Genomic DNA, 132,062 nt, shown 5'->3' on the forward strand with positions numbered 1-132,062 from the left:
TCTGGCCATCGGTCTCTGGATGATAAGCTGTGCTAAAGCAAAGTTGAGTTCCCATGGCTTGAAATAAGGACTGCCAGAACTTTGAAGTTAGAATCTCGATCACTTACTATCCTTTTTGGGAGACCATGAAGTTTGAGGACTTCCTTGATGAATATTCGAGCAATATCAAAAGCTTTGAAGTTCTTCTTTGCTGGTATAAGGTGAGCTACTTTGGTAAGTAAGTCCACTACTACCAGAATGGAGTCATATCCTCCTTGAACAGTGGAGAGACTTGTGACAAAATCCATACTAATGCACTCCCACTTCATTTGGGGAATATCCAAGGGTTGAAGTTTTCCAAGCATCTTGACCCTTTCAGCTTTGATCCTTTGGCATGAGAGACATTGCTTCAAGTACCGAAGGACATCAGTTTTCAAGCCTGCCCAATGAAAGCTCCTTCTTACGGCATTTAATGTTTTTGCATAGCCTGGGTGTCCTACAGTAGGACTATCATGAGCTTCATGGAGGATTAGTTTCTTTAAAGCAATATCCTTAGGGATACATAGCCTATGATTGAAGTAGAGGCTTCCTTCATGAGTGGAGTATCCCTTGATTAGATTCTTCTCTTTCTATGAATTTTCCCCTTCTACTAACTTCATCATCCTCTGATAATCTAGATCATGAGATGAGACTTCTTCCACCTTGACCAGTATGGGATTATTTGGCATTGAAATTGCACTTAAGAAAGATTTGCGGCTAAGTGCATCTACTACCACATTATCTTTCCCAGGGCGAAATTTGATGTCGAAGTCATATTCTTGTAGAATTTCAATCCATCTCCTTCGCCGCATGTTGAAATTAGGCTGGGTGAAGATCCACTTCAGACTTGTGGTGGGGTCAATTTACAAGAAGCTAGAATTTAGCCCCCAAGAGATAATGTCTCCATAATTTGAGAGGCAATGAACGACTGCTAAGAGCTCCAAATCATGGGTGGCAGAATTTGCATCATATTGTTTTAGCTTGCGGGAAGTATAAGCGACTGGTCTTCCTTCTTGGCCTAAGACACCACCAAGTGCTAGACTACTAGCATCAGTAACCACTTCAAATTCCTTGTGGTGAAATTAGGAAGTTTCAGGATGGGCAGAAGTAATAATGACCGTGAGCTGATCAAAGCTGTTTTGATGGATTGGCAGCCACACTATTTTGCAATCCTTCTTAAGAAGATCCATCAAAGGTGTAGCTACCAAGTCATAATCTTTGATAAAAATCCTATACCATCCTGTGATTCCCAAAAACCCACGAACTTCACGAACTGATTTAGGGGGTGGCCACTCTAGAATATCTTTGACCTTGGCGGGGTCTACTGAAATGCCATCTTTGGAGATGATAAACCCAAGATACTCAATTTGATGATTAAAGAAAGAAGGTACATTTGCTCTTCTTGGCATAGAGTTTGTGTCTGCGCAACAACTGCAGAACTCTACGCACATGCTCCTCATGCTCTTCCATTGATTTGGAGTAGATTAAGATGTCATAAAAAAAACAAGCACAAATTCATCAAAGTAAGGACGGAATATATCTTGCATTAGGCAGTTGAAGGTTGCATGAGCATTGGTTAACCCGATTGACATTATAGTAAACTCATAGTGGCCATAACGGGTATTGAAGGCTGTCTTGGGTATATCTGCTTCCTTGACTTTGATCTGATAGTAACCAAACCTCAAATCTATTTTTGAGAAGACTTTGGTCCCATGAAGCCTGTCTCAAGAAGTTCGTCGATGCGAGGGATAGGATACTTATTCTTGACAGTGACTTGATTTAGCCCTCGATAATCTATGCAGAGGCGGAGAGTTCTGCCCTTCTTTTTTTGGAAAAGAACAGGTGCCCCCCAAGGAGAGCTACTAGGGCGTACGAATCGTTGCTTAATGAGTTGGGAAAGTTGCTCTTTAAGTTTAATGGCTTCAGGAAGGGACATTTTATAGGGCGTTTTTGAGACAGGTTGAGCTCCAGGGATCACCTCGATTTCATGATCGACTTCTCGAGGAGGCGGTAGCCCTATAAGCTCGTCAGGGAAGATCTCAGAGAATTCTTGGAGCCAAGAGGGTTCTGTCTCCTTACTAGGTTCAATGGCTTTGTTGAGCTTGACTAAGAAAACTTGCTGACCCTTACGTGTTTCCTTGAGAAGATGTTTTGCCTTGACTACCCTAGATTTAGGTTTTCCTGTTATCCCCTGAACGGATATTACTTGGCCACGCTCATTTTCAAAAGTGATACTCCCCTGGTTACAATGAATGCTAGCTTTGTTTGCAAATTAACGAATCCATCCCAAGGATTCCATCATAAATTCCTAATGGCAAGACTCTAAAGTGGCCATGAGTTTGCTCATTACCTAGCTCAAAATCAAGGTTTCCTATAGAGTGGCGAGATATTAGTTCTTTCCCCCACTAGCTAACTCTACAGTCATTCTTCTAGCTGTTTTTTGACCCAAGTTTAATTTTTGCAAACACCTAGGAGAAAGAAATGAATGGGTACTGCCATAATCAATCAAAAGCTGGAATGGCTTACCATGATGAGTGGCTGGGGTTTGGATTACACCACATTGTTTATTTAGACCTTGGTGTTCTACTACCGCACGGACGGTGGCGCGCTCTTCTTTAGCCATTTCCAAGGTCAGTTCTTCACTTATAATACAGGCAATCCTAGCAACTGCTCCTCCGCGGCCTCTGCCACACCACCGCCTCTTGCACCTTGGTGGATAGGGGTTCCACGGCCTTGATTTCCTCTGCCACCTTGGGGAAATGATGTTGCCATCTTGGGACAGTTGGCCCTAAAGTGTCCCGGCTCATTGCACTCAAAACACAGAGGGCCTTCTCTGGAAGAAGCAACATACGAGCGGGAGACAAAAGATTGCTTTGTCACCCTCTGTTGTAGTAGGGAAAATTTTGTTGGGGTTTCTTATAGGGTTGATCTTTAGGATTTGCCTCAGGGTAAGATCTCTTTTGAGGCTTAGGTTTGTCAGTCCTCATTTCTTTCACAAGGGGCTTTGCTCGTATGAGAGCATCTTGTAATGTGCTTGGCCTCATTGCTTCAAAGGCGAGAATCTAAGGGTTCATTTAACCCTTAGCAGAAACGAGCCACTTGATGGGAAGTAGTCATAGCTGGGGCATACTTTCGAAGAGTGATAAATTTGGAATAGTAGTCCTCAAGAGTTAAGCTGCACTGCCTAAGACTAAAAAACTCATTCATCTTTATGGATTCATGGAATGGGGGAAGATATCTTTCCTTCACAGCCTGCTTGATGTCTTCCCATGTTTAAGAATGCTCGATGACTCCCTTGTCACGGCACCACTGTTTCCACTAGAGTTTAGCATCTCCGATGAGGCAAAACCGTGCAAACATAGACTAATTTGCTACTCCAGTATCAGTGGTAGAGAAATAATCGTGCATCGCTTCAATCCAGACTTCAGTATCCTTCTCAATCTTTGAACCTTTAAAGGAGGGAGGTTGCATTTTCTTGAGCAGGAGCTTCTTCTTCTGGATATCAGTGTAAAGTGCATTGGGAAGTGGAGGGTGATCGTCCTGGCCATCATTGTAAAAATAATTTTAAGATTACAAGATTCATACTTGCACAATGCTTATTTTGGAGAGTAAAACATTGAAATCATTTTATTTCCAAATATTTACAAGGACGAGTTTTATTACAAAGATTTGAGACTGATATAATTAATCTTATTTGCCATCAAGGGAAATTCCAAAGCTTGACTATGACATAAGGGTAGAGTGGTCCACATAGGTGAAATATGGGGGTTCCGCTGTAGTTTCTAAGACTCTAAAAACTGATGGTAAGGGTGGTAGACTCTGGATTGGGGTAGGTCCCAACACAGCTACTCTGTCACCAGGTAAGACCTGCATCACTTGGTCATACATCCAACGATCTTGAGGTATGCGAATCCCATCTATAGTCACAGAGGTGTCAGCCCTGGGGGTACCGAGACGAACCAAAATAAATGGATCATCTTCAAATTTTCAATCCAATGAATCCGCTTTAGGTCGATGGTAAGGTTCCCAATTCGATCTGCTTGGATGAAGAAATATCTCGGTCCACGACTCTCGAAATCTCTACCCCATCCTCTCTCAATACGAGAGAAATGAGGGAGGGACATCTTCTCTAGTATCCGCACCATGGTGTCACGAAACTCAAAATTTGAGGAGTGATTAGCAGTCTCGAAGATGCATTGGAAAACTAGAAACTTCAAGTAGGCATCTTCCTCATCCTACAATCATTCAAACATCAATTCAACTTGTTTTTTTAGTAGGATGTTTTTATTAATTAGCATTATGTTAGGTAAAACATTCATTGCAAAACAGTCCTTAAATGGCAAATCCTAGGAGCTAAGATCGGCTCTGATACCAATTGTAAGGTTCCCCCCTTCTAAAATAGGAGAAACACTTAAGATAGTCCACTAAGTCTTAACTTGGAGAAAATTTCCTATTCATCGATACCTTGACCATGTAGAGATTCAAGGATACGATTCATAGGTAAGACCTAGTCCTATCCCATAGGGGGAGCGTGATCTTCTAAAAATCAAATCACCTATAGGGGGTAATTGATCATAAATTGGGCAACTACTACTAGACTTGATTTCTAGAGGTAACGCTTTTTTCCTCATTCATGCAAGGCACAGCCGCCTGGCCTAGTCTTCTAGAATAGAGTTGCCTAAGAACCTATTTATCTAGCGTAGGGCTTTCACTTAATCTATTGGAAAGCTACCTGACTAATCGGGTCCACCCGTCCGTAGGATGGTGCCATCGGGGAATTCCATCCTCCCACTTTCCACCCTACTCACGCGTCAATTTGTTTTCTAATTAATCCGACCACACTGTTTGACATAAATAACATGTTCCTTAAGGCCCTTTTCACAAGGTTTGTTAAAACAGTCTTTTTTCCACAATACAATAATGCCAAAGACAAGATTTATAAAAAAAGTTTATACATGAATCAATTCCATACAAGCCAAACCGGCTCTATTATTCTTTTCCTTTATACTGCCTATGATCTAGGATTCGGCCTTCCAGCCTCTACATGCTGGGCAAAACCCTACGGGACCATACACCTCATCATCGGCCTCACTGGTGGCGAGGACTCAAGCCGGCTTGTCACCCTGTCAGGCTCCATCGCTCGATCCTCCTGCCCCTCAGAGGGATGTCTGCACACTAGGGTGGGCTTATTCTCACTGCACTAGCCTGGCCCTCAGAACTAGACAGCATCATAATCTCTCGCCTCAATCGGCAAACCTTATTCTCCCAATGGTATGAGGGATACCTTGGGCCATTCCCGGGCTTTGCTAACAATGTCGCCCGGCTACACAAGCATGGAATGGAGTTAGCGTCAAAGCCAGGAAAAACTTGCACTCTTTAAAGATAACAATTTCAATGCAATTCATTGAGTACAACATCACTCAATTCGTAACTTCATACAATTTTATGTCATTATTTTAAAAGAAAAAGATACACATTTATTAACACTAATATTTAAAAAAAACTCTTCTTTAAAAGATAACCAAGCTAACTTGGCCACCATTTCCTTGAGGAGCTTGTAAAGGGAGGGTTGGAGCCGCATCGAGAGCATCTTCTCTAATCTCGGTGCACTCCGAGGCAATATTCTGATGTTTTCGAGAAGGGGCCATCTTGGATGTCGTCTTGTAGGGCTCGCTGTCGCGGTCGAAATGCTCCAGTCAGATCTCAATTATGAGATCGTTTGCTCACCGTATGAGTAAAAGACCACAACGCATGAACCCTCTCTAAGGCTAAAACCTCTTGCTAAAGTCCACACAAATGGGGGGGGGATTGTGAGATGTCCTTAACACAAAAACGTTTTGCTGAAGGGGAGAAGGGCTGCTGTAAGTCTCTTCACACGGCGGGGGGGTGGGAAGAGTTAAGGACACTACCTCCTAGCCACCCACACCGAGCCTACGGGAACAATTGGGCATTGAAATCTTGAATGCTTACAAGTCGGACAGACAATGGCATGAAGAACCACTGTCACGTGATCATGGCAAGATCAATTTCATAGTATACTTTCTAGGAATCAAAAGGCACCACCTTCAGCATTCTTTCCTAAACTCACAAATTAGACATGCAAAGCTCTTCGTTTTGGAGGATGGGCATCGTTGTCCTTCCAAGACCCTCTATTTTTATATGGGTTTCCAACTCCTATAAGACGATCACTCGTAATTTGAGGGCAAGAAGTATCATCGACCTTATCAGCTTCAACCATTACACAGACGTCTAGTAAATTGGCCTCTATGCATGACCTTAAAGAGCATGGTAGTCCATCACAGTAAGAACAAAGGAAGGCAGTGCCTGGTGGGGCTCAATAGAAAATAGTACACGATGGCAGTGAGGATGATAAGATAACAGTAGTGCCCTTCATCAAGTTCCTAAAAGGAAGTCACAACCACATACCTCTGTGCGCCATGACAAAGAAATCTTGTATCATAATCCACCCAACAGCTCTTGACTTTAGGAAAAGGCAACAGCCTAATTATACACTAAGCTTCCATAACGCTTAACACTTAGAGAAGGCAAACTATAGTAGGGGCTGGTTACCTTAGGTAGCCACAGCAATATGTGCCCACCTGCTCTGCAGGCATAGCATCGAAGGGCTCTGTATGTCATCGTCAATGAGAAAAAAGGTGATGTAAATGGTTCGTAATTTTGTGTGCGTGAGAGTGTATGTGTGAGAAGAGTGCATGAGTGAAAGACAACATCCCAAGAAAGACATTGCTTAAGCATGCCCTCTTTAGACTTAGCTATTTGATCAAGCTATCTTGATAGAAGCTTTGCTTACATCTTAATTTTGTTCCTAATTTGGATGTTTTTTGTAGATTGTGGCTTTGGTTTTTACGAGGTCGAAGATAACTCATGTACACCGGAAGCGGTTATAGCTCCACATTAATCAGCGATCCTAATATAATATCACACAAGACTCATCGCATCATCGCGCAAGCTGACAAAGGCATTCCTATTTTTCTCTCTTTTATATTCGAACAAACTAATGGTGGCCACTTTCAACACTGAAGGTGTATCTTTGGTCCACTTTCGATATATTGAGTGTTATTTGGGAAACGGGGGAAGGGCACGTTCCCTTATGTTTATAAAATTTTGGGGAGGACTGTGCCAACTCCCCGCCATACTTTATGTATGGTTTTTTTTTCACTCACACAAACAAGCACAAATTAATTCATATGACTTGAACAACGGCGTGTAACTCAGATTCAGATATGCTAACCAATTTGTAATTATCCTTTTTGCGAGGTACTTCGAGATAAGCATAGACATGCGTTTCATCAATAGCGGATGTGCCTCTCCAAGTATATTTATAGATTCATGTTCATTCAATCAATTCAAGATATTTATAAGTAAAACTGCATGGTTGTATGTTTGTTAATTCGGAACTTTGCCTTCAAGATATGTCAATCAAAATCACCACCATAAGTAACATGGCAAACCAAAACTTGGGAAAGACACACCTAAGGAAGAAGACATGCTGCAGAAATTAGGACTTCATGTTTGTTCGAGCACACCCGTGCACTTGTACAAGCAGATAAGGTTACCTAAGCACTCTAGTTAAACTTTAAGGGCAAAGATACATACATAACATTTTTAAAAGTAAAACTTCTATTGTATTTTGGGAAGAGAGATTTCAAGGGAAAAGATACATAACATTTTGCAAAGTAAAATCCTATCGCACTCTAGGGAACACAAATGTTGTTTACGAGGATCTGGCACATTTTCTTGGCATTGGGACCCTCTATTATTTCCTTCTCCTCCATAACTAGCTCAATGTCTCACATCAATCACAATTGCCATGGATGTCCAACCCACCCTCCAAGTCCACCATGCCTACACTTCTAAACGAACTTATTTCACCTCTAGCCATCACCTCCTTGCATTCCCTCTCTAATGAATAAAGTTTGAGAAACTATTTTTTACAAGATATGACCATAATCAGGGATAATTGGAAATCCCCCTATGCTAAATGGTGATGCATTAATATCAACGTCTCTCTCATCAAGAAATCCATCTTCTATAGATTTCTAGAAGTATGTTAGCTATACAATGTATGGAAGTTAACATTGGGTTTACCTTCTTCACGAAACCAGCTCGGCACAACTCTTATCATCATGGCATAAACTAACTATCACAAATATTTTGCCTCTACATCCTTGAGCAAACCAAGTAAAGGTGCAAATTTAGAGAAAGACAAATTCTCCTTTGCAAAAACAAAGTAGGAAGTTCTAAATAATGTGAACAAGATATCATCCTTGGACTCATGCGAATTCTTTATTCCCTCTTTCATTGCTTTTTTTCCAAACAAGATGGCATCCCTTATGGCATTGGGAGACTTTTTGTGATATTCACAAAACAATTTCACAATTTCTTCATATAAAAATAAGCTAAGGAGAATCTTGCCACAATCGTCTCCACTTAATCCAAGTTCTTCACTTGACACATTCATCTATTTCCTCAAGATCTATGCAAATTTTAGAAGCACCAAGTTTGTGATTTATTTTCCTCTTCTTGCCTTCACTATCTTCTTTGATAACACCACTGCATTGAAGTAGAGTGTATTGATTTTTTGGCAAATCCTTCATTGTTCATAATAGTTAAATAGATAAAAATGATTACTAAATATTCCTTACATTGAATTGTTTTGAAATATCTATGCAACCTAGCATCCGTGTGTGTATATGCACATTAGTCTAGGTGACGCTATAGACATGAAGTCTAAGGTTCTTTCTCATGGTCTAAAGGCCAATTACTATAAGGAATCTAACTAGGATAGATCTAGATGTAATTCCCTTGACATCGTCACTTAGGTAATCTCTTTGTGAGACTATATATTATTTTATATTCTTTGTGATTTATTAATGAGATTAAAGAGAGAGCTATGTTCTTACTTAGTGGAAACATCTTATGTCAAGATCATCAGCTAATGCTTTGCCTCATTTGGTGTGTTATCACTTTGATTAGTGTTTAGATTATGTGCTAATTAGGTCTTAATATGTTGGTTAAGCTTTGCTTAACACAAGACAAGTAGAAGTGCTAAAAAGTGAATGTACTTGGTTGGGAGAAGTACTAGGCACTAAAAACTATGAAATGAACTTCTCTACTCTGAAGAAGAAAATTTGTGGATTTCACAAGGAGGGAGGGGGTATTTATACTTGTATAAGGTGCTTAAGAGCCTCTACATACACATAGTATACTTGGGTTGATGTCAAGCCACAATCCATGTAGACCATACAATTTGTGGGCTAAACTCAACTTTAGTTACATGCATGTACAACTGAACTAATGGTGGGTAGTGAGTACATGACTCTTGTTTTGCATAAACCACATACCACATATAAACCACACCACAAACTAATGGTGGTGAGTACATGACTCTTGTTTTGCATAAACCACATACCACAATTAGAATACCATGGGTAATTTAACTACCACCTACCAACCCAAATCTACCTAGTGTTGGCCAAACCATGGTTTTCTAAACCTTAGGTAAACTAAGTAAAGAAATACATGTGGGGGTGCCAAAGCGGTTTGGGGCCACCACTTCTCTTGTGTAGGAGAAGTCTAGCTCCCCCTGTCTAGATTCTCTCTCTTCAAGTTTCAGCTATTTAAACTGCTTGTGTGTGGTGAAGCTTTTGTCCCTTTGCCCATTTATTTAAATTAATAGGCACACACATAGTTGTACCTAACACTTAATTTTTCCATGGGAACCCTTGTAATTTTGGCCTTAATATTTTTAATTAAATAATAGCACTTATCTTAATATTTTTTTAATTTTTTCCTAAATAAATAATCACTTTTACTTTTTGACCTACTATTGAAATGCAAGTGTGCACACAAGGGTTTTCTCATTAATTTATGCACATAAATCTTGCTACTTTCACTGTTAAAAAAATCCTTGCACATGTGAACACAATATTTTTCATAATTAAACTTATTGCTTACTAAGATTGCTTACCTTTTTATAATGTAATCATTTATAGCCAATGGGCATTTTGTTCTTTGTGAGTCCTTGATCAAGGATACCTTTTTGGTATGGGTGCTTAGAACAAGAAGATTATACAACACTTCTATAATGTAAGCTTTATAGCCAGTGGACATTTTTCTATCAAGCATATGTTATTGGTATGAATGCTTAGATCAAGATAGGGTGTTGAAAAAGCTTTGTGATCTAGCATCCATTTGTGCATATACACATTAGCCTAGGCAAGATTAGGCCTTATTAGTATTTGCTATAGACATGAAGGCTAAGGTTGTTTCCCTCGGTTAAATGACCAATTACTAAAGGGGAGTTAACCTATAATAGATCTAGATAGGGCTAGGAGAAATCACTTAGGTCATGGGAGAGCTCTTTGTGAGCTTATATATTGTTGTATCTTCTTTTTGAATTATACAAGAGAGCGCTATGTGCTTACTTAGTGGAAACACCTTCTGTCATGCTCTCATGCTCAACTTATTTAGTGTATTTATCAGAGATATAAAAATGTGTGTAGATGATATTAATGGCCTTTGTAAACATTTTTTAAATATTGTTTGTTGGGTTATGACCTTTGTTTGCAATGAAGGGTTATGACCTTTGTTTTACAAACGAAGGGTTATAACCTTTGGAAACATTGCACAAACCTTTCCAATAGGTTCAACTTTGTCCATTTTGTATCAATTTTTTTGTTTTCTTTTGATTCAATTTAATACTTTCAATTGGGTGTGTACGTGTGTATGTGCTCGATCTATCCTTCGAAACCCCAAAAAACAGCTTAAAACTCAAATTTTTTTACCAAAAGCACAAAATATAAGACTTGCAATTATTCATACTAAAAACGTACACTAGTACATCAGACCATTCTAATGGTAGGATGTACAATTACAAAGGTACGTGATACATGTTAGTGGTAGTGTGACAGTGATAACTTCATTATTTCTAGACAAATCAAATTTTGACATGTTAGCATATGTAATATTTTAAATAGCTAGTTTTGTAAGGGTGGACCACTAAAAAAATACGTATGACACTTTGATTAACATGTTGATGCTACTCACATCTATATGTCACACCATCAGATTGATACTACACACATTTTTCCATTTGGTACATTGATTACTTTTAAATATATTTCATACATTTTATTTGATACACTTTATGTTGAACCATGTTATTTGTACATCGTACAATTGTAGAAAAATAAAAATTGATTAAAAAAGTATGCTTTTTTAAATTCTTTTCTGTGTTTCTCTCTCTCTCTCTCTCTCTCTCTCTCTCTCTCTCTCTCTCTCTCTCTCTCTCTCTCTCTCTCTCTCTAAATGTTTTTCACCAAGATTCATTATATGAGAGCTTGTTTATACTAATTGCTACTTGCTACTCAAATAGAGAGATTATGCTATTACATACAAAAGTTCCTGAGTCGTTCTTCATATTTATCAAGATCATGTGACTCGCTTATCATTTTTGTGTGTTGGGTTTGTGAGAGTGTGTGGACACCGCTATTCTTTTTATGGCATTAGAGCATGGTCTCTGAGCACAGCCCACCTCTATTAAGAATTGAGAAAAGAAATTGAGAGAGAGGTTGAGTGAATTTCTTTGTTCGTATGAGTTGAGTGATTTGTTGATTGTTGTTTTTGGGTGGTGAAAGAAGAGAGGTCATGAAATTCAATTCTATAGGACGACAAAGGTTTAACAGTATGAGGGACCTAATACCTGGAGATTCAAATCTCACAACAATGGAAAAGCTTAACAAGGACAACTATCATACCTAGATATCAATCAGCCAAACCTCTGTAGAAATTAGTGCTACAAAGAAGCAAAGCCATATCTTCTCATATGCATTACCGGATGTTGGCACACATAGGGAGATGATGTTATACATGAGTTTAGGGATCCATATCACCTCCAAAACATGGGCAAAGAGCTCATTTTTTCTCAGCCATCACTTGATTTAAATGGGGCTTATGGTAAGATGAGAGGGTCCACCGGCATCACCCTCAAGAGATAGTGATGCAGATAGACTTGATTTGAATGGGGCTTATGGGGTAAGATAAGAGAGTCAATCGATATCACCCTCAAGAAATAATGTTGAACATAGACTTGTAGAACTTCCTTATCCAAAAGTGGATCAAATGGGATATAGAGACATGTTGAGAATGTGGAAAGTGTACAAAGAATGTGAACTATATCACCATACTTAAGGAGAAGTACATGGGTCATGTATCCAATAAAGAGGCTTACATATGGGCATTATCTCAATCATCACTACATGAATATGGTAAAGTTGAATGAGTGATTGAATCAAGATGTTTTGAAGATGAGAACAAGATTAAGGAGTGGAAAATAGCTATGAAAGAAGAGATGGATGCATTGTACAAGAACCAAGTATAGGAGCTTGTCCTGCTTCCTACAAACAAGCCAGTCACATAGGATGTATACTACATCAAACATAATCCGGATGGAAGCATAATCCATTTTAAGGCTAGATTGGTTGCTAAGGGATATGCATAGACATATGGCATAGACTATGATGAGACATTTACTCATGTATCAATGTGGCTACTATAACACATACATATGGTATAGACTATGATGAGAGGTTTGCTATGGTAGCCAAGATGACTACAATATGCAATGTGGAATTATCAATTAATATAATTATCTTATATAATTTTTGTGTATTAGGCTTGTGAGAGTGTGTAGGCACCACTTCTTTAGAGCAAAGTGAGACTATGTTACAAACGTAATAGCCCAATTGTAGATGAGGTACACTTAGCAGATCGAGCCAAATCACGTGGCTAAATTGATGTATAAGTTTTATAGGGGAGGAACACTCATTCCAAAGAGAATTTGGAGGTTTTTTGTAGAAATCCATAACACATTTGGTGAATTGGATTCACGTCACAACATTTAGTTAACACTTAATGCCAGAGCAAGTTAGTGGTTTGGATCATTAAAGCATTAAGAAAGAGTGGATTTTAGAACTTTGAAAGATGAATCCATGGTTGATTTTTCTTGAAGTTGTGAGCAAAGTGGATTGTGATTATATAGCTAAATAAAGTTAAACACCATTAGTAAAAAAGAAGGAGAAAATGTGTGCAAATTCACAACTCACATAAACACTTGAACTTTAGGTGTGAAGGAAGAGAAAGACTCTATAAATGATCAATTATTGTCGCATTTCCTTTTGGACTTTCGTAGCATCACATTACATGATCATATGATTTTAAGCAAAATATAGAATACAAAGCGTGGAAACTTATTATTGTTTAATTTTTTGTTTGGCTGACATGAAATATAAGTCTAAGAAGGATTTACCAATGAATCCCCCCTCAATTTTCTCTCAAGCTACCTAACCTCATCCTCAAGGAAACACCAATCACTCAAGTGTCACTTGACAACCTTAGTGTCGCATTATTAGAATGATTGCCTAAACTAAAACTTAAGATGCCATGGGGTATGCACATTTGTATCCTTGCAAGGATCTAGTGTGGTGTGTTATTTGATGCTAGAACATGAGTACTGAGAGTTTGAGTGTCCTCAATTAAAGTAGAGGCCAATGTTGTATTGTGCATGTTGTGTGTGATGGGGTAACCATGATACCAATTAATATTGTTAGCCTTATGTCACTAATGGTTTTTTGTACCAACAAAGACCCCCTCTTGCATTACTTGCACCTTCAAGATAGACCACAATGGTAAATAAAACTTGAGCATAGTGGGGAGTGTATAGTCTGCCAAAGGTTCCTTTAACCTCCAAAACATTGAGTGCCACTCAAATCAATCAAGTGTTTATTGAGAAAATCGCGGAGAATGAGAGTGAATTTTATTGAGAAACTTGTGAAGAATGAGGGTGAAGTTGATTGAGAAACTTGTGGAGAATGTGGGTGAAGTTGACATTGAACCAAATCCTCCTTACATAGAAACTCTAGAATCCTTATCTTGCTATTAGGATCAAAGCAAGTGTATAGCCACAAGGGTGGGGTATCTATTCAATAGTATGTAAATCTCCATTATAGTGCTATCACTATCAAGGAAAAGTATCAACGAGTCCAGAAAAATGCTTGATAGCCCAAATGACAACCGAGATGACTCCAACAGAGCTCACTCTGAAGATGGCAATAAGCCAATGGGAATTCTTTGTGACCTAAAACTTTCTTTTTGGGTTCAATTATTATCATAACTATGTAATGAAAATTTTTATTAAGCAGATTCTTAATATGATGTTATTCTAGGCCAACCCTTTATGAGGGAATCTAAACTTATTCACGAGTAAACATAAATCACATGTACTTAAAGAGGGACAATAAGGTATTAAAGGTTGATCTTAAGGAGGGATCAAACATGAATCACATGTACTTAAGGAGGGACAATAAGGTATTAAAGGTTGATCTTAAGACATGAAAAACTCACTCCATTGGAGGAAGATAAATATGACACAATCAATCAAATAGTTTTTATTCAAGTTTATCATCTATGAGTGGCTTTTAAAATGTGAGTTGGATGCACTTATTGGCAAACATCGAAGTAATGTGCAGGATAGGTACCAAGTAAAGATGATGTAAAGGTGTCTGTTTATGAGTGGCTTTTAAAACGTGAGTTGGATGAACTTATTGGCAACTATTGATGTAATGTGCAACATAGGTACCAAGTAAAGATGATGTAAAGGTTCTTGGGGAACAAAAAAGATAATGTAAAGGTGTCTAGCACTTCCCTCAAGATAGTAAGTGTTAAAAACAATCAACATACAACGCATATGCTAGCACCTTTGGTAGTGAATATTTTTATGCATCATCAAATAGTTCATTGAGATTCAAATGTTTAAGGAAGAAAAAGTGTAACCAAGCCAAGAGAAACAATCTTTTAAGGAGAACACTTATAGATTCTCAACAGCTACATGAGGTAACCAAGGTTCACGATGAATTCACCAAGAAAAGGGAGAAGAACTCTAAATGTTATCAAACCTAGAGAGATCAGTGAAAAAAATAGACAACCAAGATGATCCATCTAACCAACTACTAAGACAATCTAAATCTGAGCAAAGATGCCACAATAGAGCATTAGCTTCATCAAAAAATGAAGAGCCAAAATAATCCTATGAGAAAGAGAAGTTAGGCAAGAACTTGAGGTTAGGCAAGTGCCAAATCACTTTAAAGTCTATAATGTAGATGAGAGAACTATTATTCGTGTCAAGGCTCAATGTTCTATGAAGGTTCCTATGATGGCCCAATATAAGTCAAAGAGGTTGACATTGCAAAACCTAAAGAGGATCCCAAACCAATTTACGTTCTTAAGGATCCCAAACCAATTTACGTTCTTAAGGTTGAAATTGCAAAACCTAAAGAGGATCCCAAACCAATTTACGTTCTTAAGGATCTTACTGCAAAGGAGGAAAAATATCTAATTGACCTTTTAAAGGAGTTCGACTATTTTACATGGAAATATAATATACATGAGGTGGTATAATATACAATACCTATAATTAAGAGATCATATCTAGTGAAACAACAACCTTGCCTTAGCGCATGGAGGTTTTTTTTAATAATTTGGAGATTTACATGATGTGTAAGACAGGATTAAACAAATAGTTATTTAATGTAGTTTATTCACATAAACTTACTGAGGGAGGTTTTCAATTCAAAATCTAGACAAGTATACTTATAAAAAGGAGGGATAAATGTTTAGGTTTTAGGAAATGCAAAATTAAAGAAATAGGGGTATATATATGTATAAGTACGTGCTATATGGGTATTAAAAAGGGGGGGTGTTGTTTTAAAAAAAATGTAAAATTAAAGAATCAGGGGTATTTCAATCATATATGTACATGCATGTGCTATATGGGTTTCAAGAAAATAAGCATACTTCTTCTTGAGTGGCTTCTTTGGATATATAACCTAAAGAGAATGTAGGGGAGAGGGAGAGCTTCAAACCCTAGCAAGCAAACACACACACACACACACAAGAGAGAGCATGCATGTGCTATATGGGTTTCAAGAAAATAAGCATACTTCTTCTTGAGTGGCTTCTTTGGATATATAACCTAAAGAGAATGTAGGGGAGAGGGAGAGCTTCAAACCCTAGCAAGCAAACACACACACACACAAGAGAGAGCAAGACACGAGAGATATGGATAGCTGAATTTTCTTCTATCTTCTTCTTCTCTACTTAACCAACATAACATAAAGATAAGAGTACACACTATATGGGTTAGTACTCAACTACTATAACATACAAGGGTTGGAACCCGACTAAATGAGCTGGCGTTATAACTATGCCAGTCTCTAGTAATCCAAAATGGCTGTCACACAGCCTGTCATCCCATTGGCCGCATATCACCCATAATCTCACCAACCATGCCAGTGCTGTAGATGCGGAAGCTATCACCCAGGCGGGTCATCAATGTCTGCCGCCGTAGCACTAGTTGAGCTCGATATCTCAACACTGCCCATTGAGTTCAACTCCACACACTGCAGTCCAAGTAAGCTCCTAAACCTGTGGAGCTTCTCTGTGCCCAATGCCTTTGTGAGATGTCAGCCACCTGATCCTCTATGCTGACATATACCAGATCTACATTTCCTGCTAGAACCTTCTCCCTCACAAAGTGATAATGCACCTCAATGTGCTTCACTCTAACATGATATACTGGGTTACTAGCCAACTGTATGTATATTGCTCATGTTGTCACAATATATGACAACTACCCTATCCACGGGCTCTCCCATGTCACCAAGTAGCTTTTGAAACTAAGCTACCATAGAGCACCCCTATACTCTGCCTCTGTACTCGACAAGGCAACTATTGGCTGCTTCTTACTGCTCCAACTCACAGCAGCACTCCCAAATGAGAACATAAAACCACTGGTAGATCTCCAGTCTGCAATACTAACAGCCCAATCAGCATCTGTGTACCCATGCAACTGTATCTTTGTACCCATGCAATTGTATCTCTGTACCAGCCTCATAGAAAAGTCCATAATCAACTGTGGACTTTATGTACCTAAGGATCCGTCTAGCCGCATCCAAGTGTGGCTTCCTAGGGGCTTGCATAAACTGACTCACAAGTCCAACAACATATCTCAAGCCTAGCCTTGTAATGGTCATGTAGATCAAACTACCCACTATGTGCGTGTATGTAGTGGGGTCCTCCAAAAGCTCACTTGTATCTGCGGAAAGCTTTGTGTTCTGCTTCAATGGCACTGAAATAGGCTTATAGCCTGTCATGCCATACTTGGACAACATGTCCAAGCCATACTGCCTCTGCAATAGCGAAATGCCATGAGGTGATCTCACCACCTCTATGCCCAAGAAATACCGCAGCTCACCCAAATCCTTCATCTCAAACTTCTGCTTCAAAAGCATCCTGACATCATGTATGTCTGCATCACTATCACCAGTGATAATCAAGTCATCCACATAGATGACTAATAGCATGATCCCTCTATCTTTCTTTTTCACATATAGTGAAAAATCTACATTGGATATTTGAAATCCAATGGTAACAAGATACTCCTTGATCTTGTTTGGCCATGCTCTGGGTGCCTCCTTCAAGCCATACAAGGCTTTACGTAACCTACACACAAAATCTGGATGTGCATCACTCTCATAACCTGGTGGCTGCATTATGTACACTTCTTCTTGCAAATCGCCATTGAAGAAAGCATTCTTTACATCCATTTGATGTAAAGACCAACCCTTCGCACAGCCATAGTAGCGAGACAGCTCACAGTTGCCATTCTTGCAACCGGGATGAATTTCTTCTCATAGTCTATGCCATAAGTCTACGCATAGCCCTTGGCAACCAATCTGGCCTTGTACCTGCTCATCACTGAACCATTAGCATTGTGCTTGACTTTATACAGCCACTTACATCCAATTGCCTTCTTTTCCTTAGGCAAAGGCACTAACTCCCATGTTGCATTTGCATCCAATGCTGCCATCTCCTCATCCATGGCATCTTCCCATTTCTTATTTCCAATTGCCTACTCAAAGCAAGTGGGCTCAACCTCCTGTATTTCTTTTACCATGTAAGCATAATTATGGGTTGTATATCCATCATATCTCAACGTGTCAACAAGAGGGTATCTAACCCTCGTAGACCTGCACACACCTGGATCACTGCCAGGTGTCCTCAAAATAGCCCTGGTTCTCCTTACACTAGAAGTAACCACAGACAGAATGCCAAGCTCCTCGTCAAGGCTCTGCTCAGAGCCACTAGAGTCACCATCCACATATGAGTGACTTGCTATAACAGATCAGGCACAAAAGGTTGATCTACCTTTTCCTTCCCTTTCCATGATACATGTGTACCTGCATCATTCCTCAACTTGCCTGACCATGGGCTAACATTGGATCCACTGCTCGAGGACTCCCCAGGTCCACTTAGCACCTGTGATTGCTGCTCTACATGTGGTGCAATATCAGCACTTCTTACATCTGCATCTTCTATTGCCTTCACTACTTGTGCATACATGCTACTCATCTCATCGAAGACAACATCTCTGCCTACTCGCATCTCACGAATGGTAGGGTTATAGTATCTATAACCTTTTTGCTCCATAGCATAACCAATGAAGACGCATTTCTTTGTCTTTGGATCCAACTTTGTTCTCACTTCATCAGGAACATGTACATATGTAATACACCCAAAAGAGACACATCCGGTCTTATGCCGGTAAACTTCTGTTCAGGAGTCATACCATGAACAACTGCAATGAGTGTCCTTTTCATAATGTATACATCAGTTGTTTGCTACTGCTTCTACCCAAAAGTAATGTGGCCTATTCTTTTCAGCCATCAAGGCAGGTGCCACTTTTGCAATGTACCTATTTTTCCTTTCTGCAACACCATTCTGTTGGCAGTGTGCCTGCATGTAAAGTGCATCTTGATTCCCTACTTTCTCAGGAAATTACTGAACTCATTGGAGAAATATTCTCCCCCACCATCTGATCTTAGGTATTTTATTTGCATGTCTTTTTCCTTCTCGACCAAGGCTTTACATCTCTGAAAGTGAGCAAACACCTCACTTTTCTCCTTCATGAAATAAACCCACACTTTCCTAGTGTGGTCATTAATGAATGTAACATAGTGCCTGCAACCTGCAATTGTTGCAGTCTTGGTCGGTCCCCATACATCTGAATGTATGACATCCAATGGCCTTGCACTGACATGCTTTTCATGTGGGAAAGCATGTTTGGCTTGCTTACCAAGTTGGTATGCTTCACATACCTTATGCGTACCGTCAACCTTAAACTTTGGCAAACCTGCAATAATATTTTGGGCCTGCATAGACTTCAATCACTGTACATTCACATGACCAGTGTGCTTGTGCCATATGTCAATATATCTGCAATGACACCTGTTCCATGCGCAAACATGGCTGCCTTTATCTCAGGCATGTTCACATCATCCAAAGTAAACATCCTACCATTTATGTTACCCTTTGCAACCAAGCGACACTTATTTTTTAAGTCTTCCACAAAACATCCTTGAGGATTAAACCTCACTTGTAGACCCTACTCAACCATCTGTCCAACAAAAACTAGGTTCTTTGTAATATTCATAACATGAAGTACATCAGCCCAAGTACATTTTGCCATCCTGCATAGACAATGGCACTTTACCAACATGCGCAATGGGATGCGTAGTATCATCACCTATTTCTACATAACCTGGTTTTTCCATTTTTTGCATATCTCTAAACCACTCGGCATGACTGGTCAGGTGGTTAGAGGTGCTAGAATCTACATACCATATATGTTGAGATCTGACACATCCCTTGTTATGAAACTAAGCATGTGCTACATCACAACCAGCTACTCACTTCTGTCATCACCTCCATGTTTGCTAGATGATACATAGTTGCCTTGCTACAACTTCCCGCTTTTAATGTCATTCTGCTTTTTGTAGTAGTCCTTTGCCATGTGTCTTGGTTTGCCACAATAATAGCACTCTATGCTATTTGCATTTTGATTTCTTTGACAACCACCTCGGCCTCTTTGGCTCCCCCTACCTCTAGACTGGCCTCTTCCAGCTGTGTATGATTGCTGATGTGAATCATTGGACTGTTGTTGTCCAGAATTCTGATTCCTTGTCGGCCACCACCTTGGCCTCGCCACGGCCTCTACCTGAATTAGAGTAGAAGGCCTCTTCCGATGTGTTCTTGATTTGTGAAGAAGAATCCTCACCTAAAGCCTTTTCTTCTATGATCAGCATAGATATCAAGTCCCGAAAGTTGGGAATATTCTCCCTAACTGCAATGGAGGTCTTGAATGGCTTGTACTCTTTGCCAAGCCCATTTAGACAGACACTCACCAAATCATCATCATCCACTGATACATTGATAGACCCAAGGGATTCAACAATGCCCTTGATCTTTAAGGCATATTCATTAATGGACATGCTTTCTTTTCCATAGTATGCAACTCTTACTTTAACTGCAACTTCCTTGCCTTTGTGTTAGTCTGGAACATCTGAACCAGATTCTACCATGCAACTGCTGGGAGTGTTTGCATCCTGTATGTGTCCTATCATAGTGTCTGTGACACTAATTAAAAACCAGTACATGAATTTTCTTGCACCCTGATTCCAATCCTTGAATGCCTTTATATCTACAAGAGTGGCATTCTCCTTAGATAACTTTGGAGGCTCCTCATTGTCTCCTTCTACATAATCCCAAAATCCTTTACTCACCATTAGGAAATTGGTCATTCTGAACTTCCAAGCATGGAAGTTATTCTTATCCAACAATCTAATTAATTCCATCAGATATGTTTTCCTTCAGTAATCAAATAACTGCAAACAGACAACTTCTGGATACAACCTATAATATAGCAGTATCTCCTCTAACTGTTGCGCATGTGGTACTTCAGCAACACAGCCTGTGTGTCACCAAATGTGACCAGAGTACATGTACATACACCCAGTATCAACAATACATGTGCAAACCCTGTCTGCACTTCCAAAATGCACTGTTGCACTGCAATAACTAGATTTCGAGCAGAAACAGTTCTCTACCAGAACTTTCAGAAAACTGCCGATACCCTGCAACAAAACGAGGCCTGTAACGTGCCCAAAACGTGAATCTGGCTAAAAAAAGGGTGTCGAATATAATAATAAACTTACTCTGTAGCTCCACTCCCGCGAAGACAACTCCTCAATCGGAGATGTGTAGCTCCTCAATCGGGGATGTGTAGCTCCCAGAGCTACTGAGGGGGTGTTGTACCTAAACCAAGAAGGGGAAAGAGATGATGGTGCTCTTACCCGTGTAGTACAACTTCCTTCCTTGCTTGTTCTTGCCTCTTGCTTGCCTCCTTATCTCTCACACGAACCAGGCTCTGATACCATAAAGAGAATGTGGGGGAGAGGGAGAGCTTCAAACATTAGCAAGCAAACACACACACACACACACACACACACACACAAGAGAGAGTAAGACATAAAGAGAGAGATGGATAGCTGAATTTTCTTCCATCTTCTTCTTCTCTACTTAACCAACATAACATGAAGATAAGAGTACACACTATATGGGTTAGTACTCAACTACTACAACATACAAGGGTTGGTCCATAAGTTGGCGCTATAACTATGCCAGTCTCTAGAAATCCAAAATGGCTGTCACATAGCCTGTCATCCCACTGGCCGCATATCACCCATAATCTCACCAACCCCATGACAGTGGTGTAGATGCGGAAGCTATCACCCAGGTGGGTTATCAATGTCTGCCATAGCACTACTTGAGCTCAATATCTCAACATAACCCAATATTCCGCCCATTCATTGCCCAAGCAGATCAATACAAAATGGCTTTTGCCATAGAACGTGATATTTATGCTTACAAGGTTATATCATTTAGCTTAACCAATGTCCTAACTACTTTCCAAAGATTGATGTCTACAGCTTAAAAGGAATATCTTTGTAAATTCCTCGAGAATTTTCATTGATGACCTTTGTGTTCATCCATGATGGAAATAACACTTGTCTCTTACATAAGGAAGGTGTTGTTAAGTTATATTGATTGTATCGTAAATCATTGAATCCTCTTAAGTGCTAATTGGGTTAATCATGGGGTAATTCTTGGTCACATTATGGTCTGTCTACTAATGAGAGCAAGGTCAAGCTAATTCTAGACTTGCCAAGTCTAATGAATTATAAGGTAGTACATTGTTTTATGTATAAAAGAATTATTTATGTTCTATGCATTGCTAGACCACTAACCACTTAGTTTTTGGGTGGACAGAGAAATGCCCTTTATGTTGGAACGCTTACTTATCTTGCGCATATAAGGAAGATGATGTTAAGATATATCGATTGTATCGTATATCATTAATCCTCTTAAGTGCTAATTTTAGATTAAGCATATGGTAATTATTTGCCACATTATGTTCAAAAATGTTATCTCTATTGATGAGAGCAAGGTTAAACTCATTCTAAGGTTGCCAAGTCCAATGAAATACAAGGGAGTACATTGCTTTATCTATAAAATGTGTTCCATGCAAAAAGTTGCTAGACCACTAACTACTCGTAGTTTTTGGGTGGACTAAGGAATGTCAAAGAGCATATTATTGCACCCATCCTAAGTGCACCCAATTGAGATCTCATTTTCCATGTGTATATTAATGCATCAAAATTTTTCATTGGATGTGTGATAGCATAATCTAGGGAATATAAGCAATGAGATTTTTTTTTTCAATAAGGTAATTGTGAATAATGTAGAAATGAACTACACCACCACAGAAAGGGAAGGCTTAGTCATGGCTTATGTGGTGAAATAGTATCATCATTAGCTATTAGCTCCAAAACTTGTGTTCTTCTTTGTTAACCATCAAGCATTATTATATCACATGAACAAACCATGCATAATAGGTTACATTACGTGCTGGTCACTTATTCTTTTTAGAATCTGATTTGACCCTCATAGTGAGGGAAGGTTTATAATACATACTTGCTAAAAAACCCAACTAGTGAACCAACCATTGGAGTGGAGGATGATTTATTGATGCTCCTCTATTCAAACTTGATTTTTTATTAATGGAGTGAGGAGATCTCCAATTTCCTACCCTAAAAATTTCTTGATGCGGTGCTTAATCCTTGCTTAAGCAAAGAAGCTACCCCTTATTAATTGATTATAGGCAATTTCTACAAGTTGGGAAAAGGTGACGGCCTTTTTTAGGTTTGACTAGAGAAGTCACCTTTATTAAGGGGAATTTGAGGTGTCAAAATCACTAGGGATTTGTAGCTAATCTCAACCACACCACTGTCATACAACCCTCATGTATCAAATCCATGTCTTGCTAGTTAACTTTGAGAATTCAAAGAACATGAGAGATTTAAGTCTAATTAGCAAGAACATTCATACGGATTATCCATATGGATATTTAGCAAGACTATGCCTCCTTGTTTGAAGCTATGGAGCAATACAGCTAGAGAGTTTAATAACATAATATGCAAGCCACCTCTTCAATGCCTCCATTGCAGTGGACCACACCGTGTTGTTGAGTGTCCTCATACTAGAGCCACTCCACCAAAAACCCCATCTATATTAGCTAATCTAGTGCCGAATCCTAATGTCACTCCATATGGTGGCACATGTTACAAGTGTGGATTTGAGCATGCTCACAAGGATTGTCCTCCCAACAGAGTGGCAGAAGCATTGGCCACTTTGACAAGCCTTAACCTATTAAGTGTACAAGGAGGACAATCCTAATGTCACTCCATATGGTGGCACATGTTACAAGTGTGGATTTGAGCATGCTCACAAGGATTGTCCTCCCAACAGAGTGGCAGAAGCATTGGCCACTTTGACAAGCCTTAACCTATTAAGTGTACAAGGAGGACTTATTCATACAGCTCCCCAACTCTATTGTCTAATCTAGTGCCAAATCCTAATGTCACTCCTCCATATGGTGGCACATGTCACAAGTGTGGATTTGAGCATGCTCACAAACGATTGTCCCAATAGAGTGGCAGAAGCATTAACCACTTTGATAAGCCTTAACCTATTAAGTGTACAAGGAGGACTTATTCATACAATCCCCCCTAAATACTATCACAAGGCTCCAAGCTGAAACAGCAACATGAGCCAAGGAAACATCCAAGGTTGTAAATAAGCACAAAGTTCAAGATTTGACCTCAAAGAAATTGGCCAAGAAGCTTGAGGCATAATCCTAAAAGACTAAGGTAGCCCTTAAAAAGTCTAAATGATTGGAACCAAAGGTCTAAAAGAAGATGTCGTAAAATAGCACACGTGGAAGCCTAACACACAATCAAAAGGCTAAGGTTGCCCTTGAAAAGTCTAAAGGATTGGAACCAAAGTTATAAAAGAAGAAGTCAAAGAGCACAAGAAGCACAACACATGATCAAGAATGATGACATAAAAACAAAATGGTTCACACAAGAGCTCTGTGTTGTTATCCACATGATCTAGAGCTCACACTATGGTGGGTGGAAGATGTCCATGATATGAGTGTAGAATCATATCTTATGCAAAGAGAGATAGAGATAGAGGTTTAAGCCATGGAGATGGTGTTGTGTGTGTGTGTGTGTGTGAGAGAGAGAGAGAGAGAGAGAGAGAGAGATCAAAGTGATACAATAATGTCCATGGAATATCTCATCATGGAATGGAAAATAAAACAGAAAGAAAACATAAACATAGCTATCTCACTAGGGTGATACAAAACTGTCCATGATGTGAGAGAGAGATGTGATAGCCAATAATAGAGAGAGATTTCACATCACAACAATGATTGTATTATGATAATATTTCCATAATGATAACAATAGAGAGAGATGTCACATCACAATAATGATTGTATTATGATAATATTTCCATAATGATAACAATAGAGAGAGATTTCACATCACAACAATGATTAGATTATGATAATACTTCCATAATGATAACAATAGAGAGAGATGTCACATCACAATAATGATTGTATTATGATAATATTTCCATAATGATAACAATAGAGAGAGATTTCACATCACAACAATGATTAGATTATGATAATACTTCCACCATATACAATGCCTTTTACAAGCACACCAAGGCCCTATCTTATGTTCTCTTAATAAGAGGGTGTTCGATCATCAATAATGATGATGTCATAACCATTAAAACTGTTTTGGACAGCAAGAGCTCTTTTTGTTTATATCCACAAGATTCGAGCTCATGCTATGGTGGGTGGAAGATTACCATGTTGTGGGGGGTTTCCAAAATAAGGATAATATATATGGGAACAACAGCTCATGTTGAGATATCGAGCTCAACTAGTGCTACGACGAACATTGATGACCCACCTGGGTGATAGCTTCCACACTTATGTCACTGGCACGGTTGGTGCGATTATGGTTGATATGCCGCTAGTGGATGACAAGCTATGTGATAGCCACTTGGAGTACTAGAGTTATGGCATAGTTATAGAGCCAGCTCATATAGTCGGGTTCACATTATAGACCGACCACTTTGTATGTTGTAGGAGAGTACTTTCCCTTTATGTATATACTCTTATCTTTTAGATATATGGTTGTAGAGAAGAGACGAAGATAGAAGAAAATTCAGCCATCCATCTCTCTCTTGTGTCTTGCACTCTCTTGTGTGTGTGTGTGTGTGTGTGTGTGTGTGTGTGTGTGTTTGCTTGCAAGGAACTCAAGCTCTCTCTCTCTCCCCCACACTCTCTTATGTCTTGCACTCTCTTGTGTGTGTGTGTGTTTGCTTGCAAGGAACTCAAGCTCTCTCTCTCTCTCCCCCACATTCTCTTTATGGTATCAAAGCTCCACTTCGTGTGAGAGCTAAGGAGGCAAGCAAGAGACAAAAACAAGCAAGCAAGGAAGCGATACACAGGCAAGAGCATCACCATCTCTTTCCCTTCATGGTTTAGGTACAACACCCCTTGGCAGCTCTGGGAGCTACACATCTCCAATTGAGGAGTTGTCTTCACAGGCTTGGAGGTGCTTATGTGCTACACAATACTTTGTACTATAATTTTGCAGCCAGAGTAGCTTTTTAAGCGCGTCGTGGTCTCCGTTCTATCACTGCAAGGTAATTTTGACATTTTCGGGAGGTTCTACTTGAAAAATCTCTCTGGTGGAAATCTAGTTTTTGTAGTGTAGCAGTGCATTTTGGGAGTGCAAACAGTGTTTGCACATGTATTGTTGAGATTGGGTGTATGTACATGTATGTTGGCCAGATCTGGTGACCAAACAGGTTGTGCTAAAGTACTGTCTGCATTAGTCACAAAAGATACTATTGTGTTACAAGTTACATACAGAAATTGTCTGTTGTAGATGTTTTCTTGTCTGTTGCAAGAAAACATGTTTGATGGAATCAATCAGATTGCCAGTGAGAAGATGGATAAGAACAACTCCCATGCCTAGAAGTTCAGAATGACCAATTTCCTTATGGGTAAAGGATTTTGGGACTATGTCGAAGGAGACAATGAGGAGCCTCCTGAGTTGTCTGATGAGAATGCCACTCTAGCAGACATAAAGGCATTTAAGGATTGGAACCAGGGTACAAGGAAAGTCGTATATTAGATTTCAATTAGTGTCATAGACATGATGATAAGACACATACAGGATGCCAACACTCCAGCAATTGTGTGGCAGAATTTGGTGCTGACGTTCTAGACCAACACAAAGGCTATGCACAAACTTATGGCATTGACTATGAAGAGACATTCAACCCGGTTGCAAGAATGAAAACCATGAGAGCTATCATTGCTATGGTTAGAGCAAAGGGTTGGTCTTTAGATTAGATGGATGTAAAGAATGCCTTCTTGCATGGTGATTTGCAAGAAAAAGTTTACATGGTGCAGCCACAAGGTTATGAGAGTGATGCACACCCAAATTTTGTGTGTAGGTTACACAAAGCCTTGTATGGCTTAAAACAGGAACCCACAGCATGGTCAAACAAGATCGGGGAGTATCTTGTTACCATTGGATTTCAGATATCCAATGTAGATTTTTCACTTTATGTGAAAAAGATAGATAAAGGGATCATGCTATTAGTCATTTATATGGATGACTTGATTATCACTGGTGATAGTGATGTTGACATACAGGATGTCAGAGGCTTTTGAAGTAAAAGTTTGAGATAAAGGATTTGGGTGAGCTGCGATATTTTTTGGGCATAGAGGTGGTGAGATCCCCTCATGGCATTTTGTTATTGTTGCAGAGGCAATATGGGTTGGACATGTTGTCCAAGTATGGTATGATAGGTTGTAAGCTTATTTCAGTGCCATTGGAGTAGAATACAAAGCTTTCCACAAATACAGGTGAGCTTTTGGAGGACCCCACTACATGTAGGCGCATAGTGGTAGGTAGCTTGATCTATATGACCATTACTAGGCCAGACTTGAGTTATGCTATTGGACTTGCGAATCAGCTTATGCAGGCCCCTAGGAAGCCACACTTGGATGCGACTAGACGGATTCTCAGGTACATAAAGTCCACAATTGATTATGGACTTTTCTATAAGGGTGAGCCCGTGGATAGGGCAGTTGTCATTTATTGTGACAACTTGAGTAGCATACAGTTGGCTAGTAACCTAGTATACCATGCTAAAATGAAGCACATTGGGGTGCATTATCACTTTGTGAGGAAGAAGGTTCTAGCAGGTGATCTAGATCTAGTATATGTCAGCACACACAAAGGATCAGGTGGTTGACATCTTCACGAAGTCATTGGGCATAGAGAAGCTCCACAGGTTTAGGAACTTACTTGGAGTGTAGTGTGTGGAGTTGAGCTCGAGGGGGAGTGTTGAGATATGGAGCTCAACCTGGGTGATAGCTTTCGCGCTTATGTCATTGGCATGGTTGGTGCGATTATGGTTGATATGCCGCCAGTGGGTGTGATAGGCTGTGTGAAAGCCACTTCGGAGTACTAAAGTTATGGCATAGTTATAGAGCCAGTTCATATAGTTGGGTTCACACTATACACCGACCACTTTGTATGTTGTAGGAAGTACTTTCCCTTTATATACATGTACTCTTATCTTTTAGATATATGGTTGTAGAGAAGAGAAGAAGATAGAAGAAAATTCAACCATACATCTCTCTCTTGTGTCTTGCACTCTCTTATGTGTGTGTGTGTGTGTGTGTGCTTGTTGCAAGGAACTCAAGCTATTATTCATTTTTTCCATATTTGGGGAAATTCCCAAATTTTTGCTAAGGAAATGCCTTCAATTTGATGATTATGTAATGCTCCCCCTTAAAAGCATATGCAAAAATGTAAATCGGAGGAAGCAATCGAAGCATCAAATGAAGGGGGGTTTCCAAAATAAGGATAATATATATGGGAACAACAACTCACAAATTAATGATTTGGAACTTGAGAACTCCAAAAAACTCAAGGGGATTAAGGTTACTCATAAATTAATCTTAATGATTAATGATTTGAAACTTGAGAACTCCAAAAAACTCAATCTAATTAAGGTTAATCACGTGATTAGTGAAGGAGATCTTAAACTGATGATTTGCTTGGTTCTCGTCGACCACTTATGGTTTCCCTTCAAACTTAATCTCTAGATAGCTTGTACACTAATTAGAAGAATCTAAAAGAAATTTGACCTGTAGCTCCTAATTTTTGCATTTTTATGCCGATTTGTGTTATGTTTTTGCCACCTCTCTTCAAGTTGGGCCAACCCCCTTAAGGTTATGATAGAGCTCGATATTAGCTTCAAAACACACTAAAAATCTCAAAGAATGATGCTTTAGAGGGAGAACAAAGAAAAACATTGATAGGGGGTGCTTAGGCAAAGAGTAAAAACAAGGTTTTTGCTAACGATCGAGAAGTGATTAATGATTAATGATAATAATCATTGATTAACGATAATAATCATTGATTAACGATCAAGAAGTGATTAATGACAATAATCATTGATAACCTTTCCAACATTTAGAATATTTAAGACTAGTAGACTAACTTAGGGTGCTCAGAATGACATAAGAGTTGATACAATAAAACTTTTTAGCATTTAGAAGATTTTTACATGAGCTTGTGTCGATTTGGCATTGAAAGGAGGAGTTTATGCAAAGAGGAAAAATAGGGTTTTTGCTACTGAAAAGTTATTAATGGAAGTAAGCATGGATGAAGGCTCTGAATACATCTAAATTGTGTACCTCTTGTGTGGGATTGATCCATACACCTTCTTTTCACCTTTATCAAGCTCTTCCTCCACCCCCATGGCTATGGAGCTCTCTTATGTGACAATGGAGAGAGGATCCCAACAACGGACAATGGGTTAGCATACCCACAATCAAGAAGTTACATCATGGCTTTAAGGACAACACATGTTTCAGCAAGGCTAGGTAAGCTTTCAACTTGACATGACCTTTAGGGATCCACAGTTCTATTTTCCATCATAATAGCCTTAGGTAACAAGTTCATGAGAACCCACCATAGTTCTGTGTATCCATCATAATAGCCTTAGGCAATAAATTTATTAGCACCCAGCATTGGGGTTTTGTAGATAGCAGTATGGGGTTGGGGTTTTATTTTATAGATAGGCTTGGTTAGTTTGCTCATTGGATGTCAAAGTAGGGATCTTGATGGTTAAGGGTCTTGATTCAATGATATTTGTTGCCAGTGAGGTTTAATTTGCGTTGAGAGGGAATGTTAACATCGAGGCTCCAAATTTCCTTGGCAAGGCTCATGGAAAACTTCATCTTTTTGTGAGAGAATAATCAATGTTGAAGATGGGACTTGATTTGGGAGGGCATGATGAGGTTAGACGATTCTTCTTTGCGATAACATTGATGTACGATTACCATTTTAGGGCATATCGTCATAGTAATCAAACTATAGTGTGCTCTTAGTCACTGAGAAGTCATTTAGTGGCTTTAATCCACTCTCATGTCAAAGCATTATGGATCACACTAACATTAGTTGAGATGGTAGTTAGTGGGCTTTAATCCACTCATGTCCGAGCATTATTATGTCTTGGATCACACCAGCATCAATCATAAAAATATACACCTCCATATATTATTGCCAGTGTGTATTATATTTATTTAAAAAATCTAACTCAACGTATTCTCACTTCATGATTAAGAGTAATGTAAGATTCAGAAGAAGTCAGTGCAAGCTTCCCAAGGACATATTCTAAATTTGGATGGATAATAGCTTGACTTCATTGCATACCTTCCTTGGTGTGGTAAATCCTAGCCATACTCTCAACCTTGATGATCATTTGCACTTTGAGAGAAGTTAATAAGAGACTCACCGGTTGCCACCAATGCTCAGGCCTTAGAGAAGTTAATAAGAGACTCATAGGTTGCCACCAATGCTCAAGACTTAGGTGGGTTTGAGAGAAGTTAACAAGAGTCTCACCGGTTGTCACCAATGCTCAAGACTTAGGTGGGTTTGAGAGAAGTTAACAAGAGTCTCATCGATTACCACCAATGCTTAGGCCTTAGGTGGTTTTGAGAGAAGTTAACAAGAGATTGACTGGTTTTTCTTAGGTGTTAATAAATGGGTTAGAGAAGGTGGCTTTGATTAGACTTTTCTTCTTGGAGAAGTATGGTCACTTTGTTAGCGGGGTAGCCAGGTTATCAACAATGCTGATAGGACACTGGGGTTCTAAGCATGATTTCTTCCTTGATTGTACTTCGTGCTACATTGCATAGGGTTAGCTACTATGCGTACATCACCCTAAGATTTTGATTTTGTTTTTATTTTTAGCATGCACATGAGCATTGGCCAATTCAACCACCAAGGGACACCCGTCTTTCCCATGATAAAATAGCATGGCTACCTTTAGAGTTTCTTTGTATTTAATTTTTGGCTTAACCAAACCTTAATAGTAGGTGAGGTTCATAGTGAGGAATTCTCACTTGCACTCAAGACGTTAAGTGGCACAATTGGGTAGTAGCTTTTGTGGCTTGAATCCACAATTTGAGTGCCACAGGTTCTATTGGAATTGTTCTTTACACTCATTATGTTGATTGAAGTTATAGGCATCCAGATACTTTGTGGCCTACCTTGGGCATCACATCTATGGTGGTGAAAAGCCATGACATTCTCTTTGGCATCACTTCTATGGTGGCAAAAAGTGATGACATTCTCTTTGACATCACTTCTCTGATGACGCACCTTGCAAACTTGGTTAGTTGCATCAGACTCATCTCCAAACAATCCTCCACCCATGCGATGAGTTTGACAAGTCTTAAGATCAACTTTGATAATTTGGCCATCATTTCTTAAGTACATGTGAAGAAGAAAGGGCATGTTTTTGCTTGTAAAAATGGTTTTTTTGGGTTATTTTATTTGCTTTTTGGTGTTATTTTTATTGCATTACTAAGGGTTGTGACTATGGGAAACCATAGAGAAGGCATGTCAATGGATTGTATTCCTTAAAGTTCCATTTTTTCATTCATCTTATAATTTTATAATTTTCACCACAAAAGTTTTGAAAATTTATAAAAATGAGGCTTAATTCTTTTAATTGGTTGATAAATTGGATGCATATAACCTCGGTCTATCTCTTGAAACCCAAAAATCCACAAGGAAAAACTAAAAATTTAGGCCAAAAAGTTGTGAAACCTGTAATGTACGACAGAAACCTACAGGAACGTAATTGTACATGGCTAAAAGTTGTAATTTCACACTGTACAATTATAATTACAATTGTACATGAAAAAGTAATCTAAAATAGTCCAACCAAAAAGACATATAATTATAATTATAATTGTACATGATAAGAATACAGTAATCTAAAACGATCCAGCCAAAAAGCCATACAATTATAATTACAATTGTACGTGATAAGAATAAAGTAATCTAAAATGGTCCAACCAAAAAGCCATACAATTATAATTACAATTGTACATGATAAGAATAAAGTAATCTAAAATGGTTTAATAAATCTAAAAGGTCGTACAAGTTGAATGCGTACAAGTTAAATTGTACGTATATGATTGGAGTTGTTCAATGTAAGAAGGAGTACAATGTACAATTTCATAATGTATAATTCTAGGACATACAATCCCAAGGCGCATCATTGGATTTGGTCCATGTATAATATCATTTAGTGCACATACAATTTCATTTGGTTCGAGTGCATGTGCGTATCAGTTGGCGCACATACAAATCCATTTCGTATGAGTATAACATCGTTGGGCCCACGTATGGTTGATTCGGTCCACATACATTATCATTCCATACGCATGCATTCATATACATACAATATCATTTGGTCCATACGCATGCATTCATATACATACAATATCATTTGGTCCATATATGATTGGATTTGGTTTGTGTACAAGTTGGGTCACACAAGTTTCGTAAGCTTATGCTCGATGTGAAAATAGGTGACTTGTGCAAAGGATAGGGAGAGAGTGTCAATCATCTGAGAGAGCCCCTTAAAGAATTGTGGAAAGGATAGACACAATGCGCTGAGAGAGTTTCTTAGAGACGAGTGTATGTGGGACCACAACTTTATGAAAACTAAATACTTAAATTTGGAAACATATCATGAATGGATAAAGACCTTTGGTGGGGGACAACTCCCCTTCCCTTTCTCTTGAATCTCCATAAAAACACAAACAACACACACACCACCACCCCCTCTCCCCCCTTTCCTTAGTCTTTAAAAAAACCAACCTTAATTAATTCAAAATTTGTGAATGAAACATTTTATGACGCTAGTAGTTTTTTCCTACGTGACGACCCTTCCTGATTTGCTTGTGAAACAGCGTGATGCATTTTTGAAGAGTTTATCTGCGTTACTCCGTCGAGCGTTCAATAATTGAACACAGAAGGATTGCATTTCGGAACGAAACCCGAAACCGAGCCATAACAAAAAAAAACCCTAACAGTTTTAGAGAGAAAAACCCTAACAGTTTTAGAGAGAAAAACCCTAACGCCGACAGCATCTGTTTTTGATTCAAAACAGATGTACATCTCATATCTGCGATTGCCTGATGATCGGAGAGGTTCCATCACACCATCTCAGGTGCACGGTGGTGGTGGTGGTGGTGGCGGCCACTGAAGATGCCCTACTGATGTGCCCTGCTGCTCATGAGGAGATACGTTTCGATTTCTCACATTCATCCAAATGGTACGCAGGGCTCCATTGGAAGAAAGAAACCACTTATTTTCTTCTCAAAATTTAAACCTTAATTCTATGTCAATTATGTGTTTTATATAACCATTTTAGATCAAGCTAACAATCTTCAATGTTAAGGCTAACATGTATGGCATGGATGTCTAAAAACACATTTGAGGGGGCATGCCTAGATTCCTCGAGGCCATGCCTAGCAAATCCAGCAGCCGCATGGTGCCGCCGGCAGCCCTTCTCCTCTATGACACTTCCACATGGCTTGCAAGAGGGTGGCATGCAATTCAACATGATAGTTCATGCCCTGCAACCACCTCATACATGTCCTGTTTACCTTGAGCCCCATTCAGGAGGGCCGGCCTCCTCCTCTTTTCAAACTTTCAGATGGCCTGCAACTTTTCCAAAAGAGGGTAACACAATGCGGCCGTGGGATGATTCGCTGGCAGGCACTGTCTTCCCTCCCCAACATAAGGTTTGATGTCATGGCCACAAGGAATCTAGTCATGGCCCCACGAATGACTAGTCTCATCACATGTGTGTTTATGCATCCATTCATGTGAACCAGATGAGCCTAATGCCATATGTATGTTGAATTAAATTGTCATACCCAAGCGAAATCTTTTTGCTCTGCATTGCTAGGGATGCACATAAGCCAACTCTTGACAAACATTACATGCCAACATCACTTGCCATACGCCTTTGTGTAATTTGGAGGGAGTGTGCTTCAATCTGTCAAGTTAATAGCTTGGAATTTGATGCAAGGGAAAGTTTGTTTTGAGTTGCCACACCAAGTTGGAAAATTGCAAGCCTCTTTTCCCTAACACAATAAAGCAACCTACCCAATCAACTTCCCCTATGCATCTCTAGCAAGGAGGTGCATGCGCTACCAACAAATTTGCCAGTTGTGTTTTTGGTGGTGGGATTTTTTCTGCCCTTCATGGATACATCTGATCGACGAGCAAAACCTCATCTGTTTTTGTGACTTCCCCATCGGGTTGAGGATGCTCCTCATGGTCTGATAGGTGTTACATGCGGAAGCCTTGATAGTCTTCTTTCAGCCCTAAACACCATCTGGGAACATGCTGATTCAAAACGCATGTAGAAGAGCGAGAGAGATAGCTGAGTATTTAGTATATTCATAATGTACAAAAAGGTACAAGTGTTCTTGCAGCCATAGACTGCCTTCTTGAAAAGGTAGAAAAACCCTAATCTAATCCTAGTTCTACAACTCAGCCCAAGCAAGGATTGAATGCTTCAAATCGTTGTGCAATATTGCCTTTTATAGGCTTTGAATGCACTGATGGACTAGCCGGTTGCTGGTCGGCCAGGTCCGGGACAAAATTCAGGCTTTTTGCTGCAGCCGACAGATCCTCTGTGATATCAAGTGCTGGCCGACAGGGACCCCATGTCCTCCATCAGACATTTCTGCCAAATCAGCAACACCTGCCCCAAGTCTGGTTTTTTATCTTGTTGCCTCTTCAGGATTAGCCTAGGATTAGCCTGGGCATGTCTTGCACATGACATCCAAACTTGATGATGGGATTTCAATCTGTATTCTTGGATGACTGTAATCATCCCATTGTCTATTCACGGAGTCCCCTTGTCGTCCTTCTTCTCTGGCAACCTTTTCATTGAACACCCGACCCGGTCTCCAAATCCACTCTTTAACTCTGATGAAAATCTATGCATCTGTTCCATCCAGTCCCCATTCCGTTCCTGCCCTGTCCTTCCTGAACACTGTCTCTGGTCTTCTTTCCTAAGAAATGAGTCTGGCACTCTCACTCCACCCCTTGGAGGATCAACCTCCCCTGGAACCGTTGCTTGAAAGCCTTTCCTGGTGTGCCCCAAGTGGCACCTGACTCATAGGACTGCCATCCCCTTGGGCTCTGTGGAACACCACCAACCAACCTCCTGGGAATTCTTCCTTGTCTTGTGTTCTTTGCCTTGGGCCTCGTACTTGTGCACTTTCCTGTGCCTTGGACTTGTGCACCTTCATCTGGGATTGAATGAGTGTTTAGCCTTGCTGAGCCTGATGCTTCGATACCAATGTTACGTGCGGAAGCTCTGATAGTCTTCTTTCAGCCCTAAACACCATCTGGGAACATGCTGATGCAAAACGCATGCAGAAGAGAGAGAAGAGAGAGAGATAGCTGAGTATTCATTATATTCATAATGTACAAAAAGGTACAAGTGTTCTTGCAGCCATAGGTTGCCTTCTTGAAAAGGTAGAAAAACCCTAATCTAATCTTAGTTCTATGACTCAGCCCAAGCAAGGACTGAATGCTTCAAATCGTTGAGCAATATTGCCTTTTATAGGCTTTCAATGCACTAATGTACTGGCCAACTGCTGGTCGGCCAGGGCCAAGACAAAATTCAGGCTTTTTGGAGATCCCCTGTGATATCAAGCGCTGGCCGACAGCAACCCCATGTCCTCCATCAGGCATTTCTGCCAAATCAGCAACACCTGCTCCAAGTCTGGTTCTTTATCTTGTTGCCTCTTTAGGATTAGCCTGGGATTAGCCAGTGCATGTCTTGCACATGACAATAGGTTATCATCAAACTGAAGTTCGGGCTCCATAGATGAAGCGAAGATAATAAAGCGGATGTTGCTCCAAGAAAACTATGTGCCAATTCTGAATTTCAGAAAGTAAAGAGAGAAAAACATGCTTTTACGCGAGAAAAGACCCGAGAAAATTGGAAAAACCACACGTTATCTTTGCCCCACGCACGAGAGTTGAAAACCGTGTTACTGGTACAGTAGGTACTACGGCGGTACAATAAGTACACTAACTGGTATAGCAAGTATAGTGGCTGGTATAGCACATACAATGGTTGGTATAGCACATACAATGGCTGGTATAGCAAGTATAGTGGTGGTACAATAGGTACATTGATTGGTACAACAAGTACAATGGCTGGAAATCATAATACAATGATTAAATACCCTTGCCTTCAATATTTCCTTAGTGATTGAAGCCTTCAAAACAGTCCCCAACAGCCGGTATTCTTCATGGGCAACCTTCAAGAGAGAGAGAGAAAGAGAGCAACCATCATTAGGGCAACCTATAGCGGTGGTAGAGAGTCATAACCTTGGAGTATAGAACCAACAAGAATAGAGAAGAGTTGCCAACATGATAGAGGCTATTTGCAGCAATAGAGCCTGCTCAAATGAAGAAAGAGGGCTGCAATTTATAGATTTGGGTCTCTCATGAGCTAGAGCAGCAAGTAAAAGCTATAATGATAAGTGTAGAGCTGAGGTGAAGTGTGAGGCCACTTGTCTTACTTTGATCCACTGTCGTGCCACATGTCCTTATTTAAGAGATGGTTCCCACCCATAAACTTCATCTCTAAAAATATCTCAACTCGTAGACCTTCTATCAAATGTGTTTTAGCAAGTCCCCCTTATTTGCTTAGTTACAGATGTAATGACGCGAATGGAATTTCCATTGGGAGTCGAGTGTGATCCTTTGTAATTAGAAACGTGGGCACCATGTAGAACCATGTTTCAATACTAGATCTCTCCCAAATCCTCGGGAGCTTGCCATACATGCTTTCCACTTGACACTTGAGCTCCAATGCCCAATTCTGTGTCCAAGAAACCATCTCAAGCGCCTAGACCAAGCTTCAGGTGCTAGATCTTTTGTATTGGATGATCTCCCATTCCCAAAGCTTGTACTTTCCAAATATTTAGACGTCCTAGAGTCCATAGACCCCTAAAATGTTTGGGTTGGTGACAATTGTATTGCATAATCTCCCATTCCCAAAGCTTGTACTTTCCAAATATTTGGACGTCCTAGAGTCCACTAGACCCCTAAAATGTTTGGGTTGGTGACAATTGTATTTATGTGCGGGACAACGCAATAACCTTTTCAACTTGATGGCAATTTGAGACCTATCTTGCTCATCGAAAAGGTTCCTAATTGTGCACTCTTCTAGAGAATGGCCATGTAGCACCCGAGTGGTACATGTGTTATGGAGTAGCAAGCTCCAATATTACTTTTTATTGATTCAAATTATTTCTACGCCATCTTACAACCTGCCATGTTATATGATTGCTTTTTTTTCATTTTTTTGGGTTTTTTCTTGCAATAGGAGAAACTTGTTTTTTCTTTTTCTATGATATGTCAAAGGATGCAGATTTTGAAGGAGATGCTTACTTAGGATAATGTTTTGTTGCTTATGCCTGAACAGCTAAAGTTTGCAACTTTGGTGGTTAAAAAAACTCAATTTTTTTGAATGCAGGCACTAGCCTTGCCAGAAGGATGGCGTGGTTTGGCACATTTTCAACTAGAAAGCCGGCGGAGAGTTTTGAGAAAGTGGTAAGGCCTTTTTCTCTCGTAAATGCTTTCTCTAGTCCTCACCGTGTTACCATTAGTGGAGTTTCACATTACTCTGCATAAAGTGATCCAGTCATTTCATGATTTAGATAAAAATCAAGAACATAATTTTACTTTTATTCATTGGATTAGACTGTGTGGGTACAAGTCTTTGAAAACGCATTGGTGAAGATTATGATGTAGAAGCTGCCAGATTTTCCCTTTGCTCACTCAGCCATTGATATATCTTTTTGCCATATTATCGGACATGCAGATTTCTATTGAAGTCTCCGTCCAAGTTGCGGCTAGCTAATTCTTTCTATCCAAAGCTGTTTAGTTGTGCGCGTTTGCACGCATGTGTGTTCTCTTTAGTGTACTAGCCTCCTTCATCATGGCCAAGTCTGCCCTTCACCTCTGGATAATTGATAGAAACTCAGTCTGGTGGTTTATTTATGAAGATTTGTCCAGTAGGGTGGACATATCGTTATACATGAACTTGCATCTACATTGGGCACTCATGACGTGAGTGGGATGCCATAGCATGTAGTCTATTATGCTTTCTCATGGAGTAAAAAATGCACTTTGGTTTTTGTTAAGTTTGGAAAAAGAACCTAAACTTTCCACTGGCATATCTTCTTGCAAAGCAATACCCATGTATTTGAAAACTGAAATGGATTTTGTTTTTGTTTCAAATGCTACCAGATACCACTTTACTGTCTATATCTCTTAATTGATTTATTAGTGGGAAGCTTCTGTGCTATAGGCTTTGTAACATGCCATGCGTATTCCTTCATAAACTTCCCTCAAAACCGAAAAGTGATTAGCTAACATGTCCTATCAGAAAGCATTTTTTTGCAAAAAAAGAGCACGTTTGCTTTGCTTGGAGTCAAAATAAATACTAAGGGCCAAAAAGTGGTTAGCTGATATGCTCTGTTAAGCAATTTTTGGAAAAGAGCATTTTTGGCTTTGTTGTGTGTCACATAGAAGACTCTGGGTTGGAGTTGTGCAGATCTACACATTACTATGCATAACGCCAGTATTGAATGCATAAGTGATGAGGAAATATCTCTTATGACCATCTAAACATGCAAAAAAGCAAACCTTTATTTGTGAAAACATGTAGCTTTTTCTTAGTCATATTTATGAACGATGTTAAAAAGAGAACTTTCAGGCTATCTTAATTTCCTCATCACTCATGCATTGAATACTGGCGTGATGCATAGTAATGTGCAGATCTACATTTTTTATTAGTGTTGATGAAAGCTCTCAAGAGAGGACCTTTAAGAGAGATATTCTAACATTTTTTCTTGGTGCCGATGAAAGCTCTCAAGAGAGGACCTTCAATGAGCTCTATATTCTGGAAGAGATCGCTTCAAATGTCAAGTTCATATGCAACCTTCCATTCTCAAAACGTCTAGAGGTAAATTGAGTTTCTCCTTGTAAAGTGAGCAATTCACTTTGAAGTCTTAAAACAATATTAGAATTTGGTTCTACTGTTTTGCTCAAGACCCACATGCTTTTTCTTTTGACCACCTTTAGAATCTTAAAACAATATTAGAATTTGGTTTCTACTATTTTGCTCAACACCCACAGGCTTTCCTTTTCACCACCTTTGTCTATTTGTACCTTGGGGAGTATACTTGAATACATTGGAGACTGTTAGGTCTACCTATGGCCCACACGTTTGTTTACAGGTGTATAATTCATTTTTTATTAGCTTTTAATTTATTTTGACTTACAGTAGGGGTATCAAATTTAGATACAAATTTAAATATAAATAAAAAATAATCTCACACTTTTTTTTTGTGGTAAAAAGCTATGTTCTATTGCTTCACTGTACAAAGAAAGAAGTCCTCAAAAAAGAGGCAAACTTCTTAAAGAGCAGTCACGAAAGTTAAAAGCATTGAAAAAACGAAGCCAACTAGCCATCATCGATTTGATCCAGATGGATGCTGTCAAACAAAGATTGAAGCAAGGATTGACGAAAGTAGTGATAGCATGCAATCCTTACGGAATGAAAAACCAACTGATTTGTTGCATGCCATATTGTCCACAAAGCCCAATATCTAGTCCAGATTGGAAAGGGCTGTGCATGATCCAATCTAGAAGGCCACTTGCCAAAGAGCCAAAAAAATCTATAGAAGGAATACCCTGGAAATATGAGTCGAAGAGAATGTGTTTGTTATGCGGACAAGACCAAAGAAGATGCATCACTGTTTTCTTTATGCAACGACAAGAAGGGCATTTTGCAGCAGCTATATGTCTTTTTTCAAGAAATTCTCCAACTGGGAGCATTCCCAACAAGCATCGCCATAAAAACAATCTAGATTTGAGTGGCAATTTACTATGTCAGATTTTCTTTAGGTTCTGTTTCCACCAACGGGTTGTCTTAGTGAGGAGCCAAATCTTATTAACTTGATTGACAAACCAAGGTGCAAGAATAATCAACTTGTAGATCAAAGCAGCCGAAACTTGAGGAAAGAAATTAGGATAAGGTTCAGGATCTGCCCTATTGAAAATCCAATCCTCTGTCCTTTCACAATTCGGAACAACTGTAAGAGGGGTAAAAGGCTACAATTGTTCCTGTAAAATGCGCCATAAAGGTCTGTAGTGCATACCCAACTGCCAACGGCTTTGAGCTCGAGGAAAGGACAAAACATTTCCTTCAGCATCAACAACATCTTGGCAAACCCGAATGATTTTGTAGAAAGAAAGTAAGCTCACCAAGGGGAATGGAGAGCCAAAGTAGCAAGGAATGATCGGCTCCAAAAGATACTTTCTTGTCTCAAAATATTGCCAATCTCAAGAGGTCTACCTGACCATTGAATATATTGTAGTGTAAGCTTCCAGTCTGTAAGGAGGCGAGATACCTATATATACATGTGCATTTATAAAATAAATAAACACATATACACATATAAGGAGGCGAGATACCTATATATACATGTGCATTTATAAAATAAATAAACACATATACACATATATTTTTAATTAATATTAAATTTTAACACGTGGGGATGCATGATGAGGTGTGTTCACTCTTAAATAAGTGTATCTTATATACAATGTCTTTTGTCTTCTCTTTTGCATACATATGTATGTGATTGTGTGTGCACATACACATGTATGTGTGATTGTGTAATGTCTTCACGCGTGCATGTGTTGTACAAGTGTCTTGATTGTGTGTATGTGTTAGTGTGTATTTGTTGTGTGTGTGTACATGGTGTGGCGCTGTCTCCACCCAGTCATCTGCCACCTATCCCCATCATCGTCCTCGGGAGTAGGGTGTTGGGGTTATGTCTTGCTGGAGGGGGGAGGTGGCATTGGAGTGCTCGGTCCGCTCTCTCCATTGTGTGGGGGGAAGGGGCTGGACCAGCGTGTAGAGCTCACCTAGACTGGCCACGAGGGCAAGCTCTGATGAGGTGACCCATCTGATGGCAAATGAAGCATTGGCCAGGAAGGCCTGAATACACCCGTGAAGGATGGGTTCCCCCCGGAGGCATTGAAGGGAGATGATGTGCGGTACTGTCTCCCACGAGGAAATGCTTATGCAAAGTGAAGGGATCCCAGCCACACGTGCCAACGTCGAGGCTGGTGTTGCCTGGGATTCCAACACTTGCCCTATTGTTCTCCCAATGATGGGGAGAAGCGGAAGGTACTCCTTCATGAGGCCTGCTGGAAAACAGACTGTAACTGAGAATCCGGATACTCTAGTAAGAGGGTTGGAGGCGGGAACAAAGCCATGCTGCCAGCATGTGAAAATGCTTGGGCCATGTACAATGCAGCGGGGCTCAGCTGAAGCACGCGATCTAAAGCTGCTGGGGTGTCCAACCCCACCTAGTAGTAGCCGCACCCAAGGGTATGGATATCTATTCTCTTGCCTTGCTCGCCAAAGAGGTTGGGCTGGAGCAAGTCTTGAAGCTGGTTGCGGCTACCCACAATCTTGCATACAAGTGTTGAGGTTTTGAGGTAGGCTACGGTTGATGCTAGGAGCTGGAGGTCCGCTTTGGAGAAAAGGCAGAGGGCGGTGGCCTCGGTTGGGGATGACTGAGTGTTTGCCATGGAGTCCTCGTGAAGGGGTAAAGACCAAAGGGAGCCGACACTTGCCGAAAGAACAGCAGCCCGAGCTGCTGATAAGGAAGCAGGAGAAAAGGGGGACGACGGACGGGAAGGAATGAGGGTGGCGACTGGTGGAGGGGAAAAGGAGGTGGAAAGCAGCGTAAAAGGGCTGACCAAGGGGAAGAGGGCTGCAGCCTAGTGCCCGGGATGTGGTTTCCAGAGAATCGAAGTCTACATAGAAGAAGCCTCTACGACATAGAGTAGTATCCTGGAAATACTCAGTCAGCTCAGTGAGGAGAGCTGCCAGAAGCCAATCCCATCCTTGAGAACGAGCAGGATGAGAGCCATTAATCCAGCCGATAAGGGCTTGTAGCGTTTCCTGTTCAATATCTTGCTGGAGGACCTGGAGTTCGTCTTTGGAGAAGTTGATAGTTTTCCCGGCCGATGGGGAGGAAGAGGTATTGGCTTTGGTGGAGGCTATAATGCCAATCATAATGGAATGGCTGACTTGAACACATAAATAATTTTCCGTACGCTGATGTAGACAAAGAAGCAGGAGAGGCAGGAGGATGGGCTGGATGCGCAAGAGAGGGGAGAGGACGGTGGGTTGCAGAGAGGGAGGGGGCGGGCATCAGAGAGGGGGCTGAATGGTGGGCAGGAGGGCTGGAAGGTGGGGGAGCACAGGTGCTCAGGGAGGATGGAGGAGGGCTGGAAGATGGTGGCGCTGGAGGCGGGTAAGAAGGGGCACACAGGTGCGCAGGCAGGGAGGAGATGGGTGGGCTGAATGGTGGTTAAGAGGGGGCGCTGCAGTAAGGGGAGCTCCTCAGTCACTGAGTTTACAAGTTTCTTCTCCAACTACCTAGAAATTATATGCACGATCAATTATAAAAACAATTTTACATGTATCATACAATGAAACCAACTAAACGCTACAAAAACCATGCAGCTTAGTGCTCATGGTAGAATGCGTGAAATTGAGTACTAGTTGATAAATGAAGTAGTTTCAATCTATGGGAGATCTAGTGTGTTTGGGATTGTTTACTTGGGCTGGATCTCTCTTGTTGAAAGGTCAAGGAAGCTCTGTAGTGTTGATTTCAGCTCCAATGTTTGTCACTGCTCTACCAGTGCTGCAGATGCCCAAGTCTTCGAAAAGGAGAGCAATCAGATTTACAACAAATTATGCATTAAAGACAAACTACATCTTCATGTAGTCCAGGTTTGATGAGCAAGTTCAAAACTGGAATATAGAAGCAGTGGGATCTGAGCTCTGTACTGCTGATCTTGCTCGAGAAACGAGGGAGGTAGACCTTTTGTAGACTTGGATTCCTTGGTGTTGCTAGAGAAGTGAGAGGAAAAAGGGAGATGATGTCATCTAGTGTGTGTCAAAATACGCAGCGGAGATGATAACCAAATCTGAGACCACAAGAGCAAGTAGAGTGCAGAAAATAGACAGCACAAGAGAAGGAGAGAGATAGGCGTGTAACTCTTCTCTATACACAAGATCCCGAATCTGAAAAACTGGATACAATGATGTGGGGGCCATGGGGCCATTTTATATGGCCCCATACATGCAGTCGGCCTGTGAAAAAACAGCCGACTTGGCCTACATGTCCACGACCAGCCCACTCCAGCAGTCAGCCAGTATGCAGGAGAGGTCGGGGACCACACAGGGAAGTCGGCCAGCATCCAGATCATCGGACCAGCAGTCGGCCACAATCTGGATCAGCCGGGGTGCAGAAAACTGCCTCCCACACCATGGGAAAAATAGGGAAAAAATACAAGGAGTGAGGAAAAATGAGAAAACACCTATACAGGGCGGGCACACCCACAACAACAGAGGCCCTGGTGTCTAATAAAGACGAGATGACTTCTAACACCCCCTCTCAGCTCTTGGCTAGGAAAGCAACCCTAGGGAGCTGGAGTGCCGCCTGAGCGTAGCTTGAGGTAGAGACTTCGTGTGAAGAGGTCCGCCGCATTGTCCTCCGTCGAACAATAAAGTAGCAAGATGTCACCAGCCAAGATCTTCTCACGTACAAAGTGATACTGTATCTCTATGTGCTTGGTCCGGGCATGGAAGACCGGGTTCCGAGCAATAGCTATACAACTCTGGTTATCACATTGGATGACTGTGGGCTCCTTCTGTGGAAACCCAATCTCGCCTCCGCAGCCACACAACCTTACAAGCAGCACCACAAGCAGCCCGGTACTCTGCCTCTGTCGAAGATAGGGCAATAGTTGGCTGCCTCTTATTGCTCCAAGAAACTGCTCCTGAGCCGAGGGTAAAACTGTAACCTGAAGTAGATCTCCTCGTGTCTTGATCTCCTCCCCAATCTGAGTCACTCCAACCTTGGAGTCTGACTCCATCCCCTCTTGTGTAAAAGAGTCCTAGATCCTTCGTACTCTGCAGATACCGCAAGATCCGCAATCCTGCGTCCCAATGAGACTTCAATGGCGTCTGCATAAAAGAGCTCAATAGCCCCACAGAGAAGCTCAAGTCCAATCTGGTGTTCATCAACCAGATCAATGAACCAACTTCCGATACTACAAGGCATCAACTGGCTCACAAGGATAATTAACAGTTAACTTTGTGTTTGGGTCCATCGCGAAGTAATAGGCTTGCAGTTCTCCATCCCGAAGGCCTCAAGCAACTCATGAACATACCGCTGCTGAGAGACAAAAAACCCCCTCTGGGTTTGCCAGATCTCCAATCCCAAAAAGAAGTGGAGTAAGCCTAGGTCGTTCATCTCAAACTCCTTTGACAAGGCAGCCTTCGTCACGCCAATGTGCTCCACATGACCGCCGGTGAGAATAAAATCGTCCACATAAAGGATGATAATCGTAACCATGCCGCGTCCCCGAAAGAGATACAAGTTGGGATCTGCAAAACAACCGATCTCTGGAAACTAGTCCGAAGAAAGAAGGAATCAATCTTCTGATTCCAAGTCCTAGGAGCTTGTTTAAGACCATACAAGGCCTTCCGTACCTGTAAACCATCCCTTCTGATCCTGGAACAACAAAGCCTGGAGGTTGCTCAACATACACCTCCTCCTGCAGGTCACCATTAAGGAACGCAGATTTTACATCCATCTGATACACTGGCCACCTCTGAGAAGAAGCAAGGGCAAGAACGGTCCGAATCATGGTCATCCGTGCTGTCGGTGCAAAGGTATCCTCGTAGTCGATGCCTGGCCACTGAGCATAACCTTTAGCCACAAGTCTGGCTTTGTGTTTGTCCACCGACCCATCTGACGCATATTTGGTCTTAAACACCCATTTGACACCAATGACTGACCGTTTCGACGACCTCAGTACCAACTCCCATGTTTTGTTCTTCTCGATGGCATCAAGTTCCACCTGCATGGCTTTCCTCCAAGTATCCTGTGAAAGGGCTTCCTTAACGGAAGTGGGCTCCTTGTCCCGCATAATACGAGACATCAAAGCATAGTTTACTTGGAGAAGCTCCGTTGTATTGCTTTTGTCGCGGACTCTGTGCGATCTTCGAGGGCCGTCCTCTGTGGTCCACTCGGAGGGTAACTCCGTGACACCTGACTCCCGAAGGGTGTCCAACAACCACCTGGGTACTTGAACAGATCGCGGAGCCTCCTGCTGTTGCGGGGGCTCTACTCCAGTTGCGGGCTTAACCTCCTGTACTGACTGAGGTTGATCAACTGGAACAATGGTCTGGGAATCATCATCAGACTCTTCTGGATCTCCAAGAAGTGGCGGCTCCTTGACAGTGGATACTGGAACATGCTCATCAAAGACCACATCCCGACTGACAACAATCTCATTCCTCTCTGGATCATACAATCTGTATCCCTTGGAAAGAGAATTATACCCCACAAATATAAGCTTGCGGGATTTGGAGTCAAGCTTCCCCCTCTGCTTCTTCAGAATATGTACATACGCATCACTCCCAAAAACACGGAAGTGCGAGACGTCAGGTTTCCTGCAAAAGTATGCCTCAAACGTATTAGGTATTGAAGTCGTTGGAGACTGGTTGAGGGTATGGACAGCCGTTGCCACAACCTCTCCCCAAAGTGGACGAGGAAGATCACGATGCTCCAGCATGGTCCTCGCCATCTCCACTACAGTCCTGTTTTTGTGTTCTACAACTCCATTCTCTGAAGGCGATCCTGTATTGGCCAGTTTCCTCTTGATGCCATGATCTGCACAAAATCTGAGAAATACATTCGAGGAGAATTCACCCCCTTTGTCAGCCCTGAGAGTCTTTACCTGCAATCCAGACTCTTTTTCCACCATCACGTGCCAATCCTTGAACCGTGCAAAAGCTTGGTCCTTCTGTGAAAGTAAATAGACCCACGTGAATCTGGTACAGTCATCAACAAGCAGCATAAAATAGAGAGATCCTCCCAATGATGGTGTCTGCTGAAGTCCACACAAGTCAGTGTGAATCAACTCCAATGGTTTTGAAGCTAGCCTGGAAGCCTGCTTCGGAAAGGATTCCCTGTGCTGCTTACAACGTATGCAAGAACTGCAACGTCCTTGCCTGCTGCCAACATTTGGCAAGCCAACCACCATTTGGTCCCGGAAAGCTCACCGCAGTGCATCCACATTTAAGTGGCCAAAACGAAAGTGCCAGAGATCTCCGACCTGAGAACCTGTCAATGAGGAGAGTGCAGAGAGCTTGTAGATACCATTCTCCACACCGCCTTCCCAAACAACCTGGCCAGTCTCACGGTCCCGTAGAGCAATTGAATGCTCCTCAAATTCCACCCGAAAGCCAGTCTTGCATACTTCATGCACTGCTAGAAGATGAAAACCAAGAGCAGGGACGGAAAGAACACGGGAGGCATGCTTGCCCCCCTTGCCGTCGGGAATAATCTCCATCCGGCCCTCACTGTGTATCGGAATGGTGGAGTTGTCGCCAATGAAAATGCGACTTGACTGCCGTTTCAGATCCAAAAAGAAGTCACGGGACGGAGTCATGTGCCTGGAAGCACCACTGTCAAGAATCCATTCCCAGGTATCCTTCGCGGTGAAGCCAACTGCCCCCTCACTCGAAGACGATGAAGCATCGGAGTCCATCATTTCTAAGTGCACAAATGCAGAGTCTTTGCAGCTGAGGCTGAAGAATCAGCACTCTTCCCAGTCCGCTTAGGACACTTCCTCCAATAGTGGCCGCCTTTCTCGCCACAATCATTGCAGGACCGCTCGGCCTTCAATTTCTCTCGTTCTGTGTCAGGCTTCTTCTCAGAAGACTTCTCCGGTGAAGCCTTCCCTTTGCCCTTGTTGTTATTCCGGCCTTTCGGCCGTTGGCCAGTTAAGGCCTTCGAACCTTCGCTGCGAGGAGGGTTCGTGAAACGTTCCTCCTGGTCCAAGACCATGGGCACAAGCTCCTCCCAGGTAATGGTGCTGAGCCTGCCACTCGTAATCAAAGAGGAGTAGAAAGCGGAATACTAAGCAGGCAAGTGGGACAGCAAAGTAATGGCCATATCTTCTGATGATATCTCCTTCCCAGCCTGGAGGACTTCCTGCTGAAGGGCTTGCAGCTTGTTTATGTGCTCCGGCATCGTCGACAACTTTGCAGGGTTCATAACCCGCATCTACACTTCCAAGGAAATCCTCTTCATGGGCGATACCCTGTTATAAAGAGAAGCCAAGTGCTGCCATATGCCTCTGGCTAGCGTCATATGCTTTACGTGATTGATTACTTGTGGTGTGCAGTTGAGGAAGATAAATGACCGGATCCTGGCGTTGACACGATCCCACATCTGTGCCTGTGCCTGTGCCTCGCGGTCCTTCATTGACAGTAACTCCCCTTCCTCAGCTTCCGGCCGTGGAACCCCAATAACGATGAAATCAACAAGGTCATATGACTCCAGCACAGACTCCATCATAACCTTCCAGATGCCGTAATTGTTCCCGTCCAACTGACGGTCCACTGGGAACGTGGGGAGAGTTGGGATCTTCACATGCTTCTCAGCCAGCTCTAACAAATCTGCCATTGCGGGGATGTAACTGAAAAGGGTGCGTGGGTGGGAAAAAAAACTTTAAACCTGCAAGTGGCTGTCCAACAACTTAGCCCGCCTTCCTCTTGCTACTTCTCTTCCCAAACAGTCCTTAACAGTCCACCAATCAGCAACGCAGCAATCTCCCTCTTGCTCAGAAAACTCCCACTTTCAAGAGCCTAGGGCTCTGATACCATGTCAAAATATGCAGCGGAGATGATAACCAAATCTGAGACCACAAGAGCAAGTAGAGTGCAGAAAATAGACAGCACAAGAGAAGGAGAGACATAGGCGTGTAACTCTTCTCTATACACAAGATCCCGAATCTGAAAAACTGGATACAATGATGTGGGGGCCATGGGGCCATTTTATATGGCCCCATACATGCAGTCGGCCTGTGAAAAAACAGCCGACTTGGCCTACATGTCCACGACCAGCCCACTCCAGCAGTCGGCCAGCTGCGCATAGTCGGCCAGTATGCAGGAGAGGTCGGGGACCACAGAGGGAAGTTGGCCAGCATCCAGATCATCCAACCAGCAGTCGGCCACCATCTGGATCAGCCGGGGTGCAGAAAACTGCCTCCCACACCATGGGAAAAATAGGGAAAAATGGGGAAAAAATACGGGGAGTGAGGAAAAATTTTAAAACACCTATACAGGGCGGGCACACCCACAACAGAGGCCCTGGTGTCTGATAAAGACAGGAGATGACTTCTAACAGTGTGATGACTAGGGGTGTGTCTAAGTTGCATACACTGAGCAACTATTATCATGTAAAAGGCTGAAGATACAAAATAAATGCAATCCGTCTTTTACTTCATGGCCAACTTTATTGCTTCCTTTAATGACAGGTCTGCAAGCTCTTCAAATACAAGCAAACTGAAGCAAACACTGTTGGTAAGATTAAATGTATTCATAATGGTTATGCATTTGTAAGAATGCTGGTATGAGGATGGTTGTGTATTAAAATCCTGGTGGCTCTCACGTACAGTTTACAAAGTGGGGGATCTGGCAACTTCTTTGTATTTAATCTTCACAGGTTCTGTCAAGGTACTATACATGGCTATACAGTTGATTATGTTCAAAATACACAATATTACACATGGAAATGACTGGAAGCTTTAAAGCTCAATGATATATGTATGTATATTTATATGTTTTTCTGTCCATGTGACAAAAATGAAGTCAAGTATGAATTTACAAGGAATGATGGTTTTCACTGCACTTGATCAGGTCACAACTGTTGGTAAAAGAGCACATGATTTCTCTCTTCTAAAACCTGGTGACCACTTTGGCGAAGCTGCTCTTTTGAAAAAGGACCGCTTGAGGTATGTAATTTTTGAAACTCTTGCAATGCAAACAGATTTTTGAGCTCATTTTGAATGCTTTTGATGTCAATGGTGTTTCGATATTGGGCAAGTTTCCATAATTTCCTCTCTCTCTCTCACATGGATCACACCTTCGGAGCTCCCCACGAAGATGAACTTCTACAAAGATCACTTCCTCACACTCACTGAGGATGGATTCATCCAGCAGCCGGGCTACTTGAGTGTTCACTTGTCCCATGTCATGCGGATTGCGATTGGCCAGATACAGGTTTCATCCCATCGCCTCATAGTGGAGACAGGTAGAGCTAAGTGCATCTTCAGAGCCGGGAAGCTCATACGTAGACCAAGAGAGGAGAGGATCTGCCGATTATGCCACACAGAGGTTGAGATGGAGGAGCATTACATATGCCGCTGCCCAGTATACTATGAGATCCGTGGGAGGTTTCACTATCTATTTCGTGAGGGATTTGGTCCACTCTCCAGGATCATTGACTTCTAGGACCAGTGTTGCCTAGGCCTCTTCCTGCTTGAGCTCCGCAGACACAGGGACACCTTCTTGAGAGAGCTTCGGCCCCAGCCACCCCGCCCCTTCCCTCGCTCGCCAACCATCACCAGTTTCTTCTGGACCCAGGAGGTGGAGGACACCGATATAGTGGATCTTGTGGACCCTCCATGAGCTACTCTGGACTTACCACGCCCGAGAGGAGTTACCTTGGACCGAGCCTCCGCACTCCAGCGTGTTCGACGCCCCCGGCCCCCCCATCGACCACGATCACCTCATCAGCTCTCCAGATCTAAGACATGCTCCACCGCCATTGAGCCACCTTTCCATGTGACATAGCTGAGGGAGACCTCTTGGCCATACTCATTAGCCCCATGCTTGATATTTTGGAGAGTGGTATACCATCTACTTGGAGCTGATGTTGCTCTCATGTTTCTATGTTCTTAGTATTTCCATGATGAGTTTCCATGGACAGTTTTGTATCGCCCAAGTGAGATAGCTATGTTTATGTTTTCTTTCTGTTTTATTTTCCATTCCATGATGAGTTATGCCATGGACATTATTGTATCACTTTGGTCTCATATGCCCATTGGATTAGCGGTTTGGGGCCTATGGGACACAGACCAGGCCACTGACAGAGATACACATGGCAGTATGGAACTGTAATGGTTCACTATGGGTGCAGCCTGGACGACTGGAGCATGTTATGGTGGGGAGAGACATCATACTTCTGACAGAGACACATCAGAGCCCAGAGAGAGGGCTACCTCGAGTAGAGGGATTCCAGTGGGAGTCAGCATATAGGAGGACCACACGCCAGGGTACCTCGAGAGGGTCGCGGGGGGGGGGGGGGGGGGGGGGGGAGAGCAGTTCTATTCAGACGGGAGCTACAGGGGAGACTGAGAGTGGTAGCACAGGATCCAGAGGCCAGATACATGTGGATCAGCTTACTGCTCTCACAAGACATGGTTATATACATAGCCCTATGTTACTTTCCTCCATTAGGATCCTCCTATGTCATTACAGAGGACATGCCACAGGAGGAGGAGACAGGAGCCTCGCCATACACTTGTCTGTCAGAGTAGATTATGCATTATTCTACACTAGGGGAAGTATTTCTTACGGGTGACTTCAATGCCCACACACAGAGCAGACACTGTGAGCTGTATGACTATGATGACATGGAGATCCTCCACCCTGTGGATCCAGAGGAGATAGGGGCTAGTCGGGCATCAGAGGACACTGGACCAGACAAAGGACATTATGGGGACCACTTACTAGAGTTGGGAGCCAGGCATCGTCTCGTTATTTATAACGGGATGCTACAGTGGCCGGGATCAGGAGGGTTGACATGCTTCCCACATGGGGGTCATACACGGACCGGAGGCACAGTGGTGGACTACATTATGGGATCTTTGGAGGCATCACAGCTTGTCACCTCATTCTCCATCCCACCTCGTCCTATTGGGGCAGATCATACATACTTGGCATTTTCACTAGCCGGATCACCAATATCACCAGCCCCCCACATACCGATGCCACACACTACCATCTACTTCACACATGACATGGCAGACATATAAACTGGCAGAGTAGAGGATGGGCTCCTACTCATGGATCCCTTGGCACCTATGGATACCATTACAGCCCAGTTGGCATCACTCCTACACACGGCTGCATTACAGAGCTTCCCACATCGTGTCCACTCAGGAGAGCCTGCGAGATCTGGGACTATGCCCCAGAACAGATGGTACGATGACGAGTGCAGAGTCCTATACTCACGGCTCCGCATACAGAGAGCCTTGGGAGCCATCACAGAGCAGGAGTCGAGGAGAGAGATGAGGAGACTTACTCGCCGCAAAAGGCGGGCCTTCGCAGAGATACAGGAGCTAGAGATCTTTCATTTCTTCATGAATAGAGATAGCCCTATCTCATGGCGGCACTTCAGAGAGCCCCGGACACCGACACCCATTGCAGACCCACAGGCATGGCACACATATGCAGAGGGCCTATACCACGCCCCACAGCAGCCACCTATACCTCAGTCCCCACAGGAGCCTCGACCTACCACAGCTAGCTTCTTTACCCACTCGATGGTAAAGGAAGCTATCCGCTGCCTATAGCATGGACGGGCCGCGACCATATGGGCCTACAGGGTGAGCATCTCATATATGCAGTAGATTCTTTGGCTCCTTTTCTTGCACACATGTTTAACAGGGCACTAGCAGAGGGTTTGCCTGTGGAGTGGACGATGCATACCATTGTGCCGATCCACAAAACAGGGGATATGCTCGATCTGAGCAACTACAGGACGGTTATGGTTGGCCACGTGTTGGCCAAACTCTATGGTGCAGTGTTGGAGCAAGAGCTTAGCTTATATGCTGAGCGAGCAGGTTTACGCTCATCAGGGCAGGTAGGCTTCAGGAGAGCTTTCTCTACCACTGACCATGTATTCACTTTGAGATGTATGATAGATCAGGCCAGAGTGAGGAAGAGAAAGCTCTATTGCTGCTTTGTGGATTTCCGCAAGGCATTTGACACAGTACCACGAGAGAGGCTCTTTTAGCGCCTGCAGTCTCTTAGCATACCAGCAGATATGACATGGGGCATCTATGCATTATATGAGCAGGTCTTTGGGCGAGTCAGATGCTCAGGAGGTATGTCCGAGACTATTGCTAGCACCATTGGTTTGAAGCAAGGATGCCCACTTTCCCCCACGCTATTTGGGTTATACATTGATGAGGTGGCTGACTTCATTACACGGGGAGGCGGAGATGGAGTTGATCTAGCAGGTACCTCAGTACATATTATGCTTTATGCTGATGATATTGTATTAGTGTCTTGAGTCTCCAGGAGGTCTACAGCAACATCTACACGCACTCGATGATTTCTGCACACAGAGGGGTCTTACTGTGAACCTTGGGAAAACCAAGGTTATGGTCTTTCATACATCGAGACAGGGCAGGAGTCAGCTGACATTCACTCTCGTAGAACGCCAGGTGGAGGTGGTGACATCATACGTGTACCTAGGGGTTACCTTCTCTGCAGCAGCCACGCGCTTCACCATGGGTTCAGCAGCCAGAGCCAGATTGACACGGGGATATGCAGCATTGGCTATGCTAGAGAGACAATGCCACCAAGCGCATTTTCAGGAGCCCCAGACGGAAGGGTGGCTATTTGACACATTAGTCACACCGGCACTGATGTATGGAGCAGCGGTATGGGCGCTAGGACTTGCTACCCATTGGTGGACACAGATAGAGAGACCACAGGCCCTCATGATGGCACGCATGATACGTAGCAAACCGTCAGTACCTCATGACATTATCCGAGCAGAGTTTGCTGCGCCTCCTATGATGGTAGAGGCCATATTCTAGACTATATACCTGCTAGACAGATTCAGAGAGATGCCACAGGACAGATTGTCATACAGAGCTTTTGAGGCATCTAGACAGCTGGCTGAGGCAGGCGACAGAGGATCATGGTATGCACAGGTCACACATTGGTTCTCACAGCATGGCCTAGACATGGATCATCTACCACCATTCCAGTATGACAGGGATGCACCACATATCCGTCTCTCTCATAGTGAGAGGAACAAAGTATTGAGACCACCCCCTCATTGATGTATACCATTCTATACCCCCAGTATGGTAGAGGATGGAGCTAGCTAGGGTGCATATCATGAGTGTATACTCCATGCATATAGCTTTGCATTCTCCTAGTAGTAGAGCTCCATCACCTCCCCCACTCATTGTACTTATTGCACACCCAGATTCAGCTTTTTTAGTTCAGTACTTTTTCATTTTGTTGGGATGACAGAGGATACCCCACACAGGGAGACTGATTTGTCTCATAGGCGGAGTTCGGTCTTTTGGAAGACGTTAATAAAATCTTTCTTTCTTTCTTTCTTTCTGTCTCTCTCTCTCTCTCCACACACCCCCCCCCCTCCTAGTATTTTTTGGCACATCTTTCATGCTCGCCTTCCAGATGCCTTCCCTTACTCATACTCGCCTTCCCCTGCTCCCTCTTCCTACTCACCGCCCCTGCTTCCTCTCGTAATTGCCTCCCTCTTCACCCTTCCCCCTCTCATCACCTACTCGCCTTCCCTTGCTTCCTCTCTTTATGGCCTCCCTCTTCATACTCGCTCCACCTTCCATCGTCCATCACTTACTCACCTCCCCCTGCTTCTTCTCCTACTCGCCTCCCTCTCCTACTTGCCTCCCCCTACTTCCTCTCACGTCTCTGTACTGCCTCGCAACACACACCAAAAAATTTAAAAAAAAACAAAAAAACTGTTCTTGTCCGCCGTATTCATACTCGTCTCTTTCTCCTTAAGGCACCTTTCTTTTTTCGTTTGCCTTGCCACCGCCTCACACTCTGCTGTTCCTTGGCCGTCCACCCAGGTGCTCCCTTCTGCAGCCATGACTCCCATGACCACACCTCTGTCAGCAGTGGCTTGCACCACGAAGGTGGAGGAAAGGTCCTGGCTGCCTGCCAGCATTGGTGAGTTGTGCATCATGCGAGAAGGTGTCGGAGGTTGCAATGTGTGAAGGGCCGACGATGATGGCCGAGGAAAGGGTAGGCCCGCCCTGTGGAGCGATGAAGACGAGAAGAAGTGGACTGCCCATGTGTGAAGGGGGCGAGGGGAATGGCGGCGATTGGACAGCCCACCAGAATGGAGTTATGTACCACTGTCTTTTTTTTTAAAAGCCTTGCGAAGGTCTAGTCGAGTAGGGATGACAAGAGACCAGGTGCTTTTTTTTGGGGGGGGTTGAAGAGAGAGTTAAGGAGAGGCTCCAGGGCTGTACACTGTAACCCCGGAGCCATTCATCAAGGGAAGTAGATGGTCGTCCAATGTGCGGAGTTGCATAGTACCTTGAGGAAGAATTTAGAAATGGCCCTTTCCAAGCTGGAACCATCTTCTTTGCCCGTTTCAGATAACGAGCTTGGTACACCAGGACCAATCGACCTTCTTGGAATTGGGGCTTCCGGAGATGGCGATCATGCCACGTCTTCCGTTTGTTTTGTCCGACGTCCACTGCTTGGGCGGCCAATGCCCGGGTTTCATCTAGAATAATCATCCGGAGCATAGTGGCATGGTGTGAAACATCATCGTGGCGGTTGGACCCTACCCTGTGTGACCCATTGTTAAATTCAAAGGGCAAGATTGCTTCCAGGCCGTGAACCAATTGAAATGGGCTGTGTGGCTTTGAATGCATTGGATAAGCCCACAATGTGCCTAGAAGTGCCTCGGACCAGTGACGGGTGTTGATGGGACATCTTTCGGAGTAAGTAGCAAAGCTTTTTGTTGGTGCTTTCAGCCTGTCCATTTGCCCGAGGGTAATAGGCACAGGATTTCTGACGTTCACGAAGTGGGAGCCCCTATCATTGGTGATTTCCAAGGGGCAGCCAAAGCGGATGAAGATGTGCTCATATAAGAACCGGGCCACAGTGTTAGCCGTGCAATCCTTGGTGGCTTGGGCTTCAGCCCACTTGGCAGCATAGTCAATGGGCAACGAGCATGTACCTGCACCAAATAAGGTGGGCCACGGGATCTATGGGGCCCACGAAATCAATCCCCCACTGCTCAAAGGGCGACCATGCTAAGGAGATTCGAAGAGGCTGGTCGGACTGATAGGTGGGTTTGACACCACACTGTTGGCATGTGTCACAAGACTTGGCGAACTAGATGGAATCTTTGAACTCAATTGTGGCCACCACAAGCTGTGTTGGAACAAGAGGGCGCCCAAAATGTGTCCGGGATAGTGACCACCACTTGGTCGTGAGTGAGCATCTTCGATGAGATGTGGCACCTCGTGAGGGTTGACACCGCTGTAGGACACCATTGTGACCAGCCTTGTAGAGCTGACCGGCTATGAGTTGGAAGGGCCAGCTTTTCACCAAAAGCTAGTGTTTGTCTTTGGGGCTTGTGCCGATTGGGAACTGTCCTGTAGGAGCAAAGCAAGATCATCCCCATACCAATCTTGGGCAGCATCCACTTTAAAAAGAATACTATTAGGGAGGTCATCATCAATACTTGCTGTAGGTTCGCCAGTGTGCGGATGCAAGAGAGATGGTCTGCCATAACATGATGTTTGCCAGGCCGTAGTAGAATTTCAATGTCAAATTCTTGAAATAGAACCATTTGTCTATAGAGCCTTCTAGAGTGGACGGAAAAAGTACAAGAAGGCATCCTCCTTCTCAAGACCTCGTCTCTTGCACATAGAAAGGAACTGCTAGATGTGGTCATCTACATCTTCAATGATGGATCCTTTGAAAGTGGGAAGCTTGACATCTACTTGGCCCAACACTATGGAAAGGGGTTCCGGGCCAGGAGGGTAGGCCGGGCCTCCAACATTGTTACCAAAGGTGGGTTTACCAAGGTTGTCCGCCATAGAGAAGGGTCGAAGGGGGTCCTTGGGAGGTATATAATTGAACCTCTTCCGGCTATAGCAGCGCATTGAGAGGGGACTCTTGGCTGGGCTGGCCAGTCTAGCCACAAGAGCATGTATTGGGCATACAGAGGATAGAAACAAGAGGTGAGCGAATAGGACACCAAGTTTTGAGGGTCCCGCCCGGTGTGCCAAATTTTTAGTGTACTTGTAGCAAGGTTGGTTGCTCGGCACACTAAGTGGTGGTTCTCCTCTGGATAGTATGTGTCTGGAGTCCTCAATGCTCATGACACAACGTATAGATAAACAGACTAAGATAGATAGGGAATGGATCCCAAGAGACTCAAAGAATCGATAACTGTGATGCCACACCATGACAACCTCGATGAGCAATACCTTTTGATGTATTGCATAGGGACTTTGAGGAACATTAGATTGTGTGGGATAAACCTAAACCCACTTTGAAATACAAAATTTTATGCAGACTATACTGCCAAAAGTTAAGAAATTCTCGGAATATGCGGTCATTTTGTTTTTTCCTAAAAAAATACCTAGTGCAAATAATGTTGCTCATCGGGTTAAGAACTTGCTTGGTGGATGCTATGTCAATGGGGTTTATTATGCTGCTGCACGTGGCTTTTCTGAAGTGGTGCTCTCAGAACCAAGCAGCAATTGTTAGAAAAATCGCTACTGTTCTATGGCTGTCGGATGGTGCATGTGCTTCCATGGACACCCACGAAAGACTATCAGGCACTCTTAAAGTATTATTTCCTCGTAGTTTTCACTGATGCATTGCCAAGATTGGCTTGGATGTTGGGCACTATCATTTGTCCCCTAGGGTAACATAAATAGATTTTGTATTTTATGGGATACAGATAAACCCACCCCATCGTGCAATTTTGCAGTGGAGGTTGATGATGTCAATATGGGAGAAAAATAATATGAACTGAAATGGGGAGTATTTGCAAGAGCATGCTACACCTATCCATAAGTTTGGACATTTGGCCTTAGATTGTCCCACTCTTACATTGTGGCCTCCCACTGATTCTATTCGTCTGGCTCAGATTGTGGAAACATCAATAGGGTAGGCAAAGCCTACTCCAGCTAAAACAGTGAATACAGGGCTTGTTGCAAATAAGAGCAAGAGTAGGGCAGCTAGCTTATATGCCTGCTAGAATTGAACAGATTGTGAAAATGGTTGTAAATAAGTATAAGAATGTGATAGATGCAGAGGGTTGGCAGACCCCAACCCCGATAGGATTCTTGGATGGATACTGAATATATTATGTTGGTTGTGTTGGAATGGGCAGCGGAAATGAGAAACTCCTGTGAGAAAAGAAACGCAAAACTGTAGACAGTAGGAGAGAGAAGCTGTATAAACTCTACTAGATACGCGTAATCCGGTACAAAATGGTGTGGGGGGCAAGGGTGGTATATATACAACTCTGGGTTGCGGGTCTCAGCCAGAGCAAAACAGGCCAACAGCAGCACACGACTGGAAAATACCAGTCGACCATCAATAAGTGAGTCGGCCAGCACCTTGATCAAGTCGGCCAGTGAATAGATCAAGTCTGCTAGCACAAAACAGTCCCCCATGACCAGAAAAAATAGAAAAAAACACTCCTAACCGGGCGGGCACACCCACAACCAAGGCCCTCACTCCCTACTGAGTAATATGGTACAGACAGGAGATGACTACTAACACCCCCTCTCAGCTCCTGGATGTGGAACCAACCCTAGTGAGCTGGAGTGCTGACGGAGCATCTGCTAAGGTAGAGGCTTCGTGAAGAGGTCCGCCACATTGTCCTCCATCGAACAAAGATAAGCAAGATGTTACCAGCCAAAATCTTCTCACAAACAAAGTGATATTGGTCCAAGCATGGAAGACTGGGTTCCGATCAATAGCTATACAGCTCTGGTTGTCGCACTGGATGACCGTGGGTTCCTTCCATGGAAACCCAATCTCGCCAAGTAACCTTTGCAGCCACACCACCTCGCAAGCAGCCCGGTACTCTGCCTGAGTAGAAGACAAGGCAATAGTTGGCTGCCTCTTGCTGCTCCAAGAAATAGCTCTTGAGCCAAGGGTAAAGCCGTAGCCTGAAGTAGATCTCCTCGTGTCTGGATCTCCTCCCCAATCAAAGTCACTCCAACCTTGGTGACTGACTCGGTCCTTTGTTCCCCCTCCAGTGTTATAAAAGAGGCCAAGATCCTTCGTACCCTGCAAATACCACAAAATCCGCAATCTTGCGTCCCAATGAGTCTTCAAAGGTGTCTGCATAAATGAGCTCAACAGCCCCACTGGAAAACTCAAGTCCAATCTGGTGTTCAGCAACCAAATCAATGAGCCAACAAGCTTCCGATACAAGGAGGCATTAACCTGCTCACAAGGATCATGTATTGTAAGTTTGGTATTCGGGTCCATCGGAGATGAAATAGGCTTGGAGTGGCCCTTTTCTAACAGATAGAGGGAGTGACCCCATTTGGCATTACAGCCCACGTGTATGGTTATTCCCCCCCCCTCCCCTTGTGTGAGATAGCCTTCTCCTCTCACAGAGCGGCCAGTCGGAGGAGAAGCATCTCTTACCCCTTTGATCATTTGTTTCCCGCTCTTATATGAGGCAAGTTTGTATCTAGCCCGTCGTGGTTGTACTTAGCCCTTTGCAGCTGTTTTTTCTTTAACTAATTTCCCGGAAAAAAAAAAGCAAATAGACTTGGAGTTCTCCATCCCAAAGGCCTCCAGCAACTCATGAACATACCGTTGTTGAGAAACAAAGAACACCCTCTGGGTCTGCCAAATCTCCAATTCCAAAAAGAAATGGAGTAAGCCTAAATCTGTCACGTCAAACTCCTTTGACAAGGCAGCCTTTGTCACAGCTATGTGCTCCAGATGACTGCCAGTGAGAATAAGATCATCCACATAGAGGATAATCAAAGTGACTATACCACGTTCTCGAAAGAGATACAAGTTTGCTCTGCAACTGATCTTTGGAAACCCTTTCCAAGAAAGAAAGAATCAATCTTGTGGTTCGAAGCCTTGGGAGCCTATTTAAGACCATACAAGGCCTTCCGTAACTTGTAAACCATACCTTTTGATCCTGGAACCTCAAAGCCTGGAGGTTGCTCAACATACACCTCCTCCTGCATGTCACCATTCAGGAACGCAGATTTTACATCCACCTGATACACTGGCCACTGTTGAGAAGAGGCAAGGCAAGAACTGTCTGAATCGTGGTTATTCTAGCTATCGGTGCAAAAGTGTCCTCATAGTCGATGCCAGGCCGCTGAGCATAGCCTTTAGCCACAAGTCTGGCCTTGTGCTTGTCCACTGACCCATCAAACATATACTTGGTCTTGTAGACCCACTCGACACCAATGACTAACCGTTTTGACGGCCTTAGAACCAACTCCCAAGTGTTATTCTTCTCTATGGCTTCAAGTTCCACTTGCATGGCTTTCCTCCAAGTCTCTTGGGAAAGAGATTTCTTAACGGAAGTGGGTTCTTTGTCCCGAATGATACGAGACATCAATGCATAGTTCACCTGTAAAAGCTCCTCTGATTGACTTTTATCATGAACTCTGTGCGATCTTCGAGGTCCATCCTCCGTGGTCCACTTGAAGGGATACTCTGTAACACCTGACTCCCGAATGGTGTCCAACAACTGCTTTGGTACTTGAACAGAAGGCGGAGCCTCCTGCCCCTACTGTGGCTCATCTCCAATCTCGGGCTCAACCTTTACACCTGATTGAGGCTGGCTAGTAGGAACAAGATCTTGGGAATCATCCTCATACTCATCTGGTTCTCCAAGAAGTGGTGGCTCCTGTCAAATCCCCGCGGATCCCCTCGTGATCGATCTTGGTTCGAAACTCGAATCCTGCAAACAAACGAACAAACAAACAAGCAAGGGGGTGCAGGCCTGACTCACCTCTCAACCATGACAGCCGTGGGCGAGCCCACAGTCTTGGCTGTCCCCACCGAGCCACGAGCTGAGCTAACTAGGATGACGTACCGACCAATCTCATCCTCGCGACGTCCCATACCGCCACAAAGCTGCCCTCGCGGGCCTCGAGATTGTTGCCGGCCTCGGCTGCACAAAGCAGGTGCACATCTGCACTAGATCAAGGCTCCAAGACCATAGAGCTCTCACAAACTCGCGAGACTCTCTATAATATAATAACTAACCTTGGCCACCCTTTTATAGGCTCTTGGCCGGTCATCGAGCGTCCACACTTGGCCGCCCGCTCGTCCATACTTTGGTGCCCGCCCGTTAGTATATCCCTAACTCAGCTCGTCAATCAGCTTGCCTAGTTCCAAGCTTCCCCAAGCCTCGAAACTAGTCTTGCATGCGTATAACACACGGTAGATACACACTGTGCACATGACATACTCGCCTTCCTCCAAGAGCTCACTCCTGAGCTCACTAAAAAGCCAGGGTAATCTCTCTGAAGAGTAGTCAATGTCTCCCATGTAGTGTCCTCCTCAACACGATCCTTCCACTTGATCTTGTATTCCGTGATAAGCGTATTACGCAATCTTCGTTCACGAAATCCAAGAATCTTTTCAGGTTCGTGCGGAACAAATGTCATGTCCTGGACATCTATAATTTCTTGAGGAGTAACTAACTGATCTGCTCCACCCAGTACTTCCTTAAGTCTACTGACATGAAATACAGGATGAACTTTCACATGAGAAGGCAAATCCAATTCATATGCAACTGAACCAATCTGTCGTGTAACACGAAATGGTCCACAGTATCTAGGGGATAATTTCGGAGATCTATCTGTCCGTAAAGTCTCGGAATCTTTCGGAACTCGTAAATACACCATCGTTCCTTTAGAGAACTCTCTAGGTGAACGATGTCTATTAGAATAAAACCTGTCTCGGTCTTGAGCACTTCTAATAGATTCCTTTGCAACTTGTAACATTTCCTGCATATCTTGCAAAAAAATTACGTGCTACATCATGCTGAAGTCCTGAGAATCCTACTGTAACAGGTGATCTTGGTTGAAAACCATACATAAGCATGAAAGGACTAAATCCTGTACTCGTATGCTTAGTACTGTTATATGCAAGTTCTAACATAGGAAGATAATCCTCCCATGAACTCTGTCTTTTGGATACATATGCTCGAAGCATATCCTCCAAAATCTGATTCACTCTTTCAGTCTGGCCATCAGATTGAGGATGATCAGAGAAACTCAAATTCAAAGTTGTTTCCAACTTCTCAAAAACAAGTTTCCAAAAATCACTTGTAAACTTAGAGTCCCTATCACTGACTATGTCCTGCGGTAACCCGTACAGTCTAAACAATTGCTCGATAAACTGCCGAGCTAATTGCGTAGCCGTAATAGTCTTCCGGATCGGTAAAAATCTAGCCATTTTTGTCAAGCGATCTACCACAACCCAAATAGAATCGTGGCCTTGATGTGTTCTTGGCAATCCGGTAATAAAATCCATAGAAATACTTTCCCATTTATTACCTGGGATTTGCAAAGGATGCAACAACCCAGTCTGTCTAAAGCGTTCAGCTTTATTTGCCTGACAAATCTGACACTTGAGAACATAATCTTCTACATACCCTTTCATCTTCGGCCAATAAAAAGTGTGTTTCACTAATGATAGTGTCCTGTGTACCCCAGGGTGTCCAACAGAAGGGGCGTCATGACACTCTGTCAAAATCTTGGACCTAATGTCCGGGATTTGTGGTACACAAATTTTGTCATTACGGAACAGTAAACCATTCCGAATCATCCACTGGCCTGCAGCCTGAATGGTAGACTGCTCAGTCATCGAGTCTTGGTCAATCAATGAGCTTCCGTCCTGGATCTTCTGCCAAAATGGACCAAAATAACTATCAGTCCTGCAAATCCCTCTCAATGACTGAAATAAGTTAGTAGAAATCTCGGTGAACGACAAAGTATTCACCTCTCTAATCTGACTAAGCGCATCTGCAATACTATTCATGGATCCTTTCCGATAACGGATCTCAAAATCAAAATCTTGCATTAACTCTGCCCAACGAGCTTTCCTGCTACTCCCGTACAGATTTCCGAAAAAAAACAACAAAACCGAGAAAAGAACGAAGTTGTTTCACTGTTCGTGGTATAGGCCAGTCCAAAACCTTCTGAACTCGGTCATAGTCAATGCTCAATCCATCTCTAGTGATCTTGTGTCCTAAGTAAATGATGTCGGTCATAAAGAACTCACATTTACTCAATTTAGCATATAGTCGATTCTGTCTTAAAATAGATAAGACAATCGTGAGGTGTCTGACATGATCCTCAAGAGTACGACTATAAATCAAAATATCGTCCAGGAACACCACCACAAATTTCCCCAAATGTTCACGAAAAAGATCGTTCATCATTTGCTGGAATCATTTGCTGGAAAGTGGCTGGAGCATTGGTTAACCCAAAAGGTAATACGAGAAACTCGTAATGGCCATACCTAGTCCGAAAGGCGGTTCTTTCGACATGCCTTTCATGAATACGTATCTGGTGATAGCCAGTACGTAAATCTATCTTCGTGAAATATTTCGCTCCTGCTAACCGGTCAATCAGGTCATCTGATCTAGGGAGAGGATAACAGTTCTTAATCGTCAGCTTGTTCAATCTCTTGTAATCTATACACATTCTCCAGGTATTGTCCTTCTTTCTCCTAAGCAACACAGGTGCACCCCAAGGTGATTTACTTGGACGGATCTGGCCCATCCTCAAATAATCTTCGAGTTGTTTAGCCAACTCATCTTCCTCGGCTTGGCTCATCCTATAAGGTGGAATACTGACAGGATGAGCACCAGGGATCAAGTCAATACGATGATCTACTGCCCGTTCAGGTGGTAAACCCGATGGCAGTTCCTTAGGAAATACGTCTCGAAACGAATCAAGTATCTTCTGTAATTCTTTGCTTTCACACACACTTAATTCATTCACATCCATGGAAGGGATGAGAAAAGAAGAAAGTGGAATCAATACACAATGGAAAGCGGTATACAAAGAAGAATCCATGATATTTCCAAAATCAATTGTATTTACAAGAGGTCCCTGAGAGGGATGGATACAATCACCTAAAATACTATACTTGGTGTTCCTATGCTGAAAAGAAAAAATATGACTAGACCAATCTATTTGGACGTCAAGAGTCTTAAACCACTCAATCCCTAATAACAAGTCTACATTTTCCAGATGCATAACATAGCATTCCAGAGTATCTTTGTAGTCCTGAATCTGGATTGGAAGCATCTCCACCTTGTGATCCCAAACTTGTCTTCCCGCAGGTAGACGTACCTCATAGGTATGGTCGCTGAGTGTCGTATCAAGACTCAATTTCTGCACAAGTTTGTAGTTAACAAAATTATGCGAACTGCCAGGGTCTAACAGAATGTGAATCTTATGGCCATTCACTTCTCCATAAACTCGGAGAAGATCATGCAAGCCAAATACCTTAGAATTGAACAGACAATCAGAACAAGTACTAGGGCGAGAAAGTACAGTAATTGACTTACCTGTCAAAGACAACTGGTTAGCTGCCTTTGGCTTGGGTCCGGCGTTTGACTTGGTACCCTTTTGCTTTGGGCACTCGTTACGCATGTGTCCTTTTTCTTCACAGATAAAACAACGTCCTTCCTTCTTGAGCTTCAAAGCCCTAAGGAGTCGTTTCTTCTTCGCTGGTGTCGAACTTGAATTCTTCGAAGGTTGGTCCGAAGACTTGCCTTCAGTCGTGTTAGCCATAGGTGCGGAGAACTTTCTTTTATGCTTGTTCCCCTGCTCGGTAACGGGTTTCGACTTGGAAGAGACCATCGTATCATCATAGATACGAGCCGAATGAATGGCCTCGTCCAAAGTTTTACATTTGTTATTTTTAACCTGTAATCGGTACGAGTCTGGTAAACCAGCTACGAAAAACCCCAAAAGAGTAGTGGGATCCATCTTTGTAGCTTTCATCTGCAAGTCACGAAACTTCTGGAGGTAGACCTCATAAGTGAGGTGCTGCGAGGTCATGGTCAAAGCTGAAAACCGGGCAACAATATCGTAATCATCCTCTTTCTTGAGGAATTCTTTCTTGAAAATGTCTTCAAATTGTGCCCAAGTCCTTGGCTTAGGGTTGAGTTCCTTCCACCAAAGCAAAGCTTTGCCGGACAGGAAACCTGCTGCTAACTGGATCTTCTTTCCATCATCATATGGATGAAACTGAAAGTGAACTTGCCACTTATGTAGCCAAGTGTCCACGATCTCCTTGGTTCGCTGCTTTTGCTCGCTCCCGAACGGTTCCGGAGTAATATTGGGGCCTAAAGCTGAAGCCAAGGTATCCATACCCGAGAAAGTAGAGAGGGTAGTGGTCAATAGAGCGATGGAGTTCTGCAAAGCCTGCATCTGAGCTGCGATTTGTGCCTGATGTTCCGTCGAAGAAGCTTCGAGAGCTACTTTGAACTCTTGGAAATCAGATTTTGACACAAAATCGTCAAAAAGATCGGCATCGGTACCTTCCGTAGCCGGCAAGTCTTCGCGTTCCACGAAGGGCTCCAACTCTGATTCTTGGGTCGACATCGTGAAGAGGGTACGTGGAGAGAAAATTCGATCTTTGCACAATGAAAGTGCGAGCGAACTCGAGAGCTTGGGAGCTTGAAAACTTGAGAGACTCTCTATAATACAATAACTAACCTTGGCCACCCTTTTATAGGCTCTTGGCCGGTCATCGGGCGTCCACACTTGGCCGCCCGCCCGTCCATACTTGGGTGCCCGCCCGTTAGTATATCCCTAACTCAGCTCGTCAATCAGCCTGCCTAGTTCCAAGCTTCCCCAAGCCTCGAAACTAGTCTTGCATGCGTATAGCACACGGTAGATACACACTGTGCACATGACAGCTCCTCAATCAATAGTGGAAGCTAGACTTGTTAGAGTGCGTGCAGAAGCGGTACGGAGACGAGAATGAGAATGAGAGAAACACAAAAATCTGAATATATGAAGCAAGTACAACAGCCTTGCGTGGAGCAGTGTGTGGCTCTGTGGGTAGGGCTTGTGGATGGAGAAGAAAAGGAAATGAATGGATGAATGAGTGAGAGCATGGGGGCATATATATACCCCCTCTAGGAAGCTGGCCGACTGGTCCTAAAAAGGACAAAGGAGGGCAAAAATAAATAATGCCAAAAGGCCCATAAAAGGTGCCCAAAAAATAATAGAAAAATAGCCAATGCTACCTAAAAATAATCAGAGCTCTTATGTCCCCCACTGACTCAGTGATGGGGCTCACAACGAGGAGATGATTCATGCTAACACCCCCTCTCAGATCCTGGGTGTGGCATAAAGCCTAAGGAGCTGAAGTGAGTAACCATGGAGGGTTGTGGAAGGGCCTTTGTAAACAAATCCGCTACATTTTCCTTGGAAGGACAATACTCAATGAGAATCTCCCGTGCCATAATCTGCTCTCGAACAAAATGATACTTATCTCAATATGCTTCGTTCGAGCATGGAATACTGGGTTCTTGGCAATTGCCAAGCAACTCTGGTTGTCACAACGAATCAAGGTAGGCGCCGTCTGTGGGAACCCAATCTCTGGAAGCAGTCGTCTAAGCCAAACCACCTCTTGAGCAGTTGCAGACGCTGCTCGGTACTCAGCCTCTGTAGAAGACAATGCCACTGTAGGTTGCTTCTTAGAACTCCATGAAATAGCTCCGGATCCAAGAGTGAAGCAAAATCCAGATGTCAATCTCCGTGTGTCGACGTCTCCAGCCCAATCAGAATCTTACCATCCTTTAAGGGTAATCCCCTGGGTATACATGATGCCATAGGACCGAGTACCCTGCAAATATCGCAATACCTACTGTGCTGCCTGCCAATGCACCAATAAAGGGGAGACCATGAAGGAGCTGAGAATGCCCAGTGTAAAAGAAATGTCAGGTCTTGAATGAACGAGCCAAATGAGAGACCCAACCAAGGTTCTGTATCTAGAACCATCTGTAAAGTCACTAGCTGCCTCTGAGGACAACTTCTGCTTTGGGTCCATGGGGAAGAAATGGGGCGGCAATCTGCCATGCCAAATGTCTCTAAAAGCTCACAGACATATCTTTGCTGAGACACAAAAATACCGTCACGAGTCTAGAAGATCTCCAAGCCGAGGAAGAAATGAAGTCGTCCAAGATCTGTCATCTCAAACTCCTGGCCAAGCTATTCCTTAGTGCGAGCAATATGTGCACTGTAGTTTTCAGACAGTTCGGGATTCTGGAGTTACCGAGCTTCCAGAGACCAGCCAAGATGGCTTGAGGAGATCCCAGAGACTTCAGCAGCAAGGTCAGACACATGTGGGGAATTTGAGTGTGAACTATGCACTCATGTCGCGAGTTTTACAGGATAGTGAGCCGACTAGCATTGAGCGGGATGACCACCATCAGGATAGTGATTGCTCTCGCACCTCATCATCATTAGCCCATCTATCAGATGGACGTAAAGTCTGCCTTCCTCAACGGAACTCTACAGGAGGAGGTCTATGTTGAGCAACCCCCAGGATTCCTTATTCCAGGTGCAGAGGATATGGTCTACCGTTTACGGAAGGCCTTATATAGTCTCAAGCAAGCACCCAGAGCATGGTACCAGCGTATTGATATCTTTTTCATTCAGACTGGTTTTCAGAGATTGGATTCAGATCCCAATCTCTACATCTACAGAGAAGGAGGGCTGGTTACTCTTATTATTCTTTATGTGGATGGTTTGATTCTTTTCCTTGATCTGACCATGTGACTTACGGGTTCGGGCAGATCAGTTCGGTTGGTTAAGGCTCTTGACTACGTTAGAATAAAAAAATATCCTAGAGGAATCGCCCGTGCTTTCTAGGCGAGGGAAGTTTTTTTGGGTTCGATTTTGGAAGAATCGAGGGATTAGTAAATGAATGGATGAATGAGTGAGAGCATGGGGGCATATATATACCCCCCTCTAGGAAGCTGGCCGACTGGTCCTAAAAAGGACAAAGGAGGGCAAAAATAAATAATGCCAAAAGGTCCATAAAAGGTGCCCAAAAAATAATAGAAAAATAGCCAATGCTACCTAAAAATAAGCAGAGCTCCTATGTCCCCCACTGACTCAGTGATGGGGCTCACAACGAGGAGATGATTCATGCGAACAAGAACATGCTCATCAAAGACATCTCTATTGACAACAACCTCATTCCGCTCTGGGTCATATAACGTGTAGCCTTTGGAAAGAGAGTTATATCCCACAAAAACAAGCTTTTGGGACTTTGAGTCAAGCTTCCCCCTCTGCTTCTTTGGTGTGAACATAGGCATCACTCCCAAAAACACGAAAATGGGAGACATCTGGTTTCCTAACAAAATAAGCCTCAAATGGAGTTATCTTTGGTACTGAAGTCGTCGGAAATTGGTTGAGGGTAAGTGGACGAGGAAGATCACGATGCTCCAACATCGTCCTCGCCATCTCTACCACCATCCTGTTCTTACGCTCAACCACTCCATTCTCTGAAGGCGATCTTGTATTGGCCAGCTTCCACTTGATGCCATGCTCTGCACAAAACCACACAAAAGCATTAGAAGAAAACTCCCCTCCTTTGTCAGCCCGAACAGTCTTCACCTGCAATCCAGACTCCTTTTCCACCATAACATGCCAATCCTTGAACCAAGAAAAGGCTTGGTCATTCTGGGAAAGAAAATACACCCATGTGAACCTGCTACAATCATCCACAAGCAGCACGAAATACAAGGAACCTCCCAAAGATGGGGTCTGCATAGGTCCACATTGTTAGACATCAGCTCCTTGTTGCTAGCTTCCTGTGGTGTCCTATTTTAGCCTCTAGGGCTGACCATGTTAGCTAGAGGGGTTGGTCACCCCTCACATATTTTTCCCATATTTTATCCCCACTTTATGGAGCCTTGGGCACTTTTTCCCTAGTCGTGAGGTGGTCAGCTGCCTACATCTGGGCATATATATAGCTAGTCCCTCCCTCACTCTTTTTCATTGCTTAGCATTGTTTGCTGTAGTCCCTTACATATGAGGTCTTCTCCCCTCTTGCTCCGGACTATACCTGTGTTTCCTCTCCATCTCTCTCTCACTCTCTCTCCTGTGTTTCCACTTTCCCTTCTTCCGCTGTGCATTCTATCATTACCAGAGCGCCGGTGAAGATCAATGTTGGATGATCCCTCCTCTCCCTCCTGCGTTTTTTGCGTTTTCAGCAAGGTGGACAGATCTGCGTTTTTTTTTCTCAAGTTGTTGCTGATCGCCTGCCTCTTTCAGGCGCTTCTCCATGGCAGCCCGTGGTCATCCATAGCCGGTTTGACCTCCTGAGACTTCCCCCTCACCTGTGTCAGAATATGCAGCAGAGATGAAGACAAAATCTGAGAACACGAGAGCAAGTAGAGTGCAGAAAATAGACAGCACAAGAGAAGGAAAGCGAGAGGCGTGTAACTATGCTCTATATACACAAGATCCCGAAAAATGAAGATACAAAAGGCATGGGGCAATGGGGCCATTTTATATGGCCCCAAGAAGGCAGTCGGCCTGCATCAGGGACAGCCGACAGGAGACCAAAAGAGCCCACGACTACACACAGCAGTCGGCATGCATAAAAAAGGTCCACGACCTGTCCAAAACAGTCGGCCACCTCCAGAATGTACATTGATGGAGTCGGCCAAAAATTAGGTCCTCCTGCCAACACCACAGGGCAGCCACCCAAGCCATAGAAAAATTAGGTCCTCCTGCCACCACAGGGCAGCCACCCAAGCCATAGAAAAATAGGGAAAAATGGGAAAAAAACATGGAGAGTGGGGAAAAATGAGAAAACACCTAATAAGGCGGGCACACCCACAATAGAGGCCCTGGTGTATATGTATAGATAGGAGATGACTTCTAACACCCTCTCTCAGCTCCTAACTGTGAAACCAACCCCAGGGAGCTGGAGTGCCGCCGGAGCATAGCTTGAGGTAGAGACTTCGTGAAGAGGTCCGCCGCATTGTCCTCCGTCGAACAATAAAGTAGCGAGATGTCACCAGCCAAGATCTTCTCACATACAAAGTGATATTGTATCTCTATGTGCTTGGTCTGGGCATGGAAGACCGGGTTCCGAGCAATAGCTATACAGCTCTAGTTATCACATTGGATGACTGTGGACTCCTTCTGTGGAAACCCAATCTCGTCAAGCAACCTCCGCAGCCACACAACCTCGCAAGCAGCACCACAAGCAGCCCGGTACTCTGCCTCTGTTGAAGATAAGGCAATAGTTGGCTGCCTCTTACTGATCCAAGAAACTGCTTTTGAGCCGAGGGTAAAACTGTAACCTAAAGTAGATCTCCTCGTGTCTGGATCTCCTCCCCAATCTAAGTCACTCCATCCTTGGAGTCGGACTCCATCCATCAATCCCCCTCCTGTGTAGAAGAGTCCAAGGTCCTTCGTACTCTGCAGATATCGCAAGATCCGCAATCCTGCGTCCCAATGAGACTTCAATGGCGTCTGCATAAATGAGCTCAAGAGCCCCACGGAAAAGCTCAAGTCCAATCTGGTGTTCAGCAACCGTATCGATGAACCAACCAGCTTCCGATACTGAGAGGCATCAACTAGCTCACAAGGATCATTAACAGGTAACTTTGTATTCGGGTCCATTGGCGAAGTAATAGGCTTGCAGATCTCCATCCCAAAGGCTTCAAGCAACTCATGAACATACCGCTGCTGAGAGACGAAAAAACCCCTCTGGGTCTGCCAGATCTCCAATCCCAAAAAGAAGTGGAGTAAGCCTAGGTCGTTCATCATCTCGAACTCCTTTGACAAGGCAGCCTTCATCACGCCAATGTGCTCCACATGACCGCCGGTGAGAATGAGATCATCCACATAAAGGATGATAATCGTAACCATGCCGCGTCCCCGAAAGAGATACAGGCTGGGATTTGCAACAACCAATCTTTGAAAACCAGTCCGAAGAAAGAAGAAATCAATCTTCTGATTCCAAGCCCTGGGAGCTTGTTTAAGACCATACAAGGCCTTCCGTAACCTGTAAACCATCCCTTATGATCCTGGAACAACAAAGCCTGGAGGCTACTCAACATACACCTCCTCCTGCAGGTCACCATTAAGGAACGCAGATTTTACATCCATTTGATACACAGGCCACCTCTGAGAAGAAGCAAGGGCAAGAACAGTCCGAATCGTGGTCATCCTCGCTGTCGGTGCAAAGGTATCCTCATAGTCGATGCCTGGCCGCTGAGCATAACCCTTAGCCACGAGCCTGGCTTTGTGTTTGTCCATCGACCCATCTGACACATATTTGGTCTTAAAGACCCATTTGACACCAATGATTGACCATTTCGACGGCCTCGGTACCAACTCCCATCATGTGTTGCTCTTCTCGATGGCATCAAGTTCCACTTGCATGGCTTTTCTCCAAGTATCCTGTGAAAGGGCTTTCTTGATGGAAGTGGGCTTCTTGTCCCGTATGATATGAGATATCAAAGCATAGTTTACCTGAAGAAGCTCCGCTGAATGACTTTTGTCTCGGACTCTGTGCGATCTTCGAGGTCCGTCCTCTGTGGTCCATTCGGAGGGAAGCTCCGTGACACCTGACTCCCGAAGCGTGTCGACTAACCACTTGAACAGAACGCGGAGCCCCCTGCTGTTGCGGGGGCTCAACTCCAGCTGCGGGCTCAACCTTCTGTACTGACTGTGGTTGTCTAGCTGGAACAATGGACTGGGAATCATCATCAGCATCCTCTGGGTCTCCAAGAAGTGGCGGCCATCAACAGTGGATACCGGAACATGCTTATCAAAGACCACATCCTTGTTGACAACAATCTCATTCCTCTTTGGATCAAACAATCTGTATCCCTTGGAAAGAGAGTTATATCCCACAAACATAAGCTTACAAGACTTGGAGTCAAGCTTCCCCCTCTGCTTCTTCGGAATATGTACATACGCATCGCTCCCAAAAACACGGAAGTGGGAGACGTCAAGTTTCCTGCCAAAGTATGCCTCAAAGGGAGTCATATTAGGTACTGAAGTCGTTGGAGAACGGTTGTACTTGTCTTTGTACCTGCTGTACCAGCCATTGCACTGGCTGTACCAGTCCTTGTACTTGTCGTACTTGCTGTACCACCCATTGTACTGGCTGTACCAGTTTTTGTACTTATTGTACCAACCACTGTACCTGCTATACTAGTCACTGTACATGTTGTACCAACATTTGTACTTGCTGTACCAGCCACTGTATCGACTATACCAGCCATTGTACCTGTTGTGCCAGCTGAATGGAGAGTTGTACTTGCTGTACCAACTCTATTGCGCGAAGACCCGTGGTTTTTGGCGAAGAATCAGTACCCACACGGAGGTATATGGATTATGTTGTTGGCTCGGCATTTCTACAGCCTATGGTCCGGCTTGGTTGCCTCGTGTTGGGCTGTGTTATGGCATTTGTATATGGATAATCTGGCATCTTCCGTGGGGAGAGTAAGGCCCTCAAAGCTTGTACATGATATTATTCTCCTTGGGTAATAAAATACTCCAAGGGGGGGGGTCGGCCCATTCCGGCCTCTATGTGGTGTCACACGTGCAAGCTCCATTTTCAGCATTTGTGGATGTAAGTGTTTTAATATGCATTGATGGTATCAACAAGTGTGTCAAAGGCCCTAGTCCCCCGAGCACCGCCGCGAGTTACAGGATTACTCTTTGTAGCTCTCTGATCATGCTCCTCTATGGCTAGGTTTATACTTTGACATGCTAGTAGATGATTTACAGCTATCAATTAAGAGATTACTGCTGATTAACAATAGTTTTTTGACCCATCAGTACTTCAGAGACATGGTTGCCGATGTAGTCCTTGCTTTCACAACTGAATTTATGAAGATATGGAGATTGGTTGGTACCATTTTGCATCTCGAATGGAAGGGGTGATTACAGATTATGGCAAATGGTATTGGGAGAGAAAATTCACCAGTTGAAAAATCAGCTGCAAACTCTTGAAGAAACTAGCCATGTTTGTCCCTTGTCTCCTCAAAAAGAGGACCAGATATGTTATGCCAAGCATCAGCTTGAATTGAATAGAAAGTTGCAAAAGTGGCAAGTCAGGTCTATACACAAGCCTATCCTGGACAAGGGCTGCTCATCTAAAGCCTTCTGTAAAAGCTTACATGTAACGAGACAAAAACTATGCATCTCATGAGTGCAACAGGGCAATGGAGAGTGGACGCAAAATGTACTGCAATTTGAGAAGGAATGTGTGACTCACTTTTAACAAGCTTTTGCTTTGCCTCCTGTTGAAACTCTTCTACGACATATGCTCGTATAGAATTGCTTTAGAATGTCTTAGAAATAATGGTGTGCAGGAAGCCATTGAACTAGACAGCCTATTTATGTCAAATACTCACAATAGGATGTACTATAGATGTTGCAAAGGCTTTTGATATAGTTCAATGGGATTTCATAGCTATAGTGATGACAAAACTTTTTTTGGGACCTAAAATGTAGCGAGTTATTTACTAGCTCTATCAAGACAGTCTAGTGCATTTTCTTTGAGTGCATGACTATATGCAATTGCCACTCACCCGTCACTTGTATATATGGACAAACTCACAGATCAAGGACTTTTGCATGGTTTGCAATTGCCAGATGGTCGTAACTTAGTGGTGTAGGCTAATGTTGATGGCTCCTTTTTCTTCCCCAAAAACACTTTGCAAGACTTGTAAGGGCTCTCCAATTGTTTGGGGAAGCTGCAAGATTGTTCATCGGTTTCTGCAAATCCAAACAGCTACCTCTAACATCATTGGATTGGCACAATATATTATGGCTTGGAAAGATTTTTCCACCAACAGATATTGTTAGACCTTTAGGTTACCCATTGGGTTGGAGTGTATCTATTAGTGATGCCACATATGTTGGAATGGATTCTTGCCCTCCGCTTCTTAGGCTGCCATGTGGCAGTCTATTATCCCACATAGTGGGTTGGGGTCAACTTAACCCCTCTATATAGGGCAAAATGCCCCTTGGTCTTCCCTCATCCCCCACCTTTATTGGTGGTCTCATGGGATGTTTGGGTGGGGGGCGGGGGACCCGGCCGGTTGATGGCCATCTTCCGAGTGCTGTGCCTCTATTTTGCTTGGTGCTATGTGCTCCACGTTCTTTCATGGTATCAAAGCCTCGTCCGCTCTTGCTGCTCGGCTTCGGGCTTTGCCCTCCGCTTCTCACGCTGCCATGTGGCAGTCTATTATCCCACATAGTGGGTTGGGGTCAACTTAACCCCTCTATATAGGGCAAAATGCCCCTTGGTCTCCCCTCATCCCCCACCTTTATTGATGGTCTCATACAATGTTTGGGTGGGTTGGGGGGGGGGGGGGGACCCAGCCGGTTGATGGCCGTCTTCCGCGTGCTGCACCTCTATTTCGCTTGGTGCTCCGCGCTCCGCGTTCTTTCAATGTGCAACTGAGGATAGTACAGTCCATCTTGATGGCTTATGTAAAATTTTTCTTGCCTCCATTGGTATGGACAAAGAAACATATCACTTCTTTTATGTCTTAGACCATCATGGAAGTCCTATGGAAAACCAGCCATCCAAAGAAAGCTCTTAGGCTCTTGAGAGGTGAATGGATATGTTCGCCGGAGGGCGGAATTTTCTCAATATTCATTATCATGTTTGGGCAAGAAAAGCAACTTTGATTCCATCCACTTGGGCTTCAATCTGAGCATTGATCTTTTGCAACTTTTTCAGATAGCCATTTGTACTTCTATTTATTGTATATTTAAGCTTGGTTTCTCAAGGTCAATACAAGTTAGAGTAGATTACTTGTGTATGATTGTGCTTCTGCAAGTCTTCCACTGTACTTCTTTCTGTGTTACCACTTTCATAGCACGAGTAGGTCTATGAACATGAACACAAACACAAATATAAAGATGTTGGTAAGTTAAAAAACAGTTGTTTTGGCAAAGGTTTTGACTTGTGCCTTTTCTTCCAGGAGAGAGACTGTAACTGCTCAAGAAAAGGTGAGAATAAGCTTGAGGTTGGCGCTTACAATTAAAAAAACTCAGAAAGCATCCAGATCATAGCTAGGAAAGAGAGAGATTAGTTCAAACTTCCAGTTATCACTCCCTAATCTTCTCTCTATGGAAGGTTGGATGTTATGTTAGAAGCTAGTTTCATCTTAAAGGTCCTTTGTCTGTCCGAAGCAACCTTTGGTCATGGTTTTGAATCATTTAGATTGTGTGATAAAAGTACTAAAAGCTTGAGAGAATACATTCACACAAGGCACTGGCACTCAAACGCAACACCAGCCAACATGTTTGGCGGGGTAATTTCTTTTAGAAATATACAAGGCAATATGCTCAAATATACTAGATCACTGTCCTCTCTCAGTGGTTCCCAAACTGGGAAGGGAGCAGTCCACTTGTATGCTACAATTTCTGAGTTTCTTCTGCTTCTGGATTTCGTCGTTGGGCTGAAGAATAAATCAAAGGCTAAGTGGGGAGGGAAACCCCCTACTTATTGTCAGCAATCCCCTATTTTATGCTGGTCAGTGGGCCTGCTGTCGGCTAGCCCATTAGCCCATGACCAGAAAAACGGGCTTTATGTCCTTTTTGGGCGCCCAAATTTGAATGGCTCTTGGCTGAGCTTTGGGCACCTGGATGGGGTTGTTTTGGCTGCCACAAACATATCCAAAACTCCTCCAAAGCGATTGTTCAACCTGCTCCTTCCCTTGGTGCACACATTTCCTGCTCTTGGTTCACATGGTCTCGAATCATGTGATCTTAAATCGGGTTATTCTTAGGGCAAATGTCGCTGGCTCTTGGATACCCCTTTACAGGTGTGCACCTAGTCTGAATTCCTCTGCAAATCTATCCTCACTACACTCGTGGCCTCTGTATCTTAATCAAGAGTGCCCACAAAGGTTTGAAATACTCTGTTAAACCCTACCTCTAGTGTCCTCTAGTAGACAGGTCACATGCGTCTGATGTCTGTGCTGGTTGGCCATTGGGATCCATTGCCTTTGTCTGGTGTGTGTGTGTGTAGCCCAAGGTTCAGTACTTCTATCATGCAGGCTAAATGATTGAGTACCATAATGTTCTGACTATGTGAATTGCACCCTCTAAAAGCTAGAATCTCTCTCTCTCTCTCTCTCTCTCTCTCTCTCTCTCTCTCTCTCTCTTACACACACACACACACACACACACACACACGCATGCACGCACGCATTCACTCAAATGTGCGCGTGTGCGCGCGCGCACACACTCACAGAGGAAAATTGTGTTCCCTTAGCTTTTAGGGGATGCAATTCCAGTGTGTCTGTGTGTGTGTGTGTGATTAGTTTTTAGGGGATGCTCTGGGCATTTCCTCTTATAGTTTGCATAGATTGTAATATTTTGTTCTCATAGGATAAGTTGGCCTTCCATAGACTCTCTCTCTCTCTCTCAACCCTCTGCCTTACTAATTTTTTGACATCAACTATCAGCTGTAAGGTGTGCCACAGTATTGAAGTTGCATGGTTTTTGTTTCCTAGTGTGAGCTGGTGGTTTTGACCAAGGAAGATTATGACAATGTTTTGAAAACTGAACTTTCACAAGAAGTGAAGGAAAAAGTGGAAACATTGAAGGTGAAATAGAATGCCAAAATGTTAAGTTTTCATATTTGAAAATGGGGTTTTTTCTTTCTTTTTCAAAACGATATAATGGGATTTTTATCTGTTTTAACAGTTTTTTCTTGGGTGGGGTCTAGCAGAGCATCAAAGTTTTGCGTGGCATTTCTGATCAAAGTATCCAACGATTTGCTAGACTACTTATTCCACGTACTTTTGCTAAAAATAGAGGTAATCAACAAATAAAGAGACCTTGCTGAACTTATGTGCTGTGTTGTTTGATGTGGTGGGTAAACAAGGCTGGTGTTGCTTGTTGTCACGAGTTTGTGTGTATGATGATGATGCACAAACAACTATAGCAAGAAATCTGTTACATTTAATGGGTTAGGGTTTCCCAATTCGGCACCAGATCAAGATTTGACCGAGTTTAAACCTCAAGGGACACTTATTATGGGGCCTGATCAAGATGTGCCAAGTTTTAACCTCACGGGATATATTGTGGGGCCTGATCAAGATTTGACCGAGTTTAAACCTCAAGTGACACTTATTATGGGGCCTGATCAAGATTAGACCGAGTTTAAAACTCAAGGGACACTTATTACGGGTTCGATCAAGATTTGACCGAGTTTAAACCTCAAGGGTCACTTATTATGTGTTCGATCAAGATTTGACTGAGGTTAAACCTCAAGGGACACTTATTATGTAGCTCTTTATGGTAGTTGGATTAATTTGGTACCCACAGGATTCATTCAGTATATATATGATGCCACCTAATGCACGACCCCTCGAGAAACATCACAACACCTCTTATATGTGGAAACTCTCAAATGGATACCCTTATTTACTACATACACAAGGCTTCTGTGAAACCCTATCACGCATCGTATATTCCCCTTTTGTTAAAACTAAAAAGGAACTGATACTGTGCACTCACGTGTTATGCGCGTCAATGAAGGAATTCCCCTTGATTTGGCATAAAAATTTATGCTGATTCTAAGGTATCACCTTTAGCTTCTCTTTTGGAAGGTATGTGTGTTCAATCCAGATACTTGAATATGTTCACAAAGAATAGAATAACCTGTCTAATTTTTGCAGTGATTGCCTTTCAAGGAGAGGAGGCAATGGAGATGTATTTCATGAAGTCTGGTGAATGTCGGGTATCAATTCTCTAAACTTGAAACTGCAACTGTGGCACTTCAAGCTTTCATTTGATTATAATGTTGTTGGTAAGCAAGCTCTTGTGCAAGTACCATTGTCCCTGTGTCTTATTTGAAGTTTTCAAAGTCACAGGAAACCTAGCTGCATGCAAACAATGCCAAACTAAGAATATTGTGTGACGGCACAAGGCACTTGGCGCTGACTGGATGCATTATTGTGGCCCGATGCTGCTTGGCAAACGGTACAATGCAAGGTGCTGCATGGAAGCGGGATGTGATGCAACCCCAAAGACGGGGGGAAATGGAAAAAGAAAGAAATAAAGTTCTAGTGACGTCTACTAGAGACCTAGTGGGTCTATGAGACCAAAGCATTACATATATTCCATGTGTAAGGTGAAGTCATAAACATAAACATGGAAACATAAAAATGCCAAACAAAATAGGCCTGTGTACTATGCAGTTCCCACATATAGTCAAAGAGTAGTAAGGCCAATGAATCAGTGGGGCTCATCATGGGTCATCCTTCTCTGTGACAGCATACAAGGAGGCAATGTCCACTGACTGGGGTGGTGCTTGAGTATCTTCCGGATCTGGAGCTGACGAGAGAATGGCCCGAATCTGGAGGGGCAGGGCTGTCTGGCTCTCCAAAGGGACACTGCATGATCCCTGATAACTCCACGTGTACAAGGAGCTAGCCATTACTTCTCGATCAGTCCCAACGCTGCTGGACAGCTGCCGTGTCGCCCCATCATCACCTTTCTGTGTGCTGCCACACTGCGCCTTCATTCATGCCAAAGAGAGGACCCCCCATGCCCATCTCAATCAGTCTCCACACCCCCAGGATCAGTCGGCTCATTGCCACGCCATGCCCACGTGGGCTCCTGCTCCATTATCCTCCTCTCTCTCCACGAGCTCTTGATGCCGCCATCACATGTACATTAACTAGCTGCCATGCTGCATACACGCCACTAATGCGTGGTCGTCGGCCACATGACTGCCCATAGTCTCCATTTTCGAAAGTTTTTAAAACCTTAGCCCTTGTTCACATGGCTAGGCTCCCACTTAACAAGTCCATCACAACACCACCACATCCACTTGTCCGCGGCCACCACTCTCTCCCGAAAGCAAGTTTCTCAAGATATGATAGCTACAACTTCATCATCAATCCAATGCCCAAGTGAGTCAATGGCACCGTATATCTCCGAGATCAAGAGTGCAATGTCATTAAGAGCTTTAGAAGCTTGAGCCTTGTTACAAACATACACATTGTGCAACAAGCAACATGTTATATATACAAAGATGAATTGATGCATCACTCAAACCATAATGCAAGCATACTAGTTGATCATTAGTACATCCCCGTCAGAGGATCCTACTACTACTCCAATCACAAACACAAAGTGCATTCATTTGAGTATACCAGAGCTCAACACACACCGCCTTGGTTAATTCTGTACAAGGTTATGGGGTTTGCCAATTTCACCTAACAAGAGTTTTTCCTTGCTCCACTTGTTTTGGGCCAAGTTATAATCTTTGTGCAGTTCATCATAGAGAAATTGAATTTCCTGATTCTCTGCAAGTTTGGCTCGTTTTGTTTCTGTTACCTTGGGATCAGAGTGGTGTCTAGTATATACATTATGAATCTGCTCAGAAGACCCATCTCTGTACACACACTGAGACTCACACACACACAAACAAAAGCCTTGAGGCAGAGCAGAAGCAGAGGCTCGGCTATGAACAAGATCTAGCAACAGCCCTCCCCTCTCACAAGCAAGCAAGAGGCACAATGTATAACCTAATCATGCTCTTTCAAGCTCTCTCTCTTTCTCTATTTGAACCAAGAGTCTTTTCAATTATGCATAAGAGTTCCCAATACAATAGTGAGAGTTCATTCATATACGTTGGGCATGTGTTCACACTGTGGCCGTCCAAAACATAAAAAGTGGGGTCTAGTAGACTAATGGCCTTATAGTTAATTCGCCTTACAGCTCTTGAGCACCAAAGGATTATATGAAGCATGTAAAATAAGTTAAACAATATTAACACACATAGATACTTTAGCTTATGTAGCTAGTTTTGTTCACATTTTTCTTTTCTTTTCGATGTTTCACATTTATCATGCATACATTGTACTATCTTTTTAGTCTCATAGACCCTCTGGGTCTTTTGAAGACATTAATAGTTTTTCCATCGCATAGGCTTGATATTCCCCTGGCCAGCAGATTGGTATTGTCTGAGGCGGGCATTACCATTAGTTGATCATGGCTAATTACCTCATACACAGGTTCGTTTATGCTGATATCACATGTATATGCACTAGTGATAGTTGTTTCCATTTTCCTTCGGTTACTTTTTCCATGGCCGAGTATACCCATGGTACCATAGTATCATTCATACCCTTGGGGTCTTTTGTAGATGTTAAAGTTTCTTTCTTTTTCACACACACACACACATCCCTTTCTCTCTAGCCAACATTAATCTGGTATTTCTCGATCTTTGCTCAGGATCTTCTCTTGAGTGTGAGAACTTGAGGCACTTCATGAGTCCTTTGTTTGCAAGATCATTCTTTTCAGTGATGTAAATTAGTGTGTCAAGCAGCTATATTAGTAATCTTTTTATCCCAAATAGCATGTGGAATGACCATGACCTTGATTATCATGCTATGGATCAGCTGTGTTATCAGGTCACTGTTTAGAAAATTCTCGTAAGCAAGGTAAACATTTCTTCAATACTAAGTTCTTTACCAATGGGAGCAAAGACCAGTAAACTCCTAGACAGAGTAATGGTGGGTGAGACATGGAATTTTATCATGTTTGATCATAATGCTACCTGCCAATGGCATGTAAACATGCTAAGCAATCAACTAGATGTGTATTTGGTGTCTTTTAATTGAACACGAATTAGAGTTTGTCATACCTTGCATGCGTTTGTGAACGCGCATGTGTAATGGGATACAATAAAAATTACTCAATTTTTTATGCCAACTAAAAAATTATTGGATTTGGTTAGTGATTTGTACATATAACAAGGGTAATAAGTTTGCTATGTGCAGGTTGTGATGGAAGTTCATAAAGAACCCAAAAATGTGCCTAGGCCACTGCCACAAGCAGCTTTGAAGTCATATCGGTAAGGACAAGGCAGCAAGTGTTTCTTTAGAGCCCATTTTGTGTTTCACTTGGGCCTTCCTCTTCATTTAATCACTCAAAAGTTTTGCCCTTGCAGCATTTTTGCATCCAAAAGTTAGGATTATTTTTTCTATTAAGGACATGGATGGTATCATTTTTGCCACGAAGTCAAATAAACACTTGTGAAACTCCTTGGGTCTACACGTCCACTTCGGTTGTCATGCTCTATGTTAAAACTCTAGATGTGTGTTTACGATCTCAACTAGAAGATGGGCATGCATGCATGTGTTCCTGTGTATGCATGCTTGCATCAGAAAAAGGTACTTTCATACATAAATCAATGAATGAAGTGCCAACTCAGAATACGAGGCAAAACAGAGTCTAGACTCTCAGACCTTCTCATCGCTTGCTCTCCCATATTTAGTGTGTGTATCAGGTTTGTCCATAATACATGTATTGGTCCTTTGCAATGAATTTTTTCCCCCACAGGAATCTTGATTGTGTTGTTGCAGAGAGTAATTTAGTTCTAGGCAATTTTGTGTGCATTTTTTTTTTTGCAGTCATCTTCTTCAATGGTGTTTTGGTATTTGTCAAACAGCAGTGGGTTGAAATTGGGGCCATGCTGTGTGCTGCTGGCATGGGCCCTTACCTGTTTGTTGTGCAGTGTCATGGATTAGCTGAGAGATGGAGGAAAACATGAGTGAGAAAGAGTGAACGAAATTCTCAAGTAACTGCATCCCAAAAGGAGTTTGGTACACACAAAAAATGGACAGAAGGTTGACTGAGTGACAGTGCTTTGGGTGTATTGTTGCTTTTGTGGATCTTCCAATTGCCTTCAATTCAGCCCCGAGATCCCAGTTTCTAGTCCGTCTATAGGAGCTTCATTTTCCATCAGAGATGGAGGCTCAAGCACTGTGGACTACTTGATGGGGTCCTGCTGTCATGTGACGCAGCTAGGACTTTACTACCATGCCCCACCACCCATTGGGGCTGACCACACAGTTTTCCTTTACTATCTCTTGCCAATCCCCACCCCCCGACCCCCCATTTCTACATTCATCCACATTCACTTTTATTACGACCTCAATTTGGTTTATGATGCCCACATGTTCCGTTAGCAGACAGCCGACCTTGATCTCTCTTCACCTTTCCCAGTCCTCATGTCACAACTCACCACCATCATTCATGACTTTGCACACACCAGTTTTCCTCATACTACTTGCTCCATGGACAAACCCCTCCTCAGTTTACAACCTTAGAAGGATGGTATGGCAATGAGTGCAAAACCATGCGGCTTCGCCCCTTACACAAAAGGGAGTGTGGAAGGATCTCTGCATTTCGCATGCAGAGATCCTTTTGCCGCCTTACTTATTAGGAAGAAGCAAATGTACTTAGCCCGGTGTGAAGAGGAATTATACCGTCTTTTCTTGAGTGTGGACAGGGCGGACGCTTGGTCAGGGAGCAAGATGGCATCATCCAGACCATGAGAAGCCAGCAGGAACCCCTGCAGGAAGAGTTGGACAAAAGGAGGAGGGAAGCTGGCAGGATGGAAGAGATGAAAAAGCAGCTGCTGAAACTCCAGAAAGAAAATGAAGAGTCAAAAAGAGATGATAGTAAGAAAAGGGGCCCTGGCCAAGAATGAGGAGGCAAACAAGGAGTTCAAAGAAGAAATAGACTGGGCCAAGGAAAGCCAAGCAAGGGCCGAGGGCTAGACCCTCTTAATCCGAGAAGAGCACATCAAGATTATAAGAGGTGCAGGCCAGAGCAGATAAAGACAAAGTGGAGCTAGTCAAGGCAAAAGCCAGACTAGCAGTTCTGGACACAAAAGAGTTTCCGGAAGTTTACGAACCGTGACACAACACCCATACATTGATGACATACATCTTATGATGATGCATGAGTTAGGATCCCCCTTGTGTATCATTGAACAAGACAACTTTGTATCAAGATTTGACTTGTTGTGCCTTCATTGTCCCCATCAAAATCTTCTTACAACACTAAATATTTTGTGCCCATTTTTCATTAACATTATCCTCTTTTTTGGATTACATGGGATGACATATGTATCTCCCACTACACCCGAAGATGTTTCCAAGTGTGTGCGTGTGTGCGTGCGTGCGCATGTGTAGATTTTAAAAAAGCCCAAGAATAACCCCACAAAAAGTATTGCTTGCCTCAGCTTGGTTTATTGCCTCTTGTTGGTGCTTCTCTCGTGCGTGCATTGGTCAATTGTGGAGATTGATCCGCAATTTTCTTTGGTTGGGTTTGGATGGCACCACAGACACTCGTGGCAGGGTAGCTTGGCTCACAGTTATTCAGCCCAGACGAGAGGGGGGGCTGAATATTATTGATCTAAATGTTCAGTTCATGGCGTTGCTTTTTGCAAACTTGTGGTTAGAGGTTTCCTACCAGGCATTGAGCCTTGGAAGGATTTTTTCTTGTCTCAAATTTCTGGATGTACACCTCATGTTGGGAGAGATTGGCTGCCCAGCACACGGTTTTTATTCACAGAGGCTAATATCAAGACACAGTCTTCCCCTCTTATTGCAGCCATTTTCAGAGCATGGAGAAGCATGAGACCATTTTTGCGACAAAGGCTTCCTAGGTCTTTGGATGAGGCTGACTGACAACCTATTATGTGGAACGAGTTCATTAGGGATGAGGCCGGTCAGCCACTTGGTGCATCTAATCACATGCAGTGGTCAGGATGGCAGAGATGTGCATACACTGTCAAATCCCCAAAGGATTACCTCGTAGAACGCTTCTGATACAAGACTCGAAACCTGCAAAACAAACCAAGCAAACGTGAAGGGGGTGCAGGCTTGACTCACCTCCCAACCTTGACAACCGTGGGCAAGCCCACAAGTCATGGCTGTCCCCACCGAGCCATGAGTTGAGCTAACTAGATGGACGTGCCGACCAATCTCTACCTCGTGACGTCCCATACCGCCACGAAGCTACCCTCGCGCGGGCCTCGAAACTGCTACCGGCCTTGGCTGCATAAAGCAGGTGCACGTCTGTACTAGATCCAGGCTCCTGACCATAGAGGTCTCACAAAGTCACGCGAGACTCTATGAACTATTGACTAACTTTGGCCACCCTTTTATAGGCCCTTGGCCAGTCACCGGGCGTCCACACTTGGGCGCCTGCCCGTCTATACTTGGGTGTCCGCCTGTTAGTCTATCCCTAGCCCAGCTCGCCAAACAATCAGCCTGCCTAGCTCCAAGCTTTTCCAAACCTCGAAGCTAGTCTTGTGTGCGTGTAGCACACGGTAGATACACACTGTGCACATGACATACTCCCCTTCCTCTAAGAGCTCACTCCTGAGCAAAAAGCCAGGGTAATCTCTCTGAAGAGTAGTCAATGTCTGTTACCATATTATAGTAGTGATGTGTGTGAACACACTTAGGACCGCCGGGGCACTTTTTCCCTCACTAGGAGGTTTTTTCCCCCGTGCATTGTATATACGCCCATTATCTTCTAGGGCTTGTTATCTTTCATTTTTGGCACTCATAATACACTACTGTGTTGTGCTCAAGCTTCCTCATCTTCTTGAAGTTGTGTGTGCATTCCTGCAACCCTAATTCCAACAATTGGTATCAGAGCAGGCTTCCTCCTCCCGGGCAGCATCACCGGCACCTGCCGCTTCATCTCCTCCGATTGCAACGAGGTTTCACGAGCGTCTGCAGGTTAGTATATGCCGTGGGAGAGCCCGTAGGGCTCGGTCGTTTCAGAATTTTGATCTGAAGTCATTTCGCCCTCCGTTTTTGCATTCCAAGTACTGCGCAGGCAAAATCGTCCTACTGTGCAGATTTTCTGTCAAGATTAAAATCTGCAGGACAGGTGCCCATTCGTCTGTTTTGGGCTGTGCTATATAGCACAGGTCGATTTTATACAGGTTTACCTCTTGCAGACAGCATTTACATCTAGTAGTACAGTCATTGGCCATGGCTGACAACAATGATGTATTCCGCATGTTGGCTGCTGAGGATAAGTTGGATGGCACCAACTATCCATTATGGGCATATATGATGCGACATGTATTGGTAGCAAAGGGGTTATGGAACATTGTGCAGGGTATTGATGCACGTCCTATTGTGGCTGGGAATGCTGCAAACACATCAGAAACAGGTACTGTTGATGATGGTGCAGGCACAAGTGCTGTAGCAGCTGTTCGAGAACCACCACTTTCAGCAGAGCAGATTCGTTGGGATGGTAGAGATGCGCAGGCTCATGCCTTGATTGCGCTGTCTGTCAAACGTACCATTATCCCACATATTCGCTCCTGCAGGACTTCTAAGGATGCTTGGGATGTACTTGCCACATTGTATCAGGCAAGAAATGAGGCTCGTGTTGCTTATCTCCGAAAACAGTTGGAGAATGAGCATATGAACGAAGGTGATTCTATGGATAGCTTTTTGACAAAGATCAAGGATTTCAAAGAGCAGCTCATTTCTGCAGATGAAATCCTGTCAGACAGTTCACTTGTGCAGACTGTTTTGAATGGTCTACCAGATTCTTATCAGGGTTTTGCTTCCACTCTTCGCTTGATGATGAAAGGCAATCCCAATGCCTTATCATTTGAGGAGTTAGTTTCTGTTTTGCTGCAAGAAGACCAGTCAAGGCAAAACAGGAATAGTATGCGTGTCGCAGATCAAGCTTTCGGTGCTAGTCAGAGAAGCGGGAAAGGTAAAGCTGGCTTTTCTTCTAGTAAGCAGAAATCTGCAAATGCTGCGCAACCAAAGAAGGAAGACAAAGATGAGAAGAAGGGTGACAAACAGAAGACATTTTGCAAGTACTGTAAGGGAAATGATCATGTCATCAAAGCGTGTCCTAAGCTGGCTGCGAAAGAGGCTAAGAAGAAAGAGGCTGGTATGGCTGTTGCAGATGCCTCTCCTTCTAACAATGAATCTGCTAATGTTGTGCTAGATACAGAATGGGCATTCAATGCGCAGTGCAGTTATGACCCATCTTTGCATGACACATGTATGTCTGCAGTAGATTCAGATGTATGGTACTTTGACAGTGGTGCCACTAAGCATATCACCTCGCAGCGCAGTTTATTCACTTTCCTTGAGTCTGCTCCCACAGGGAATACTGTCACTTGTGCCAATAACTCCTCTTATCCCGTTAAAGGAGTTGGACAGATTGTGCTGAATGTTGCAAATGGCAACACCTTTACACTTTTTGATGCATTGTATGTGCCAGGGATCAAAAAGAATCTGCTGTCAGTCTCCGCATTTGCCAAAACAGGTTTGGTTGTAAAATTTGTGGATGACAGATGTACTGTTCATGATCTCTCTTGTGGTGACATCATTGTAGCATCTGGTTCACTATGTCGAGGGCTGTATAAGCTCAATATGGATGGCAAATGTGTAGAGGATTCAGCATGTGCTATTATGGATACGCAGGCTATTTCAAATGCAAAACTGTGGCATGCACGTTTTGGTCATCTGAATTTTGCAAGTTTGCTGCGCCTGCAGAAATCTGAAATGGTGTCTTCTTTGCCTAAGCTTGAGGCACCTGTCAAGCATGTTTGTGAGGGCTGCATATTGGGTAAAATGCAGCGTGCTTCCTTTCCCAAAGATGGATCAGTGAGAGCTGAACGCAGATTGCAGCTTGTTCACAGTGATGTTTGTGGACCCATGCAAACTCCATCATTTGGAAACTACCTTTACTTCGTGACTTTCATTGATGATTTTACCAGGCATGCATGGGTATATCCTTTGAAGGCAAAGTCCGAAGTGTTTTTGTGCTTCAAACAGTTTTTGGTTATGGCTGAAAATGTGTCAGAAAGTAAGATGGGCATCCTCCGTTCAGATCGAGGGGGGGAGTATATGTCTTCAGAATTTAATGCATTTCTGGCTGAGCGTGGGATAAAACACCAATGTACAGTGCCGTATACACCACAGCAAAATGGTGTGGCTGAGAGAAAAAACAGGTCTCTCATGGAAATGGCAAGATGTATGGTTAAGAGTCAAAGTCTACCACATGGTTTTTGGCTTGAGGCTGTCATGTGTGCCACTTATGTACTAAACAGGTGTCCCACCAAAGCATTACAGGTTGTCACTCCATATGAGGCTTGGCATGGCCGCAAGCCATCTGTTGGCCATTTACGTGTTTTTGGTTGCCTGGCATATGCATTAGTGCCTGTGCAACATCGCAGAAAATTGGATGACAAAGCTGTCAAATGTATTTTTGTTGGATATAGTGCTGAGAGCAAAGGCTATCGTTTGTATCATCCACAGACAAAGCGCATTTTGGTTAGCCGTGATGTTGTATTTGTGGAAGATGCAGTTCAGCCCTTGGTTTCATGTACTAAGGAGACAGATATCAGCTCACGTGATGTCTATGATACATTGTTGCCTCTTTTCAGTGGTGCACAGTCAAGTGCAATACCTCATGAGGCAGTTTTTCAGCCTATGCAGGTTTTAAATGATGGCACAGATCAGCCTATATCTGATGCAGATGTGCATGATGCACTTGAGGATGAGAGACAAGAGATTGAGGGCTCTAGGAATATGCCTAGATGGCTGGTGCAGACTTTGCGTGACAGCAAGTTGGATGCCCCTTTGTCTAGTCGCACTCGTTCTGGCTCTCATGGTGCCTCTTATGCGTCAGATTGTTATGCATTGGCTGTTTCTAGTATGTGCGATGAAAGTGAGCCTGTTTCATTTGATGAGGCACAAAGTTCAGAAAATTGGATGGCTGCTATGCAAGCAGAATACGATGCTATTATGAAGAATGGTACATGGTCTTTATGTGACTTGCCCCCTGGCAAGAAGGCCATTGGCACTAAGTGGGTATACAAATTGAAGCGTAAGCCTGATGGCACAGTGGATCGCCATAAGGCTAGGCTTGTTGCAAAAGGTTATGCTCAAGAGAAGGGCATTGATTTTGATGAGACTTTTGCTCCCACATGTCGTATGACCACTGTTCGTAGCATCTGTGCATTAGCAGCTCATAATGGTTGGAATGTACATCAGCTGGACATAAAGACTGCGTTCTTAAATGGAGATTTGCATGAGGAGGTGTATGTATCGCAGCCTCGTGGTTTTCTTCAAAGAGGGCAGGAAAACAAAGTGTGCAGGTTAAAAAAGGCTTTATATGGTTTAAAGCAAGCTCCACGAGCTTGGTATGAAAAAATACATGCATATTTGACTGCACATGGGTTTCAGAATAGTCCAACAGAAAGCACTTTGTATGCTAAACGTGTGGATGGTGTACATCTAATCATTGCTCTCTATGTCGATGACATGCTGCTCACAGGACCAAATGAGAGTCATATTGCTGATTTTAAGGCTGATTTGAATGCCTCTTTTGAGATGTCAGATTTGGGGCATTTGCATCATTATTTGGGGATACAATTTAAGCAGTGTGATGGAGGTATTGCTTTGTGTCAGACAAAGTATATTGAAACATTGTTGCGGAGATTTGGCCTTGAAGACTGCAAGCCTATTGCTACTCCAATGGAGACAGGTTTGAAGTTGAGTCTTCATGATGCTGGAGATCACTTTGATGTCACACTCTATCAGACAGCTGTTGGTTGCCTCATTTATGTATGCATTACGAGGCCAGACATTCAGTTTGCAGTCTCACAGGTGAGCAGATTTATGCATAGCCCAGGCATTAAGCATTGGCAGGCAGTGAAGCGTATCTTTCGCTATTTGAGTGGTACTCGGCATCTTGGGTTGTTTTATCCCAAGGGGGGATCATTGCCGCCAGATTTACATGCTTTTTCAGATTCTGACTGGGCTGGTTGTTATGACACACGCGTGTCCACGAGTGGTTTTTGCTTCATGCTTGGAAGCTCATGCATATCATGGTTGAGCAAGAAGCAGCCTACTGTGGCCACTTCTAGTTGTGAAGCTGAGTACAGGGCAGCTTTCACAGCTACGGTTGAGTGTGTGTGGCTCAGACGCCTTATGGCTGATTTGGGTGTTGGGCAGCCATCTGCCACCACCATCTTCACTGACAGTCAGAGCGCATTGGCAGTTGCGCGGAACCCAGTGTTCCATGCTCGTACGAAGCACATTGAGGTGCACTACCATTATGTCAGGGAGAGACTCTCTGCAGGAGAGATCAGTTTGGCTTATGTGCCAACACAGGATAACCTTGCAGACCTTTTCACAAAGGCTCTGCCTCGTGAGAAGTTCGAAGCTTTTCGCAAAGCTTTGGGCTTACTCCCTTTTGTGGATTCGTCCACATAGCTAGACACTTCCCTATACATGAGTGCTAGCTCTTGTTCACCGCATCACTCCAGGGGGGATTTGTTACCATATTATAGTAGTGATGTGTGTGAACACACTTAGGACCGCCGGGGCACTTTTTCCCTCACTAGGAGGTTTTTTCCCCCGTGCATTGTATATACGCCCATTATCTTCTAGGGCTTGTTATCTTTCATTTTTGGCACTCATAATACACTACTGTGTTGTGCTCAAGCTTCCTCATCTTCTTGAAGTTGTGTGTGCATTCCTGCAACCCTAATTCCAACAATGTCTCCCATGCAGCGTCCTCCTCAACACGAACCTTCCACTTGATCTTGTATTCCGTGATAAGTGTATTACGCAATCGTCTTTCACGAAATCCAAGAATCTTTTCAGGTTCGTGTGGAACAAATGTTATATCCTCGACATCTATAATTTCTTGAGGAGTAACTAATTGGTATGTTCCACCCAGTACTTCCTTAAGTCTACTGACATGAAATACAGGATGAACTTTCACATGAGAAGGCAAATCCAATTCATATGCAATTGAACCAATCCGTCGTGTAATACGAAATGGTCCACAGTATCTAGGGGATAATTTCGGAGATCGACCTGTCCGTAAAGTCTCGGAATCTTTCGGAACTCACAAATACACCATCGTTCCTTCAACGAACTCTCTGGGTAAATGATGTCTATTAGAATAAAATCTGTCTTTGTCTTAAGCACTTCTAATAGATTCCTTCGCAACTTGTAACATTTCTTGCATATCTTGCAAAAAATTACGTGCTGTATCATGCTGAAGTCGTGAAAATCCCACTGTAACAGGTGATCTAGGTTGAAAACCATGCATAGAATGAAAGAACTAAAACCTGTACTCGTATGCTTATTACTATTATATGCAAATTCTAACATAGGAAGAATCCTCCCATGAACTTTGTCTTTTGGAGACATGTACGAAGCATATCCTCCAAAATCTGATCAACTCTTTCAGTCTGGCCATGAGATTGAGGATGATCTGAGGAACTCAAATTCAAAGTTGTTTCCAACTTCTCAAAAACAAGCCTCCAAAATTCACTTGTAAACTTAGAGTCCCTATCACTGACTATGTCATGCGGTAACCCGTACAGTCTAAATAATTGCTCGATAAACTACCTTGCTAATTGCATAGCTGTAATGGTCTTCCGGGTCGGTAAAAATCTAGCCATTTTTGTCAAGCGATCCACCACAACCCAAATAGAATCGTGGCCTTGATGTGTTCTTGGCAATCTAGTAATAAAATCCATGGAAATACTTTCCCATTTATTACCTGGGATTTGCAAAGGATGCAACAGCCCAGCCTGTCTAAAGCGCTCAGCTTTATTTACTTGACAAACTTGACACTTGAGGACATAATCTTCTACATACCCTTTCATCTTTGGCCAATAAAAAGTGTGTTTTACTAAAGCTAATGTCGTGTGTACCCCAGGGTGTCCAGCAGAAGGGGCGTCGTGACACTCCTTAAGAATCTTGGACCTAATGTCCGGGATCTGTGGTACACAAGTTTTGTCATTACAGAATAGTAAACCATTCCGAATCATCCACTAACCTCTTGCAACCTGAATGGTAGGCTGCTTAGTCATTGAGTCTTGGTCAATCAATGAGCTCCCGTCTTGGATCTTCTGCCAAAATGGACCAAAATAACTATCAGTCTTGCAAAGCCCTCTCAATGACTGAAATAAGTCAGTAGAAGTCTCGGTGAACGACAAAGTATTCACCTCTCTAATCCGACTAAGCGCAATGACTCAGTGGCTAGATTCAGGTGGGTTGACTTGCTTTCCAGTGGCGGGCGGCAGCAGTACAATGGACTATGTGATGGGATCCCGGGAGGCAGCAAATATGGTGTCTCACTTTACCTACCGTACCACCATGCCCCATTGGGGCGGATCATACATATCTATCCCTCACTTTCAGGAGCTTACTGGAGACCCACCCACCCATCATACATATCTATCCCTCACTTTCAGGAGCTTACTGGAGACCCACCCACCCACCACCATGCACTATTTTCTACTTCACTCAGGACCTAGCCGATGTGTATGACTATCATGTTCATGATCAGCTATTTGCCTTAGACCCATCGACACCCATGGCTATGCTCACCTCCGAGCTCTCACATGTACCGCACTCCGCAGCCACAAGGAGTTTCCCATACCACATACAGACAGGACAGCCACCTACATTTGGGAGCATGCCCCAGAACCGATGGTATGATGATGAGTGCAGAAACCTTTACCGCAGTCTCCGAGTGCAGAGGGCTCGCGGGGAGATCACCCAGAGAGAGGCAGGCAGGAGGATGCATCCTCTCAGAGCTTATGAGGAGGCTCAATACTGGGACACATATCACATGCTCATGAGCAGAGATGGTGCTGCTACTTGGAGGAGACTGAGTCAGGAGCCACACTACTCTCACATTAGCAGGAGGGCGGGTCGAGGTGGTGAGCTCTTATGTTTACCTTGGCATCACATTTACTAGCTCAGCTGGACGCTTCTCCATGGCTCAGGCAGTCCAAGACAGAGTGACCCGGGGGTATGCAGCTCTTGCTGGCCTTGAGCGTCAGTGTCATCAGGCACATTTTCAGGAACCCCGCACGAAGGGGTGGCTCTTTGATACATTAGTGACACCAGCCTTGATGTATGCAGCAGCGGTTTGGGCATCAGGGCTTGCAGCCTCCACATGGGTACAGCTGGAGAGACCACAAATCTTGATGCTCTCGAGGATGATACGTAGCAAACCATCTGTCCCGCACGACATTGTTCGAGCTGAGTTTGCTGCACCACCTATGGCAGTGGAGGCATTGTTCCAGACGATCTCCTTTATATACAAGATGAGGGAGATGCCCACGGAAAGATTATCCCGCCGAGCTTTTGAGGCATCCAGACAGCTGGCCGAGGCTGGACACTGGATCTTGGTATGCATCGATGCTACAGTGGTTCTCACATCATGGGATAGACATTGAGCGGTTGCCACCTTTTCAGTATGATCAGTCTGCTCCACGGGGTTACCTCTCTCTCAATGAGAGGAACAGAGTGATGAGACAGGACATATGGCAGCACTACATACAGGAGACATGGACAACACCAGAGAGCCCACTACCGCCGAAGATGCTATATTACAGAGACCACTTTATGAGCATCTCAAGGGATGGGTTTATACAGCGACTGCGTATGGATGTATACATGCCCCACAGCTCTCGTGTTGCTATTGGACAGCTACGAGTCTCATCACATCAACTAGAGATAGAGGCTGGGAGAGCGGCACGGCTTCCCAGAGCCGAGCGGATATGCAGATTGTGCCGCGAGGAGGTGGAGACTGAGGATCACTTTGTATGTAGATGTAGAGCCCACCAGGGGGTCAGAGATAGTTATGCAGGATTGTTTGAAGAGCACTCTTCACTACATCAGTTGATGGAGGCCTCGGACCAGCGATAGCTTGGCAGACTACTACTAGAGCTTCATAGTTCCCGAGAGAGACTCCTCAAGACACCCGCTCCCACTAGGGGTGGGAGACAGTCCCAGCTCACAGATTTCTTCCAGAGAGCTATGCCAGTGCTAGCTGATGTACCACGTGGGGTGACCTCACAGAGAGCAGAGGAATTGAGAGCCAGGAGAGGAGACCTAGACAGACTGGACACAGAGCACCCCGACTCCGTCACCGAGAGATAGCAGCTATCTGGATGAGACACCAGATGGAGACACAGGAGAGGCTAGCTCGCTTTCATTCAGACTCAGGGTACATGTTCACGCCACTCACACAGCCTCCGCATCGGCGATGTATGATATCTTATATCCCTCTTATGGCACTTGATGGAGTTAGACATAGATCTGTATAGCATGCTTGTACTACCCCTTCAGCATATAGAGATGCATCTTGCCTTAGCACTCCATCCACATCCCCACGTATTCAAGGGTCCTCTCGTTCCGCACAGGCAAAGCGCATTTATTTATGCGGGATTGGGACCATGGCATTTTCTTTTCCTCTAGTTCCATAGGTCTCTCATGGCATCATGATGCTCCTCAGTGGTTGAAATCACCTTACATATTGGGGTGATTCTATTCTATTCCGGCTTATAGCCGTGATTGTTGTATGGGTTTTTCATACTTAATAGATGTCTCTTTCCTGGAAGAAAAAAAACCTGTCACAGATCCCCTACCCCAGATCCGCCACTTTCTTCACCATAGCCAATGTCACCAAAGCCCCTATTCAAGCTACACAATGGTAGAGGCAAGGACCATGAGGAACTCCGAATGGAGCACTTTGCACATGGATGTAACACCTTGGCGCCTATCCTAGCCGAGATATAAAAGGGCTCTGTGTGAGGCCTCCCTCCCTCTTGGCCCATCCATAAAGTAGGAGACCCCATGGATCCCAATAACTATCTAACCATCATGATTGGCCATACATTGGCCACATAGTCACAAGAAACATTTCGAGGTTTCGAAAGTTTCAAAGTTTTCTTTTTTAAAGGTTTCATTCATCGCTAAAAATAACTGCAAGTTTCGAAAAATTATACACGCGCGCGCGCACCCTTTTTTTTGGGTTGTAAAAATGATTGTTTCTATTATGTCGAATGTACAGAGAGCGACCCCGTCAAAGCAACAGAGGTCTCAAAGGTGAGGAAAGAAAACCAAAAACCGTGGAAAAACAAATCCAAATGAGACTGATCTAACTGATGTAGCTGACAGCAATCATGTAGAGATTGTCGCAACAATGATTGATGGAAATACTGGTATTTGTCAATCAAGATCAATTGGAAAACCAGTCGGTTTTGTGAGCAATCCAAACTGTCCAGAGAGCCAACACACACATATATGTAGGTAGGTATATATATATCTTTCAAAAACCACTAGAATATAGTGTTATCCCACACATTCCAAGTGTTGCTATTTTTGTTGTGGCAGGAATTGTAGAATGTGGGATTGTAATTATGGGATTAAGGAGACGAAGAAGAGATTAAGGAGACAAAGAAGATAGGAATTGGGATTAGGAAGAAAAAGAGATGGGGGAAGAAGAGGTGACAAGAAAAGAAGAAGAGGAGGAAGAGAAGACTAAGAAAAAGAAGGGGAGGAAGGAGAAGAAGAGGGAAAGGAAGGAGAGGAAGAGGAGGAGAAGGAGAAGGCCCATGGGTTCTCAGGTTGATACTACAAAAGGATCTACTCAAGAAAAAAAAAAGTATTATATTTTTCGAAACTTCCCTGGCCAAGAGGTTTCGAGGTTTTTTAGAAACGTTTCGTAGGTTTCGAAACAACGAAACACATTTTTTTTGTAACTATGCTTGGCCAAGATTTATGTTGCAGTATTGGATGCCAAGAGATACGGATATAGGGCCACCGGCCAGGCAAGGTTCAGGAGGGACTCCTCAATATTGGAGGCCAGGTCTCGTATGTTTTGTAGTCTTTAGGAAGGCTTTTGACTTAGTCTTGAGGTCATGACTGTTGGAGGAGCACTATTTGCTCAGATGCCCGTTGTACCATGAGATATGAGGAAGGTTTAATTGTCTCTTCGGGGAGGGGCTTGGCCCCCTCAAGGCCCTCTTCCCATCAGCTCTAAATTCGGGATATCCTCCAGCAACATAGAGGACATTGCCTCCATGTATACTGTCATAAAGGATGATGACATAGGATGAGCACCACCAGCCATACTGACTTCACCATTCATTGAACATGGAGTACCAGTGTATTATTTTCTTTTGGCATTTTTTTAACTCGATGTAACATAAATGCAGAAGCTGAAGGCATTAACACTAAGAAAACATGGAGGTTAACATTAATCAAACTTAGCAGACAATAGAGAAGACCATGTAGACCTGAATCATTTTTTAATTTTGGCAAAACATGAATATATATAATGATGTCTCAGATCCAAAATCAATTCTGTACTATGCATGCTGTGCAAACGGCTACGATGCATGACCTAAGTGTTGGTTCTGCTGTCCTTTGAGAAATACAAAGGAGAACTGCCTTCTGGAGGTTCTTGATACTCTGTCACATGCGAAGGTGATCGGGCTCTGCACATGTTAGTTCAAAGGGTGGAGATTATGCTGTTGTTTTGTGGATTTCCACAAAGCATTTCAGCATCCCACAAGCACCATTGATCAATAGACCACGGCAATTGGATGTAGAGGAGCCAATAGTGAAGGCCACCATGACACTCTATGAGCAGGTTATTTGCAGTGTAGCAGATCTGAATGCCAATATCTAGAACATGAAAATGGAGCAAATAAGCTGAAACGTATTGATTTTTTTCAAGAGTGGGGAAATCTCCTTTTATACAAAAATGCACCAAGGTCTTGCAATTCCTTTGACTTGTGGGATAACTAACACACCCATCTCTTCCTCACTTTCCCCATTCACACTCATGGGCACCCTAGCCCTCTACAAGTGCCCCAGGACTTAAGAATCCACCGTCCCAGTGAATTACCATGAAAACAAGTACATAGCTTCACATGTGTATATCCATTAACTTGCCACTAACCCAAGTACAAAAGATAACCATCTTCAACCGTAATGTAAACGAGAAGGTGGAGTCATGCTTGAGTACTCTTGTTACCAAGCCATCCTCTTCTTCTCCCTACTGCGCCAAGGGTGGGTCTAACCCTCCACCCCCTTGGCTCCTAATCTACTGCACCACACACTTAATGGCTCCTACTACAACCTTCTCAAGCATAAGTTTGTTGACTTTGGAAGTAGGTTGAACTATACAACCATCAAAACCGTATACACATGAGAATTAGTATTGCAAGAATATTTGCATGCAATTTGTGACTAAAAGCACATGCCCATGTCCAAAAGGGGGGCGTCGATGAAATCCAGACTCCAAATTGAAGTAGTGGTGGTGTAGTCCACGTGCCAAGGAAGCAGCCAGCTCTGCCAATTAGCTTTGGCTTCCCTCGCATGGCCGCCCTCGCATCAGATGCAACTAATCCATTCTACAGTGCAGCCATCGGCCTGACCAACTTTCTGCAGCAGGTGGTGGAGGGGGCGATAAGTGTAGGGGGTCGCTGTGTGGAGTTATGGTGGCGAGTGAGATGAGCCAAGGGGGTCACCATATGCACGCTGCTGCTACTCTGCCTGCGGTTGTGCTGCTGCTGCACCCTTCTTGGGGTAGAAGCGATGCCATCGTCTTTGCACAGAGTGGCCTCCATGCCTGCTTCTCTACCATGGAACCAAGCAAGAGCAGAGAATAAGGCGCAGACCAGGCGGTTGGTGAGGCGAGGGTGGGTCCCGTGATGGAGGCTGAAGCCTGCTGGCAGTGACCGTGCGGCTTGGCCTAGCCGCCAATGGTGGTGAGGGAGTGAAATCGGCTACGTGTGCGAAGACATCGTTGGCTGCAGTGTGTGAAGGGGCAAGTGGTTGAGATGGCCATCAAGTAATGGTTAGGCCCGCCTTAGCAAGTGATGGAGGCAAGAAGTAGTGGACTGCCCGTGTGTGAAGGGGGTGCAGATCTAAATGCCATTATGTAGAACATGAAAATGGAGCGAGTAAGCTGAAACGTATTGATTGCCTTCATGAGTGGGGAAATCCTCTTTTATACAAAAATGCACCAAGGCCTTGCAGTCCCTTTGACTTATGGGATAACTCACTCACTTTCCCCATCCACGCTTATGGGCACCCTAGCCTTCTACATGCAGTGCGGTACATGGAATTATTTAGGTGAAATAAGGGTGTCCCCTCCCTTACACTTTTTGGACACTAAATAGACGAATTGGATGATTTTATTGATTCTTTTGGAAGGACTGGCTCTATACTATCAGAGACAGTGGCTTCAGTGATCTCTACGCTAATGATTTGGCGTTCTAAATATGCCAGGACCATCAACTTACAAGGAGTTCAAGGTATTGAAGCTCCTTGGTGCCATTAGCACAGTCTCTGCTCTGCTGGTGATTTCATGAACACCCAGTGTTTTACGGTGAATTCTCCTATACAGGAGGTTCTCTCTTGACAATTCATTTCGGTTGGATACTTCAAAAGGAAACGTCACCATTTAGGTGACTGCTGGAAGGAATTATAACCGAAGATTCAGTTTGAGTTTGAAGCTTAGCATCGGCAATTTTTCAAAATAACTTAGTGCTTCTCAGCATTGTACGGTTGCACAACTCCTTTTGTTGTCTAATGGTAAGTTTATAGTCTCAGGTGATAATTTCATTGTTTTTCAGGCTGCCCAGTCTCTCATCAAAGATACAGCTGACCAGACATGCAGTTCCACCCTTTGTAGCAAAACATGGCTTCGGTTTGAAATACGCAGCAGAGCCCCCCCCTTTTCAGCAGCAGATGGTTACACTTCAACCAATGTATGCGAGTGCATCCAGAAATTGTCTAAGGCATGATACCTTCTCTCCTTTTGGAAGACCTTCACCCCAATTCTCTGAATACTATTTAGGTTCAGATGAAGGGTGTCATGGTGCATTTGCACTCCAAGACAGAAGAAATCAGCATGCATCGAGTTGCTTGTCTTTTGCGAGCATGGCTATGGGCAGTGACTTGGACTCAAGAGATAGCGTGAAAGGGCACAGCCATTCCCAACGGACTCTGCAACCATTTGGGAATGTGAAGAACCTGAGCCCCTCTTACACACTGAAGTCATTTTTAAGAGAATTTGAAAGACGAGACTCTGGTGATCTTATCCCAGACTTTGGTTTTTCGGATAAACAAGCTTTGTCATGGAATACAGGAACAAATTTGACAGGGATGCTTAGAGGGGACATCAGTGATGCAGCTGTCTATCAAGCTAAATTTGAGAATTGGGCCAGAAGAGTGTTGGCAAGAGAGAGAAGGCTTTGTGCTGAAGCTGCTATTGACCATGAGTTTGCATCAAACACCCCTAAAGATTTGATGTGGAATACATGGCCATCTAGGACCAAAAAGCCAGCTCTTTCTGAGGTTCAAAACTCACCTCTTAACATTTAGGTCACAATTAACAATGCGTGTAAATTAATTATGTTTATGATGTGTTCTCTCCTACGTTTGCACTTGTCTAACATCTCTTTAGTATGAAGTCTCATAATCAAGGTTTATTGTAATTGATGACAATAATCTTGCACTGCTCTTAATGCCAATTTGATTGCAATGAGCAGATATGATAAGTACTAGTATGTCGTATGTTCAGGATACTGTGCCCTTGGATGTTGGAGCCTTGCATGCGGGGGACTTTTTCGGAGAGGTCAGTTTTTGCTTGTTGGTAATTGGGCTACATGATTATAAAATACTTACACGCAACCTCATGCATGTACGTATTGTGTATGACACATGCACACAACACGCACGTGCGCATGCGTGCACACACACACACACATTTTTTTGTAAAAACATTGTCTATATTAATGTACAGAGTGAAGCCCTGAAAGAGGAATCTTCACTATGATATACATCTAGAAACAGTGAAAAAACAATTCAAACTGAGCTTGATCAATCTGTTGTAGTTGATAGCTGTCATGCCAAGATTGCCGTAAACATTGACGGAAGTAAAAATACTCATCAATCTTTGACGAATGGAAAACCGTTTGATTGCAAGCAATCCATGTAGTCCATAGTGCCCAAAATCGCAGCCAGGCAATAAAGAGAGCATATTTATCCATTTGTTACTCATATTTTCCAAACATCCAAAAGTTCCTGGAAAAAGTGATCCCAGGAAATCTTACAATAAGTCAACCAAAAAAGTCTTCGCAAAAAAGGTCTATTGTCTGGACAGTACCAAAATGAATGTGGCACTGTTTCTTTCTGATGCCGACAAGAAGGGCATTTAGCCCACTGAATATATTGCAGAATAAGCTTCTAGTCTGTAAGGAGATGAGAGATAAGGGCATCGAGCAATCTTACCCTCCACATGGCCAAATAAAAGTTCCTAGTGAATTAGCTGCCATTTGCCAAATGCATTTGTATTCACATTAAAGCAAAGAGCTACAATCATAAGCATCTAGGGTTGCTGCTACACAAGAAAAGTCGGAAGCAGAGTGGCTTTGTGTGCCACAACATAATAATGGATATTCAGAATGTTAAACCCTTCATGCATTTTCGGCAAGCATATGAACTCGTACTTAAGGAGACACAAGGCCTTCTTATAATGAGAATTTTGCCAAAATATCTCAATGCTTTTTGTCATAAAACAATGCTTTCATGAGAGCCTATGTATTCTTGGGAAAAAGAAAGAGTGATTAGCACATGCTTGCGCCACAAAATGTGTACCATCTACCATGGAAAGACCATGAAGCTGCCCATCTTGTGTTAGTTTGTCCATGTAGAGGAGCATTGGGTGAATTGCGATGGCTTACAGTAGCACACTAAGCGGACAACCCTGCCGAACAAATTTCCCAAGCTGTTCCTGTTGTACGTATCCACCACCGCATGTACTCTATGACACCATGGCATACCCAACAAAACACCACACCCATCAAGAGGCATGTTATAAAACTCTTCACTGTCCACATAACCCTGCACATGAAGCCTCAACTTCCTAATAATAGGGTTAACGGGTTCTGCATACCCAGGACAAGCCATATTAGCCTCATACAAAGGCCCCATCTCCTCTGCACGGATCCCCAATTTGCCAGCCAAATCTGATGAGATAAAGTTGGCTCTAGCACCTATGTCAAAGAAAATTAAGGCATTTTGATCTCTCACTTTGCCCCATGCCCTCCACAACTGAATCTCTTCACCACCTGGCTGTTCCCCAACAAGATCAGGAACTAACCCTACAGAAGGCTTTTCTTTCTTAGACTTGGGCTCCCCTTTAGTGTCAGAGTTCTTTTGGGACTTACGCTTGGGACAATTAAAAGACATATGTCCCTCTTCAGTATAGAAAAAGCACTTCCTAGCATCCATCAAAGCCTGTCTCTCCTCAGGAGTTCTCTTGGGCATTGGTAACTTCTTATACAGCTTCTCTGTAGACTCTTTTGCATCACGCGAAGCATGCCCCGACTTTTCAGATTTCTTGCTTGTGCTTTTACTTCTTTTTTTTTTTGGAAAAACGATCCTTCTATTAGTTAATGAGAAAACGCCATAAGGCTACAAAGCTCACCTCACAAGGAGGGATAATAAACACAGTGAACACCGGAGCTCCACCCTCGTGGCTGGCCGCTCTCTGGGGGGGGCTACCTAGTAATACATGCGGGAGGTGAGAAGAGCCAAACTGGAGGCCTGTAGTGCCAAGTGACATCCTCGCCCCTCGCGATGAGGAAAGGGCCAGGCTGCCAAGTGCGGAGGAACGCCTTGCGGCAACCTCTCATGCGATCCGAGTCGCCCTGAAGTTTCCCCCAAGTGTCCTCTCAAGGTGTGAATGATGTCCACCCAGAGGGCCTGTATGACCTCTGCCGTTGCTTGTGCTTTTACTTCCTTTAAATCCAGATGAAACTCCAGTGAGTAACGCATTTGCCGTCATGGCATTCTCTATCATCTGCGACATATTCGTTACTCGAGTCTTTATGCAATAGTCACGCATTTCCTTGGGCAGACCACAACAATACTTCTCAACCTGCTCAGACAATGGCACTGCACGATAAGAAGTAACTGGAAGTAAAGCTTCCCAAAACTTCTTATTATAATCCTCAAGATTCTCACATTTCGACGCATCCAACTTATGCCATGCTATCATTACATCCACCTCAAATGTAGATGTGAGCCACACGGAAGAGAACACCTGTTTAAACTATACCCAAGTAGATGGTGCTATGCCCTGCAAAAGAAGAGTGGACCACCACTGCAATGCATTGCCCTTGAGAAAAGTCGCAGCTTTTCTCACCTTCGAGGATTCCGTGTAATTTGCACCAGAAAAAGCAGCATCAAACTACTGTAAAAAGGTAAGTGCCTTTAGCTTGTGTTTGGCCCCACTGAAAGTGTCAAATTTCACTGTAGCTCCCCCTTCCCTTATAATCCTTCGCCTTACCCATAGGTGTTAGATTATCATAAGGAAGTGGCCTCACAAGATTGCTAGCCCTTGCATTCATGCCCATCATAGGGTCAACATTGCCAGTTCCCACATCTGGCATACCATGTATTCCTGCTGATCCCCCATGTTTCCAAACATACAGGGCTGCATGTCCCCATACATGTTTCCTTGTATTCCGGGCTGCATGCCCCCATACATATTCCCTTGCATTCCGGATTGCATACCACCATACATATTACCCTGCATACCAAAAGCAGGATCGTGTGGGAAGGCACCACTATTGCCCCCTGAGGTGGGTTCCTAGAACGCACTTTCTTTTTCTTCTTCTCAGGCTTAGAACGGGCTCTCATAAATTCAGCAAACTTCTCACTTTGTGTGAGCTGCATAAACACATCCACTGCCCTTGCCAAACAAGCTTTAAACTGAGCATCATCTTCCTCTTTACTTGGCATGTCTTCTGGCTGCGTTACATCCTCATATCGTGCATCTTCTACAGCCTATTCTCCTACAAGTACATCCTCAAATTCATTTCTCTCAGGAGTGGTCTCCTGCTCTTCCTCATCGTCATAAAAATAGTCATCTTCTGTGTCTGACATCTTGCTGAAATTTTCAGCAACGGCTTTCCTCGAGACAACCACGAGCTCACCCCCTTAAGACAATTGATGATGGTCCCAACAACGGAACCTTGAAACCGGCCTCTGGTAGAAACCAAAGTGCGGTAGACTAGCAATCACCCAATCCAATCATAGTCCAGACAATAAACAAATAAGCAAGAGCTAGAGTGCTCCAAAACAAGAAAGAAAACGACACCTGTTGGCCCCAAAGCTTGGCGCCCCTTTCGGTATTTCTTTATTCAAATTCAATGGAAAAGCTTAAGTGAGTACAACAAAGCCAGTCAAGGGAAAGAAACCTGCATGTCCGATTTGGCAATCCTCAAGACCTCTTAGCATAGAGGATACACACACAGATCTGTGTCCCACAAAAGCAACACACTGTTGTCTCCTCTAATCAACCAAGACAATGCAACAGGGAAGCCTTGAGCACGCATCTAGCTGTTCCATGATCGTAGCCTCAAACTCAGCCAAAGAACAAATCCACAATCTTACTCTGTTTCCACCCTTCAAACTGCCAAACCCCTCCTCTCACAAAGGGCCAGATGAAACAACTCTGAAACAGTTTGTGAGCCAGCGGAAAGAGAGAGAGATATTCAGCCGGTACACTACTGTCCCTCAATCCAATCCCTGTCAGATACACCAGCCCTGAGGGAATAGTGTCTGCTGTCCTGAATTACAGCCACCTGCTTTTGCCCTCCAAAGCTCACACGAGGGGAAGAGAGAGAGAGAGAGAGAGAAAGAGAGAGAGATTTCAGGCTGCATTACTGCTCTGTCAACAGCCCGCCGGTAGTCTTCCCTCGCCCAGCTCTGTACGGCTACTGTCCTACAGCCGCCTGCAGTTCTGTCCACCTGCAACCTGGTTTGGTGAGCACCTGCGCAGACTGCCAACTCCAAGCGTGTGCAGCCCTCTGTGTGTTTTCTGGTGCAGCCGCCTTCTCTCCACGCCTGCAATCACCCTAGGCTGTATGTGCCCTCCTTTCAGAAAAAGCAAGAGAGAGAAAGAAAGAAAGAAAGAAAGAAAGATTTTATTAACGTCTTCCAAAAGACCGAACTCGGCCTATGAGACAAATCGGAGTACCTGTATGGGGTATCCTTTGTCATCCCAACAAAATGAAAAAGTACTGAACAAAAAAAAGCTGAATCTGGGTGTGCAGGGGATGGAGCTCTACTACTAGGAGAATGCAAAGCTATATGCATGGAGTATACAATCATGATATGCAACCTAGCTAGCTCCATCCTGTACCATACTGGGGGTATAAAATGGTATACATCAGTGAAGGGGGTGTCCACAGCTCCCTGAAGAACATGCCTGGGTGTGCTCTGAAGCGAGCCAGTCGCTCCGCACCCTCTCTGTGAAACTGAGCTCTGATCTCTGTCATCTCTCTCTGGTATAGGCGTGGTGTCCGAAAGCCAGGTGTCCTCTGTCTCCTGCGGGCTCTAAGTGTCTCTGCTCTCTGGAGAGTAATTCCCTGCCGTGTAGGGGCTGGGAGGGGGATGGATCTCTGAAAAAATGTAGTAATCTGTGTCTGTCGCCCCCCCTCTGGAGCTGTCTGAGCCTGTAATAATGTCTCTCTGTGGCGCTGTATGTCTAGAATGTATCTCCCCAGTATGCGCTGGTCTGCTGCCTCAAAGATCTGGTGTAGGGAATGTGGCTCTCTGAATAAAATGGGATATCTCTCTCTGATGGCTGTATATGCTCTGCATCTGCATACATAATGCTCCTCACTCTCCACCTCCTCTCTGCACAATCTGCATACCCTCTCCTCTCGGGGGATCCGTGCTGCTCTGCCAGTCTCAATCTCCAATCGGTGTGATGAAACTTTGAGCTGACCAATAGCCACTCGGGAGCCGTGTGGTAAAAAGCCCTCCATGTATCTAGGCCTCTCTATAAATCCATCATCAGTGATACTCATGAAGTGATCTCTGTAGTATAGCATCTTCGGTGGAAGAGGCTGTGTAGGCGATATCCATGTCTCTCGTGTATAGAGCTGCCATAGATCCTGTCTCAATACTCTGTTCCTCTCACTATGAGAGAGACGGATATGTGGTGCATTCCTGTCATACTGGAATGGTGGTGGATGATCCATGTCTAGGCCATGCTGTGAGAACCAATGTGTGACCTGTGCATACCATGATCCTCTGTCTCCTGCCTCAGCCAGCTGTCTAGATGCCTCAAAAGCTCTGTATGACAATCTGTCCTGTGGCATCTCTCTGAATCTGTCTAGCAGGCATATAGTCTGAAATATGGCCTCTACCATCATAGGAGGCGCAGCAAACTCTGCTCGGATAATGTCATGAGGTACTAACGGTTTGCTGCGTATCATGCGTGCCATCATGAGGGCCTGTGGTCTCTCTATCTGTGTCCACCAATGGGTAGCAAGGCCTGGCGCCCATACCGCTGCTCCATACATCAATGCCGGTGTGACTAATGTGTCAAATAGCCACCCCTTCGTCCGGGGCTCCTGAAAATGCGCCTGGTGACACTGTCTCTCTAGCATAGCCAATGCTGCATATCCCCGTGTCAATCTAGCTCTGGCTGCTGAACCCATGGTGAAGCGTGTGGCTGCTGCAGAGAAGGTAACCCCTAGGTACACGTATGATGTCACCACCTCCACCTGGCATGCTGCGAGAGTGAATGTCAGCTGACTCCTGCCCTGTCTGGATGTATGAAAGACCATAACCTTGGTTTTCCCAAGGTTCACAGTAAGACCCCTCTGTGTGCAGAAATCATCGAGTGCATGTAGATGCTGCTGTAGACCACCTGGAGAGAGAGAGAGAGAGGGAGGCTTGTACTCTAAAAGTAGAGTAGCCCCCTCTCCCCATAAAAATCCTAAGGCCCATAAAGTTTATTAAAACTTTCCTAGGGGCCACCCAAGGTTATAAACTTTAAAAACTTTAATCCCTTGGTCCGCCTTCACACTTGGGGATGTCCACAAGTTAACTTTTTGTCCGGGCACCCAAGTATGAACAATTAAATGTTTATCTTGCTCACTGACCACCATGCCCACACTTATGCTGTACCAATTTCACAGGGCCATGACATTGTCTACCCACGATTCCGGAGGACCAGGCTTTCTTACCAGATGTTGATTCTCCTTATTCAGATATAGATCACACGGAGGATGGGATTTCTTATTCACTGGAGAGCCCCGTTCGAGGTCTTTCATTGGGAGACGACCAGCCCATTTACACCTATTTACCGTCTACACCCTTGGCATCTCATCTTTCTTATCCGAGCTTATCAAACTTCACTTCCAAAGGAGGATACATGCCTACAGCCAGTGTGCCAGTACTGGACTCAGGTATCTAGCCTCATCTAGAGAGCCCTGCTGCATAGTCTAGCCGACAGCCTGGGCTTTAGTATGGGACTTTTTCTTAGGAAGGACAGGTACCTCCTCGGTCGTTCGGAGATCCATTGTCATCAACCCTGCCGATGAGCACGTCAAGTTCGTATGTGCCTTTGAGTACTTATGTTCCTAATTCTACCTGGGTGTCTTCTTCTGTAGCACAGGTTCAACACATGGGACCATCAACTACCCTCGATCCCTAGAATTATTTGAACCCAAATAGAGGAGGGTCTAGGAGCACAATTCGCTCCCAGATTACTGGTGTTCAAGGAGGTAACATTGTTTTCTCTTTTGGTTCACCTTTTGTTTCTGCTCCTAATGTGTTTTGGAATATTGCACCTCCCACCCAACCCATGTCTCTTCCTGCTACTGTTGGCATGCAACCATTACCGGCTGCACCCCAATTGGGTCCTGCGTATGGGTTTTACCCAACACAGTTATCTATCAGCACTATGCCTCCTGGCACTGTGGTGCCACCCAGCATTCCGAGGTATTAGCACTATGCCTCCTGGCACTACTTCTTTTCCTGCTTATGTGCCCACTCAAGGATTTGTGCCTCAACTAGGTATTCCATCTATGCCGAGTGCCCAACCTTTTATTCCATCTTATGGAGTACCCTTGCCAAGTACATTTGTGCCTATTAGTGGATTTTCTGGAGTTCCTCCTCACTCTTTACACTCCAGATATGGGTACCAGCCATCCTGGACCCCCCCCCACCTCCTTCCTTTCACGTCTCTATGTCCAGAAATGCTCTCACAAAAAAGACTCGTTTCAATGGGTCTAATTACACCACCTGGGCTAATCTTATGGAACAAATTTTCACTTCCCAAGGTTCCTCCCAAGGTTCTTGGAACCTGGTGAAGGGACTTGAACTAAAACCCCACCCCTCACTAGCGCCTCCTGAAGTTATCCGCTATTGGGAGACTAGGAATGCCACTACCATAGTGGAGCTCATGCAAGGCCTTCCGCCGGAGTTTCATTCACAACTCAAGCAGTTCCCCTACGTCTCTGACAAATGGGCACACCTTGCAGAGAGATATGTGGCACATGATCGCACGCATTGCATTGATCTCGGACATCAAATCCAGATTTTCTCTATAAAAGAGAGTGATGACCTGATCGTTAAGGTTGCTGAATACCGACGCCTTAATGCGGAGTACGCCACCATTGGCTCCACCAAGCCTCAAGAAGACCAGGTTATCACTTTACTAAACAAGTTGCCTCCTAGTTTCTTTACTTTTGTCACACAGACCATTAGTCTAGAACCTATGCCTAAGGGAAACTGCAACTCAGATAATCAAGGCAAACCTGAAGGCAACACTACTAATCTCAAAAACCCTGCCTCAACACCCATTCCCTACTACTGACAGAATAGATTCTACACTCGTTGCCAAATGCCTGGACATGTTGATGATGAGTGTAGCATTAAAGCCAAGGAAAATAGAGGTAACAACCCCACTAACTCGAATCGCCAAAACAACCAAGGTGGCAGCAATGCCTCTAATTGGCGGTCAAGAGGGGGTAATAATCCAGAACCTACTCTGTTGGGTTCCCTACCAAGGAACCAGCAACAAGGCAATGGTACAAATTGACCTAGATCATCTCCGTGGCGACCCACTGGTCAAGTCGCTCAAGGCTCCCCCACCCAGTCAGTTTCCTTTGCCACCCCGAAAGAGATGTCTGATTGGTCATCTCTTACACCACACCCGACCCCTCGGCCAATGTCGCTCAAGTCACATTTGAGGTTGATTTTGGCCACTCTTCTGGAAGAAGAGGAAACAACGACCTAGATAAGGCAGTCAACATGTGGAAGCATCCGCCCTCGTTCAGATTTGCCAGTTATCTGATGATCTTTCTGTGCCCATCCTCCAAGCCCACCCAACACTTCCTATGGCCATCCGGTCACTTGGGTAGTTGACAGTGGAGCTACACACCATATGGCACGCAATGCTGACATTTTCATCTCTCAGCAACCTGCTAAGGGTGAAGTTCGATGTGGCAACAACACACTAATGCCCATCAAATCTATTGGCACCGTTTTATTTGACACCAACACAAGCCCCAATCAAGCAACATTGGACAATGTCTATCTTGTTCCTAACTTGGGCCTCAATTTACTTTCTATATCCCAGTTGACCCAACTCGTACCGGTCTTGTTGTTGCCCGAGGTCAGGCACAAAAGGATGGCTTATACGGGATGTCAACTTTTTTATCTGAGCCATCTTTCGAGGGTTCTAAGTTTCATCAGGTTCGTGCCTATGTGACCAGACCTCCGTCGGACATTGAACGACTATGGCACTTTTGCTATGGTCACTTGCCCTGTGACACACTCTATGAGTTGTCTCAAGACCAGTTGGTTGAAGGCATACCCAGCCTTAAATTGACAAAGGATGTCTGCAAGCCACGTCAAATGGGTAAGCAGCATCGTTCACCGTTCCCACATCATGCTACTCATCGTGCTCAGGGTATCCTCAAGTTGATTCACTTCGACTTGAGTGGGCAATCCCCAACCCCCTCCTTAAATGGGTCTCTCTACTACATACTGATTGTTGATGATTATTCGAGGTACATGTGGGTGTATTTCCTGAAGCATAAATTAGATGCCTTCCAATACTTTTCCACGTGGGTTCGGTTAGTCACTAATAAAATGGGCGTTTCAATTGGGATTGCTCACAGTGACAATGGTGGTGAGTTTATCTCCCATCAATTTACTGAGGGCTTGCAAGAATAGGGCATTCAACGCCAACTCACCTCCACCAACTCCCCCTCACAAAATGGAGTGGTCAAGCGCAAGAACCGAACCGTGATGGATATGGCACGCTCCATGCTCTTTGCAGCTGAGCTGCCTGAACACCTTTGGTCAGAATTGGTCAACACTGCGGTGTACCTTCTAAACCGTTGCCCCTCGGAATGCCTTTGGTCAGAATCGGTCAACACTGCGGTGTACCTTCTGAACCGTTGCCCCTCGGTTATTGTTCCTCACAGGACCCTGTTTGAGGCATTTTATGGTGAAAAACCGACTGTTTTCCATTTCCGTGTCTTTGGGTGTTGTGCGTACACTCACACTCCGAATGACACGAGAGGCAAGCTTGAGCCAAGAGGTGAGTTGCTCATTTTTGTGGGCTACTCTAGGCTTACAAAGTTTTTGATCCAAGATCGAACAAAGTCTTCGTTCGTCAAGACATTGTCTTTGATGAGCGAGATATACTTCGCCTTCCGTTGCCCATACCATGTGAACAAGAATCTCCAACTGTGCCACATGAACCCAATCAATCAACTATTACTCCGCCTCTTGAGGAGCCTTCCTCCTCCTAACAGCCACCCAGGGACCCTTTACCCCGTTGGTACCAACAGACCATGCGTGGTTCTAGCATGCTTCCCCATGATACCCCTTTGGATGGTCCTCGTCGGTCCACCAAGCTCACTCCTCGTGCCTTATTTGCCTTTGTTTTCTCCGCATACTATGTGGCACATGATGAGCCAACATCGTGGAAAGATGCTATCCAACAGCCAGCCTAGAAACAGGCTATGGAACAAGAACTCGAAAAGCATTGATCGTAATGGCACGTGGTCCCTTGTGGATCGCCCTCATTGTAAGAAGGTCATTGGAACCAAATGGATCTTTTGCATCAAATTTAAAGCCGATGGTACCTTGGAGAAATACAAAGCCCGGTTTGTGGTGCAAAGTTTTCGCCAAAAAGAAGTTATTGACTTCGATGAGACCTTCGCACCTACTGCTCGAATGATGACAATCCGTCTCTTACTCGATCTAGCCGCACACCACACATGGCCAGTCTATCAGATGCATGTCAAGAGTGCCTTCCTAAATGGCATTGTCGAGGAAGAGGTCTATGTTGACCGACCTCCGGGTTTCCCGCTCCATGGGTACGAGGACAAAGTCTTCCGCCTGCATAAAGCTCTTTATGGGCTTAAGCAAGCTCCCCAAGTGTGGTATCATCACATCGACAAAGTTTTATGTAGCCAAGGTTTTCAACCATCTCACTATGATCCCAATATCTATATCCACACAGATCAGCGGATGGTTTGCTACCTGGTGCTGTATGTCGATGACCTCATCATTTCTAGTTCAAATCAAGCCAAAGTGGTTGATATCATGGCACAGCTAAGACAAACTTTTGAGATAACTGATCTCGGTCTTCTCTCATATTTCCTTGGCATGGAGATTATCCAACATCCAGGATCCTGATGGTATTTTTGTGTTACAACAAAAGTATTGTCTTCAACTCATTACTTCCTACTTTCCTATGGTTGGGAAACTCATATGGCTCACAAATTCTCGACCTGACATTTCCTATTGCACATCCATTTTAAGTCAGTATTTCAATGCTCCTAAGGGGCCACATTGGAGTTCAGCGATGAGGGTTGTTCGCTATCTAGTAGGTACCTATATGTTTGGACTTCACTACAATCGTGGGATCACCTTGCATGGTTACATGGACTCGGATTGGGCCGGTGATATCGATTCCTGGCGTTCTCATGGTGGTTATTTGTACTCCCTTGGATCTGTCCCCTTCTCTTGGTCTAGCAAGAAGCGAGATACCGTTGCAGGTTCTTCCGATGAGGTCGAATACCGGGTCCTCTATGATGCCACCACCGAGACTATGTATCTTCGTCAGCTTCTTATGGAGATGTGTGTTACCATTGACACCGCTTCTACCATCTTCATCGACAGTCAGAGTGTGATTGCCCTTGCTGGCAATTCTATTTTTTCTAACTGTACCAAGTATGTGGGTGTCCATATGTTTTACCAGGGAACAGGTTGAGATTGGTACCATTAGGCTCCTGTACATTTCTACGCCGACATCCTTACAAAGTCCGTCAACCGGCCCATCCTCGAGCGTCTTTGCGAACAGATCGGCATCGGTCCTCCACCATCACCCTTCGCATATTGAGAGGGGAACCATCCTCTCCCTTCACATTTTTATCATTATTGTATCGAGCGCATGAGTCAGTGAAAACCCCATGAGGGCACGGCTCATGTGGAAACCCACTACATTGCATTTACCATCTTGCATTCCCTTTGCATAGCATTCTGTTTCTTATGTTTGGGGCACATGTATGAATGAAAACCCAAAAATGGGCATTCATGCATGTGAAAACCCTTTTGCATTGATGCATTGATCCAGTACCACTCACACTCACATACTCTTCAACAAATGGAGAGCCCATGATCTACACCTGCGACAACCAAACTCTTCACCATCCTTCTCATCTTCTCTCATGCCCACCCCGCCCCCCCCCCCCCCCCCCTTTTTTTGGTTTGAGAGGGGGTGTGTGAAAATACCTAAATTGGTATTATTTCCAGCCCAAAAACGGTTTTTTATTTTGCCTTTTTTCACGTCTTGCTGCTGGCCGACTTCTTTGCTTGGCCGACCAGCAGCCCAAACTTCATATAAAAAGATGCGTCATAAATCTGCAAACAAGACAACACAAAACGACTTGACATATACTCTGCTGCAGGTGCTTGGTTCACATCAAAACCTTCAGCACAGCATCCTGTTGGCAGCGCCCAGATCAACCACTCCATAGACGAGCTTCTGCTGCTGCAGCCGGCATCTGCTCTACATCAGCAGCAGCATCATCATATCAGCGTTTTCTTCCTCAGCTCACAGGACAGCAGCCCTCTCTGCTACAGTAGACCTCATCAGAGTTTTCTTCCTCAGCTCACAGCAGCCCTCTCTGCTACAATCGACCACATCAGCGTTTTCTTTTGCAGCTGGGACAGCAGCCCTCTCTGCCACAGTAGAGCTCTTCAGCGTTTTTTACATCAGCTTCTACTACCTCAGGATCGCGGCCCCTCTCCGCCTTCATCCATCATCACCGGGACAGCGGCCCTCTCTTCTCCTTTACCTCAACATTGGGATGGCAGCCCTCTCTGCTCCTTCAGAGTCTCACACCAAGCTCTTGTACTAGATTTCATCATATATACACTCACTCATTTCATGTTGTGTTGATTTGCTCTGATCTCTCATGCATTTGGTCCTTTCATCCTTTTGCTCTCACACCAATATGCTAGCTTGGCCTTCAATTTGTTCAATACACAATGAATGGCATCCTGTGTAGACATATACCATGCCAGTGGATATCCCAAATGTCTAACCAGGTGGTCTGGTGAAATAATTTGCCGTGGCCATAACAATGCATGCTAGTCACAAGAAGTCAACGGAAGCAATTTAGACTTAGAAAAGTTGATATAAAGTCCAGTTGCTTTACCAAATAATTTCAAAGCTCTCATGATGCAGTTGAGATCATTTGGATGATTTTTGGGCATGAACAAAGAATCATCTACATAGGCCTAGGCCACAAAATGCGAACCATTGGGTAACTACAGACCATGTAATTGCCCCTGTGCAGTCAAGACATCCATATACATCAAAAGTGGATGTGTGGCAATCGCATAGTTGCTCTCATACGTCATACGACACTGTCGTACAGTACCATACGGATCTTTTTTTCCCGGCTTTTGCTACATCCACTTCCATAACAAGGACGTCCTGATAAGTATATTTGGCATATTCCATCGCCAAATATTCATTAGCAATATTATCCATAATTTGTCTTCTGGGGACAACATATTGTTGTGGATGCAAACCATGAAAAAGTAGTCCTTCAATACGATTTGCAAGCATTTTAGTTGCCAATTTGTAGATAACTGGCATCAACTTGTAGGATGAAATTGTCCCAAGCCTGAGGCTCAACATGTAACATATGATGTATTATCCTCCCTTTGTGGAGAGTTGTTAAAATCTCCACAAACAAAAGCAATGCGGTCTCACATAATTGGGTTCAAGTTTGTACTGGAGGTACTAAGATCTTTGATAAGCATGATGTTATTTGGAATGTGTTGCAGGATCCGGGGGGATCTGTGCATATGGATGAGAGTTAAATCCCCTCATTTCTCTGTCATGTACATGAGATGCTTCCAATTAAGTGTGTTACCTATAATGTACAAGGTATTTGCAATCCTCATAAATGGAGATGTTTATGGGATTATGTACATATGTTGAGACCAGATATAGTTTGTTTGCAAGAACATAATCAGCATGAGTATGGTGGCCAAATTGGCCATTTTGTTGGATATGACATCTTCTATGCGGGAAAGCAAACAATTCTGGGGTGTTGGTTTTCTTTTTGCGACATGAAATGGAGCCAGCATTGGAATATAATGATTCATTGGGTCAATGTATGATTATACAATGTATTTTGTGGGGTGAAATTTTCCAGTTTGTAGGAGTGTATGGATCTCAATCTTCCCATGAGTGGCAAAGGATTTGAAATTTCTTCAATTCCTATCCCTAGTTGACAAATGGCAATGGGATTCGCTTTTGGATTGAGAACATTAGTCACTAAGGAATCCACATTATGAGCTACATTTTCCTAGATCTGGGTCCAATTATGAGTTTTGTACAAGGGCACCTTGAAAGCCTTTTTCAGGGTAACAAAATCATCCTAATCCCCTGTACTTTCCCCTTTAGTCTTGCCAGATGGCACAGTCTTACTGGTGGAGGCTTGTTAATTAAGCAATGAACCTTTTGGTTTTTCTTGCTGCTTAACCATAGTAGTAGAGGGCTACATAGGAATGGCATTTGCAGTAGAAGTAGAAGGCGAAACTGACGCCACTGGAGGCTAGGCCGTAGCTAGTGGTTTGTGAATGACAACGGGACATTTATTGGAGATGTGCCCAAATTATTTACATTTCCAGCAAAGGTGCCCCAAATAAGCTCATAGTTCCGATGGCCAATCCCAAGCTGCCTATTATCAGTACATTTTATTCAAAATAGAGACTGAGGGAACAACAAGCCTAGTTGTATCCCAGAGAATCATAAAACGATTTCCATCTTCAGTAGGTCGAGGAGGAAAAATTACCTTACCCAATGAAGTAGCCAATATAGGCAAAATGTTCACGGAAATTCTCTAGGAAATGCTTCACTGTGACCCACACCGGGCATATATGCTTAATGACACTTTCGTAGTCATTCACCGACCACGGTAATACATGAACCAACTGAGTGCCAAACATGAGGGGTGATTTCTCCAGCAAAGCTACTCTGTGTTTAGGTTCTTTAAAAAGAACCTCAGAAGATCCTCTGGCAGCCCAATACACACCATGAATTACATTTCCCTTCAATTCTGATTTTATCCATTGTGCCAGCTTATTCGCAAGAGGCATTTTTCCTACGAAAAAAACGACTGTAGCATTTTCTAAGAACTTCTTCAGTGGTGAGACCACCAAAGGGAGAGGGATATCAAACCGAAAATCAGGTTCCGGCAATTGCCAATTCTTTTACTGTGCACAAAGTCACCAAGCAGCATATCATGAACAAAACCTTCCTCAAGAGATTTGCCAAGTTCAGTACAGAGAACCTTGTTCTTGTGCTCATCATTCTTGTGAGTATGGTGATAAACCTTGGTATTTACATTCTGGTCTGAAACTAACTGATCCGGAGAAGAGTACACACACACACACATAGAGGGTTGTACAGAGAAGAAAAAAGCGAGGAGTGGGTGCTGAACGGAGGAAAAACAGAGCAAAGGAGAGAGAGCAGGTCACAAGCAAGAGATGTGTCAGATCCGTGTCAGATGGGCATCAGAAATGTGACAGATCTGCATCAGAATCATGTCAGATCTGTGACAGAGATGCATCAGGTCGCGTCACAGGGGCTGCAGGTCACGCCAAGCACCGACACTTAACGCATACTCTCCCCCCACATGCATGCACACTCCGCGCGCGCGCACAGACACACTTTTTTATATGCATGCACATGCTGATGCACACGTGCCCATGCATGTGACACCCACGCAGGCATGCACACATGCACGCTGTACACATGGTGCCCATAACACGGCAACACACAGGCATGCATACATGTACCTGTCCGTGTGGCATGGCATGCGCAAGTAATGTAAGACCATTTGCCAGAGGCATACTTAAGCTTTCTATGTGATTCACCCAGGGATCACACTTTCTTGTGTAAATCATTAATACATATATAATCATTATGGCATAGACTGCCAGTCACTTTTGTAGAAGTAATAGAAGTTCAGAATCGTGGCTTTGGTACAAAAATGTGACCGAAGTGTACATTAGTCTGCACCTACTCCTGGTTGCTGATGGTGTGAATAGGGCCGTAGCTCTGTGAAGTCTACATCACTCTGATGAATATTATGTGATGACAGTGAAGGGTCTTGAAGCTTTGTGTAGACCCTGATGAAGTCGAGTTTTCATAGACTCCCTGCCCGCATGTTGGGTTTATACAATGTACACAAGTTTACAAGTTAACAGTTCTTACTGGTCACCTTTTATTAAATCTCATGCTTTGAATATGTGTTACAGATTGGTCTTTTACATCACTCACAAAGGAAAGCGAGCATCTTGACTGTCACTGCCGTGGAAGTTTTGGTTCTTAGCAAGTGGGACTTCAACAGACAAGTTGACAGGGACATTGTAGAGTGTCTTTCTGCTAATGTAAGCCATTTTTTTCTTTCAGTTGTTTAACTGCACGCCCTCGGTATACTAAGGATACAAAATTCTTAAAGGGTTCACTACATTTAAAGCCCATATAGCACATGCGTTCAAGAGGTACTAAAAAAACCCTTTTTCTAAGGAATCTTAGATTTTGAAAGACTCCCCTTTAGTAAACTTTAGGGTAATAAAAGCACATGCGTTCAAGAGGTACTAAAAAAACCCTTTTTCTAAGGAATCTTAGATTTTGAAAGACTCCCCTTTAGTAAACTTTAGGGTAATAAAAGTACCCCTTGTGTACAAATTTTTCCTCTTTTTTAGATTTAAAAGCTCTACCCTGTGTTGGCAGGCCCTTGCATTTCAGCCCCTAAAAGGGGCCATGAGTTTGAACCCATGTACCTACGCGCATGCACGCACTCACACACTCGCTACCTTTTATAATTTGAAGTGGCCCTGCTGAGGCATAGTCAAGCTATGTGAAACAAACTCAATGCTTTTTAACTAACATGACCGTGTTCTTTTAAATGCACAGGACTACAAAAAGATTGAATACATCTTTCAGCAATACCAAAAGACCTGCCGATGGGCGCTCTACAAGGTCCCAAAACATCTCTTAGAAAGAACTAAACTTCTTTTTTAAATTTCTCATTGATTTTATATTCTTGTCCAAGTTTTCTTTATCTTGGAAGGAGCTGATATTTTTTTTGCACAGAAAAAAGTAATGCAAGAAGTTCTTGCCGCCCGGAGGCAGCGTTTTCCGAACCTTTATGAGCATGACATGTGTAGAGGAATGCCTTGCACTAAGTTTCAAAAAAGGGAATGAAAAAGCTGTTTTTTTGGTCTTGTATTTTTTGAGGTTTCATCTTGTACAGTATAGTCAATTTCATCTTATTTTGGTCCTGTTCAATCTTTGCACCCAAAAGTTTCCGCAAAGTAAAACCAAGATCGATGGTGCTGTCACGTGTGTCAGAGCGCTATCAGCTATATAAAATCGATATCATTTTTTAACTTCAATCCAGACCGTGTATAATAGAAGATTTTCCAGTATTTGTGAATGGGCCTCTAGTACAGCGAAACCATATCTACATGCACACGATGAACGCTGCCAATGAGCCAATGGGTGTGTAGCCTAGCATAGCATAGTGGGTTTGTGTCTGGGAAGGGGAAGGTCTTGAGTTCAAATCCCTACAGGCTCCCTCGCTTGAAGCATCCAATCCGTTTGCAGCCAGACCTTCCAGTGGGCACTCAAGTTGCTACTACAGAAGGATCTACTCACGGGAAAGCTGCCAATGTTGTGGATGAACTGTAGCTTTAGGACTCTCCACTACAGACCTTCATCCAATAATATATCAGTGATGGTGTTCTTGGCGTCTCTGTGGTGCCGCGACATCGATTGTTTGTGAGTTTGTGACAAGTTGGACTCTTCCTTGCCTCTCTCACTCTTCACTTTTACGTTGTGTTTCTCTCTTTTTGTGATTTCAGTAGATGCATTTAGAGAATCGATTGAGAGAAGAGCTAACCTTACTCAGACTAACATGATGATGATTAAGACCAACTCAACTTTGAACCTAATAAATCAAATTTATGACCTATGATAAATAATATGGCCTCAATGAGTACAGTAACTCTTATCTGCAAAATTCGGTGTTAGGTAATAGGGGCATAGAATGAACACAGAACAAAACCCCCAATCTATTACTTAGAAAGTGTTACAAAATGGATGACTGAACATCAAGTTTCTGGGAATTTGGAGTCATCTCGTGAGACCATGGGCACTAAGTATTAAGGTTTGTATCTTGCTAGCACAATTGCTCACTTGTCTATAGTTTACTTGAGAGTTTTATCATTCTAGACCCCATCTTAATGGTCCTATAATTTGTGAGGTGATTTATGATGCCCCTTTAAAAAATTGATGGTGGAATCTTCTTGCCAATTCAAAGGAAGCCTTTGCCACTGTTCCATTGCATTTTTAAACTTACGACATAGCCAACTTGGTGCTTCTTCCCTTGACAATGTCAATAACTCAAAGCATATATTTATTGGTCTATTACCCTTCATTCTTTACAAAATTTTTTAAAAAAATAGCTAGGTTGTTTTCTACTCCAAATAGATGTACTTCTTCTCAAATACAATGTTTTGTGGGTCACTTGGTATGCACATTGCACAGTGCATGAAACGTGTGGCCTAACTTTGGTTGAAAAGTCATGTGCTAATAGGTGAGTTGTCATTCTCTCTTAGTGGCTTAGCTTGTGTGACTAAGAGTGTTTGCAAACGCAACAAGCTACACCTAAGGGTTTACACATTAAGGGTGGACAAACATGCCATTGAAAAGCCAACACATTAAATACTATTTGTTAGTCCATGTAGAACCTAGTGGTACCCCTCATTTTGAGGGTAAAATGCATTATGATCAACATTGCTATTTTTATATTGGTCCCTTTCTTTCATAGCTAACCTCACCATGAACCTCTATTTATTTGCTTCCATTGACACCAATATACCCTTTACATATCCATTTCAAAAAACTATTTATAGAATTTTTGCAAAGATCTTAAAAAAATTTGTGATCAATACGGCGCAAAGACCATGAGAGTGTTATTATACTCCATATACTTACTTGGATCAAGTTGGCAATTACATGTGAGTAATTGTATGATCATAACCAATCCATTCTTCAATGTACTTCTCCCTTCAATTGTCTATACAATGGTGCCAAACAAAGTAAACATTTTACTTATAAGCATTTGGAATTGGATTCATATGTGCATGTGTGTACACACAAGCACATATGTGCATGTCTGCATGTATGTGTACATGCATGTGCATGTGCATTCGTATACATGCACATGCACATGCATTTGGAATGGAGTGCATATGTGCATTTGTGAAGGCATGTGTGTGCATGTGTGTGCGCGTGCATTAAGGATAGCAAAAGGAATTCCATAAATTGTTACATATTATTAGCAAGCTATATCAACCTTTATTTTTTAGACATAGAGGCTATTAAAGTATCAAGCTAGATTTGGCAACCAAGAGTTAGATACCCATTTACAAAGGGATTTTCATATCAATAAGTGACCACCATTTGTCATGTGCCTTTACCAAATCCAAAAATAAGTAAAAATGTATTGAGATTTGAACAAATGTCACTACCTCATATGCATTTGCTATAAGCCTTATCATCAGGATCTTAGAGAGTAAGTGGTGAGACAAGCAAATGTGGTTGTCTAACCATATGTGGTGAGACAACCAAAAGCATTACTGTGAATAGCCAATAATGTTGCAAGCAAGGAAGTTCTTAATGTACTTCTGATCTAATTGAAAAGTGCCCATTTCTGGAGCAGCTTGGAGGGAAGCGACCAGCTCTCTCAATTCTTGATATGGCACTATTCATTGCTGGCTGCCCACAACCTTATAAGAGTCATCTGGATTGAAACCCACCTCATTTCATGATAGGTGTGGCTCAAAGAATTGAAATGAGTATCTTGCAACATAAGCTTCCTTAATAGAGACTCAAGGTGGAATCCTTGCTTTCCTTGTATGCAATGGTTATGTCTGTAAGATCCAAAAAGTGGGAGCTTAATTAAGTGTGCAAAGTTATCCTTGCTTTATCATAGTGCAGGTAAAAACACTTCTCACCTTTCTTTTACAACTTATTTTGGGTCCCAACAGTGAGTGGGTAGAGCGCTCCCCCACAAAGGGTAGAACAGGTCAAACTAGGTTTGCTTGTAGGTACATCATTGGATAGCCTAATCGCTACACCACCCAAAAGTCCAAAAGAAAATCTCACTAAGAACAAACTTAAATCAACTTCCACTTACCAGAACCTTGCACGTTTTTGGTGTACATTTAACCTCCTTCACTCACATCCTTTCGCCATCAGCAGTTAGGAACATAGACTCGGATAGTCCTTCCTACCTTGTGGTCTATCTGGCACCTATCTCATGCCTTTTGCCAATTGCACCCAATGGCCTTAGCCCCCCCTTATCAAGGCACTCCGACACCAAATCCCATTCTTGCATGTAGCATCCCTGTCCCATGCCAACACTTTGTAGCTTACCTTGGATCCAGTTGTCTTCTCTTCGTTATTAAGTCTCATTCTTGCTTAGTCCAACCCTCTTTCCATCCGTTAATCACAATTTCGACGTCTGCACACTCACAAGGGCTACTAGGTTTCCACTGGTGCACGGCATGCTTGGACTTTGCCCAATCAAATGGGCCTCCCAATCTTGATCCATGGAGCCATTGGATCCATGCACCCAAATGGTGATCTTCACACACAATGGTGATTCATTCAACCACTCTCTACATCTCCCTCTAAGGCATAAAACTTTCCTAAAATCCGTGCCAAGCAAGCGAGGTAGAGAAAAGTAACACCGCAAGGTCAGCATTGTCTGGCAATCCCAAATTTCAACCCCAAGATGTAGAAGCTCTATAATGCTTCCCTCATTCTACCAACATTATTATGCTTTAGGCAACAAGCCAGCTGAATAGCCACCAATGTTTCAAAAAGAGGCTCAAGAAGCACCCAAATCCATTCAGCCATGTCCAACATGCCACTTGTAGTTCGTGGTCTACCAATATGCCTACCATACAGGGTGTTCTAAATTCTTCCATGGATACCCCAACCTCATTCACACCCGTCTTTCTGGCCAACCTCGTTATACATCAACCACCGATTCCCTATCTCAAACCATGTGTAAGAGTCGAAGAAAGCAAACACATGAGTGTCAAAGAATGCAAAGTGTTGGAGTTTTTACTAGAAGAAGCTTCTACATGGGCCCACCTTTTGCCAAATGTCCTTGCCACCTATAATATATACACGAGCTATGCATATAATAGACATATAGACACTATTCTTTCACAAACATGCATTGAGCCTCACCCCATCAACCACCCTCTAGGTACGTCTCTGGATTGAGAGACCATGGCATAAGCCTGGCCCATGGTACGACCCATGGCCTGGACAACACTCGACCTTGCAAGTAGTTCAACAAGCTTCCATGCATGTATCACCATCCACCCAATGCAAATCCTTCTATGGTGGTCTTAGCACTCATTCCGTGCCCAATCATCACAGGGTGACCGCATACCAACTACCTCATGTTGAAGGGTCCATGCTACTTTCACACCCAACAAAGTCTTGGCATGAAGAACCTCTACATCACCTATCACTTTACATGTTGCCCTGATTGCTACCTGCCATTAGGGCTACCCAAAGCTTCCCACCACTTTGCCCTACATCATCTTATAGATTGGTCCCAAACTATACCACTTTATGGATGATCCTAGACCATCCACAACTTCTATCAACAGCTTCAACACCTTCTACCCCATTAACAACAACTTCACCCCACCGCTGACTTGGGTGACACGAGGATGCAATCACCGGTATATTTACCACTCCATTACTGAAGTTCGAGTTTACTTTATTATCCCATGTTGACTTATCAATATCACATCCAAGTTTACTTTGTCAATGACTAGATGCTATTTCATTTCCTAATTCTCAAACTGCGAAAGTAAACTTGGACCACCTGAGTTTACCTTTATAGTCCAAGTTTACTTTATTATCCCATATTGGCTTGTCAATATCACATTGCAAAGCTCCCCTTCCATTAAAAATTCACCTGAGTTTACCTTTACAGTCAAGTTTACTTTATTATCCCATAATGGCTTGTCAATATCACATTGTAAAGTTGTCCTTCCATTAACAAATCTTAGACTTGTTTTAGTATCCAATATACAAGTTTGAATATAGTCCCTTTCTAGAAAAGAAAAGTTAGTACATTAGTTATTAGTCACCAAAATCAAGGCAAATCTGATTGGCCATAATTTTCAAAGCACTTTATTCCACGCTCATGGGAAATTATGTTAATTTATTTAGATCGAGAAATGTTTACTCTAGGGACGATCCCGAATGTAAACGGGGCATGGCGGAGCTAAGCCTAATTCTGAGCTAGGATGATTTGTGGGGAGGGGGAGGACAGGGAGGTTCCCTCCCATCATGCCCATTTCTAGAAAAGACCAAAATCAAGGAAGCATCAAGGATTGTGAACATAAATGTGCTAGATTTTGGATTGTTGATGATGTGGACTCTAGATTTTAAAATGTGGAGTCGATAGACCTTGTGCAACTACGGACATGCCTTCTTGATGCACCCACAATGATGTGTACAAATCATGGGAACCACTGGATCCTCATCCTACAAACTAGAGCAATTCTCTAACCTCGCATCTTGTCGATCTTATTTGTAGCAAATACATCACTCAATCTAGAGGGCCAAATCAAATGTTTGAAGAGGCAATGAAACCTCCCTTGTGTCTCATAATACAATAAATTGAGCATTTGAACAACAAGTGGTGCTTCTCTAGCTTTATCTCTCAACTCAAGCATAGTATACATATCCGAACCTCCCTTCAAATACCATGTGGTTTGGATGTGCATAGTATGCATATCCAAACCTCCCTTCAAACACCGTTATTGTGCCCTTTTTGTATCCCGAGTTCTCATGTGTCTAGTAACAATCCTGATGGTATGTGACATGTGATTATGATGGCATCGAGACCTCTCACAAAGACATCCTCTAGTAACAATCCTCATGTCATGTGACATGTTCTTGTGAAAGCATCGAGGCTTCTCTAAGACTCCATCCTTTATGACTCATGAAAAGTGCTCTTGTGGTAGAAAGCCAACTTCATAGGAAGCTTTAGGGGCGAGAATCATGGTGTATGACCCTTTTCTCTGAAAATCCATCACCACGAATGTGTGGTGGAATCTTAATCCGAAGGTCTTAATCTTTGTATACTGAAGGATGCCCAAAGGTTTAGTTGTATTCCCATCAATAACCTTGACCACGAGGCTTATGCTTACAAGTGTTGGGCTTCCCCAAGCCTCCCAGCAATCCTTGGTGATTATGTTGACACCAGCACCACCATCCAAGATTATAGAGACCGTCATTCCTTTAGGTAATACAACATTTATTTCATCACTTTCAAAGTAGTGTCCCAAATTTTTCATCAAAAATTTTGGTTGTCTTTTTGTCTTAAATAAAAGGAAGGAGAGCGCTCATTGTGGCACGTCTCATCCTCCTCCTCTTCGGGTGATTTTTTTGGCAAGCAATTGCGTACGAGCGATTTCTAAAAATGGCGAGCGGTTTTAAAATAATGGGGGGCTTTTTTGGTTACATACTTCTCTCTCTCTCTCTCTCTCTCTCTCTCTCTCTCTCTCATGCAAAATAAAATTATTCCAATAAAATAATACAACCCAATCAAAAAAAATTATTCTAATAAATGATACCCCATAACATTCTTGCACATCCCATACATCTCTGCTGAAGTTAAACTTGGAACATGAGTTGTCCACTAAACCAATTCAGGGTAAGTCCATTCTCTACGTAGACATTCAGTTACCTCCTTTTCTGTCAAAGTTGGTTGGTGGATAAACATATTTTCATTTTAGCTCAATCCCATGACTCTCATGTACACAAAGTACAAATACTTGCTAAGCAAGGTTCTCTCTCTCTCTCTCTCTCTCTCTCTCTCTCTCTCTCTCTCTCTTTCAAAATAAAAATAAAAATAAAATTATTCCAATAAAATGATGCAGGCCAATCAAAAGAAAAATAAAATTATTCCAACAAAATGATGCCCCAGAACATTCTTGGCATCCCATACATCTCTGAAGCTAAACTTGGAACATGAGTTGTCCACTAAACCAATTTAGGGTAAGTCTGTTCTCTACATAGACATTCATTTACCTCCCAATTTAGGGTAAGTCTGTTCTCTACATAGACATTCATTTACCTCCCTTTCTATCAAAATTAGCCGGTGATGAGCATATTTTCAGTTTGGCCCAATCTCATGACTCTCATGTATAAAAAGTACAAGTGCTTGCATGCTAAGTAGGGTTTTTGTTTTCTGACCCTTCCCAAGAAATCTAGACATGAGTATGCTGGATGCATTTTTATGTGCACATCATAACTTCCCATATGAGAACCTTTTCCAAATGTCTCAATGGTGAAAGCCTCGTGTTTGGAAGCTTGAAACACTTGCACTTGTGTAACGTGCATTAATATCTAGTGCTTTCTTGATCCTTTTTGCAACTTCTTCTGAAATGCCCGTTCTATATCTTGTGCGACGATCATCTCATGATATATCATTTTTGAATGTGTTTTCCTCTTCCCTAGGCATTTTTAGTTGACTTGAGCTCATAGGAGTTTGTTTCTCCCTTCCCATGTCTTACTCAGTAAGTTATAGCCTGCAAAAAGCACCAACGCATTGATCTCCTTAACAATCAGATTAGTGCCTTCAACCACTAGCCACATAGTGGTTATACTGTGTGGGGGATGGTCAATGTTCTTATCCACAGCCCATGTATATGGGATGTCATTATTGCAAAACCACATCATTTGACTAGGCTTCCTAGTAGCATGGGACCTTGTTGAAAAAAATGATGGTGCAAGTACTCCTTTTGCACATCCTACAATCATGCGACCACACTTACTAATCCCTATATGACCCAAACACTTTACTCGGCTGCCCATTGGAGTTCTCCTAATTTCCCAAAATGTCTTATGTATGGGTTCTTCCATTATGATTTTGTCACTCAATTTATATCTTGTGTCCACATCTTCATCGATAAAATGTATTTTCCTACGACATCCAATAGATAGACCTCCTATCTCTTACATGCACATTGTACTCAGGTCTATGACTAGCATTATCATCCACATCATTAGATTGTTGTCTGCTAATTCTCAATCACCTGCTAATGGAATTGGGGCCTTTTACATGGGTGTACCTACAGTGGTTCTCTTTACTGGCCTTACAACTTCTATTGGGCTTGGAGTATACACATAAGCTTACACAAGAGATGCCAACCCATGAAAAAACCTGATACCCTTGCATCTCTACCATCTCAAAGCATACATGACTACCTAATCATATGAAACATACATAAACATTCAAAGATACTGTCAAAGTTTTCATAAGAAACAACGATAGTGCCATACAAGAATTTACCAAAAACAATGATAGTGCCATACAAGAGTTTACCATTTGAAATCATGGTCTCCCCAAGGCACTACATACATTTTCCCTAGAGGCTTTGATTCAAAGATACTGTCAAAGTTTTCATAAGAAACAACAATAGTGCCATACAAGAATTTACCAAAAACAATGATAGTGCCATACAAGAGTTTACCATTTGAAATCATGGTCTCCCCAAGGCACTACATACATTTTCCCTAGAGGCTTTGATTCAAAGATACTGTCAAAGTTTTCATAAGAAACAACGATAGTGCCATACAAGAATTTACCAAAAACAATGATAGTGCCATACAAGAGTTTACCATTTGAAATCATGGTCTCCCCAAGGCACTACATACATTTTCCCTAGAGACTTTGTGCCCTGCAAAAAAGCAAACCTATTTGTCTTTCTCTCATTTGATATCATGTTGATTTTAATTATTTTTAATTTCTTTGACCCAATGATGAAAGAATCATCAACCCCCAAAAGATAGACTAAAAATTCTTATCTTCCAATCTTGACCTAGGGCTAAATTTATATGTTCAAGGCCTCTTTTTACATAAATTATTAAAAATATAGCCTTTAAGTTCGTGTAGAGATCTCTGTGTGCGTCTTATTTTAAAGCGTATCAAAGCAAGAGGTAATATCCAACAAACCTTAGCATCACTAGACATATTCATTTATTATAGTCCTAAAAGTAGACAAAACTTGGCCAACGTCAAAGGATCGATAAGATTACACATAGGTCTTAAATTATAGTCCTAAAAGTAGTCCTAAAAGTAGACAAAACTTGGCCAACCTCAAAGGATCGATAAGATTACACATAGCTCCCAATTATAGTGGATGTCCATGTTATTTGTTCTTTATAGTAGCCATTTGTTCTATGGTTCCTTTTTGAGACATGGAACATCTTATTAGACATCAAAGAAACTGGTGCACTCTCAAAAACCATTATCCACCTCTCCCCACACTAAGCCCCATTGCATCCATAGCAAGTCACTCACCATTGTATCTCCAAAGCATTTGTTGTGTGTCAAAGGAGACTATAAAAAGGAACCCTTGTTTGGAAGGCAAGCAAGGATGGCTGACATGTCAAACAACTGTCGTGTCATATTGTCGATGCTCAAGAGTATGATGTGGCATCATATCGGCTGCCCATCGCCACCTCATGTTGGCCCACCACCATCTCCTCCGGACAGTCTCAACACAAACAGAGCAACTCGACGTCACTTGGCTCCTTGTCATAAAATGTTCTAACTACAGTGGTCTCGCTAGCTCTACCTGCATGCCTCAAGGTGCTAAATCTAGCCCAAACTGCAAGGTCTCAGTTGGCTGCCAACAACTGGTTGCGTAGGGCAACTAAGCTAGCTAACTACACCCAACTTAATACCCTTAACCTGGTGTAGAATATAGCTAAAAAAGCTACATTCTTCTCTGGAGGTAACCATTGCGATATTGGCCTTAGGTTGGAGCCACTACTGGTAATTCTTCAATGGTGAGACCATTGCGATGTGGCGGTTGATGTGGCAATTAACTACCACGTCATATTGATGATGAGCATTGATAATATGACATGGTGACTAACTGCCATTGCAATAGTTGTTGCTAAAAGTGATCCATTGCAATGCTAGTATGTTGTAATAGTTGTTACTAGAGAAGACTTGGTATGTGGGCATCCTCATAGTAGGCTTAGTGTATGATGTAACTGTTTGTATGATCTTTTGGAGTGTAGCCCACTAATTGCAATTAATGCCATTCCAAAAGTCCTAGTGTGTGTGAATGATTCCATGTTCTCTGTTGAAAATGATTCATTACGTGGAAGTATGTTGCTGTAGTAATTGTTATCTAGATAAGTCTTAGTATGCGAGAATCCCCATAGCAGTCTTAGCGTATGGTGTATTCTGCGTTGTTTGTTTGAGAGTGATCCATTACCATCATGCAAGGACACTATAGTTATTCATATTGAGTAGCAACGCATACAACTATAAGATTAGCCCATAGTTTAAATTGTAACATGCAATATATATATATATATATAAATGAGGCTTAGTCCTTAATTTTTACTCTAGCTAATTTCACTGATATTAATCCACATGAGAAATAGCCCCACCTTGATAACACCTTACTTCTAGGACTGAGAAAGAGAAAGAGATGCCTATGATTATGCATGCAAAAAAGACATGACCTAAGAATTACTACTAAAAGAGGTGAGAGAGAGACCTGAAAGGAATGAAGGGGGCTAAGATATTGGCACCCTAGGTAAGCTAGCATATAGGCTAGGGTAGGATTACCCATGTTACACTACCATTTCTACCTATTGAACTAAAATGGTAAGTAAACCTCATGGTTAGAGTTGGGTTTAATATTGAAATTTGAAGGCCTATCATTTTGACATGTCTCAAATGGAGAACTTGCTTTGGAGTTTAATATATCAAACTAAAAAAATCTTTTTCACCAAACCTTTTTAACATCATTTTGGAGTTGAGGGCAATAGCATGTAGTTTGAGGCTGGTCTCTCTCTAGTTGCCTACACTTTACACACGTATGTTCGCAAAAAGAGTACTAAACTCCCTCAATTGATCTAGTTGTGTAACTTAAGTGCATGGTTAGGTTAAGATTCGGGTTGGGTTAGATTCAACCATGGTTAGTTTTTGTGTGTATAAAGGCCATCTTGATGCCTTTTTTGTATTGGGGCCACCATCAGAAGCAAGGAGGTGACCTTCTCTCTCTCTCTCTCTCTCTCTCTCTCTCTCTCTCTCTCTCTCTCTCTCTCTCATTTTTGAATACAAAGTCTTGCACATCTTGCATGCATCTCTCCCCCCCACAAATACACAAACAAAGTCTTGCACATCTTGCATGCATCTCTCCCCCCCCACAAATACACAAACATAGAGAAACATAAATACATATAATCACTCTCTCTTTATTTTTACACAAATTGTAAAATTGATTCTCTCTCTCTCTCTCTCTCTCTCTCTCTCTCTCTCTCTCTCTCTCTCTCTCACATAATGGAAGATATATTACCAAAACATACTTTACAAATGGCCACATGGCCACCATGTGATGTACTAGCTTTCCCTCACTAATTATTCCGAACCACAGGTGTAGCTCGGAGTACCCTCATCCAATATGTAGCTGTGTCATTCTCCACCAAATGAGTTGACCCCATAAGGAAGAGATTTTCCACAATAGTAGCCCTTTTATATGACCTATGTGAGATGTAATACCCACTTTTGCATCAAATATGAAGGCATTCCTAGTTAACCAGATATGCCACAAACCTGTCTACCTTGAAAAATGAAAGAAAATTGAATGTTCTTGGTTATCCGGACCATTCGGAATCTTGACAAAAATCCAGTCTTTACCCTTTCAGACCTATCTGTTAACAGAATCCATATGCGCAAGAAAGGAAATCATATACCTTCTTGGCCACCGGACATGAAATGAAAAGATGCGGGCATGTTTCCAAGTATGTAGTACAAAACACATAATTATCGAAAGCAATCCGCTGCTTTCGCAAACTGGTCTCCCAATGGTAGGCCTTCAACTAGCATGCGTCATATGAACACCTTCCCTTTATATGGAATCTTAGACCACCAGCCTTGTAAGATTAGTTCCTTCCACCAGGCCCTACCTTTCCTTATGTTCCACATCCTATTAGCCTTCTTAGTGATCCAACGCTTATCTTCCACCATCATATGGTACACTTGATTTGTTGTACGCTGGATAATGTGTCTTGAGGCTTTTTAAATACCCAATCGACCCAAGGTTGTTGATCCTCCAACTAAGGAATATCACGAAATGTTGTAAGGCCTACCCTCACCTTCTCCCATAAACTATACATATCCACGTGGAACCCAAAAATATTGATGTATTTTCCTCTACGTGGCAACAAAGCATCCATAATTCTCACTAGTCCCAATCGAGCCATTCTATTGAATTTTGGCCGCTCAACAAGTTTGTCAGACCACTCTAGAAGTCATGAAGTAGCCAACACCTCACCTGCCCACCATAGAATTCAAATGCACAACCGCTGATCTGAAGGCTTCCATTAAGTGTGTGCCAACACCTCCTTCCATGAGATCATCAAATGAGAAAGGAGAGGTGAAGCCACCACTATAACTTCTTGGGAACCATTCACTACATCCCACCATGTACCATCAATCCTAGTATTACCATGCACAAGTGCGACCTCCTCTATGAGGACCTTAGACATTACCACCCATGGCTCTTTATATACACACATATCTTGCAATAAAGGCTATCTCCTAGTGACTATATGTAATCTAACATCTAATAGGGCTGCCCCTCCACTTCTCTTTGGAGTAGTAACATGTTACCAAGAAATCCACATCTACCCTGGCTTATTTCCTACTCTTTTCTGTAGCATAAATCTAATAGATACTTGATGCAAAGCTTTGCCCATCCATGGCAATAAAGGCAAGAAAAGAGATATCATGCTAATTATAATGGATTGTGTCACTTTAAGGGTGAACATGCATAGACCAACCTTGAGATTTCCAATACACAAACTTATCATTTATCCTTGCAGAAATCCATGCCAACAAAGCCTGTGAATCAACATCAACTCCAATCAGATAATCCAAGTGGCATGTGATGCATCCCCTTTGTATGACCTACCCATTCCATCCCAAACCAAGCAAATTTATCTCGGTACTACTTATCAAAGTAGATTTATGCATATTAATGTATAACCCTGAAGCAAGACCAAAAGTATCCCAAACAGCCATAGCCTTTTGAACATTATCTCTTTAAGCCTTAAGGAACATGAAAGAATGCCAATGCATGGCTGCCCATCTGCTCTGCACTTGGAAGAGTAAGCCCTAGAACTTCACCGTCCTCCACTAGCTTATCTAGTCAAGATAAGATTGGATGTATAACAATTGCAAACAAGAGAGGGCTAAGTGGGCATCCTGTCTGACCAATCTCGTCAAATAAATAATCTTGTTGAAGAATGGAATTCATCTAGTAAAAAAAGAAAATTATGGCCTTGTTATAAAAGGATTCCACTTGTGCCACAAACCGCCATGTTTCCACTAGGGCATCTACCACTTCCTCTATTAGAACCTTGGTATCTCTAACATGATTTGCCATCACATATGGCTGCAAAATCTGATTAGCTTGTGCAACTCAAAAGTCAAAAGCCACCTCATGGTTCTCTTCTTGAGGTGCATCAAGGAGCAAGGTATCCTGAAGCATCTAACCAGCCTCCTTCCCTCCGTATTTACCTCTGATCAATCTCTACCTTTTAGCCTGATCTTCGGGCTCTAGATCTGGCCCTCTACCCTCAAACTTCTATGGACCTTCTTTTGACACATGTGCCTCTACAAAATCCATTTCTATGGTTCCCTGACTCATTTCCACTAAACACCAAAAATTAATGCTTCTAGCAGGCAGAAGAAGGAGAAGAGTTGTGTTTCAGTCCTACAAATAAAGAGGAGAAGTTCCACTGCCCGGATGGAAAATATGTCTACACAAATAGCTCCGAAAGGGGGGTAAAACTCTAGCACAGCTATGAAACCGCTCTTCAGGCTCACCCACAGAGAAATTGGAGCAAACATAAACACTCCTGGAGGCTGTAAATCTATGAATAGCCGCAATCACAAATTCTCCACTTCCCATATGGAAAATATGTCTACAAGAATGGCTCCAAAAGGGGGGTAAAACTTCAGCACAGCTTGCTCAAACTGCTTCTCTCTCACCCCACTAATAAATTAGGGCAAACACAAACACTGTGCAAGCTAAAAATATGCGCATTGCTGCGATCTCTATCACTAACTCTCTCTCTCTCTCTCTCTCTCTCTCTCGTATACACAAATCTCTCCTATACACACATATACACTAAGCCACACTCATGTGCACACACACACACACACACACATACTAAAACACACTCATGCACACACAATCTTTCTCTCTCTCTCTCTCTCTCTCTCTCTCTCTCTCTCTCTCTCTCTCTCTCTCTCTCTCTCTCTCTCAACATACACAAATGATTTGACACCGCTCCCCTTGAATTTTAACTCATTTGCAGTGTTGTATGTTCTAGAATGGCTTCATCAACCTAATCTCGGAAAGCTCAAAGCAATCGGAGGTCATTAACATTTTATCACAACTGACAATATCCAAGAGCACTGAAAATGCAAGGCCAACTGATATTGTGTCAAATGTGGTCAAAGAAACTATTGTAGTAGGCTCCTCTGGCCCACAAAGCTCTCAAAAAAGAGTTATCAACCAATCGATGAAAGAAGAGGATGATAACTTGCCCCCATTACCTGAAATTTTTGGGAGGTTAGTGCAAATTGAGATGTTGTAGGACTTGTTGTCTCTTCACACTTTGTTGATGATGTGAGGCTCCACCTATACCATTGAATAGGTTTTGTGTGAATCCAGCCATTTGAACTACATATGACCATCTTTTGGAACTTGAAGAGAGCTTCAATAGACACGGTTATGTGCCATTGATTTGTTTCAGAAAGTTTCCCTGGGGGGAAGCCCCCAATCATAACCTTAAGCACCCCAAGATGGAAAAATGGGTTTTGGTGGGCAACAAATGAGTATGTTTGATGAAAAGCTCAAAGGAACACAGAAGTGGGAACACCTTCTTGCGAGTTGTTTGGGACAAAAAACATAAACTTATGTCATGGATACAATGCAAACAAAAAAGTAAGTTACATTCACACTTCTTTCTTTGAAATGTTTTCTAATTCGCTTGAGAGATCCAATATAATTTTCTTTATTTTCTTGGATGTGTAGAATGGTTACATTCAAAGGATATGTATCCTCAAGTTCGGTGTCGTGTCATTTCCTCACAAAGGAAGAAGAGGTAAAGTTATTAATGAACCTTACAAACCTCAACAGATATACAAATATTTTGCAAGTTTAACAAGAGGTTCAATGTCTTGTATGCAAGTATTTGGTGGTGAATGGGTTAATAATTTTTTTTCTCAAGATGACTCGTGTGCATGTACCACATACACCAGGGCATGATATTTTTCTTATGCAATGTTTTAGCCTTGCAAATCCAAATAATCTGCTACAGAGGCTAATAAAGGAGGAACAAAAGTGGGCGTCCACAATAGTTGCTCGTAATAATAAAAAAAGTAGATAAACCAAGTTAGTTCAGTGTCCCAATGGCGGTGTTATCCTAATTTATTTTTCAAGTAATATTTGTGCATACCTCTCATATTTATGTCAAGCTTGTTTAGCTCTAGTTTTCCTAAAATTTTCCATCTTGATTTGTTATTACAAGATGACTTCAAGAAGATGATTCAAACAAAAATAAGAGAATTGCCTAAGGAAGGGGAACACAAAGCATCTGAGGAGGAAGTGTACCAGAATTACTCAAAGGAAACTGAACTAATTTTCATGAAAAAGGCCTACACATTTGCAAACATCGAAAATCTTGAAAATGGGAAGGATTTCTTTGATGTTGTATTTAAGTACTAGGATTGGCGTGAGAAGCAGCAACAATTCACAATAGAGAAGCTACAACTCAAATATCGCTCTAGCTTGCCTCCAAATGAGTAAGTCTAATCTATTGTGTAAAAAGAGCAAGTTGGTTTAAATGATGTGTGAGAGTTTAATGTGTGGCTCTATTTGTGTAGAAAGAGCAAGTTGGTTCAAATAATTGCTAGAGGAGAGAATGTCATGATGATTGTACGTGTACAATGCGAAGAACTTGCATTCCGTGCATTCTTCAACAAGCACATGTATTAGCATCACTTAATAAGCACACTAGTTGATATGAAGTGCAAAATGGAAGAAGAGAAGCCAATCTTGCGAGAGGTTCACTAGGAAGGAGAATCGAAGGGAATAATGCCCTTGAAAGATTATTTGAGCAATTGCAAAGCAAAACACTTTAACACCGCATTTATGTCTTGGCACAAAGTAATGCAGTCCTCGGTCAAAGCATCGGCTCAGCAACACATCATGTGTATGGCAAGACGGATCATATATAGGTATGCTTAGAAAAGAATACTTTATTCCTCGAGCTTATGCACCAGGTATAGTTATGCTTATAAGACTACTTTTGAATTATCATATTTATTACTAGGTGGTCGGTTTTGATGAAAGACATAGTTTCGTTCCCTGAGCTTCGCCATGCCGCAGATGAATAGGTGTTGAATGAGGTTGAGGATAATAGCATATATCCAAAAGGATGGATAGAAGAACTTATCGAAAAAAAGGTTTAGAGTTTGTGCCCATGGTGGTTCGATTATGCCAATGGGACATACCCCCTTATGAGGAGGCCTTGTGGAAAGGTATAGTCCCACAACTTGCTCCATGTGATATATTGCATGCCTTGCATAGTTATCCATTCCTTTAACGTAATTTTATGATGCAGATTTACATCAATCTAAGCGGTCTAGAGCTGAGGGATTAAAGCAACCTACATGCCATGGCAAAAAGGTGTAACGGGTAGTCATTCGGCAAGCATTGCCTACAAATTTTAGAGGTAAGACAGAGTACCACCACAATTACGAGATCAAAAGAAGCAAGTGGGCAAGTCAAAGATGCAACAAATCTTGGCATGAAAAAGAAAGGTGGTGAGTCAACTGTGGAGAGAATTGCTCCCCATAAAAGAAATAAAGTCACCCAAAAAATAAAGGTTATAAGAGAAGATGAGGAGAATGATGACAAGGAAGAGAAGGACGATGACGAGGAAGATGAGGAGGTGGAGGAGGATGAAGATGATGATGCTTTATTGAAGCATGGCACATCGAACGCAACATGTGACACAGGTAGTTTAGACAATCCTCCAACTAGTGATGGTTACTAACATTCTTTTATAGCTGTTATAATCGTTTCCTTTTAATTAATCATGTGTCCAACTATGTAACCATGTTTTGTTTTTGGAACCGTAACTTGTCGATGACAATATAATTGGGAGAAACATATTACAGTAAGTGCATTTGAACCCTAATTTGTATTTTGAACATAACTATTTTTAGTTCCAAAAAAGTATGTTCTAATATTAACTTATCTTCAAGGCATTACACTAGGTTGGAAAAGTTCATTATTACAAGCTTAAACAAATCTAGAAATGTAGGAAGCATATTTGGGAGGATGGTCAATGGTCTGGGTAGATTTCCCAATAGGGTTGCCTATAGAGAAGGACAATCCTCTAGTCCCTCAGTGGAATGTTTGGAAGAAGGAGCTTGCTGAGACTACATGTGTGCTTGCCAACAATGAGTTTTTAAGCGAGGATGGAACCTTTGTAACCACTTGCATCAGTGATCATTTAAGTGACATAGTGGAGATAGCAAGAGCACATGATCTAGCTGTACAAACGCACTTTATATCTTGAGTTACAAGAGAGTTACCAACGCTTTGACGAGATAGATTTTGAAGAGATAATCACCACTTTCTTTTCTTTTAGTAATGGGGTATTAAAAGAAAATTCCAAAATCACTTTTTAAACAAATAAAATGTATGTCATGAGTGTGCAAGTAATAATGTTGATTGTTAGGGTGTTTGTTCGGCACCCACCAACAACATATATGAGAGTGAATGGCAATGATGCATCATACAAACTCTGGGTTTACACACTTCACTGACCTTTTGAGTGAGTCACTCCAGTTAAAAGGAAATCATGCCACTCATATTAGGGGGATAGATAATCATCCTCTAATGAGGTTCAATTGAGCGACCGATTGAGACTGCAAGGTTAAGAATAAACACCACTAGCTTTTTGTTGGTAATGATTCAATACAATCATGGACATTGATCATAAGTTTTTCTTCATTTTGCCAGGGGGCTCCTTGGTACTTTCACAATGGAGGGGAAAGTAGTCCTTTATTGCAAGTACTAGTATCATAGCTAAGGCATGCATGGAGACTCGCCAACATTGTATAAGCATAGAAAATTATTGGTTGTGCTATAATCAGGAGTTGGCTCATTTGCAAGACGTGCCCATAGACCTAGGTTCCAATTTGTTTGAAGGAAAAGAATCTAAAAAGATTAT

General features: G+C 43.1%; 1 protein-coding gene across 2 annotated transcripts; it reads left to right on the forward strand.

The window, feature by feature from the left end:
* Nucleotides 1–32,631: 32,631 nt before the first annotated feature.
* On the forward strand, nucleotides 32,632–113,888 carry LOC147619586 (uncharacterized). 2 transcript variants are annotated; one of them, XM_086773254.1, is made up of 16 exons: nucleotides 32,632–33,087; nucleotides 37,330–37,406; nucleotides 38,727–38,823; nucleotides 48,285–48,330; nucleotides 48,425–48,483; nucleotides 48,667–48,761; nucleotides 73,586–73,613; nucleotides 75,125–75,217; nucleotides 75,343–75,430; nucleotides 76,295–76,356; nucleotides 79,409–79,482; nucleotides 95,881–96,604; nucleotides 96,831–96,884; nucleotides 112,922–113,053; nucleotides 113,583–113,648; nucleotides 113,763–113,888. In XM_086773254.1, exons 1-16 carry the CDS (start codon nucleotides 33,085–33,087, stop codon nucleotides 113,871–113,873), a joined length of 1,809 nt encoding a protein of 602 aa, XP_086629380.1. In that variant the 5' UTR covers nucleotides 32,632–33,084; the 3' UTR covers nucleotides 113,874–113,888. The 2 variants fall into 2 exon arrangements, with proteins under 2 accessions (XP_086629380.1, XP_086629381.1); XM_086773255.1 differs by lacking the exon at nucleotides 75,125–75,217.
* Nucleotides 113,889–132,062: the final 18,174 nt, after the last annotated feature.

Source organism: Cibotium barometz, chromosome 33 (genome assembly GCF_041138505.1).
Source record: "Cibotium barometz isolate CiBa-2024 chromosome 33, ASM4113850v1, whole genome shotgun sequence".
In the NCBI taxonomy this organism is placed as follows: Eukaryota; Viridiplantae; Streptophyta; class Polypodiopsida; order Cyatheales; family Cibotiaceae; genus Cibotium; species Cibotium barometz.

Bases quoted from the DNA above. Each gene is read 5' to 3' on its own strand.
- LOC147619586 (XM_086773254.1), top strand. The intron at 73,614-75,124 runs GTGAGAATAAGC...TTTGTTTCCTAG, and splicing joins CTGTAACTGCTCAAGAAAAG to TGTGAGCTGGTGGTTTTGAC. The intron at 75,431-76,294 runs GTAATCAACAAA...TAATTTTTGCAG, and splicing joins TACTTTTGCTAAAAATAGAG to TGATTGCCTTTCAAGGAGAG.